Source organism: Oncorhynchus nerka, linkage group LG10 (genome assembly GCF_034236695.1).
Source record: "Oncorhynchus nerka isolate Pitt River linkage group LG10, Oner_Uvic_2.0, whole genome shotgun sequence".
NCBI classification, from domain to species: domain Eukaryota; kingdom Metazoa; phylum Chordata; class Actinopteri; order Salmoniformes; family Salmonidae; genus Oncorhynchus; species Oncorhynchus nerka.
The window spans coordinates 28,163,500-28,304,371 of record NC_088405.1 but is presented as its reverse complement, the minus strand read 5'-3'; the positions used below and the strand labels follow the sequence as shown (position 1 = coordinate 28,304,371).

At 41.7% G+C, this 140,872-nt stretch overlaps 4 protein-coding genes across 7 annotated transcripts; all 4 read left to right on the top strand.

The window, feature by feature from the left end:
- The first annotated feature begins 9,486 nt into the window (after nucleotides 1–9,486).
- LOC115135101 (multiple inositol polyphosphate phosphatase 1-like) lies at nucleotides 9,487–23,604 on the top strand. 2 transcript variants are annotated; one of them, XM_029669382.2, is made up of 6 exons: nucleotides 9,487–10,282; nucleotides 12,202–12,396; nucleotides 16,516–16,613; nucleotides 19,007–19,137; nucleotides 21,821–22,238; nucleotides 23,515–23,604. In XM_029669382.2, the coding sequence occupies exons 1-5, from the start codon at nucleotides 9,700–9,702 to the stop codon at nucleotides 22,197–22,199; spliced, it is 1,386 nt and encodes a 461-aa protein (XP_029525242.1). In that variant the 5' UTR covers nucleotides 9,487–9,699; the 3' UTR covers nucleotides 22,200–22,238; nucleotides 23,515–23,604. The 2 variants fall into 2 exon arrangements, with proteins under 2 accessions (XP_029525242.1, XP_029525241.1); XM_029669381.2 differs by lacking the exon at nucleotides 23,515–23,604 and having other exon boundaries at nucleotides 9,489–10,282; nucleotides 21,821–23,409.
- Nucleotides 23,605–39,266, top strand: LOC115135100 (bifunctional 3'-phosphoadenosine 5'-phosphosulfate synthase 2-like). The gene is made up of 12 exons (XM_029669380.2): nucleotides 23,605–23,732; nucleotides 31,867–31,981; nucleotides 32,128–32,363; nucleotides 32,536–32,674; nucleotides 33,083–33,201; nucleotides 33,701–33,814; nucleotides 34,416–34,527; nucleotides 34,772–34,977; nucleotides 35,187–35,322; nucleotides 37,250–37,518; nucleotides 37,738–37,967; nucleotides 38,158–39,266. Exons 1-12 carry the CDS (start codon nucleotides 23,703–23,705, stop codon nucleotides 38,297–38,299), a joined length of 1,848 nt encoding a protein of 615 aa, XP_029525240.1. The 5' UTR covers nucleotides 23,605–23,702; the 3' UTR covers nucleotides 38,300–39,266.
- A 17,204-nt stretch (nucleotides 39,267–56,470) lies between these two features.
- LOC115135099 (phosphatidylinositol 3,4,5-trisphosphate 3-phosphatase and dual-specificity protein phosphatase PTEN-like) lies at nucleotides 56,471–73,898 on the top strand. 2 transcript variants are annotated; one of them, XM_029669377.2, is made up of 10 exons: nucleotides 56,473–57,440; nucleotides 66,778–66,862; nucleotides 67,065–67,109; nucleotides 67,209–67,252; nucleotides 67,342–67,580; nucleotides 68,380–68,521; nucleotides 71,133–71,201; nucleotides 71,724–71,890; nucleotides 72,304–72,582; nucleotides 72,898–73,898. In XM_029669377.2, exons 1-10 carry the CDS (start codon nucleotides 57,362–57,364, stop codon nucleotides 73,081–73,083), a joined length of 1,335 nt encoding a protein of 444 aa, XP_029525237.1. In that variant the 5' UTR covers nucleotides 56,473–57,361; the 3' UTR covers nucleotides 73,084–73,898. The 2 variants fall into 2 exon arrangements, with proteins under 2 accessions (XP_029525239.1, XP_029525237.1); XM_029669379.2 differs by lacking the exon at nucleotides 71,133–71,201 and having other exon boundaries at nucleotides 56,471–57,440.
- A 28,431-nt stretch (nucleotides 73,899–102,329) lies between these two features.
- Nucleotides 102,330–110,849, top strand: LOC115135098 (tumor necrosis factor receptor superfamily member 6-like). Of its 2 annotated transcripts, XM_029669375.2 has the most exons (9): nucleotides 102,354–102,462; nucleotides 105,376–105,514; nucleotides 105,763–105,897; nucleotides 106,010–106,127; nucleotides 106,576–106,652; nucleotides 106,782–106,877; nucleotides 107,074–107,138; nucleotides 108,484–108,502; nucleotides 108,598–110,849. In XM_029669375.2, the coding sequence occupies exons 1-9, from the start codon at nucleotides 102,424–102,426 to the stop codon at nucleotides 108,909–108,911; spliced, it is 1,002 nt and encodes a 333-aa protein (XP_029525235.1). In that variant the 5' UTR covers nucleotides 102,354–102,423; the 3' UTR covers nucleotides 108,912–110,849. The 2 variants fall into 2 exon arrangements, with proteins under 2 accessions (XP_029525236.1, XP_029525235.1); XM_029669376.2 differs by lacking the exon at nucleotides 105,376–105,514 and having other exon boundaries at nucleotides 102,330–102,462.
- The last annotated feature ends 30,023 nt before the right edge of the window (nucleotides 110,850–140,872 follow it).

The window sequence follows — 140,872 nt, the reverse complement described above, 5'->3', positions numbered from 1 at the left end:
ACCAAACCTTTGCTTCATCACAAAACCGGAACGCAACCTCTGTCCGGTGAAGTTCACAAAGCACATTGCATGTAACAAACAGTTAAATGACCTACAGCATGGTCAAGCGAGTTAATGTTTCTGACAATTTGGATCACTAAACAACTAGCCTATTGATTTAGAACCAGAGAGATACCGCAAGTCGCAAAGAAAACAGGAGCTGCCTCAACTATTCCAGCACCATTTCAACTTCAACATCATGAAATCACCGATATTTAGTTTAATACAGACCACTAAAAGATATCAAAAACAATTTAGTCCAACCAACTTAAGCTAAATATGATGTGGCTGTCCATGGTTATGATTTCTGTCTGTGTGTGTGTGTGTGTGTGTGTGTGTGTGTGTGTGTGAGAGAGAGAGAGACTCACCCTACTTGTAGAGAAACGCCAATGTCATCATCCTCTCTTTCATGTTGAATAAATGGTCTATCACCCTGTCATACATTACACACTCATTTTTTTTGTCTTAGGCTACCTGGCTAAAAAGCTTGCTCCCTAGGCTAACTTCCTTTCATGGGCAACGTTAGCTAGTTAAAACATTAGCCTTCTAGATCTAGCTACATATTGAACTTCCATTCTCTCAGACCAGGGGCACAACAATGTATGAATTAATGGTTGGATCAGAATCGCCGTTATAATAATTGGCCAACACGGAGATTCAAGTAAAACCCCTATCTCCATCCCTGGCTAATTTAGGAAAGGGACAATGTTAGCTAGCCCCCGGAGGACAACAACACAATGAGATGCATAACGAGTTTCTGTTAGAATATTTTATTTTAAAAGAAACAACTATTAATGTTAATTTGAACGACTCTGATATTATGTTTTATTTTGAAACAAATGATATGGACATTGATTTAACTTTCATTGTTCATTTATTTATCTTTAATGGAAAATTCTTTGTCCATAAAATTAAGTGGGCAGAAAACAAACCCCTTTTCACATTATTTAAGATAGAATTGAAATATTATTTTGAAATGATCAGTAAATGTAAAAACAAAAAAGCAATATGCACCATAGTCTGCTAAATGACTTAAATGTAATGTTAACAAATTGAAAATGAATCTTGATATGTAATACCCCTGTCTGTTAGGTTTATGTACTCTTGTTTGTATATTTCAGTTTTTTTTGTATTTGTGTTCATAATAAAAAATCATTTGAAAACAATAACGAGTTTCTGTCAGTGACATATGCTCTCGATGTGATTGGAATGAAGCCATATCCAAACTGTATTTGGTGCGCCAAGACCATTCACAGTTGAACTCAACGCTGATTGGCTGTATTTTCTTTTCTTTTATCAACGGAGGCCAAATGATCGCTGGCTTCCCTTGCATTCAATTTTTGTTTCAATTTTTTGGGGGAAGCCTGGCCTTCCTTGGCATCCATGAACACAAGCCACTGCTGTGATCTCTGCTTCTTTTGTGGAGCAAAGACATTTAGGGACCGAGGGGAAAATGCAACAACTCTAAAGAAATGGGCAAGATTTTCAAAGCAAAATTTCCAAATGACATCAGTTTGACTGGTTGTAAGCAAATAGAAAGCTGTGTAAACGACCTGTGTTTTGATAAGATTTAAGTTCGGCTTGGATGCATATTTTATGTAGCCTAGTTGAAATACTATCAGTTTTATGATGCCTATATATACTGAACAAAAATATAAATGCAACATGTTAAGTGTTGAAAGATCACAATCTTTCCACACACACAAAAACCTTATATCCTCTCATTTTGTGCACACATTTGTTTACATCCCTATTAGTGAACAATTATCCTTTGCCAAGATAATCCACCCACCTGACAGGTGTGGCATTTCATGAAGCTGATTAAGCAGCATTATCATTACACAGGTGCACTTTGTGCTGGGGACTTTGAAGGCCATTAAAAACCAGACAGCTGATGAAACAGGAGTATTTCTGTCTGTAATAAAGCCCTTTTGTGGGGAAAAACTCATTCAGATTGGCTGGGCCTGGCTCCCCAGTGGGCACATGCCCAGCCATGGCTGCGACCCTGCCCTGTCATGTGAAATCCATAGATTAGGGTCAAATTAATTAATTTAAATTGACAGATTTCCTCATTTGAACTGGAACTCTGTAAAATCCTTGAAATTGTTGCATGTTGCATTTATATTTTTGTTGAGTATAGATATCACCTCTACAGATGGTATCTAACTGCACACTCATTATCTCAAGATGCTGAAAGACAGAAATCATATTTCTCCACTCCTGTTCCCAAGTCAACATTTTGCCTACACTTAGTGTATACTTTTACTGCAACAAATGCTTAATTCTGCAGAAGTTAATATTAAGACTATGTGAGAGGTTATAAACCTACGGAGTGTCCAGATTTCAGTTTCCATTTAACCCATCTGAACAGAAGGCTACAGTTCCCTTGACGTGCCATAGGCCTATCTGATGTCCCTGTCTTGTCTGTCAAATATGTATAGTGCCTCACAATCATCACACATAATACCATCCTCTTTTACCACTTCACCAAATCTTTCCCAAACATTAGGCACCCTTTTCTGTCTCTCCCTTCTCAACTCTCCATTTCGCAGCTTTTCTACTATTGAAATAAACTCTGACATAGTACTTTTTGCCTCCGTGGATCAACTAACTTTTTCTGACCATTCCCAAAACCATTTGGTGATATGTATATAGGGCAGCAGCCTCTAAGGTGCAGAGTTACGTAACCGTGTGGAAGCCGCCTAGTGCTGACTATTTAACAGTCTGATGGCCTTGATATAGAAGCTGTTTTTCAGTCTCTCGGTCCCAGTGTTGATGCACCTGTACTGACCTCGCCTTCTGGATAATAGCGAGGTGAACAGGCCGTGGCTCAGGTGGTTGTTGTCCTTGATTATCTTTTTGGCCTTCCTCTGACATCGGGTGCTGTAGGTGTCCTGGATGGCAGGTAGTTTGCCCCGGGTGATGCGTTGGGCAGATTGCACCACCCTCTGGAGAGCCCAGCGGTTGCAGGCGGTGTAGTTGCCGTACCAGGTGGTGATACAGCCCGACGGGATGCTCTCAATTGTGTATCTGTAAAAGTTTGTGAGGGTTTTAGGTGCAAGCCAAATTTCTTCAGCCTCCTGAGGTTGAAGAGGTGCTGTTGCGGCTTCTTCACCACACTGTCTGTGTGGGTGGACCATTTCAGATCATCAGTGACGTGTATGCCGAGGAACTTGAAGCTTTCCACCTGCTCCACTGCAGTCCCATCGATGTGGATAGGGGCGTGCTCCCTCTGCTGTTTCCTGAAGTCCAGGATCAGCTCCTTTGGTTAGTCGACATTGAGTGAGAGGTTATTTTCCTGGCCCCACACTCCCAGGGCATCTCCTCCCTGTAGGCTGTCTCGTCATTGTTGGTAATCAGGCCTACTACTTGTTGTGTCGTCTGCAAATTTGATGATTGAATTGGAGGCTTGCGTGGCCACGCAGTCATGGTTGAACAGGGAGTACATGAGGGGGCTGAGCACTGACCCTTGTGGGGCCCCTGTGTTGAGGATCAGCGAAGTGAAGGTGTTGTTTCCTACCTTTAAATCCTGCGGGCGGCCCATCAGGAAATCCAGAACCCAGTTGCACAGGGCGGGGTTCAGACCCAGGGCCCAAGCTTAATGATGAGCTTGGGTTCGATTGGGTTCAAGTCCAGGCTCTGGCTGGGCCACTCAAAGACATTCAGAGACTTGTCCCAAAGCAACTCCTGCGTTGTCTTGGCTGTGTGTTTAGGGTTGTTGTCCTGTTGGAAGGTGAACCTTTGTCCCAGTCTGAGGTCCTAAGCACTCTGGAGCTGGTTTTCATCAAGGATCTCTCTGTACTTTGCTCCGTTCACCTTTCTCTTAATCCTGACTAGTCTCCCAGTCCCTGCTGCTGAAAAACATCCCCACAGCATGATGCTGCCTCCCCCATGCTTCACTGTAGGAATGGTGTCAGGTTTCCTACAGACGTGGCACATGGTATTCAGGCCAGAGTTCAATCTTTTACTGAGAAGTGGCTTCCGTCTGACCGCTCTACCATAAAGGCCTGATTGGAGGAGTGCTGCAAAGATGGTTGTCCCTCTGGAAGGTTCTCCCATCTCGACAGGAGGAACTCTAGAGCGCCGTCAGAGTGACCATTGGCTTCTTGGTCACCTCCCTGACCAAGCCCCTTCTCCCCTGAGTGCTCAGTTTGGTTCCAAACCTCTTCTATTTAAGAATGATGGAGGCCACTGTGTTCTTGGGGACCTTCAATGCTGCAGAAATGTTTTGTTTACCCTTCCCCAGATCTGTGCCTCAACACAATCCTGTCCCTGAGCTCTACGGACAATTCCTTCGACCTCATGGCTTGGTTTTTGCTCTGACATGCACTGTCAACTATGGGACCTTATATAGACAGGTGTGTGCCTTTCCAAATCATGGACTCCAATCAAGTTGTAAAAACATCTCAAGGATGATCAATGGAAACAGGAGCTTAATTTCGAGTCTCATAGCAAAGGGTCTGAATACTTATGTTAATAGGGTATCTGTTTTTTATATTTAATACATTTGCAAACATTTCTAAAAACCCTTTTTCTGGTTTGTAATAATGGGGTATTGTGTTTAGAATCTGTAGATTGATGAGGGAAAAATGTATTTGATACATTTTAGAATAAGGCTGTAATGTAGTGTCACGCCCTGACCTTAGAGAGCCTGTTTATTTCTCTATTTGGTTAGGTCAGGGTGTGATTTGGGTGGGCATTCTAGTTTTCTATTTCTTTGTTGGCGGGTATGGTTCCCAATCAGAGGCAGCTGTCTATCGTTGTCTCTGATTGGGAATCATACTGTTTTCCACCTGAGTTTGTGGGATCTTGTTTTTGTTCAGTTACTGTGTAGCCTGCAAAACGTTACGTTCATTTATCTTTTGTTGTTTTTTGGTGTTCATCTAAAATGTACATCTTCCACGTTGAGCGTCTCATTCCGACGACGGACGTAGTAACACGTAGCAAAATGTGAAAAAGGGAAGTGGTCTGAATACTTTACCGGATGCACTATAAATGTAGCCTATAAATATAAATTACAAAATAATTATACATTTATGGATTTAAGGTTTTATTTTCTCTTTATTCAACCCCCTCCGCCACCTACCCGCCCTTCATCCACACAATATCTAATGACCCTAAACCCGCCAGCTATGCGTCCTAATGAATTATATGGAATGTGTTCCACAACGCGCTAGCAGAGAGTTGCATTATTTTCCAGAGAACGCATAGAGCCCCCAGTTTATTATGCCTTTATAATTTAACACGTCACTAGAAATGTGTTCATTTCCAAGTAGAAATGTGTTCAACATCCACTGAACTAGCTAGCAAGTTTACTAGATAGCTACAGTAGTTGCCATGGTAACCAACCAGACTTGCTAGTTTAGCTAACCAAACCATCAGTCCTAGCATGCTATTGTGAAAATCGAATTCAACAATACCAATACTGTTTTCAATTTAGACTTTTTCTTTCAAAAGCAGCTAAAAAACAACATGTAAAAATTAACTATACCGTGCGTTATAGGGAAATAATGGATGCTCTAGAATACCCTTCAAGCCACTCAGAAAGAAGAATTCAACAATGCTATGTTATAATTAAGCAATAAGGCCCGATGAGATGTGGTATATGGTCAATATACCATGGCTATGGGCTGTTCTTATGCACGATGCATTGCGTAGTGCCTGGACACAGCCCTTAGCCGTGGTTTATTGGCCATGTATCATATACCCCCAAGGTGCCTTATTACTATTATAAACTGGTTACGAATGTAATTAGAGCAGCAAAATAAATATTTTGTCATACCCGTGGTATACGATCTGATATACCACAGCTGTCAGCCAATCAGCATTCAGGGCTCGAACCACCCAGTTTATAAAGCCTATTATAAACTGGATGGTTCGAGCCCTGAATGCTGATTGGCTGAAAGCTATATTTATCAGACCATACACCAAAAGATGACAAAATATGTATTTTTACTGCTCTAATTACATTGGTAACCGGTTTATAATAGTAATAAGGCTTCTCGGGGGTTTGTGATATATGGCCAATATACCACAGCTTAGGGCTGTATCCAGGCACTCCGCGTTGAGTCGTGCTTAAGACCAGCCGTTAGCCGTGGTATATTAGCCATATAACACACCCTCTCTGGAAGTAAACTTGGAGTCACGTGATAATATGTTTTCTGGGCCTCCCACTATGACTCGGCAAACCATGCAGTTTATTAGGCTACAGATTATATAGAAAAAACTTCACAGGGTGGTGCATGTGATGAGCTGGATGCTCCTTTGCAATAAATATAGAGGGTCTTATTCTGGTGATAAGATTGATGGTTTTATAATAATAATCTCATAATATATGTAGCCTACCCGCACTGTATCAGCAAGCTGTTGGCTAGAGCACATATGCCAAGACCAGTGAGCACATTTGATATATAATGCAACTGTTTGTGACAAAACCATCAGTAGAGTTGAACATGCGATGGAAACCCATTCAACATGGATTTTTCATTCAATACATGGGAATTTAACCACAAATGTTGTTTTTATGTGCACTACGTCATCACGCACATACTTTTATCCTCAATAAATAATTTTGATGGAAACACATTTCTGGTGTGAAAATGCACATGATTTTATGCAGATTATAGAATATTCGCATGAAACCCTGTCGCAAATTGAATGCAAACCTAGCTAATGAGGGACTTTTATTTTGAAGGCGAAACTCAAATTCCACTCTTGTGGCTAGCTTCACATAGGTGTGGTTTTGTGACCTGCCTGGGTAAAGGCAAATATGTGCAAATTTGGAAGTCCAACCAGCAATGAACACTGGATTAGCTTTCATGATTAAATGTAAAATGATCCTACATTTTTTGCTCAAGATTGATATGTGGGTTAATTTTGATTACTAAAAAGTAGCCTGAATCATTTTGTTATCACAATAGTGTACATGTTTTAAAACTATTTATTTAAAAGAAAAGATGAGTATGGCCAATTAATAATAGATGTATTATATATGTTTTTATATATTTTATATATAGTGCTTTTCATTAAAGACAATCTCAAAGATGCTTTAAAAAACTAAAAATAAATGTAGGGTGCTGGCAGTGGCAGGTCTTGACATGGCGATGGTCATGTCAAGACGCCTGGATAGGTTTTTAATGTATATCAGCTGACCACATAATGTTATTGCAATCTGGTGCCCGACGGCACAGTCAATGACATGGCATGCAACCATTGGTTGATGCATGCAACGTCTGAGCAGTAGAACACAACACACGTGTTGATGCAGTTCAGAAAGGCAGTAGCGGAGGGAGTGACGACGGTACAGGGAGGGAGAAGTGCCAGTCGGGTAGACAGGCCCGGAGCTCGTCTGCATGATTTAAGAGGCCACTTATCAACATTAATGCAATTAAGGTTGCCAAAATTACTTGGCTCTGATATCTAACAACCATGGTTAGACTAACAATATGATGCCCAAAATGCACTGGAATGGGCTGTTTTCTGTTACTTGATTGGAATAAAGTGTGTTGTACTCTCAAAACTGTTAACACTCCATACCCAACTGTGTGCCTGTGAGATTGGTGACAGACCATTAGCTGGGTCATCTAAGGGGCATGTGCTATGCGTGTTTGGCTCCAAAGTCTCCCAAGTGCTGCTACTACTACTACAGTACATGTGTTGCAACATACTGTACGGCTGAATCCCAAATCACCCAATTCCCTCCGGCCCTCCATTTGCACGTTCACGCGCGCCTCCATCATAGGCACAAGTGTCCCAAAGCTGAGGGAGGGAAAATGATTGAGGGTTTAGGGGCTAATTAGACCCTCCAATAGCCACGTTGACCAAGGCTGCAGGCTCCAGAGCGAAGTGCTATCCCAACACGCACCACAATATATGTTTAGAATTTGCTCAATTTCATACAAATTAATTGAGAGGTGTGTTTAATGATATGATGTGTGTTTGTGACTGATTTCGAAACTTGACATATAAAACAAATGAAATACTTACAAAATTAAAATGTTTTACTGTAACATCTTGTAAAACAACTGGGGGATTTGTTTAATTTCATTTCATGTTTTATTATTTAAATGTGAACATGAATTGCATCATTCAAGTCACCAGTGTGTGCTGAAGTTGATAGGTTTATTGATCCCTCGCCACTCTATGGAAGTCTCGTTCGGTTGTCACTGGGGCCTTTTCTCATTTGGGCAAGTCCGTCTTCCGCCCTCTCTCCTCTGTCCTCTCATCGATAAGTGGTCAAGTGGTCGATAGCCTCCTTTCGGCAAGGAAGCACAAGTGTATCCTACCTGAGTCTTTCGCAGAAGAGTTTTGAAATCTGTTTGTATAAACAATTGTTTTCTCAAAGGAGAAAAGCATGCGAACATTTAAAACGATATGCTACTTTCATCTGGAAAATGTCTTGCACAACTTGCTACATTTGTTTTTATAACTTCATAAATGTATTTTGGAATTCCACCCTGTAAACGTAATTTGCCTGATGAGGTGCGATTGGAGGAGTATCATTTCATATGAGCACATTTTCGTAAATTTTCCCTCTCTTCGATTACCATACCTTTTTCAAAAGGAAGCGTCAGAGAATGGAGAAGAGGGGATGCAGGAGTTTAACAAATCCAATTGAGAAAAGGCATAGATCGTATCCAGCTACGGACAGAAGTTACTTTACGTAGCAGGTTAGAACAGCACATATAAGCCTGGGACAGTAACCACTCAAAGTTGGCCTTAGTGGGAGTGACATATTGAGTCAAGTATTTGTCATCATTTCATTTTTGCAAATCATATGAGGCGTGGCTCTGTGCTTGTTGTGTGCATACGGGGATGGTTAGCGGGAAGGTGCTGTGTGAGATGACTGGTTGGTAGCACTCACTTCTGTCATCAAGAAGTGCTTTGAGAGACTAGTCAAGGATCATATCACCTCCACCTTACCGGCCACCCTAGAACCACTTCAGTTTGCCTACCACCCCAACAGCTCCACAGACAACGCAATCGCTATCACACTGCCTTATCCCATCTGGACAAAAGGAATACCTATGTAAGAATGTGGTTCATTGACTACAGCTCAGCATTCAACACCATAGTACCCTCCAATGAGCCATTGGGCCCGCCCTGCAACCTCATTGGATAGCGCTGGACTGGCCTCTTGCAAGCCGTCACTAAAATGCGAGGGGCTTAGGCTCATAGGCTAGAACTCTAATTACTAGGGAGCTGGAACATGTGGGGCTAAATGTAGGGTAAATGGTGGTGGCACAGCTTCAAGAAAACTGTCGCCTTGAAACTAGAGATTTCATGGTTAATTGAGGTAAAACAGTAATTCTGTGCATAGATTATGCGAGTCTGAACTACACATTTACACAACCAGCCCAAAGTGTGGGGTTTAAAAAATACATTCTTAGTCGCCCCTAGGTCTAGCTCCAGGGGTATGACAGAGCTGTGACAATCCAGTTGGATATACAAGTATTTCAATTTATCAGAACCAAATTATCCATCCATAGTTCGAATGACTGAAATCCTAAAGTGTTCTGTACAGTTGGCCATGGACCTGAAAACTCCGGGAAAGATACGAATAGGCCTGCTGATTAATATTTAACAAAACTGGAATGGTAACGCACGCCTGGAGTTGAGGGCAGGAATTGTCTGATACGTTTAAGGCGAAATAAAGTAAATATGCTGCTCACCATTCCGTTGAAAGTTATTAGTGCGCATTTCTTATTTAGTTACACCTCGTGTTGTTCATTATGGGGAAATGTCCAGACCACTCCAGATATTCCAGCGATTGCTAAATATTTCACCACAAAAGGTAGATATGAAGAAGTGAACCCTTACCTCATTGATGACATACTCGCTGTAAACAAATCTCTTGTAAAGCCCCCATCTGCACAATGTCGCGAAATTCATCTGACCGCTATCATACGGCACGGTTCAAGGTACCCGACGACGAAAAACGTCAAGAAGATGCGAGCACTTCACAATCTTGTTGTACAGAAGGCCTCTGGAGAGGAGCGCTGGTTGCGTGAAATTACGCAGTGGAAGATGTGGTACACTGATGAGATGGATGGCCGTCTCGTTCAGAAGGGAGTCCTCGACCACAGGCATTTGGCAGTCAGGTTGTCCAAGTTATTTCCATCATTGATATCTAAGGAGAAGCTACAAGATGGTCACATCAAGTTCATGACCAGTTCTAAGCACAGGTGTGTGAACAGCACCCTTTCTTTCCAGGGAGGACTGGCAAAGCTCTGGGACATAGAAGGTAGATATAACCCTACTCGATGTCTGTATGATAGCATCGTGTCAAAGTGCAAGCATATTGCATACAACTCTTTATTTATTATTTGCAAGACATAAGGCATATATATACTAAGTAGGTCAATGTTAGCCTTGTCGTATTTGAGGAAAGCTCAACTACGTTCTTATATCTAGACGGGGTTGAGGATCGATAACTGGTCAATTTGCTAGTAAGAGAGTGGCCAAGTCGGCGGGATATCTGTTTCCCTCCAGCAGGTGGCGTTCTTCGTTTCGCCCACCAAGCGAGTTTTTGGATGGAGGTCAGTGAGTCGAATTTGGTCAACAAAAAAACGAATGGGTTATTTGCGTGAATAAAAGTTTCGTAATGCTTAAGTTGTTAAGCGTGTACTGACAAGCACACGTGACATCCCGGCAACTTTATACATTTTTTTCGGAGTTGTCTCGAGATTGCTATGCATATTAATGGTATGAAATAAACCCTAATCGAATATTTAAAAAATATTACAATAATGCGATGTATCTACCAATCCAAGAAGGGACAGGTGGGAGCTAGAGAACCCGCCGAGTTGCTTTGTGGCTCCCATTGTTAGGGTAGAGAGAGGTATCTTGTCAGTATATGCATAATCTTTGCTAGCAACAACAGCAGTCGAAACATATGGTGCTTTCAAGACAACTGGTAACACGGGGGAAAAAGAGGTCAAATCATGACGTCAGTTGGTTTTCGGGTCGGAATGTCCGAATTTAAGAAAGATGCCCGAGTTGACTGTTCAGTTGGAAGACTGTTTTTTTCAGAGTTCCCAGTTGTCTTGAACGTGGCATCCATGCTAATCAATTAAATTAAATTCAATGGGCTTTATTGGCATGGGAAACATATGTTAATTAACATTGCCAAAACAAGTGAAGTAGATAATATACAAAAATGAAATGAACAATAAAAATGAACAGTAAACATTACATTCACAGAAGTTCCAAAAGAATAAAGACATTACAAATGTCATATTATGTATATATACAGTGCTGTATCGATATACAAAAGGGAAAATAAATAAGTATAATTATGGGTTGTATTTACAATGGTGTTTGTTCTTCACTGCACTTTTCTTGTGGCAACAGGTCACAAATCATGCTGCTGTGATGGCACACTGTGGAAAAAAAATGTACACTGCTAATCTCAGTGTATGTATTATCTCAAGGCCGCTACACCTGCAGTTGAGCAACACAAATGAGGAAAAAAATCAGTGGTTGTATTCGATAAAAGTTTTTATTAAAAGTATGAATTTCAGCACCCCACAGAAGGACCACAGTTGTACACGAAAAATTTAGATACAGGTAAGTGCTTTCAGAATTGACATTTTTACAAGTATAGACTGATAAATCACGCAACCAGTTATCAATACTCAACCGCTTAGATATAAGAGAACAGAGTTTAGCGTTCCTCAGCTAGGCTGGTCCCAGATCTGTTTGTGCGTTGGCTTACACTATTTGTCATTGACAAGGTAAACAATTGACCCTTCGCTAAGCTCCGACCCCATTGGTTACTGTTGCGTCCTCGGACAACATGTTCCCTGGAATCCCAATTCCCCAAATTGTTTGGCATGAGTTGGTAGGAGAGCAGAAACAACACCCACGCTAGGTAAATGTAATACCGATATTATATTTTGTCATAAGTGGTCATTTTTCATGATATTGCATTGGCCAGCAGTCTTTTGGAAGTGAAATTATAAACAATTCAACATGTCTTACTGTGTCATAACATGCAGGGTTATAACACTCGATAACACTGTAAAAAAACGTTCTGAACTTGTCACTAGCTTTTCATTTGTGCTTTTCATTCACTTTCATTGACCTTAATATTATTATAATCTTCAAAACTTTGAAGATCTCCCTTTGAATGACCAGTGCCTTCTATGTTTGATTCCAAAGATGAAGAGATTGACTACGAGGTGAACGATGCACTCATGAGGTTCTTTGACAAATGCACCAGGTTTGTGGAGACTGTCGACAAGAACCAGTCAGCCATGGCTGAGCTGGACAAGTTCACGTCCAGTGCAGAGATGAGGAGGGTGCAGGAGAAGATAGCAGACCGGCTCCTGGTCCCCTACAGCCACATTACATCAGGTCTCCATCTCTAGCCTATCTGTCTCTATCTCTATTTGTGTGTGAGTTGTCACAGGACGTTGGGAAACAAAAATGTCTATTCTACAGTGGATAGTAAATATTATATAGCTATTCTATTATTACTGAGAGGGCTATCCTTATGATGTTGCTCATGTTCTCTATACAATGAACGGATCTCCTTCAGATCTGCTTGATTGCAAACATTTGACAGAATATTTAGACACTTAGATGGGGCTGTTTTCTCACTAACAGTACAAAACAGTTAAGCACTCCCATATACAATTCCCTCAACTGAATGGTTTTGTCAGAATGTCATCAATGAGCATCTGAGAAGTGAGGACATTGAAATAAGAATACCTGTATGTTTCTATTATTTGAAAAGTAAAACAAAGTGGGGAATGTGTTGTTAATGCTAAGCCATACAGGACTTTTATGTTTTATATCAAAGTACAGATATGGTCACTGGTCTGTAATAATTATTTACATTTTTACATGGAATGGCGGCAGGTAGCCTAGCGGTTAAGAAAGTTGGGCAATTAACCGAAAGGTCGCTGGTTCGAATCCCCAGGTCGACAAGGCAATCAAAGTTCCAATGGATCCGTTTTTTTATCTCAATATCAAATCATTTCTGGGTAACAATTAAGTACCTTACTGTGATTGTTTTTAGAGACCGAGCCATATGTTGTTTGGGGTCCGATATGATTCCTGTATTTTGAGGGGGAAAACATACCGATACTGATATATCTGCCGATGTACTGTTTTACAGTGGGGGAATTAGTGTAATTTTTCCACACTGAATTCTCATACATTGTCATCCAAAAGAGCAATTGTCCAATAACTGCTTCAAATATTGATTCCATACATTGTGACAATTTACATTTACATTTAAGTCATTTAGCAGACGCTCTTATCCAGAGCGACTTACAAATTGGTGCGTTCACCTTAAGACATCCAGTGGAACAGCCACTTTACAATAGTGCATCTAAATCTTTTAAGGGGGGGGGTGAGAAGGATTACTTTATCCTATCCTAGGTATTCCTGAAAGAGGTGGGGTTTCAGGTGTCTCCGGAAGGTGGTGATTGACTCCGCTGTCCTGGCGTCGTGAGGGAGTTTGTTCCACCATTGGGGGGCCAGAGCAGCGAACAGTTTTGACTGGGCTGCGCGGGAACTGTACTTCCTCAGTGGTAGGGAGGCGAGCAGGCCAGAGGTGGATGAACGCAGTGCCCTTGTTTGGGTGTAGGGCCTGATCAGAGCCTGGAGGTACTGAGGTGCCGTTCCCCTCACAGCTCCGTAGGCAAGCACCATGGTCTTGTAGCGGATGCGAGCTTCAACTGGAAGCCAGTGGAGAGAGCGGAGGAGCGGGGTGACGTGAGAGAACTTATAATGGCACATCATGAAAATGTCCGCAAGTGTTCAGATTAGTGCCCTCAGAAAGTATTCATACCCCTTGACTTATTATTCCACATTTTGATGTGTTACAGCCTGAATTCAAAATGGATTAAATAAAATAAAACATCTCACCTATCTACACACTATACTTCACAATCACAAAGCGAAAACATGTTTTTAGACATTTTTGCTAATTTATTGAAAATTAAATACAGAAATATCTCAGTTACATAAGTATTCACACCCCTGAATCAATACTTTGTAGACACACCTTTGGCCGCGATTACAGCTTACAGTCTTTCTGGGTAAGTCTTAAGAGTTTTGCAAACCTGGATTGTACAATATTTGCACATTATTCTTTTTTAATTTCTTCAAGCTCTGTCAAATTAGTTGTTGATTAATGTTAGAAACCCATTTTCAGGTCTTGTCGTAGATTTAAATTGAAACTAACTTGGCCTCTGGAACATTCACTGTCTTCTTGATAAGCAATTCCAGGGTAGATTTGTCCTTGTGTTTTAGCTTATTGTCCTGCTGAAAGGTGAATTCATCTCCCAGTGTCTTGTGGAAAGCAGACTGAACCAGGATTTTGCCTGTGCATAGCTCCATTCTGTTTTATTTTTTTATCCTGACAACTCCCCAGTCCTTAACGATTACAAGCATACACATAAAATGATGCAGCCATCACTATGTTTGAAAATATGGAGAGTGGTACTCTGTAATGTGTTTTATTGTATTTGCACCAAACATAACACATTGTATTCAGGACAAAAAGTGAAGTGCTTTTTTCCCACATTTGTAGCAGTATTACTTTAGTGCCATTTTGCAAACAGGATGCTTGTTTTGAAATATTTGTATTCTATACAGGGTTCCTTCTTTTCACTCTGTCAATTAGGTTGGTATTGTGGAGTAACTACAATGTTGTAGATCTATCCTCAGTTTTCTCCTATCACAGCCATTAGACTCTGTAACTGTTTTAAAGTTACCATTGGCCTCATGGTGAAATCCCTGAATGGTTTCCTTCCTCTCTGGCAACTGAGTTAGGAAGAACACCTTTATCTTTGTAGTGACTGGGTGTATTGATACACTATCCAAAGTGTAGTTCATAACTTCACCATGCTCAAAGGGATATTCAATATCTGCTTTTTTTCCCCCATCTACCAATAGGTGCCCTTCTTTGCGAAACATTGGACAACCTCCATGGTCTTTGTGGTTGAATCTGTGTTTGAAAATCACTGCTCAAGTGATGGACTTTACAGATAATTGTATGTGTGGGGTACTGAGATGAGGTAGTCATTCTAAAGTCATGTTTTACACTATTATTGGACACAGTGAGTCCATGCATCTTATGTGACTTGTTAAGTACATTTTTACTCCTGAACTTATTTAGGCTTTTTATTCATTTGTAAAAAAAAATAATAATAATAATAATTTTAAAACATCATTCCACTTTGACATTATAGGGTATTGTGTGAAGGCCAGTGACATAAAAATCTCAATTTAATCTATTTTAAGTTCAGGTTGTAACAACAATGTGGAAAAGGTCAAGGGGTGTAAATACATTCTGATGGCGCTGTAAGCAAGAGATTCCCTTTTTTCATCCTATTTATTGAATATCGGTTATCGGTGGAGTTATTGGCCGATACCAATGTAGCGTTTAAAGGCCAATATTATCCTACAATATCGTTGAACCTATATATCGGTCGGGCTCTAATTGTTTTCAGTTAAAATAGTCAAAAAGGGAGAAAAAATAGCTTCTTATCGAAGAGCAATTTCTCAAGCAAGAATTTAGCTAGCACTGTCAGGGAGTGGTCGGAGTTGGGAGGGGAAAACTAGCTATTATTGCCAGAGATGTTTGGATCTCTCTTTCTTATTGGCCTGTTAACTAATTTACCGCCAGGTAATGTCACCAGGAAGGTCAAAACTCACAGGCTGAAATCTCTGTCGGTCTTTTCAAGTAGCTCTTACACTGAAAGGGCATTATCATAATTTGCACATTTATTTTTCCAACCTCATAGTGTGGAAATATATTAGAGAAATTGCCTGAATTGATCCGATAACGATAAATAGAACGATAAGTTTATAACATTAATGTGAACCACAGTTTAAAAACAAATATCCTTTAAACTACTACTACTAGTTTGATGGTTGTAGCCATCATTTGTGTCATTAACAATCACCCATTTTAGCAAACTTATTTTGTTTCATACTTCACATTATCGTTATGAACAATATCAGCAAATGCCTGCGATATGTGATCGGTATGGTTGGTGTCAATCATTTTCGGTTTATTGTCCCAGCTCTAAAATACACTACTTAACCAAAAGTATGTGGACATTTCAAAATTATGAGCATTAATATGGAGTTGGTCCCCCTTTGCTGCTATAACAACCTCCACTCTTCTGGGAAGGCTTTCCACTAGTGTTGGAACATTGCTGCGGGGACTTGCTTTCATTCAGCCACGAGTATTATTGAGGTCGGTCACTGATGTTGGGCGATTCACATTCTGTAAGCTTGTGTGGCCAAAGGGTGTGGCTGAAATAGCCAAATCCACTCATTTGAACGGGGTGTCCACATACTTTTGTATATATATATAACACAGGAAAATCCCATTTTTGACTGCACTGGGCCTTTAAACCTAATTGTTCCATAAGTCGATCTGGATAAGTGTCTGCTAAATGACTAAAATGTAATGGCTCCTGTGAACACTTTGCCATTACTTTCCCCCTGTAGACATGGCTGAGGCTGCATTTTACCTGTGTGCTTACGAGTTGGCCATCAAAACCATCAACTCCCCCTGGTGTCAACTCTTTGATGAGGCAGATGCACTGGTACGTCAACTGTATTCCCTGCAGTAGTAATCATTTTACGTCATTGCAGAGTATTGACCAGTTCAAGTGAAAATGGAAACATTTATTATTTATGGGGAACTCTATTTTTTTAAGCAGTGATCAAAAACGTTGAAGTTCATCAATATTGGAGAGATGAAGTAGATGCATCTAGCCTAACTAGTAATCCATTGACCTTTTTATGTGAAGTGCTTTTGCTGATATGACATTAATCTAAAACATAATGAATGTATTATTTACAATATCCTCACCTAATCTACAGTATGAATAAATGTATTGCATTGTCAATAAGAAGCTGGGCTATGTGGGTGTGTCCTGTGTTATAAGGTAAGTTGGCCCAGCTCTCAGGTGGCCTAGGGGAAATCCTACCACGACTCTACACAATGAGAGATTGTCTATCTGAGGGCGTCACTCACCGAAGTATTCATACAACGCCTACCCTACATATCATGGTATACAGTGCATTCGGAAAGTATTGAGACCCCTTAACTTTTTCCACATTTTGTTACGTTACAGCCGTATTCTAAAATGTATTCATGTTTTTTCCCCCTCACCAATCTAAACACAATACCCCATAATGACAAAGCAAAAAAGGTTTTTCAGACATTTGCAAATTTATATTTAAAAAAATAAAAAAAATGAAATATCACATTTACACTAGCATTCAGACCCTTTGCTATGAGACTCGAAATTGAGCTCAGGTGCATCCTGTTTCCATTTATCATCCTTGAGATGTTTCTACAACTTGATTGGAGTCCACCTGTAGTAAATTCAATTAATTGGACATGATTTGGAAAGGCACACACCTGTCTATATAAGGTCCCACAGTTGACAGTGCATGTCAAGCCATGAGGCCAAAGGAATTGTCCGTAGAGCTCCAAGACAGGATTGTGTCGTGGCACAGATCTGGGGAATGGTACCAAAAAATGTCTACAGCATTGAAGGTCCCCAAGAATATTGTGGCCTCCATCATTCTTAAATGGAAGAAGTTTGGAACCATCAAGACTCTTCCTAGAGCTTGCCTTCCGGCTAAACTGAGCAATTGGGGGAGATGTGCCTTGGTTAGGGAGGTGACCAAGAACCCGATGGTCACTCTGACAGAGCTCCAGAGTTCCTCTGTGGAGATGGGAGAACCTTCCAGAAGGACAACCATCTCTGCAGCACTCCACCAATCAGGCCTTTATAGTAGAGTGGGCAGACAGAAGCCACTCCTCAGTAAAAGGCACATGACAGCCCGTGTGGAGTTTGCCAAAAGGCACCCAAAGACTCTCAGACCATGAGAAACAAGATTCTCTGGTCTGATGAAACCAAGAATGAACTATTTGGCCTGAATGCCAAGTGTCACATCTGGAGGAAACCTGGTACCATCCCTACAGTGAAGCATGGGGGTGGCAGCACCATGCTGTGGGGATGTTTTTCTGTGGCAGGGACTGGGAGACTAGTCTGGATCAAGAGAAAGATGAACGGCGTAAAGTACAGAGAGATCCTTGATGAAAACCTGCTGCTGAGCGCTCAGGACCTCAGACTGAGCTAAGATTCACCTTCCAACAGGACAACGACCCTAAGGACACAGCCAAGACAACGCATGAGTTGCTTCGGGACAAGTCTCTGAATGTCCTTGAGTGGCCCAGCCAGAGTCCAGGCTTGAACCCTATCGAACATCTTGCGAGTGGCGCAGCGGTCTAAGGCACTGCATCTCAGTGCTAGAGGCGTCACTATAGACCCTGGTTCGATTCCAGGCTGTATCACAACCGGATGTGATTGGGAGGCACACAATTGGCCCAGCGTTGTCTGGGTTAGGGTTTGGCCGGGGTAGGTTGTCATTGTAAATAAGAATTTGTTCTTAACTGACTTGCCTAGTTCAATAAAAAAGAGACCTAAAAATATCTGTGCAGCGACACTCCCCATCCAACTTGACAGAGCTTGAGAGGAACTGCAGAGAAGAATGGGAGAAACTCCCCAAATACAGGTCTGCCAAGCTTGTAGTGTCATACCCAAGAAGACTTCAGGCTTTAATCACTGCCAAAGGTGCTTCAACAAAGTACTGAGTAAAGGATCTGAATGCTTTTGTAAATGTGATATTTCAGGTTCTTTTTTGTAATAAATATGCAAACATTTCTAAAAACCCTTTTTTGTTTTGTCATTATGGGGTATTGTGTTTAGATTGATGAAAAAAAACAATTGAATCCATTTTAGAATAAGGTTGTAACGTAAAAGAATGTGGAAAAAGTCAAGGTCTTTCCGAATGCACTGTACTTATACAGCAATTACCCCACTAACAGGTTAATGTATATGGAAACTATCTAACGTGGTATCCACACAAAGCCTACATCTAATCCCATGGTATACTTACACAGCATTTATCTCACAAACAGGTTTTGGAGTATGCAAATGACCTGAAGCAGTTCTGGAAAAGGAGTTATGGTCATGACATCAACAGCAAGTCAAGCTGCATCCTCTTTCATGATGTATTCAGCCGTCTGGATAGAGCGGCCAATGAGATCAGGTGAGGGACTGGTTAGCCTCACGTGTCAGGCTTCATGTCATTCACTAGTATAGCAAAAGGATTAAAAGTGGATGGCCTTTGGGTAAAAATGTAACTAACGTTAAAAAAAAACATTTTTAGGCTATATGTGTTTAAAAGGACAGCACACTCCAAAATCAAAGTTTCTCAGACGTTTACAAACCCGAAATGTAGTGTAATGTAAACATTAATTGTTTTCCCACGCCATTGGTTGTGTTGGTCCGCGTCTTTATATCCCACATGAATGGAAAAAAATAAGCACAGAATAAAATCTGGAAATTATAGCGCTTATCTTTTCCATTGATTCCATTCTACTCAACAGATGTCTGGGAAGTGGACGTATCTCAATGCAAGACCACTTTGCCTGGGGCTCTGGTAGCCTTGAGGTTGCCTTTGTGTTGTTGTACCCTTGAGCAAAGATCTTATCCCCTAACCTGCTCAATGGATGCTGCTCTGTGGCTGACCCTGTACTGCTTCCAGCCTCTTGTGAGTGTGGGTTGTGTCTGAGTTGTTGGGAAAAAACAAGACCGCGAAAAGACAAATGTATTTTTCGCAATGGATACTTCCTAAACCGACCAAAAATGGTATTGTACTTGAGGTCAGAAAGATCTGACAAACTTTGATTTTGGTGTGAACTGTCGTTTTTAAGGGATACTTCCTAAAACGATTAGGACCAAACTGTAATATTATACAAACAACTGCCCGGTACAGTATCTATTGCAAGTGTCAGAAATACTGTTAGAAAATAACCTGTCAACGTGTCAATAGAATATGACACATGAACCTTCTCGTTTGCACCCTGTGTCCTGTTATACATCCTAGTTTAGCCAAGTCCTCAAGCTGTCAGTGTCGTATACATGATACTGAGAGAAGTTTAACCAAAGCGCATACATATGGGCGTAGGATTATGGGCAATCCACATCCAACATTATTCAATACTCATTATAGGGTTCAAATGAGTAATACAATTACCCATCCATAGCAGCTCATCATAGAAGTTTGCAGACCTTTTTGTCTGGTCAGGATCCTGTTGTGTGGGTGTGTGTGTGTGTGCCTTTTCCCTGGACTGTGACGAAATTGTATTTTGTGGTTCACGCACCACACCCACACGTCAATACACGTTTCTGTTACAGAATGAATGTGTCTGTCATGCTGTGTTGCACGCACAGTGCATGTAGCAGCACACCTGATCATAGAACTCATAAGAATATGAATCTGTGAGTCGTGGCACTCCTCTGTTGTAAAGGTAAGAGGAGATTTGATTTGATTAGATTTTTCAAATAAAGTGAATTCATGTACCTGCCACATAATCTCAAGGTTTCTTGTCAGTCAATGGAACACTGTAGGGGAGAGTGGGGTAAATGGAGCCATTTTTTACATTCCGCCTTACTATGTGAAGGGAAATATAGTACTCTTTCTAACCGATATCTACACATATTTCAGGGTGTTGTGTATCCTTGGAAATAATTTAAAAATATATATAAACATAACAGTTTGTAAAACATAGTTTGTCCAAAAAAAAGTGTTCTCTTGGAACAATGGGGTAAATTGAGCATAGGCCAGGGTAGATTGAGCCGCCTTGGGGTAAGTGGATGCTTCTGTCCTGTGACAGTGGGCGATGGTGCTAGTAGGTCATAGAATGGGGCTGTGGTATATTGTATATCTTAAATGTATGTCTACATTTCGATGTAGATCACTGTTCAATATTGCTTACCCTTCCATTTCCATACCAGTTGTCTGGGACAGGGATTTTGTTTCGATGTGCCAATTCGTAGGCAAGATCTCTGCATTTGAGGTTACTAAAAGCCCATGAAACTGGTCCGTGAAATTCTTGAAATTTTTAGCAAGCTCAGACTCCATGTCATCAGATAAAACCTTGTGTGTCTCTGCTAATCTATCATAGCGTGTCGCACAGGTACATGTCTTTTTGTTTCTTCTTTTTTTACCTCTTCAGTGTCACTCAGTAAAACAAATCATCCATTGCTGCTGCTCGACTGGACTTCTTCCCTTCTTTCACTTCCTTGGCTGCTCTATCAAGAACCTCAAGGGGGGTTAGACTCCTGCTTGTTTTACGTTTGTATACACAGGGCACAATGTCTGCTCTGTAACCATACAGATTTTGTTCATATGCATGACACATTGTAAAAATACTAATGCATACTAATGTTTGAATGCAATCATCATTTGAATAGGGTATGGTGGCCATTGGCTCAACTTACCCTAGGCAAACATTTTGACTATATTAGACCACACAGCTACAAGGCTGCACTTTCATGTTAGGTTTAATGAATTAATTTGACTTTCTGAAAATCCGTTTTTTGGACCTAACTTGCTCACCACTTTTTCCATGTGATTTCTTCCTTCAGACTCCATGAAATGATGACCACATCGGCAAAGGGAAAAGCTTGCATTTAGTACAGGGCAACATGCAGGGACAACATGTTTTCTAAAACCATGCGGTCAATTCCTGCATTCCATACATAAATACAAATCGTTCAAAACTGTTCTCAACTGACACCCCCTTGAGTATATGTAGACTAGTGTATGACAACTAGTGTTTTGCAATTCACTGCCTCTGGTCAAGCAAGTTCTTGTTCACTTATATACCACATTGTTCTGCCGCAGATAAATAATTACCCTCCTGAAGTCCCATTCTGTCCCTCAGATCTGGCAGTAATGTCACAGAAGCAGCGACCATCCAGGTGGGTCACGCTGACACTCTCCTGCCTCTGCTGACCCTGCTGGGCTTCTTCAAGGACAGCGTGCCCCTGACCTCCAACAACTATGTCACCCAGGGCCAGCGTGCCTTCCGCACCAGCCGCATGATGCCCTACGCTGCCAACCTGGTCCTTGTGCTGTATGACTGCAGCGGAAACCTCCGTCTGCAGGCACTGCTCAACGAGAGGCCCCTGGCCTTCCCAGGCCTGGCCGACAACCAGGGAGAGGAGGGTGCCCCGCTCTACCAGGATGTCAGAGACCACTACGGGGAACTGCTCCAGGGCTGCGACTTTGAGAAGGAGTGCCAACTGTTCCCATCCAAATGAGGGAGTCAACGCTATAAACGGGTGTCATTCATCAGTAAAGTGTGTCTCTGATGTGTATTCAAATCAAAGTTTATTGGTTGCATACACAGATTTGGAAGTGTTATAGCAGGTGCAGTGAAATGCTTATGTTACTCGCTCCAACAGTGCAGTAGAATGCTTCAAATACACAAATAATAAAACAATATTTGCTGTAATATTATAGATATGGTTAGACCAATGTGGTGAGCTGCTGTGGTAGAGCACCACTTTACTTCTATGGCTAGATCATTTGATTGAGAGTGAAATTTCTGTGTATATGCGCAATGTTGGAATGGAATTATGATTCACTCTGTTCAAGGCCACAACATCCGTTTATTCAAATGTATGGTAGTATTAGAGACACAAAACAGATTAATCGGACCAAATTTACCAATTGAGATCCATTGAAGGCTCCTAAGGGGAGGACGGCTCATAATAATGGCTGGAATGGAGCGCATGGAATGGCATTAAACACATGGAAACAATGTATTTGATACTATATTCCACTCCAGCCATTACCACGAGCCCGTCCTCCAAAATGAAGGTGCCACCAACCTCCTGTGTTGAGATCAATCCACCAAAAGTGCTGACTTTAATGTAAGCTTGCCACTGCTACCAATACAGAAGTATTACTAATATTACTAGAATCTGTCAAATCAAACGGGATACAGCTTATGACCAAAAATGACAGTTACTGTACATAGTAGGTGATACACTGCCCCTCTCCAGAAACACCACCTATCCTCCATGTACTTGTGTAGACCTGAGAAGAAGGCATAGGTGGTCATTTTTTTTTGAATGAAGTGGAGATACTACCATATTTCGTACACCTATTGTGGAGGTATAGGCCAGAATTGTGTTTTCTGGACAAGGACTATGTCATTTATATAATGTCCTGCTGCTAGATATTACAGAAGTTAGGCCTATAATTGTTCTAATACTGTATAACTTTATTATTGAAGTATAATTTGAACTACACAGGCTAGTTTATTTTGTTAAAACTTTTGAACAGTGAATTGTGACTGGTTGTCCTTTTCTTTGCAATGTAGGAAAATAAATGCCAATTTCTTTACATTTCAATTTATTAAAATGTATTTCATTTTCAGTCAGACATCAGGGGCAAAGTTTTACCGTTGTGTCATTGTTCTTTAGTTGGTTTGCACTCAATCTTTATAAAAACCCTACATAAGAATAGTCTGGTTGATTTATACTTTTGCAAATAAACCCTATGTAAATTCACCGGTTCCGAAGCTCAGCCCCGCACTGTCGTAATCTCGATACATTGGTTTGCCAACAGGAATATGCAGATTTCTGAACCGTGGAGGAGGATTGGAGGCTGGGCCAGTGGAATGCTACGTGTCTTGAGGTCTTTCAACAGTTCTTAGATGACTATCGTCAAAGTTGTCAAGAAACTCGAGCGAGGCGACACATTCCTACCGGTTACCGGACCTTATACTCCGGGTCAACAGTTCATCAGCCTAGTGCATGATGTTGGGTGTCAAAAAGCAGCAGACGGTAAGATATACATACACGTATTTGAAACATCATATTCAAATATAAAATAGATTTTGAAAGTTGTCTAATAGCATAAGCATGTATAGAAATGTTGTAGCCCACGAAGCCCAGAGTGCTCGAGCTGCCTAGGCTAGAAATGGTGTAGCCTCAATGCATTTATAAAATAATTATTGTATAGTGCGCTTTGGGTGACCTTTATACGTGTATTTTATTAACTAACGTTATAACCTCATTCTAATTAAAACATTTAACTGATAAGTTACATAATAGCAATTATGTGGATAAAGTGCTAGACATGTTTGTTCACCAAATCTACTTCATCAAACAACGGTTAGAAGTCTGATACGATCAGCGCTGTTACTGTTGACCGTGAAGTAGGCTATTTTCAAGTTTTCACACTGGTAGGAAATTAAACTGATTTGATTTGACATAGGCATTGGTGGAAAAAATGCCCAACTGTCATACTTGAGTAAAAGTATAGATACCTTAATAGAAAATGGCTCAAGTAAAAGAGAAAGTCACCCAGTAAAGTAGTACTTGAGTAAAAGTATTTGGTTTTAAATATACTTAAGTATCAAAAGTAAATGTAATTGCTAAAACATATGTAAGTATTAAAAGTACATTCCTTATATTAAGCGAACCAGACGGTACCATTTAAAATATATATATATTTACGGATAACCAGGGGCACACTAACACTGACATCATTTACAAACAAAGCATTTGTGTTTAGTGAGTTACCAGATCAGAGGCAGTAGGGATGACCAGGGATGTTCTCTTGATAAGTGTGTGAATTGGACCATTTTCTGTCCTGTTAAGCATTCAAAATGTAATGAGTACTTTTGGGTGTCATGAAAAATGTATGGGTGTCAGTAAAAAGTACATATATTTGGGGGGGGGGGGGTGTAGTAAAGTAAAAGTTGTCAAAAATATAAATAGTAAAATACAGATACCCAAGAAAACTACTAAGTAGTACTTTAAAGTACATAGGTACTTTACACCACTGCATATAGGTTAAATTGTATATAATTTTTGTTGTTGTTGAGAAGTAGCCTAATCGTCATTAATGACTCGTCATTTAGTTAATTGTATGTCCTGAAAACCACGGGTATGACGAAACGTTTATTTTTACTGCTCTAATTACATTGGTAACCAGTTTATATTAGCAATAAGGCTCCTCAGGGGTTTGTGGTATTTGGCCAATATACCACGGCTAAGGGCTGTAACCAGGCCCTCCGTGATGCATCATGCCTAAGAACAGCCCTTGGCCGTGGTATATTGGCCATATATCACACCCCTTCGTGCCTTATTGCTTAATAGGTGGGTCTAATCCTGAATGCTGATTGGTTAAAACCGCATTCCAGCCAGTGTCTATTCCACAAGTTACCATCGACTAAATCTATGACGTTAAAATGCCTATTTACTCTCATCGGCCCAGCCAGGCACTTTATAAACTTGCTCTCCACTATTAAAAGCAGCTAGACATTATTTCACATTTCTTTTAGACTAACATTTAGTTTTCAACAGCAGATATGTGTATAAACCTTGCTGCCTGTCTCTCCAACATTTGCAACATTGTTTCAATATTAATATTTGATCTCCAGATGTCCCATAGTAATGAACATGTTGGGATGAGACAGACAGGCAGGTAGCTTTTCTCAGCCAGTCGAAAATCATGAATCAGCATCATTTGTATGGATATATACAAAGTACTATGAATAGTTAACAGGTAAAACTTAACAAAGTACAGCTAGTTTGCTGTCTTTCCAGCTTAGGTTTGAAGTGAATGTGTTAGCTGTGTGGTTGGCTAGCTCCTCTGAACAAGTGTCCTGACGAGAGAGCACATGTTCTACGCCAGTCGAAATCGCGCATCATTAGCTCGTTGTTATGGATGTATCCAAATTAATGTCTCTAGAAAACAAAATAAACAAACGCAAATGTAGCTACTTTGCTGTTATTCTGGCTGCACTGTTTGACTGTAAGTTAGCTGTAGTTGGCTAGCTAGCAAGCAAGGGATAAGAACGCTGCCAGCCAGTATGGCAACAAAATATTTAGAACGAACGACTGAGTCGCGTCCATAGATACAGAACAAAAAGACTAAACAACTGGGCCGCGTGTCTCTGGCAACCGAACCAATAGAACGAACGACCAGCCGGCTTGGGTAGCAACCCTAGATTTGTGTCTGGACTATATCTTGTGGAAGGATGAAATAGTATGAATAAATGAATCAAAATAAAGTTTTTAATAAAAATATGTAAATCATTATTTGAATATGTTGGTAACCTGTTGTATAAAAGTGATAATGCCCTGAACACCCGTGCCAATATATCCTCCAAACTTCTCTGGCACTATTACTTAAATGTAACAACCTTAAACCAATACCTAGTGACCTAGATCATCAAGCGTTTTGGGCCTCTTGGCATAACGTTTAAGGTGTTAGCTTGACTGTCGCTTGACAAGGGTTTGAGTACAGGTTGGGGCTACCCCCCTGAATTCGCTACGTTGGTGTCAAAATTGGGATTGAGGCCATGGGGGAGGCGTTTACACGGGCGGGACTTGGTAAAGAAAAGCATGGGGACACACTCTCCCGAAGGAAGGGGGTAATGTAGTGACCTTAACCCAACACCTACAATAGCAACCTCATGAAGAGGTTCAGACTGTGATTCGAGACCCTGTTTGGGCCCCTACCCCCCGAAATCGCTAAAATATGCTTCAAATCAAGGTTTATTTGTCACCTGTGCCAAAAACAACAGGTGTAGTAGACCTTACAGTGAAATGCTTACTTACAGGCTCTAACCAATAGTGCAAAAAGCAAATCATTTACAAATCATTTATAAGCAAATGTTACACCATAGCCTTATAAAGGGTGGCACAGGTTTATGCCACATTTGACAAAGCCACTGTTCATGTAATGGCTTTGATTCATTTGATTTGTGAAGTATCTAAGTTGTGCCTTAAGCATTTATGAAGCCTTTATAAGTAGGAAGTTAGTATTTAATCTTGTGTAGCTGATACAGGCTACTTCTGTGCTGCTAAGGAACTGACAAGGTTTGTGTGGCAGAAAACAATTGGCGTAGGCAGTAAACCAGCTAATGCCACAGATGCTTTGTAACAGTGAAATGTAGCTCACTTCAGTCTGCATAGTTTCTACAGGTTTACTTACAATGAGTTAGCCCAGTACTATACGTGGACAATATGTTAGCACAGTATAAGTTGGAAGAGTGTGGAAAGCAGCAAGTTGATAACGTGCTGGTTCCAATACTTAGTACGTGGTTTTGCACAGGTATCTTATCTCATGTACCGCTCACACAATCACAGTCTAAACTTGACCTGTGTGGGGAAACATTTGTACCAAACACATGTAAGGAACTGATGTGTATCAACAAATAGACCAATACCCTACATGTTTTTTCATAACCAACCTGTAGACAAAACATAAAGAATGGCACTCAAGTCATTGTTTTCTCAATATTTTGATACACCTAGTACTGTAGGCTTACTTTGTCAGATTTCCACTCCACTCTGTATGGAGACTGTATAACTATGCAGTTAGGGTGTGGGAATAGGAAATGTTTCCAATAGTAAGCACAACTGTTTATTTTGTTCTACAGATTAAGTATGATGACAAGGGCAGTAGGGAACATTTTGTTTATCACCTCCTATAGCTTCTGTTAGAATAGCCTATGTCACATGTTTTACTGCACAGTATCCATATAGAACATTGAATTTAAACTAGGATGTTCTTGGAGTTGGCCTTACAAGAGCCACTCATCCATCGTATGCTGGAAGGGGCAATGGTAACACAGAGGGAATGAGAGAGGGAGAGTTAGAAACGCAGACGGAATACGAGGGGAAGGAAATGAGAAGGAAGCAGAGTGAAAAAGATGAATGTATTATACTACGGAGAATGAAAGAGAGTGAGAAACAGACAGACAGATTGAGCTGTGTGTGTTTGTGATAGTGACAGAGAGGGAGGGAGGAAGAGGCCAATAAAGGTAGAAGAAGTTGAGTAAGAATTACAGCAAAGAGACAGAAACAATGAATCAATGGATAGATTGATGGAGAGAACAGTGATAAAAGTAGATTGAATTGCACAGCATGAGATGTGATTGGATCAGTGAGGTTGGGGCTGCTGAAGTGACAGAAGAAGAGGGTGGAGAGGCCGGGCTGAAAGTAAGGCTAAGTGGTCGCGGGTGTCTGCCGGGGTTTGATGAACATTACTGTTTGTTTTTTCACCCACTATATGTGTGTTTGTGCATGAGAGGGTGGATGATGATGGGGAAATGCATCTAATTAAGATGTATCACCTTAAAAAATGGAGTGTTTCACAAGTTGAATTTGCATAATGCAGTCAGTGATGTGTCATTATTGTAATAATTACACTGTAAGACGTCTGTTTGCCATTGATAGGTTCGCCAAAATGACATGGCAGAGGCATAAGCAGAAGGAATTTTGAAACATGGACAACTGTATAGCATTTCTCTGCATGTAAATGAAAAATCGACTACTGTGCGTGCCTTCAGAAAGTTTTCACACCCCTTGACCTTTTCCACAATTTGTGTTATAGCCTGAATGTAAAATGGATTAAATGTATATTTTTTTGTCACTTATCTACATATACAATACTCCATAATGTCAAAGTGGATTAATGTTTTTTGAAATGTTTACAAATTAATAAAAAATGTGAAGCTGAAATGTCTAAATATTCAACCCCTTTGTTATGGCAAGCCTAAATAAATTCAAGAGTAAAAATGTTCTTAACAAGTCACATAATAAGTTACCGGGACTCACTCGGTGTGCATTTCTAGTGTCAAGAATCATTTTTGAATGACTAACTCATCTCTGTACCCAACACATACAATTATCTGTACGGTCCCTCAGTCAAGCAGTGAATTTCAAACACATATTCAACCACAAAGACCAAGGATGTTTTCCAATGTCTCACGAAGAAGGGCACCTATTGGTAGATAGGTTTTTTAAAAAAGCAGACATTGAATATCCCTTTGAGCATGGTGAAGTTATTAATTACACTTTGAATGGTGTATGAATACACCCAGTCACGTCAAAGATACAGACGTCTTTCCTAACTCAATTGCCGGAGAGGAAGGAAACCGCTCAGGGATTTCACCATGAGGCCAATGGTGACTTTAAAACAGTTAGAGTTTAATGGCTGTGATAGGAGAAAACTGAGGATGGATCTACAACATTGTAGTTACTCCACAATACTAACACAGGGAAAAAAAGCCTGTACAGAATAAAAAATATTCCAAAACATACCTCCTCTCTGCAACAAGGCACTAAAGTAATACTGCAAAAGATGCGGCAAAGCAATTCACTTTTTGTCTGCAATACAAAGTGTTATGTTGGTGTCAAATCCAATACAACACATTAGTAAGTTCCAGTCTCCATATTTTCAAGCATAGTGGTGGCGGCATCATGTTAGGGGTATACTTGTAATCGTTAAGGACTGGGGAGTTTTTCAGGATAAAAAATGAACACCAACACCATCATTAAGTTTTCCGATGATTACAACAGTGGTAGGCCTGATCACCGACAACGACGAGACAGCCTATAGGGAGGAGGTCAGAGAACTGGCCGTGTGGTGCCAGGACAACAACCTCTCCTTCAACGTGATCAAGACAAAGGAGATGATTGTGGACTACAGGAAGAAGAGGACCGAGCACGCCCCCATTCTCATCGACGGGGCTGCAGTGGTGTAGGTTGAGAGCTTTAAGTGCCTTGCGAGGCACTACGGAGGTTAGTGCCAACGGCCCAGTACATCACTGGGCCAAGCTTCTTGCCATCCAGGACCTCTATACCAGGCGGTGTTAGAGGAAGGCCCTAAAAATTGTCAAAGACTCCAGCCACCGAAGTCATAGACTGTTCTCTCTGCTACCGCACAGCAAGTGGTACCGGAGCGCCAAGTCTAGGTCCAAGAGGCTACTAAACAGCTTCTACCCCCAAGCCATAAGACTTCTGAACATCTAATCAAATGGCTACCCAGACTATTTGCATTGCTCCCCCCCTCTTTTACACCACTGCTACTCTGTTGTTATCATCTATGCATAGTCACATTAATAACTCTACCTACATGTACATATTACCTCAACTAACCGGTGCCCCCGCACATTGACTCTGTACCGGTACCCCCCTGTATATAGTCTCGCTATTGTTATTTTACTTCTGCTCTTTAATTACTTGTTACTTTTATTTCTTATTCTTATCCATATATTTTTTTCACTGCATTGTTAGTTTGGGGCTCGTAACCTGTTGTATTCGGCGCATGTGATTAATAACATTTGATTTAATTTGAAATTCGATATTTCTGTATTTAATTTTCAAAGAATTTGATAACATTTCTAAAAACAGTTTTTCACTTTGTCATTATGGGGTATTGTGTGTAGATATTTAATAAATGTATTCCATTTGGAATTCAGCCTGTAACAACAAAACGTTTAATAAGTCAAGGGGAATAAATACTTTCTGAAGGCACTGTATAGGTTACTAGTGATGTAGGTACTAGTGTCATGGAAAATCTGCAAAAATCTTGCCCTCGCCTCTATCCACCTGAAAGACTGTACTGTATGTACCTGGAGTTCCCTCCACCACCCTGATAGAAACATACCTCTGTGTGTGGAGGCTGTCGGCCGGCCGGTGTGGTGTGGTATTTGGTAGGAGATGGTGGGTGAGAGTGCAGAAAGAGTGCCCTTTGTTTATACAAGGCTCTCTGTCTGTTGTGGGGGTGTGGGGGCCCTGCTACGGTTAATAAAAGGAGGTTGTGTGCGTAACCTACACTGGGTGGGGTTGTGGAAGGGCTGGGAAAGTTTTATGGGGAGTAGGCACTGGTAGGAAAGATGGGGGGGCACAAGAGGGGAGGGGGGCATAGAGAGGGAGTGAGAGGGAAGGATGCCACATCATCGCTGGGCTGCAGGCAGCACACTGGCCACATTGTCTGGTCCTGTTCCCTTCATTCCCTGGAGCCAGCCAGCACCCCAACACCACTGCCGTGTCTACCCAGCCAGAGACTGTCTCAGTCGGACTCACTCTGAAGGGGCCTATTCAGCAAGTCACATTTGCAACGGTTCACATAGAAATGTGTTTTTTATAAACCATACCTGACTTTCTATCAGGTTGAATGAAGAATCATGTCTTTTCTACAAAATATAACCCTCTCTGTAACACTCTGAATGAATATTTGAATAAGCCCCTGGAGTATTTAAACTCCCCCTAGAAAGTATTTAGTGGAGTCTGTTGGGTTGATATAGCCCACTCGGATGGCAAAGCCTTCTACATATCTGGTCTGTATATCCTGTTTATCTTCTGTCTGTATGTTCAGTTTATTGTGGCAGCACCATTTCACCAAGTAAAATTCCTGTCCATGCAAATTCATTTGGTGAGTAAAGGTCATTCTAATTCATTCAAGCAAAGACAGACTTACTAGGCCTTAAGCAAAACCACGTAATTTATTGCAAGGCAACCATAACAAAAATGTTAGAATTAATCTAGTCTGCCATTGGAATGTCTAGTCCTGCAGGAAAAACTAGATGTAGTTTAGGAGGCATGGTCCGTATCAAACCTGAACTAAATGAAATGGATTATGGTATGTTTGGCATGAGAAAGCATGTGAACCAATGGGAAAAAAGAAGTGAGATGCATATGGACAAGATAATATCACACAGGAACTGAGCAAAGCAAATGGCTAAACACAAGGACTCATTCCTTACTGTGTTACTGTATTTAATCTCCAACTGCCTCAGAGAATATTCCACATTCTTTCAGCATTTGTATGTAGCCTACTGTAGGGATACGGTAAAATTCTGCATCTTCTTACCCTAAAAAGTTGAAGTTGTTCTAAATATGCTTTTGAGAGCAGAATGTGGGTGTGCATCATCTTTGAGCCAGAGACCACATTGATGTCATAACCTGTGGGATATGGGACTGGGGTGGTGTCCAAAGGGTGATGTCATTATATATTATTTTAAATCCTGAGAGCGACATCAGAAGCTGATGAGCTTTGCTCACATGGGTATTTTATAATTCAGTGCAAATTAAAGATAAACAACGTAGACTAGAGCATTACTCGTCAGCACAAGTCACTCATTTCCTATCATGTCTTCTTCTGCTTTAATTTCAGGATCTGAACAGATCCACCAATGTAGTGTTTCAGGCCCACCATGTGACCCGGAGCAAGAGAGGTCAGGTGGTGGGCACTAGAGGAGGCTTCAGGGGTTGCACCGTCTGGCTCACAGGTAAACCGCTCACCATAGCCAATACTCAATGGATTGTCACTATTACATGTTGCTATTACAGTAGTGCTACTAGGGACTTTAGTGATAATGATACTATTGAGCATTGGCTAATCTCACCTGTACATTCTCCATGTGTCCACCGCCAGGTTTGTCTGGTGCTGGGAAGACCACCATAGCCTTTGCCCTGGAGGAGTATCTGGTGTCCCACGGCATCCCCTGCTACTCACTGGATGGGGACAACATCCGCCATGGCCTCAACAAGAACCTGGGCTTCACAGCCACTGACCGTGAGGAGAACATCAGACGTATTGCTGAGGTGGCCAAGTTGTTCGCAGACGCTGGCCTCGTCTGCATCACCAGCTTCATCTCTCCTTACACCAAGGTCAGGGGTCATTCTTGGGAGTGTTTGTCTACCCAATTCTGTTGGTGTTGGTGGTATTGACTTGTGTAGAGTGTTCTGGTGCAAATGGATGCCGTATATCAAGTATAGTGTGTGTTACGATTGACAAGACAGCATTCTGACAATCCTGTTCCCTCTCCTCTTTTGTCTAAAGGATCGTGATGATGCGAGGAAGATCCTTGAGAGTGCTGGGTTACCCTTCTTTGAGGTGTTCATCAACGCTCCTCTAGAGGTGTGTGAGAGTCGCGATGTGAAGGGCCTCTACAAGAAAGCCCGTGCTGGAGAGATCAAAGGTACACACTTTTGGTCCTTTGTTTACATTTTGGTATCCATACATCGAAATGTAACTTCCTTATTATAAGGGAAAGAACATAACTATTCCCTCTATGTGTTCCATTTCTATCTGAAAGAGTCAATCAAACATCCTTTTTGAAAAGGAATTCAAATGGATTTTTTAATGTTTTAATTTAACCTTTATTTAACTAGGCAAGTCAGTTAAGAACAAATTCTTATTTACAATTGAAGGCCTACCGGGGAACAGGGGGTTAACTGCCTTGTTCAGGGGCAGAACGACAGATGTTTAACTTGTCAGCTCGGGAATTCGATCGAGCAACCTTTCGGTTACTGGCCGAAGCGCTCTAACCAGTAGGCTACCTGCTGCCCCAACGTTGTACTAATAACTGATCTACCTGTGTTCTCAGGCTTCACTGGGATCGATGCAGACTACGAGCGGCCCGAGGCTCCGGACTTGGTGCTGAAAACTGGAGAGGTCACCGTTAACGAGTGCATTCGGCAGGTTGTAGACCTGCTTAGAGAGCAGGTGAACATGACAGACAGCTCACCTTTTATACCCGCTCATCTAGCACTAAAAAAAATTAAAAGTTAAGCGTATGTCTCACGTTCTGACCATAGTTCTGTTATTTTATTCTTTGTTTTAGTATGGTCAGGGCGTGAGTTGGGGTTGGCAGTCTATGTTTGTTTTTCTATGTTGGTTTTTGTGTTCGGCCTAGTATGGTTCTCAATCAGAGGCAGGTGTCGATAGTTGTCTCTGATTGAGAATCATACTTAAGTAGCCTGGGTTTCACTTTTGGTTTGTGGGTGTTTGTTTCTGTGTGAGTGTTTGTTGCCACGCGGTACTGTTTCGATTTCATTCATGTTTTGACACCAAACCTAGCTTATAACAAACATATAAAGACAAAACCAAACAAAACGTATCATAAGGGCTTGAAAAAAACTACTAAAGTGATAACTGCTTATGCATACAAAACAGCTGTCATGTTATCTTTACATGACATTGTCCTCTCTCTGTAAATGTTCAGAGTATTGTTCCAAGTGGAATCACAGAGGAGGTGAATGAACTTTTTGTTCCGGAGAACAAGCTGAAGCTAGTTCAGGTCGAAGCTATCACACTTCCCACAATCAGCATCACCAAGGTAACAACACACCTCTCCACTACAAATCAATATATTTTTTATGACGACCCAAATGACCATATGTAAATATTTGACTGGATGGCAGGCTGTGCTCACAATTGCCTCTAGATCTCTCTCTTTTGGATTGTACTGTATGTTCTAATCGATTGGGCTGATTGCCAAGGTTTGAAAATCAATTCAAATCAAACATAGTAAATATGCAGCTACAGTATTTGCATTGTATTTGATATGACTTATGGTTGAATTACTGTGATAGGTAAACCCTAGTATCCTGATAAGTGGAGTTGTTAGTACAACGCTACTTACTGTATTGTAGTAAAACTGTAATAATATGTGCACTTGGAAACTAAAACTTTATCATACCACCATGAAGCATGGAGGTACAGTATATCACATGAAATTGGTGTGATGAAAAGTCTTACTTTACTATCTCTGTTTCCTCATGAGCTGTTTTTCATTCAGCATGGTTTTGTGTGGACTCTGCCACCCCTGATAGCATCCAATATCTCTAACATATCAGCTGTTAAGGGATATTGTTAACAGTCAGTAAGTTAAATCCCTACCAGTTTGATGTATATTACCCCCGGTCTGTCCTGTTTAGTTGGACCTCCAGTGGGTGCAGGTGCTGGCTGAAGGCTGGGCCACCCCACTGAAGGGCTTCATGAGGGAGAGGGAGTTCCTCCAGGTGCAACATTTCGGCAACCTCCTCGACGGTAAGAACCAAACACATACACCCTTATAATACATCGTAACATTACTCAGCCAATTCTTATTCTCCCCTCTTCATAATGGAGCGAGTGACAGTGGATGGATATTATATAAGGTTGTTTCTAATTGTTATCCTGACCATGTGACTATAGCAAATACCCTGGGCCTGAAGTTTCCCTTGGTAGGTTCACATGTTTAGCACAAACTCCAGGCCCTATCATCACAAACATTTATCTTTCCCTGGTTCAGATGGAACCATCAACCAGTCTATTCCCATCGTCCTGCCTGTTACCACGGAAACCAAGCAGAGGCTGGACGGCTGTGTGGCGGTAGCTCTGGAGTTCCAGGGAACCCTTGTGGCCATTCTAAGACAGCCAGAGTTCTACGAACACCGCAAAGAGGAGCGCTGTGCCCGTCAGTGGGGTACCACCTGCCCCCAGCACCCCTACATTAAGGTTTTCACTAACCACACACGTTCATTCATAGTTGTTTAGCAAACATAGATGTTCTTTGTTGTGTTAAAACAACACTCTGTGCACACTCTTGTGCATCCAATTCCTAGCTATAATGGAGTTGAATGAAGTTGCACTTGAACATATTCATCACGTGAAATATCTTGATATTATGTCATTCATATCTTTACAACATCCACAACTTTTTACAGATGGTGATGGAGGGAGGTGATTGGCTGGTGGGTGGCGACCTGGAGGTGCTGGACCGAATCAGATGGAACGACGGGCTGGACCAGTACCGCTTTACTCCACGGGAGCTCAAGCAGAAGTTTAAAGAAATGAAAGCAGGTTAAAAGAGTTTCTCTAAAGGCAGTACAAATATACAGTACATGGCATATTAAACAAAATATACATTTGAGTTGGCCTTCACACTCGTACCCGTATGTATACAGGTTGAAAATGGCAGATTTGGCACTGATAAACGTCTAAATTGGAACCCAGTGGCTGTACAGTAACATGCTATACATGACGTCAGAGCTCAGGCTCTGCGCTTCACCGCGCTGTATGGGCTTTGACTGACAGCTGTTCTGAACTTGAGCACTTCATGCAACAAGTAGTTGCCCCTATCCTTCCCGCTAATTGGGCAACTTTTGAACACTTTCGGAAAAAGCTGTAAATAAGAGGACTCTATGTATTTTCAAAGATGAGACGTTGAGGATCATAATAAATACCGCTTTGATGTCATACAAGCAAGCCAATCACCCATGCCCTTCAAATTTCCATATCATAAAACTCATGTCATATACAGTGTCAACGTTTATGATCACTGTGTTTGATGTACAGTTACAAGATGACATGGTGTCACACCCTAGGTTGTTGTTTATTTTGAAGAAAATTCCTCCTTTCTATGTGCACCAAAATGATCATCTGTTTCCCTGAATTGCATTGTGAAAGCCTAACACTGTAATATCGTATTGTGTAACTTAACTAGTCGTGCTGGCAATAGAACAGGCTTTCAAATGATGCCCACTTGTCCCAGATTGCAATTTATAATGTACTGTTTTTCGATTGCTTAAACAACAAAAGAAAACAACTACAAGTGTGCTTGCTCTAGTCCCTCAATGGCAGAGCTAGGCGAGCTAAAAATAAACGTTATAGTTAAAGTCTGTTCTTTGAGTTATACAAGTGCATTGGAATGAATTAGGAACTGTGCACACTTTGGAGAGGTGTGTGGCCACTTGAAGACACTAGTTAGTCCTCTCACTCAAACCCATTTAATTGTTTTGTCTTATGTTGCACCTACCCCACAATATTCTTATCATGTTCATGAAGATATTACATTTACATTTAAGTCATTTAGCAGACGCTCTTATCCAGAGCGACTTACAGATATCCAGAGTATTTTTAGTTTTCATTATCAACAAATGCTACAGTACAGTACAGTAAATGTAAAATGAACAGTGTAATGTTTGGATTCAGTCTTGTGTCAGGTGAACAGTTGTGTCCTCACCTTTGGTCTAATAATGTCCCATAATCTCCAAACTGTTATTTTTCAATTGCTACTGTGGTTATGCATATGCTTTTCATATTTCTTCTGTAAAAAAAAACATTGAATTTAGCCCTATCCATTTAGTCCAATTCCCACGATTGTAAACGGTTAAATATTAAATCAAATAAATTAAGGTTTATGTCCAGGTGCAAAAAGTAGCATGGTAAAAATGACCTTTGTCAAGTGCTTCTGAAGAAAAAACAATATGTTTATATGTGCATGGTAGAATTTCTTGTTTGCACTAGATGGAGACATATTCCTCTGTGTGAGACATTGAGGACTGTTTCGTCATGAGTCAACTGTTGTGCGTACGTTTTCACCCCCTATGATATCTGCACTGACAATGGTGTTGACTGTTTTTGACCAGTGTTCATTCATTTATCCACAAGTTATGTGGATACCAAAAGGCATGCAAAGTACATACAAAAGAAAAATGTATGGGCTCCAACATGACGTTATGTTCACTTGTACAGTTACACAATGAGACCACAGGATGCAAATGATGAACTGAATGCAAATTATGTTTTATCTTGCTTTATCTTGGCCAGGTCGCAATTGTAAATGAGAACTTGTTCTCAACTTGCCTACCTGGTTAAATAAAGGTGAAATAAAATAAATAAAAAATGTTGATATGTCCTCTTGTTACCAACCCCCTACCAACCACTTGTAAGAAAGTCCTCACTGAAGTTAATTCCATATCTCTCTCCTATTCTCTATGACCAACAGATGCCATCTTCGCCTTCCAACTGCGGAATCCGGTCCACAATGGCCATGCCCTGTTGATGCAGGACACCAAGCGCCACCTTCTGGAGCGGGGCTACAAGCGACCCGTCCTCTTGCTGCACCCGCTGGGGGGCTGGACCAAAGACGACGACGTTCCCCTGGACTGGCGCATGAAACAGCACGCTGCAGTACTGGAGGAGGGGGTACTGGACCCCACCAGCACCATAGTGGCTATTTTCCCATCCCCCATGATGTACGCTGGACCCACTGAGGTAAGGGTCAACAACACAGCCATCAACACATTCATAGTTTTTGTGTGTTTAGCAGGAGATATGATGCAGAATTTAGTCAGTTACAGTAAGTAAACCCCTATTTGGCGAGGCAGATGATGTCACTGTAGGGTTGTGAATACCCTATTGTGTTAGTCCAGCACTAAGGTTAACATATTTAAGACCATAATGTGTGTGAGCATACATTTGTTTTTCCTTCAGGTCCAGTGGCACTGCAGAGCGCGGATGATCGCCGGAGCTAACTTCTACATTGTGGGTCGTGACCCAGCGGGCATGCCCCATCCCGAGACCAAGCAGGACATTTATGAGCCCACCCATGGGGGAAAGGTCCTCACCATGGCCCCTGGCCTCACCTCTGTAGAGATCATCCCTTTCAGAGTGGCTGCCTACAACAAGACCAAGAGGGCCATGGATTTCTACGACAAGGACCGGTGAGTGGAATGTTAAAGATTGATTATGGCTTTTGTAATGCATATTTACAGAAGATTTTATACAGGGCCTGTGGTGGGAAATGTTTGTCAAATAATCTTCAAAAGCGGACACTGCTGATCATTTTCCTTCTGTCTCTCTCTTTATCTCTCATCTCCATCTATCTCGCTTCCCCTCCTCTGCCTTTCCCAGACACGCTGAGTTTGAGTTCATCTCTGGCACCAGGATGAGAAAGCTGGCGCGGTGCGGGGAGAACCCCCCAGAAGGCTTCATGGCCCCCAAGGCCTGGAAGGTCCTGACTGAGTACTACAGCTCTATACAGAAGGACCAGTAACTCAAAGACCAGAGCTCTTAGAAGAGCAACAACTCTAGTCCTCAAGGAATGTTCTAGTTTGATGTTGTTATGTGTTTCATGTCATTATCCCAGTAGATTATTCAGTGAGTAAGGAATCCATTAATGACTGAAATCAAGTGAGACCAAGCAGTCCTGGAGGATTGGAGTTGTGTGCCTATCTTCATTGAAGGAAAACCCATGTGATGTCAGAGGAGCTAGTGGTTGGGTTTAAGCAGTGAAAACAATCCTATGTTTGTCTATGTATATGTAAATCATTATATTTAAAGAAAAGGTATACATATATGAGATATATTTAATCTCTAGAGACTAGCATGTATCCCATGATTTTAAAATGTCTCCCACTCTTCTTATTTTGTGAGATCATTATACAGGAAGTTACTGATAGTTTTACCTCCCAAAAGCATTTTTGGATATTTAAAGACGTGCCATTTATGATGATGCAGTAAATAAGTTGCTGGTGATATTTAATTCAATTTTAACATTTCCCACCTACCTATTTCTATTCCAGATGATTGATTTATCATTGTTATCCAATTTATTTTTCTTGTAGTCTCAAACAAAGATTTTCATCTTCCAAACGTAAGTGCCTTTTCTTCAGAATGTAAACACTGTTTAACTACTTTACTGTATAAAATGTCCCTTCGGGTTTCTAAGAAGTTTGATATGAAGAACCATAAATAGCGTGATGATCATCAATAACTCTTGTATGAAAGATGTAAGCCAACTGGAAAGTCTATGCGAAGGTTCAAAATGTCAGTGGAGAAATTGTGTGAAGAATGATGTTTTATAGAAGAATGAAATTTTATAGAAAAAATCATTAAAACTGTATTTATTGCATCAAACCAGAAAACTGTCTCAAATGGAATACTGTGTAAACAATGTATATGTCCATACATGAATGTATCAGACAAGATTTTAAATAAATATTTTCTTCTCAACAAAATCACTTAATCTGTATTTCCTCATTTCAGATACAATTTTATTTGATTTACAAGGTGTTAGTCAATCAGATAAAGATGAAAGGTTGGTACTGACGTTTGGATTTATAGAGCCTGCATCTCTGCTGAGTACAAGACTGAAACTGCAACACTGCCCTCTGCTGGCCGGAGATTGTACTGCAAAATAGTTCAACATTTTACATTATGGATTTGATCAAGTTTTGTGATTTGAATTGCACATTGACTCTTGGAGGTGCCTTAAAAATAATTGGTGGGACCAAATGTAACATTGACAATGCTTATGGGGTTGTCAAATGTCATATTGGCCTATTGGGGTATGCTGATAGGAGTACCTGTCTATCACATGTAGAGACCACATGCAGTGAGCTATAAAAGTATTGGGACAGTGACACGTTTTTGTTTTGGCTATGTACTCCAGCACTTTGGATTTAAAGTGATACAATGACTAGAACGTTAAAGTGCATACTGTCAGCTTTAATTTGAGGGTATTTTCATCCATATCGGGTGTACTGTTTAGAAATTACAACACTTTTTGTACCTAGTCCCCCCATTTTAGGGGACCAGAAGTATTGGGACATGTTCACTTATTTGTATTAAATTAGTTAAAAGTTAAGTATGTGGTCCCATATTCATGGTACGCAATGACTGCATCACGCTTGTGACTACAAATTGGTTGGATGCATTTGCTGTTTGTTTTGGTTGTGTTTCAGAGTATTTTGTGCCTAATAAAAATGAATGGTAAATAATGTATTGTGTCATTTTGGAGTAACTTTTATCATACATAAGAACAGAATATGTTTCTAAACACTTCTACATTCATCTGGATGCTATCATGATAACGGATAATCCTGAATAATGATTGAGAATGTGGCAAATATCATACCCCTCCCCCAAAAATGCTAACCTCCCCTGTTATTGTAATGGTGAGAGGTTAGCGTCGTATGATATTTGTGCATTTGTAACTTTCTCAGTCATCATACTATGGGCCCGTGCACCCAGGTCATCCGTTTCTTGCTTATATTTATGTGTTATGAATGACATTTTCTTCAGTGAGGCGGTTCACATTTGATGTAACATCATGTCCACATTTATGATCCATAACAGCAAATGAGAACATGACTCACTGGGCACAGATGTCAATTCAACGTCTACACCATGTTGGTTCAACGTCATTTCACTGAAACAACATTGATTCAACCAGTGTGTGGATGAAGTGGGCTAAAGAACTCTGAAAAATACATATTAGTATCATAAACTGATTCATCAATTCCAATGACAAGCAATGGTTTTATGGACCCTCTTTTAGATCCTAAATGGATTATGAATTCTTATTATATACAGCAAAGTCAATAAACTGAATCAACTGATTTAATACTGAGTGAATGAGTTAACTAAATTAACCTAATAGATTAATTGGAAGCATTTAAAATCACCAGAGACTCATGGAGATGGTCCAATGTTCTTGAGGCAGTGATTAATTATGCTTGACGTTAAACTGCTGTAAGGGCTTGTGTTGCTATGAGATAAGTGTTCTCCCATGTAAGGGTAATATTGGATTTTGGCGAACACCACATCCTCCCGCCCAGCTGTCAGCTATGTCTAGAGCAGGGGTGGGCAACCCTGTTCCTGGAGTGCTGCAGGTACTGCAGGATTTTGTTCCAACTAGGCACCACACCTGACCAACTGAGGTAATAAATCATTTCAGTGATTGCCTAAATTCAACACACCTGGTCTTCCAGGTTGGTTAAATCAAAATTATGAAGTGCCTGAGTCATTCCAGGGTCAGTATTGCCTAACCATGAACTAGAGGTTTGGCGTTTAAAATCCTATATACCAGGGATATTGTCACGACTTCTGGTGGACATGTCCATTCGGTTGGATAACCTGCTGGTCACCCGCGGACGTCCAGAGAGGGCTCTGTCGATTCCCGTTCCCAGCACCACCGCTCCGGTGCCTATGGAGCTGGGAGGTGCTGCGCACAGAGAGACCGGAGGAGGGGCTTTCACTGTATCATCTGTGGCCGCAGATGTCACACTGCTGGTCGGTGCCGTATTGGTTCCTCTAGGGTTCGAGGCAGCAGGCAGGGCACTCTGGCGTCACCCCAGGTGAGAAGGCACCATTCTCACCCAGAGCCCTCTGTTGCACACGTTTTTGTTTGTTACTTTTCCTGAGCTTTTCCTCCAGGAATCACGTGTATCCCCTCTCACGGGCGGAGACGGGAGCTATGGAAACACATGTCTCCGAATCCCTGCGTTGGGGATACATTCGGTCCTCCATTTCACCCGCCTCCTCGAGTTTATTTTTTGTGAAGAAGAAGGAGGGAGGTCTGCGCCCGTGTATTGACTATAGGGGTCTGAATCAGATCACTGTGAGGTATAGTTACCCGCTACCGCTCATAGCCACAGGATAGAGTCAATGCGCGGTTCTTCACCAAACTAGATCTCAGGGGCGCTTATAACCTGGTATTCTGAAGGGAAGATGAGTGGAAGGCGGCTTTCAGTACCACCTCTGGGCACTATGAGTACCTCATCATGCCGTACAGGTTGATGAATGCTCCATCAGTCTTCCAAGCCTTTGTAGACGAGATTTTCAGTTCAGGCACGGGCAGGGTGTAGTGGTGTATATTGATGACATTCTGATCTACTCCGTCCGCTACATGCGCAGAGCATGTGTCCCTGGTGCGTAAGGTGCTTGGTGGACTGATGGAGCATGACCTGTACGCCAAGGCTGAGAAATGCCTGTTTTTTCAACAGTCTGTCTCCTTCCTAGGGTACTGCATTTCCACCTCAGGGGTGGAGATGGAGAGTGACCGCATTGCAGCCGTGTGTAATTGGCCGACTCCCACCACGGTAAAGGAGGTGCAGCGGTTCTTAGGGTTTGCCAACTACGGTTTTGGTCAGGTAGCAGCTCCCATTACCTCACTGCTGAAGGGGGGCCTGGTACGCTTGCAGTGGACAGCTGAGGCGGACAGGGCTTTTAGTCACCTGAGGGCTCTGTTTACCTCGGCACCCGTGCTGGCTCATCCGGATCCCTCTTTGGCGTTCATAGTGGAGGTGGGCGTGTCCGAGGCTGGGATAGGATCTGTGCTCTCTCAGCGCTCGGGTATGCCACCGAAGGTCCGCCCTTGTGCCTTCTTCTCGAGGAGTTGGGAGTTGTTAGCTGTCGTCAAGGCTTTGAAGGAATGGAGACATTGGCTTGAGAAAACACCCTTTTCTCATCTGGACTGACCACCGCAATCTGGAGTACATCCGGGCAGCGAGGAGACTGAACCCTCGCCAGGCAAGGTGGGCTTTGTTTTTCACCCGTTTTGTTTTCACCCTTCCTTACAGACCAGGTTCCCAGAACGTGAAGGCAGACGCACTGTCCTGGCTGTATGACACAGAGGATCGGTCCATGGATCCCACTCCCATAATCCCAGCCTCCTGCCTGGTGGCGCCTGTAGTGTGGGAGCTGGACGAGGACATTGAGCGGGCGTTGCGTGCAGTGCCCGCTCCCCTCCAGTGTCCCTCCTGGCGTCTGTACGTTACGTCTGCTGTCTGTGACCGGCTGATCTATTAGGCCCACATGTCACCCTCCTCTGGTCATCCAGGCATCGGTCGGACGGTGCGCTGTCTGAGCGGGAAGTACTGGTGGCCCACTTTGGCTAAGGACGTGAGGGTTTATGTTTCCTCTTTCTCGGTGTGCGCCCAGTGTGAAGCTCCTAGGCACCTGCCCAGAGGTAAGTTACACCACTTACCCGTTCCACAGCGGCCATGGTCACACCTGTCGATCGATTTCCTTACCGATCTTCCCCCATCACAGGGAAACACCACAATCCTGGTCGTTGGGGATTGTTTCTCTACGTCCTGCCGTCTCCTCGCTCTGCCCGGGCTCCCTACGGCCCTACAGACTGCGGAGGCCTTGTTTACGCACGTCTTCCGGCACTACGGTGTACCTGAAGATATAGTGTCTGATCGAGTTCACCAGTTCACTTCGAGAGTCTGGAAGGTGTTCATGGAACGTCTGGGGGTCTCGATCAGCCTTACCTCAGGGTTTCATCCCGGGAGTAATGGGCAGGTGGAGAGAGTTAACCAGGATGTTGGTTTCTGAGGTTCTATTGCCAGGACCGGCTGGGGGAGTGGGCAGCGTTCGTGCCCTGGGCAGAGATGGCCCTGAACTCACTTCGCCACTCCTCCACTAACCTCTCCCCCTTCCAGTGTGTATTGGGGTATCAGCTGGTTCTGGCTCCTTGGCATCAGAGTCAGACAGAGGCTCCTGCAGTGGACGACTGGTTCCGGCGCCCGGAGAAAACATGGGACGCTGCCCAGAAAGTTGGCGCAGACCGTCACCGTAGTGAGACCCGGTGTTCGCACCGGGGGACCGGGTCTGGCTCTCGACCAGAAACCTGCCCCTCTGCCTGCCCTGCCGGAAGCTGGGTCCGCGGTTTGTGGGGCCATTTTAAAGTCCTGAGGAGACTGAACGAGGTTTGTTACAGGTTACAGCTTCCCCCCGATTACCGCATTAATGCCTCGTTCCATGTGTCTCTCCTCAGGCCGGTGGTGGCTGGCCCGCTCCAGGAGTCTGAGGTGTGGGAGGTTCCTCTGCCCCCTCTGGACATCGAGGTGCTGGATCTCTGCTGCGAGAGTTCCACCGTCTCCATCGCCGACCCAATTATCATTTTCCATTTTATTTTGTCTCGTTGTCCCACACACCTGGTTCTCATTTCCCTCATTATGTGTAGGGTGTATTCAACCTTTCTAGCGTGGAACCCCTCGACAAAATTCCGCTGAAAAGGCATATTCAAAAATATTTTGGGGAAATATGTAACTTTCACATATTAACAAGTCCAATACAGCAAACGAAAGATAAACATCTTGTTAATCTACCCATCGTGTCTGATTTCAAAAATGCTTTACAGCTAAAGCACAACATATGATTATGTTAGGTCATAGCCAAATAAAAAAAAATCAGTCTTTTTTCCAGCCAAAGATAGGAGTCACAAAAAGCAGAAATATAGATCAAATTAATCACTAACCTTTGATGATCTTCATCAGATGACACCCATAGGACATCATGTTACACAATACATGCATGTTTTGTTCGATAATGTGCATATTTATATCCAAAAATCTCAGTTTACATTGGCGCCTTACATGCAGTGACGTTTTGATTCCGAAACATCTGGTGTTTTTGCAGAAATACAGAAATAATAAACATTGATAAAAGATACAAGTGTTATTCAGTCCTTAATGCAACCGCTGTGTCAGATTTCAAAAAAACTTTCCGGGAAAAGCATAATCTGAGAACGGTGCTTAGAGGAATATCCGCCATTTTGGAATCAACAAAGTTAGAAACAACACCATAAATATTCACTTACCTTGATGATCTTCATCAGAAGGCACTCCCAGGAATCCCAGTTCAACAATAAATGACTGATTTGTTCCAAAATGTATGTCCAAATAGCCACTTGTTGTTAGCGTGTTCAGCCTAGTAATCCATCTTCATGAGGCGCAGGCACTTCATCCAGACAAAAACTTGAAAAGTTCTGCTACAGTCCTGTAGGCTACATGCCGTGTTATAGGGTTTTGTTCACAAGCCAGATGGGTTTGGAATGTTCCTCTATTTTTGTAATATTCTATTTGATTACTTGGATGGTTGATCAACCATTGTTTCAGTTATAACGGTGTAATACCAACATTAATCATCTAACACAGAAGCAGAGAAACTAACTAGCCTTCTATAAACTGGCCCTTTTCTCCAAATCAGATAACACTGCTGTTTTATCAACAAATGGTTCTAGAAACTAGGAGGAAATCCAAATAAGTTAGTGACCTTCGTCAACTGCTACAAAGTTAAAAACATCAGCTGTTAGAGTTAGAAAACTGTAATAAAGAAATGACAGACGTCAAAGGATCATCAGTTCTCAACAACATGAAACAGTAGTAATAACATCAAACAGTAGTCCTAAACTTATCAACTAACAATAGTGCTAACATGTTTCTCCATTTCATGTGAAAGCATGTCAGTGTCTCCCTGCTCCTACTCACACCGGGATCACAATTTAATTTGTTTTGTATTTGTCACATACGCAGAATACAACCTTACTGTGAAATGCTTACTTACAAGCCCTTAACCAACAACGCAGCTCAGAAAATTGAGTTAAGAAAATATTTACTAAATAAACAAAACATATATATATATATATATATTATTTAGAAGTAACACAGTAAAATAACCAATAATAAGGCTATATACTGTACAGGGTGTACCGGTACCAAGTCAATGAGCAGGGGTACAGGTTATTCAAGGTAATTAGTACATGTAGGTATGGATAAAGTGACTATGCATAGATTAAACAGATTAATAACATGGGGCACCACGGAGAAGTTTATTTAAGGAGTTCCATCTTCCAAATAAACTCTTAGAGATCTCTTACATTTCAGTCATCATTCAGTCTTGAATTATTCTTTACATTCTATCAGTCTCATCTGAACGTCGTAAAATTCTTGGTTATCTGCACGAACCCTAGTTTCCATAATGAATCAGCAATATACAAATTGGCTTAATAATTTATTTACTAACAGAAATACATTACAAACAAATAGTAGATATTGGTTACTATCAATGCTAGAAAAGTCCCTAGAGGGCTAAACGGATATGACGGCTTGGTCGACAAAGGAAAGGGTTAGGTACTGAGAAAGAGAGTGGGATAAACAAAATGGATACACTACACACAATCTATAATTATATTAATTGCAATGTTAATCCTTTGCACATGAATGGCCGCTCATTCGAGAATAATTGCAATGTATATATATTTACACCCATATGTCTTTGTGGTCTTCTCTGTTGGAATCCTCGATCATCCTGTAGGGTTCATCAGAGTCTCTGGTTAACTTTCCCAGAAGTCACAATGCCTTTCGTGGTTGTAGGTGGTTAGAATGGATACTTCAGAGTATCATTCGGAAATGTTCTCATAGAATAGTATTCTCATTGTAGATTTATGTCATTTCTAGCTGCAGACTAGTAATTCTGTAGTGATCGATAGTGTCACGTTCTGACCATAGTTCTTTTGTGTTTTCTTTGTTTTAGTGTTGGTCAGGACGTGAGCTGAGTGGGCATTCTATGTTGTGTGTCTAGTTTTCCCGTTTCTATGTTTGGCCTGATATTGTCCTCAATCAGAGGCAGGTGTTAGTCATTGTCTCTGATTGGGAACCATATTTAGGTAGCCTGTTTTGTGGTGGTTTTTGTGGGTGGTTGTCTTCTGTCTTCGTGTGTCTGAACCAACAGAACTGTTTCGTTTTTTTTCACATTTGTTGTTTTGTATTTTGTAGTGTTCATGTTTATTGTCTTTATTAAACATGATGAACACTAACCACGCTGCGCTTTGGTCCTCTCCTTCGTCCACAGAAGAAAGCCGTTACGGATAGTCTCAGAGTTGAACCATTTCCAGCCGTGTAGCCAATGCTCCACGTGGTATGGTCTTGTCCTTTGGTAGAGTTTTAGTGCCAACTATTTCAACATGTCGCATCAGCTGCATGTTTTCTAGTCTTAGAAATTGAACCATTTGCAACCTTAGCATACACAGGGGTTTGCGTGGTCTGGTGTGAATTTCATCAGGAGTGGGTTTTATACATTTCAGTAGAAAAGGGTGGTTCCATGATGCTTACGTTATGTCTATGCTCACGTGGGCGTAGCCATTGATTTGGTTCACTTTATATGAAAAACCCATACTCACATTAAACTATTTGTGAAAAGATATAATCACAAATGTTTCACAATACTTAGATGTAAACCTGACAGGTGGGAAATGAACACTTTAAGAGATACAGTTGTGTGTTTCCTGTCATGAGATCACCAAACGAAACTCATAACTGTCCCCTAAGTGTCCACGGACCATTCTCAAAAGTAGAAATATTGTTTAATTCTCCCATTTTGGGGATTAGTAGTTGGCCGAGAGAGGTTATTTTTTCTCTTAGACTCTCTCAATAGTGCATGGCTGTTTCTACAAGGTATTTATGACCTGTCGTAAAGTTATACAACTGTAGAGAGGGAGAGAGGACTATGATCCTTCCCCCAGGGCACATCATGACAGTCCCCTTCTGCTTGGTTGAATCTTGTGATTATCCTGCAAGTTGCAAACCCACATAAAAATAATAACCACGTGATGTCCTGGTTGTGGATCATTGTTGCGATCCTCCCTCTGGTGTTTGAACTTGGTAGGCTCTCTGAAAGCGGAGCAGTCCACCACAAGAAGAATGGGCAGTGGATGTCCGGTTGGTGATCGCATAAACAAAAGATATACAAAAAATTGTTATCACACCAAAATCATCTAATTGGACTGTATTCTATATATGCCCAAGGTCCTAGCAAAATGACCCTATCATGGCATTGTCTAATGTCATCTCTAGAGCGTTCCTAATTTGCAGTGTGTTGCTTAGGGCACTATCCTAAGTTGATAACTACATGATAAGTTTACATCTGTAAGGCACCAGCTTTGGGCAGTCTACAGGGATGACCTAAGAACCTTTGTGGAGAAACTGGTGAGTACTGTAGCTGTAGAGTCAAAGGCCTCAGAGTCATTTTCAACTTTACTAAGGCTGGTATTTTGTTCGAACCCTTAAGTGATCTGAGCATAAATCCTCATTAAACATTCAGTTGTACGTGTGCGTTTATGCTTACATTGGCGCACATGCCAAGGGAAAGAACCAAGTATCCTAGTAGGTTGCAACCTGATGTCATCAGATAATTTCCAGGTCAATGCCTGGAGGTCAGTAATATATGATGTTGACCTCAAGACATGTGTTAAGGTGATCTGTAGTAGTATTACTACACATCACTGTGTCTTACACCATTGTAGCGGTGATAGGTATGAAGGAGTTTATTTCATAGCTATGTTATCCACAGAGAAGCTAACCTCATGCCGGAAGTACTCTCTAAGCACTGAAACAGTCGTATACGGTGTGATCATGGTTCATGATTTCTAATAACTTTCCTCCTTTATTTAATTTAACCTTTATTTAACTAGGCAAGTCAGTTAAGAACAAATTCTTATTTACAATGATAGCCTACCAAAAGGCAAATTAGTGGCATGTGTGATTCCCTTACACGTGTTGCAATCTGAGTGACTACTAACTGTTACGGCTCTCGTTTGTAGAATGACCGGACCAAGGTGCAGCGTGGTAGGCGTACATTGTATTTTTATTGACGACACCAAACAAAATAACAAAGCCAAAATACAAACGTGCACAGTTCTGTCAGGCTCAGATACTAAACAGAAAACAAGATCCCACAAAACCCAAAAGGAAAATGACAACTTATATATGATCCCCAATCAGAAACAACGATAGACAGCTGCCTCTGATTGGGAACCACACTCGGCCAGAAACAAAGAAATAGAAAACATAGACTTTCCCACCCGAGTCACACCCTGACCTAACCAAACATCGAGAATAATAAGGATCTCTAAGGTCAGGGCATGACACTAACTCCTCTGTCGCTATTATCAATAGCAATTTGACTTGTAAGGTCTCTAATCCTCTTACTGATTGTTGCTGGACTGACTGTAGTATTGGTACTGGTACTCAAGGGGACCAGTTGTCCTACCAATTTATTCTGAAATGTTATCCTACAGGAACACATGATTAGAGCATTTGACTAGTTGTATTGTAGTTGAACCTACACATGGCAAGGCATTACTATTTTTGCAATTTGTTTTGGAGGTGGAAGACCACTGGACTTCTTTTACGACCAGTGTGGTACAACTCAGTAATATCTTAAATGTGTTCTAAGATAAGCCCCGTCTAGGTGTCCATCTGCTCCTCACTGTTATCACAGGGGAGTTTACAAATATATATATTTTCTGCTCTGCCGGCCTCATACGGTGTTACACTTGGTCTCGGTGAGGCTCATCAAGGGTCTGGGCTAGTATTCCCATTCTTTGTGTCTCTGGAACGAGTGATACGTCCTGGAAGTGTAGTCTCACCATGACTCTCAATGTGAGAGGCGAGGTAGTCTGAGTGAAACCTTGAAGTGTAGTGTCGCATCGTTCTACTTTTAACCAACATTTTGTTGGCTTCAAAGCCCTTTTGAGATCATTGAACAATGTTTGAGAGATGAGCGATATTGTCGTGCCAGAATCAATTAGTGCATGACAAGTTAAGCATTCCTCCAGGACTGTTTCCAGGTATGGCCGTTTAGAGTTGCGTTTAGTGGACATATTCTCCACAACGTGGAGTGGTCATCCGCAATGGCGTGAAATGCCATTTCTGTTCAAGGTGAAGGCAGATCAACTTTTTTGATTTTGAGTGGGCTTGGCTTTAGCAAAGCTTTTGACCTTTTTCTTCACAACCTGTGTATCAGAGTCTATAGACAAAGCCTGTTGGCTTGTTTAATGATCGAGTGGACCCTGGATAGGGTCTCAAGTGAGAGCGGGAGATATTCTATTTTTTACGTCCTCGCCAAGGGTTTTAATTCCTGCTGACCTGGTGTCCGGCAATTCCCCATCTAGTCCTTGTGACTTATCATTTACCCTTTTCTCAAATGTTTCTCACTTTAGTTCTTCACATAGCGGAACTTCTAGGGAACATTGGTCTACATTTTGATTGTCCTTTACTAACCCTTTGTTACCCTTGTGTTCTGACAGTTTGTGTGGGTTGGGTGCAAGAACGTAGTGAACAGGTCGATTGTAGTGGTAGTCGTTTCGATAGCGACGTACTTGACAGTTATTTCAACCTCGGTGGTTATTGGATTCGTGGTTTCGTGGTACAAACCGTTGTTATGTGGCTTCTCTCAACGCTCTAATACCTGATAATGCACCCTCTAACTGGAGTGAGTGTTCCTGGTCAAACTTCAAAACCGAGTGGTCAGGGCTCTTAGTGTGGTGAGCTTTTGATGCCTCAAAAGCTGTGCTTACTAGCCCAAGCTAACATGGGCTGTTGGGCCCTAGTAAATAATGAAGGTGGGATACTTGTTCGACAGAAACATTTGTTTGATTGGTAACAGCTCTTCCATTGCAGTTTCACTGAGTAGGCCAAAGCTAAATGAAGCCTATGATAGTAAGCTTGTGGGTGTTCATTCCGAGCTTGTTTGACAGTGTAAGCCAGTGATCTATCGTGTTTGCGAGAAGCAGAACCACTGAATTTTCATTTCAAAGCTGTGGCAAGTTTATCGTAGTCATTAAGCACGTGCTGCTATTGTAGACGAATGAACCTCATCACGTGTCTATTTGACGTTCGCTTCAACAAGTAAACCCTGTCAGAACCCGTAGCTTTCGGGTAGCCAACCAATGCATCCGCTATGTCAGCTAGGAACTTCTCAGTATTGTTTGGCTGACCTGGAACGGGGTCAAAGGTGGTTAAATTCTTGATGAGTTTGTCAAGGCGTTCTACACCAAGCAGATGGAGAGGGTTGGCTTCATCCTGTGGGGAAATTGGGTCCGAAAGGCCAAGAGGAGAAGCCAAGCTTTGCCTTTGCTGATGAAGAGGTGCCATAATACTCAATGCCAAATGGCCAAGAGGAGAAGACTGAGGGACACATGAGGGAGGCAAAGTCTGAAACCTTCTATCATCTTCACTCCTTTGAGTACCGGGCTCCAGTTGCTTGGTTGGGTAGTCACGCTGTAGTGTGTGACCGTTCTGGAATTCTACCAGATTGTAACTAAGAGTGGTATTCTGTCGTCGTTGTCTTCTTTGTTGGAATACTTGATCGTCCTGTAGTGTTCATCAGAGTCTCTGGTTAACTTTCCCAGAAGTCACAATGTCTTTTGTTGTTGTAGGTGGTTAGATTGGTTACTTCAGAGTACCATTCGGAAATGTTCTCATAGAATAGATGCTTCTGCGGTTGTCGGTATTCCCGTTCTAGACTTATGTCATTTCTAGCTGCAGACTATGTAAGGGTTGCGGAACTGGTGGCAGTGAAGTCAGACGCAGGAGAGCAGAAATAGGTCATAGCCGGAGCAGTCTAATATCAAATCAACGGCAAATAAAAAATAACCTATAGTATTGTTCCTTACCCACATCTCTGGGGGCCAAATATATATCCAAAAATACACACTGCCATCTATTTATGTAAATGAATTTCACATCAGGTTCCAAATCTTAGAGGCGTAGTTTACTATTATACAACTAAGATGTTAATGTTTCCTCACAATTAAAGTAGTCTTATGGGCCAGGAAAAACTGTAATCCATGGTTCAGTTTTCTTTAAACAGCCACCACAACCTAACAATCAAATCAAGCCTAATTGTATTTGTCACATGGTTCGTAAGCAACAGGAAAGAAAATAAAGATATAATAGAAAAGTGGTAATAAATACACAATAAGTAATGATATCTTGGTTATATACACGGACTAACAGTACCGATTTGATGTTCAGCCGAACAAGGAAATTGAGGTAGATACAGTGGGGCAAAACGGTATTTAGTCAGCCACCAATTGTGCAAGTTCTCCCACTTAAAAAGATGAGAGGCCTGTAATTTTCATCATAGGTACACTTCAACTATGACAGACAAAATGAGAAAAAGAAATCCAGAAAATCACATTGTAGGATTTTTTACGAATTTATTTGCAAATTATGGTGGAAAATAAGTATTTGGTCCATAACAAAAGTTTATCTCAATACTTTGTTATATACCCTTTGTTGGCAATGACGGAGGTTAAACGTTTTCTGTGAATCTTCACAAGCTTTTCACACACTGTTGCTGGTATTTTGTCCCATTCCTCCATGCAGATCTCCTCTAGAGCAGTGATGTTTTGGGGCTGTTGCTGGGCAACACAGACTTTCAACTCCCTCCAAAGATTTTCTATGGGGTTGAGATCTGGAGACTGGCTAGGCCACTCCAGGACCTTGAAATGCTTCTTACGAAGCCACTCCTTCGTTGCCCGGGCGGTGTGTTTGGGATCATTGTCATGCTGAAAGACCCAGCCACGTTTCATCTTCAATGCCCTTGCTGGTGGAAGGAGGTTTTCACTCAAAATCTCACGATACATGGCCCCATTCATTCTTTCCTTTACACGGATCAGTCGTCCTGGTCCCTTTGCAGAAAAACAGCCCCAAAGCATGATGTTTCCAACCCCATGCTTCACAGTAGTTATGGTGTTCTTTGGATGCAACTCAGCATTCTTTGTCCTCCAAATACGACGAGTTGAGTTTTTACCAAAAAGTTATATTTTGGTTTCATCTGACCATATGACATTCTCCCAATCTTCTTCTGGATCATCCAAATGCTCTCTAGCAAACTTCAGACGGGCCTGGACATGTACTGGCTTAAGCAGGGGGACACGTCTGCCACTGCAGGATATAGTCCCTGGCGGCATATTGTGTTACTGATGGTAGGCTTTGTTACTTTGGTCCCAGCTCTCTGCAGGTCATTCACTAGGTCCCCCCCGTGTGATTCTGGGATATTTGCTCACCCTTCTTGTGATCATTTTGACCCCACGGGGTGAGATCTTGCGTGGAGCCCCAGATCGAGGGAGATTATCAGTGGTCTTGTATGTCTTCCATTTCCTAATAATTGCTCCCACAGTTGATTTCTTCAAACCAATCTGCTTACCTATTGGAGATTCAGTCTTCCCAGCCTGGTCCACGTCTACAATTTTGTTTCTGGTGTCCTTTGACAGCTCTTTGGTCTTGGCCATAGTGGAGTTTGGAGTGTGACTGTTTGAGGTTGTGGACAGGTGTCTTTTATACTGATAACCAGTTCAAACAGGTGCCATTAATATAGGTAACGAGTGGAGGACAGAAGAGCCTCTTAACCTGTTCAACCTATGGGGGCGCTATGTCATTATTGGATAAAAAGACGTGCCCGTTTTAAGCGCAATATTTTGTCACGAAAAGATGCTCAACTATGCATGGAATTGACAGCCTTGGAAAGACAAAACTCTGACGTCTCCAAAACTGCAAAGATATTATCTGTGAGTGCCCCAGAACTAATGCAACAGGCGAAACCAAGATGAAGTTTCATACAGGAAATGCCCCAGATTCTGAAGGCGCTGTGTTCCAATGTCTCCTTATATGGCTGTGAATGCGCCAGGAATGAGCCTGCGGTTTCTGTCTATTCCCTGAGGTGTCTGCAGCATTGTGACGTGTTTGTAGGCATATCATTGGAAGATTGACCATAAGAGACTACATTTACCTGGTGTCCCGCCCGGTGTCCTGTGTGCGTAATCTGTAGGTCCATGCGCGTTCCATTTCTTTCAGAAGAGAAAGTAAAATGCCACGATGGATTTTATCATCGATAGATATGTGAAAAACACCTTGAGGATTGATTCTAAACATCGATTTGCCATGTTTCTGTCGATATTATGGAGTTAATTTGGAAAAAAGTTCGCGTTTTAATGACTTAATATATATATATTTTTTTTTTCCCTCCCCAAATGTGATGAACAAAACGGAGCGATTAGTCGACACAAATAATATTTTTTGTAAAAACGGAACATTTGCTATTTAACAGAGTCTCCTCATTGAAAACATCTGAAGTTCAAAGGTAAATGATTTTATTTGAATGCTTTTCTGGTTTTTGTGGAAAATGTTGCATGCTGAATGCTAACACTAAATGCTACGTTAGCCATCAATACTGTTACACAAATGCTTGTTTTGCAATGGTTGAGAAGCATATTTTGAAAATCTGAGATGACAGTGTTGTTAACAAAAGGCTAAGCTTGAGAGCAAATAGATTAATTTCATTTCATTTGCGATTTTCATGAATAGTTAACGTTGCGTTATGGTAATGAGCTTGAGGCTGTATTCACGATCCTGGATCCGGGATGGCTCGACGCAAGTTAAATAAGAAGTTACAGGTCTGTGAGAGCCAGAAATCTTGCTTGTTTGTAGGTGACCAAATATTTATTTTCCACCATAATGTGCAAATAAATTCATTAAAAATCCTACAATGTGATTTTCTGGATTTTTTTCCCTCATTTTGTCTGTCATAGTTGAAGTGTACCTATGATGAAAATTACAGGCCTCTCTCATCTTTTTAAGTGGGAGAACTTGCACAATTGGTGGCTGACTAAATACTTTTTTGCCCCACTGTATGTACATATAACTAGGAGTAAAGTGACAGATAGTCATCAGTAGCAGCAGCATATGTCACGAGTCAAAAAAGTTGGTGCAAAAAGTAACTTGGCAAGTCAGTTAGGAACTAATTGATATTTTACAATGACGGCCTACCCCGGCCAAACCTTTCCCTAACCCAGACGACGCTGGGCCAATTGTACGCCGCCCTATGGGGACTCCCGATCACGGCCAGTTATGCTAAAACCGAGCTCAAACTCAGGAACCTATTTGGTTATAGTCCGGGTAACTATTTGGTGAACTATTTTGCAGTCTTATGGCTTGTAGGTAGAAACTGTTCAGGGTCTTATTTGTTCCAGACTTGGTGCATCGGTACCGCTTGCCATGCAGTAGCAGTCTATGACTTGGGTGGCTGGAGTCTTTGACAATTATTTGGGCCTTCCTCTGACACCGCCTGGTATAGAGGTCCTCGATGGCAGGGAGCTTGGCCCCTGTGATATACTGGGCCGTACACACTACCCTCTGTAGCGCCTTGCGGTTGGATGGCAAGTAGTTGCCATACCAAGCAGTGATCAACCTGTCAAGATGCTCTCAATGGTGCAGCTGTAAAACTTTTTGAGGATCTGAGGGCTCTTGACAAATCTGTTCAGCCTCCTGAGGGGGAAGAAGGTATTGTTGTGCCCTCTTCACGACTATGTTGGTAAGTGTGGACCATGATAGATCCTTAGTGATGTGGACACTGAGGAACTTGAAGCTCTCGACCCGCTCCACTACAGCCCCGTCGATGTGAATGGGGGCGTGCTCGGCCTTCTGTTCCCTGTAGTCCACAATCAGCTCCTTTTTCTTACTGCTGTTGAGAGAGAGGTTGTTGTCCTGGCACCACACGGCCACGCAGTCGTGGGTGAACAGGGAGTACAGGTGGGTACTAAGCATGCACCCCTGAGGACCCCCATGTTGAGTGTCAGCGTGGCGGATGTGTTGATGCCTACGCTTACCACCTGGGGGCGGCCTATCAGGAAGTCAAGGATCCAGTTGCAGAGGGATGTGTTCAGTCCCAAGGTCCTTAGCTTGGTGATGAGCTTTTCAGGGCACTATGGAGTTGAACGTTGAGCTGTAGTCAATTAACAGCATTCTCCCATACAGTGGCCTTCAGAAAGTATTCACACCCCTTTACTTTTTCCACATTACAGCCTGAATTTAAAATTGATTAAATTAAGATGTTGTGCCACTGATCTACACACAATATCCCACAATGTCAAAGTAAAATTTTGAATACCACTCTTCCTATTTTCAAGCATGGTGATGGCTGCATCATGTTATGGATATGCTCGTCATCGGCAAGGACTAGGGAGTGTAGGTGTTCATCGTGTCCAGGTGGAAATGGGCAATGTGGAGTGCAATTGAGATTGCGTCATCTGTGGATCTGTTTGGGCGGTATGCGACATATGAAACGTATGCCTGGGCAGAAGATGTCTCAGAAGAGGAGATGCTTCAATTCATAGGCACCATTTTTTTCTAGGTCAACACCAAAATGTGTACCAAACCCTGTCTAAAAAAGTAGAAACATCAAATATGAGTCATCAACAACAAAACAGTATGTTCCATTTGATCCAGTCAAATCAAGACACATGGTGAGTGACAACATGTCTTGGGGAGAAAAAAAATTGCACTGTACTGGTCTTTTCATGACACTGAGTGGAAGTGGATGTTTCCCCTTAAGTCCTAGCCTTTACTACAAACAAATGGCCTTTCATCCCAAGCTTCAGGCAGGGAGAGTTGGTCTGAGCCTTTGAATTTTACAGATCATGTTTGGTGTGTTTTGTGCCTAAGGAATGTTTGTCTCACACATTCACTCACTCACTCACACACACACACACACACACACACACAGGTAATTGGTTGTCTCAGAGTCAAGTAATGGACCCCATGGATACATTCAATAAGGTAAACTAGGACATTAGAAATAATATACTAAAATGGTGTATCTGACTTCTCTCAATTGTTTTATATGATGACATGAACAGATATGCTTGTCAGTCACACTTAAATAGCATAACCCAATTTAAACCGAAAAAAGTGACATTATGTTGGAAACTTCCCTAATTACAAAAAACACGTGATCACATTGACAGAGACTTGCATGCGCTCTGATTGTGTCCTTCCGCTGCCAACAAAAGAACTAGCCGACTACAAAAAACGTAATTTGACAATAGACTGACTACAATATAAAACTTATGCAAATAAATAGCTATTCTGAGAATCAACAATTATTTATTTGATAGGAAGAAAGTGTTTTTGATTTCGCTCTAGAACTATATATTTGCGGCGGTAGGATATTTATTTTAAAAACCTAGCCTGCTCTACATTTTCTTCCTCCGTTGGAAGCCATGATGGAAGCTTGAGAATTCAGCTGGAGAGAAACGCGAAAAGATGATCCCCAGGACATAGCTATCTGTCAGACGAATCTGTGCTCATATTTGATCCCTGTATAGACAATATAAATGCACGGTGGAGCCTGTCACTTTTTCCGGTGTAGTTTAGCAAATAATTCACGACGATGTTGATTCGCTAGGAGGTTTTTTGATTAAAAAAAGGGGGTAACGTTAGCTAGCTAGTTAGTTACTATACTGTAGCTTGCTAACGTTAGCTACGAGTGGATACTGTTGCTGTCCTTTCCGAGAGTAACATTATTCTTCAAATTCGAGCGCCGGAGAGTTTTCTCTCCTCGCTGTCCGGTCAATCACGGCGGCTACTGTAGATCAAGAGGTTCGGACCGTCTCTTATACCATACGGTTAGGCGGGAGGAGAATTGTATGTATTTTTCAGGGGGGATTTGAAAACAAATTCCAGGATTGGGAAAGTTGGGCCTGCGTGGAGGAGCAGAGCAAGGCCCGTCTTTATGATCCAGAGAAGACATTCTAGTTAGCTAGTTAATCCTACTCACAACGACTACCACTGCTAGCTTTGCTAGCTTGTCATTGCGAGAAAGGAGCTACAAAATCAAAAGCGCAAAGGGCGAGCGAGAGGCAAGTCAAGCGAAAGCAACGATACTTTTTCATAAATAGACTCCTGTCACTAAGTTAGCTACAATGGCTGCGAAGATAAAATTAATGGTCAGCCGGAACAAAAGGAGATACCAAGAGGATGGGTTCGACTTGGATTTAACGTGTATCCTTTTCTTAAATAACTAACGTTAGTTTATCATACAGTAAACTAGTCACGTGAGTATGCATATTGTATCAATTTAATAGCGATGATTGCTTGCTAGCTAACGTTAGCTAGTTAAGGTAACTGGCTGTTTTTGATAAGCCGGAAAGCATGTTTGAAATATGGTGGATCTGTCAAATGAGCACGCAGAAATGTCTGAAGCAAGTATGTATGATATCCAGTAACTACCTAGCTAGTTGTCATTATCAGGTACAGTGCCTTCAAAGTATTCAGTCCTCGACTTTTTCAACATTTTGTTACAGCTTGAATTTAAAATGTATTGCATTGTGATTGTCACTGGCCTACACGAAAAATACCTCATGTCAAAGTGGAATTATGTTCACAAATTTAATAAAACATGAAAAGCTGAAGTGTCTTTGAGTCAAGTATTCAACCCCGTTTGTTATGGCAAGCCTAAATAATTTCAGGAGTAAACGTTTGCTTAAGTCACATAAGTTGTAAGGACTCCCTCTGTGTGCACAATAAAAAAAAATTATGACAACCTCCTCGTTGTACCCCACACATACAATTATCTGTAAGTCACCCAGTGAATTTCAAAAAGATTCCACCACAAGAGGCCAGGGAGGTTTTACAATGCCTTGTGAAGAAGGACATCTATTGGTAGATGGGTACAAATAAAAAAGCAAATGTTAAATATTCCAAAAATGTGGCAAAGAAATGAACTATGTCCTGAATACAAAGTGTTACGTTTGGGGCGAACAACACATTAGCACAGGCAAAATCTTAGGAAAACCTGGTTGTCTGCTTCCCAACAGACACCGGGAGACAAATTCACCTTTCAGCAGAACAATAACCTAAAACGCAAGGCCAACTGTACGTTGGAGTTGCTTACCAAAGACAACGTTGAATATTCCTGAGTGGCCTAGTTAGTTTTGATGTAAATCGGCTTAAATCTTTAGCAAGACTTGAAAATGGCTGTCTAGCAATGATCAACAACCAACTTGACAGAGCTTGAAGAATTTTTAAACGAATGTGCAAATCTTGTACAATCCAGGTGTGCAAAGCTCTTAGAAACGTACCCAGAAAGACACAACTATAATCGCTGTCAAAGGCGATACTAACATGTATTGAGTGGGTGTGAATAGTTATGTAAATTAGATTTCTGTATTTTATTTTCAGTTTGTATGCAAACATTTCTAAAAACATGTTTTCACTTTGTCATTATAGGAAATTGTGTAATGAAAAAAAATACATTTGATACATTTTGAATTTGGGCTGTAACACAGCAAAATGTGGAATAAGTCAAGGAGTATAAATACTTTCTGAAGGCACTGTAAGTTGTGTTACGAGTAACATTAGCCAACACATTATTTTACCAATTTAGCTTGCTAGCTAGGTTCAGGTTAGCAGCCAGTCATTATTACCCCAATTTGTTGGCTACAAATTGTCAATATAGACATGATTACTTTGATACTAGATAGCTAATGTTAGCCAGTGGTGTAAAGCACTGTAAAAATACTTGAAAGTACTACTTAAGTAGTTTTTGGGATATCTGTACTTTACTATTTATATTTTTGACAACTTACCTCAGTACATTCCTAAAGAAAATAATATCCTTTTTACTCCATACATTTTCCCTGACACCCAAAAGTACTTCTTACATTTTGAATGGCTAGCAGGACAGGAAAATAGTACAATTCATTCACTTATCAAGAGAACATCCCTGGTCATCCCTATTGCCTCTGATCTGGCAGACTCACTAAACACTGCTTATTTTGTCAATTATGTGTAGGTGTTGGAGTGTGCCCCTTGTAATCCCTAAATTAAAAAACAAGTGTGCCATCTAGTTAGTTTAATATAGGGAATTTGAAATAATTTATACTTTACTTTCAATACTTAAGTATATTTTAGTAATTACATTTGCTTTTGATATTTAAGTATATTTAAAATCAAATACTTTTAGACTTTGACTCAAGTAGTATTTCACTGGGTTACTTTTACTTGAGTAAAAGTAATGATATCTTTGATAGAAAATTACTTGAGTATGACAATTGGGTACCTTTTCCACCACTGATGTTAGCCAACCTTCCGTAATGTAAACTAACATTTGGTTTGCTTGCTACAGTAAAACGTGACTTATTTGACAGTGCAGGGAAGCTGGTTGGCTGCTGTAACAATGTTTTCTTCTCTTAGATTAAATATAGATGACATGAGGCATAATTCTAGCTACCTAGCAAACTACCTAACCTATTGGCCAGCTAATCAACTGCAAACTTGGTTTGCGAACACAGAGACTGCATTTACATAAGCTGCCCAATTTTGATCTTTTACCCAATTATGGACAATATATCTGAATTTGGCTGCTTGTGTAAACGCAGCCTGACAGTTCTGGGATGTTGGCCCAAAGGCCAATGTATCACAGATTTAATCATTGGACATGTTGGGAAGCAATCGATTTGAATGTTTAAGACGGTGCAATGCACCTTTTGAAAAGCACTGTTAACCAGATTGAGAAACTAAATATGTTCTCATGAATTTGGCAATCATGCAGCATGTGCTGCTAGCTAGCTGTCAAACGTGATCTAAATTAGGTTCCCTTAGGGTATAGGGAACATATCTGGCAACCTTGGATAGAAAACATTTGAAAACGTGCTACTGCCGAAAGAGCCTCAATTCTGTTCATGTTATCTTTCTGCAAATTATTAATTCAATATGCCAATTTTCAATGTCTAGCTTTTCAATGAATCACTATATACTTTTTACAAATAACATTCACACTGATGCACCACTTCCTGAAAATTCTTAAATTGAGAAGATCTAATGCTAATAAAGTCCAAATGGAATCTGCATGATTGGATATTGTAAATTTATTGAGGTTACCTTCAGAACATCCTCATGTATTCTGTCAAGTGACATATGTGATCTAGGCCTATACTGATTTTGTTAACCCATAACATGCTGGTGGTGAGAATGGTAGTCCCTTGCTGCAGCACATCTCATACCTGGCCCTGATATTGAAGACAAGTTTAAGGGAGTGCACTGTATGGGTTTGGAGGAGAGATAGTGGGAAGAGTGGACACAGGGATTGTGTTAATTGTATAGTTTTCTCTGACATGGATTATGTGCACAATGTTTATTTGGAGCAGTTTTTTGTGCACTTTGCAAAAAATCTAGGGACTCTTAATGGCCTGTATAGTCCTTTTTTATCTATGGTGTGGTAGGATGGTGTTCACCCTAATGGCAATACCTTTGACGGTTTAGTGAGGCATTTGTTCAGTTACTTGTGGGCCTGAGCAAATCAAAACGACTTGTCCCACAGTCTGTTTGAATCCACTGGTTGTGCAGGCTATACAGTATTATAATGTAGAGACCATATTGATGTAAGTTGCGGCACAGGTTAAGGGGGTTTTGCTTTACTTTTCTATCTTGTTTTAAAATTGATACTTACATGCGACTATTAGGAAAACTGGTAACTGTCTGAGCATTAAGCTTACCCCTCATTGAAAGTGTCAAATGCCACTATTCTGTTTTGAATGGACACCACTCACTGGAGAAAGGCATTTATGTCAATTCAACTCAGTTTATTCCCTGCACCCATTCAGTAGAAGAAACCACAGATGAATGGATAACAGGCTGATCATGTAAAGATGCTGTTGTTGAGATATTGATATCAGATTTGTCCGTTTCTGTGGGGTTTTCTGCTTGTGAGATAGACGCGAGAGAACGAGAGGGGTGTGTCATTCAACCCCAGTAATTCCTCTGTTGATGAGCAACAGCCAGTCAGTGTGAGTCCCCTCTCTGCTGATCTAAATTCAGGCACTTGTGGACGCAAACTTTTTTTTATCGGATTTGGCATGGTGTCTTAAAACAATATGAGCTCTTTGCAGTTATGTAATGCAGTAGGGATGGACATTTCGGTTAACCAGTCAAACTGTAGAAAAAATAACATCCAAACAGAAAAATAACGTGACCAACAGAAAATACTATGCATGCATACAAGGAACTGACATATTTCATTACGAGCTTAATGAAAATTTGCAACAATAGCAAGCCCTCCGTTTTATAGTCAAAAGGCTATTATTGAACGTTCAACAGCTGTAGTGAAGCAGGTAATAATATTTTATTTTTAATACATTTACCAAAATGCAATTTGCGTGAACACCATTCTAAGCAACGCACCTAATGCGAGCGGTTCCATTTGTGACGTAGATGAACGTCTCCATTGGAAACTTAGAAAGAGGGAGAATCTAATAGCAACAACTAGGATGGGTTGCTAATATGACTGATTGTGCCTTTGGCTTCTGGACAATTAAAGAAAGTTATGAAAACCAATAGAACAGGAGAGAAAGGCTGCTTAATGGCATGAGGAAGTATTTATAGAATAATTGCATCCATGTTTCTATGGTTGGATTTTGGCTAGGCTAATTTGAAGCAAGGTAAGACATTCTACATTATTTAAAGTTAAGTAAAATGTTCAGGTTTCAAGCAATGATACTGCCTTAAGATCACATTGCAATGTGGTGGTTGATGAGCTGATAGCCTGCCTACCGTTGACTATAGCCTATACATGCGAATAGGAGGCGCACTTGAATTGAGAGTTGAGATTGAGATATATAAATTGTGGCCATCAAAACTGTTTTTAACACACCATTGCATTTAGAATTATTTGTTGCACAATGACTGGGTTTATTTATAAAAGCATATTTAATTCCAATAGCAGCTTTTTTAAAGGGTCTGCTCTCGTGTTGTCTGACAGGTGATTGGCCATTCCGCTCCTCAAACTAGACTCTGTATGCTGTGCATGTTTGATAAATAATTTATCCTTTTATTTAACTAGGCAAGTCAGTTAAGAGCAAATTCTTATTTACAAGGACGGCCGAACCCGGATGACGCTGGGCCAATTGTGCGCCGCCCTATGGGACTCCCAATCACATCCGGATGTGATAAAGCCTGGATAATAAATAAGATGCATGACGACTAACAGAAATACACACGCGCCAATTTAATTCCACTAAATTATGCAAATTAACATAGAGACCGATAAGCATGACTGGTCAAATGTGTTTTCGACAGCTAACCGATTAACAGTTAACCGTTTATATCTCTATAATGCAGTATCAGGGTTCTGGGAATAATCCTTATAATAGAGCACCAGTGATCTTGTATCAGCAATGCTGCCTGAGCCCCCATCCCCAACCAACCACCTGCCCTCTTCCCCACATTCTCTCCTCTACTCTTATCCACCCTTCCCATATCATTCGCTCTCTGCCTGCTTCTCTCATTTTCTCTTTTAAACTCTCTCCCCCTCTACTCTCTTTTTTTTCTGTTGCCCAGCCGTGGAGTTAGCTAGAGCACAGAGCTGTGGCAGGACAGCTGAAAACGCCAGAGAGAAAAGGCGTTCCTGAAATGTCCGGTTTTTAGAGGAGCTTCCGTCGGGGGTCCTGTATGTGCGTTTCCTCCCAGCTGCAGAATTCCGAGCCCCCCGTGCCCTGGGCTGTAGCTCCCCTAGGAGCTCTGGAGCTTTTTAAAAACACTTAAAATAGTCTGAGTGGAATGATTTTGCCAGTAGGACCAAAGGCAGAGGTGGAGGTTGTAGCCCATTATGTGGTATAGAACGGCCTGCATTTGGTTCCTAATTAGGTCTTTGAGGCATTAATGGAAATGATTATGTTCCTCTATGTAATAGACAGGCTCATATGCTGAAGGCCACAGGCAAGTAGCTTGGCATTATGCAAATACTATAATAAAATCTCTGCTGTGTTTTATTCAATTAATGCAATGTATTGTGTTCCTCTTGAATTTTAATGCCATAGCTGGAATTTGGTAGATACTACGCCTATCTGACATAGGGCATCATATTCTTGCTAGTTTCATTCAAATTTTGGTCAAGTTACATTGGATCTTGGCAAATGTGTTCATCACATCCACAGATACTGCCATTGTACTGTGTATTTGTGTGCATGCAGAAATTAGAGGCAGTTCAAGGTTCAAGGGAGTCAAGTCTTCACCTTTCTTCACCTTTCTCTCCAGAGTCACCAGAGTCGTCAGTGGTGTGTCAAATCTTGGAGACCAGTTTTAAAATGATTTGCTCCAAAATAACTTCTGCTAGTAAAAAATAGACATATTAGAGCTGTTTGCCATTCTATTTCTGACACAGTGACACAGGAAACGTACAAAAGGGTGACCTTTCGTCAGTGGTTAAAGTGCCAAATCCCACGGCTTATGTAGGCAGACAGGCTTCAGAATGTCAGTTACAGGTAGGAGTTGAGATGATGTGCAATCAATTCAATAATGTTTTGAGATATGACATTGAAGTTGATATGGACATGATCACACATAATATGGTTGACATTTGTCCTCCAGAGACAGAAATTAGTTTAGTCGTTTAAAGTATCTTTCAAAAAACCGCAGATGCACTAGAAAATGTTCAATATGCAGCTGAAAGTAGCAGCTTCATTTTGCACTTAATGAGTGTGTGGGTTTAGCAAAATGGTTGGTCAATAGAAACGTTTTTGCAATCATCTTAAGTCGTACACAGTGCCATTGAGATGGTATTATGTGCAGCCTAAACCAGTGATTGTAATGAATTTTGGGGTTACAATTAGCCTGTTGCTATATTTTACTCTAAAAATAGGGATCCAGAATTGCTATGTCTTTAGTTCAATAAATTTGCATACGTATTTTGTGTGGCTACAAATAGGCTATCACAAATAGCTACAAATAGGCTAATTCCTTTAGGGCTAATTTGCCAACTGAGGAAGTGGAAACTCCAAATGCATTAGCTAGGTTGAGGAATATAATATGTTGCTAGTAAGCCATGTAATTGGTTAATCTAACAGCAAATGTAATAACTTTGTAGCATTCCCAATGATGTCTAGGCCTATGTAATCACTGTAAATGGCAGATGCGTGCTCCCCCGTTCCGCATATCTCAAAGCCCATAGCCTACCAGATACTTTTGTTTAAAAAACGGCACTCAGACAGTCAATATTGAGAGTTGAGAAATAAATGTAATACAGAAAGCTGAGAACCTCTTCTCTCCAACAGTCACAACAGTAGTTGCTTTTGGAGAAAAACAAATATTTTGTAAAGGTTGCTATTACAACTCATTTTTCTCAGCCACTCCTCTCCCACTAGCCTACTCAGAGCCTGCAGGAAAAATGGGCACAGGCAAGCACTTTCATGCACTTTAGGCCAGGGTTTCCAAAACTCTGTCCTGGGACCCCCCTGGGTGCACATTTTGGTTTTTGCCCAAGCACTTCACAGCTGATTCAAATAGTCAACTCATCAATCTTTGATTATTTGAATCTGCTATGTAGTGCTTGGGCAAAAACAAAACGTGCACAAAGGGGGGCAAGACCATGGCCAGGACTGACTTTGGGAAACACTGCTTTATGCTAGTTTGACCAAGTCATGATTTTAGCCACCCCATAATAGAATGTTTCGAATGAAGTAACCAGATAGATTTTGCAGCTTGCGCCAATGTGACCAATTAAAAATGTAACTTGACAATTCAAGTCAAAGGGTGGCAAAATGTAACAACCCTGGAGCCCTGTTCGTCGCTGAAGTCACCTCATCAGCGTGTTTCACTGCTCCACTGTTCCTCCCCATGAACCCCATAACCAATTGTCATTTATCCCAACAAGATACTTTTCTTGTCCGTCAAGGCAGGGTCCTCATTACTCTTACATTTGATCTGTTAAATATTCCATGTGATTCGGCTGGGGCTGCAGGAAAATTAAGCCCAACATCTGCGACGATCTCAATATAACTGGGGCTCTATAAATACATGCAGGTCAAGCTGTGTAAATTCTCCTAGTGCACCCACATGTGGGCCCCGCTTGATTAGGAGTGCTCCGGTCCTCTCGGCCTCTCTCGCCCTCACACAGCCAACACCATCTGTTATTCTACTGATCACAACCCTTCTGCCCAGCACTATACTTTCCCTTTCTGTTCATTACTGCACAATGACACCCACATGGTGATACAAACGTCATGAGGATCTTTCCTCAGACCTTTTGTGATAGGATTACGTTGTAAGCTAGAGGTTTTGGTATTGTATGAGCTATACAGTGCATTCCAAAAGTATTCAGACCCTTTGACTTTTCCCACATTTTGTTACAGCCTTATTCTCAAATGGATTACATTTTTTTCCCCTCATCAATCTACACACAATACCCCATAATGACAAAGCAAAAACAGGCTTTTATATTTTTTGGGATCAAATTTATAATAAAAAAATAAATAAACATAAGTAAACTGAAATATTACATTTACATAAGTATTAAGATAATTTACTTTGTTGAAGCACCTTTGGCAGCAATTACTGCTGCACAGTTATTTTCAGGTCTCTCCAGAGATGTTCGATCGGGTTCAAGTCCGGGCCACTCAGGGACATTCAGAGACTTGTCATGAAGCCACTCCTGCCTTGTCTTGGCTGTGTGCTTAGGGTTGTTGTCCTGATGGAAAGTTAACCTTTGCCCCAGTCTGAGGTCCTGAGCGCTCTGGAGCAGGATTTCATCAAGGATCTCTCTGTACTTTGCTCGGTTCATCTATCCCTCGATCCTGACTAGTCTCCCTGCCGCTGATAAACACCCCCACAGCATTTTTGTTATTTTTTATTTAACTAGGCAAGTCAGTTAAGAACAAATTCTTATTTACAATGACGGCCTACCACAGCCAAACCCGGACATCGCTGGGCCAATTGTGCGCTGCCCTATGGGACTACCAATCACGGCCGGATGTGATGCAGCCTGCATTCGAACCAGGGACTGCAGTGACGCCTCTTGCACTGCGATGCAGTGCTGCAGAAATGGTTTGGTACTCTTCCCTAGATCTGTGCCTTAACACAATCTTGTCTCTGAGCTCTACGGACATTTCCTTCGACTTCATGGCTTGGTTTTTGCACTGAGATGCACCGTCAACTGTGGGACCTTATATAGACAGATCTGATCCTATCCAAATCATGTCCAATCAATTGAATTTACCACATGTGGACTCCACTCAAGTTGTAGAAACAGCTCAAGGATTATCAATGGAAACAAGATGCACCTGAGCTCAATTTCGAGTCTCATAGCAAAGGGTCTGAATGCTTATGTAAATAAAGTATCTGTTTTTTATTTGTAATACATTTGCAAAAATGTCTAAACCAGTTTTTGCTTTGTCATTATGGGGTACTGTGTGTAGATTGATGAGGGAAAAAAATAGTTAATACATTTCATAATAAGGCTGTAACATAAAAAAAAATTGAAAACGGAAAGGTGTCTGAAAACTTTCCAAATGCACTGTATATAGGATTTTCTTCTATCTGTGTGTCCTTGACCCAATGGTGACCACAGATATCTATCCAAACATCATTGCTATGGGCTTTCCTGCAGAGCGACTCGAAGGAGTGTACAGAAACAATATAGACGAGGTTGTACGGTGAGTAACAGCCACCCATGACCTCAACTGGTGAGGACTGTGAAATGAATGCGTGTGGAATGTGGTTTGTGACCAACATTAGGCAAAACAATCCAAGTTGTTAAAGTATCCTGAGGTGTTTTACATTCTCTTTAGATGCATTATGTTGTCAATTTCTGTAGTTGCGTAATGTTTTGAATGTAACTACCTTTTACCTCAACAGGTTTCTTGACTCGAAACATAAAAACCATTATAAGATTTACAATCTGTAAGTATACCGCTAAACACTTAAATGCTAATATCAATGTTTTGTTTTCAAATTAATTGCTCCTTCATGACTGCTGACCTAATGTCCTTCCTATTTCAGTTGTGCAGAACGACACTACGATGCTGCCAAATTTAACTGCAGAGGTACGCCGTCACAAACAAAATGTTTTTAGAGCCAGGTTGCTTAAAGAAAACGTACTCTTTATATTTCTCTCTAACTCTCCACCCGCCAGTTGCACAATACCCCTTTGAAGACCACAACCCGCCTCAGCTAGAGCTCATCAAGCCGTTCTGTGAAGACCTCGACCAGTGGCTGAGCGAGGATGACAATCATGTGGCGGCCATCCACTGCAAGGCAGGGAAAGGCCGCACCGGGGTGATGATCTGCGCCTACCTCCTGCACCGTGGCAAGTTCCAGGACGCCCAGGAGGCACTCGACTTCTACGGGGAAGTGCGGACAAGGGACAAGAAGGTCAGTGACAGTGACTTGCCAGGGGTGGTGACTAGTGATGGGCATTTTACATGATTTAACTATTCAAATAATATGACATTTTATTATTTGTTCGAATATCCGGATAGTGATTTATCAGTACGACGCAAATGCACATGGCAGAGAACTGAGGACAGGCTGTTTTTTTTTCTCTGCTTGTTTTTTGGCTGAAAGCAACAGTGAAAGAGAAGTCCAATTTTTGCCATGATAGAACTGATTCTGTTACAAAAAGATTATCTGATGAATGTTTTACATTCATCTGTGTCAGTTATTGTGGGAACTCTGTTAAGTGTGCGCCTGTAGTTGTTATTCAAAGTGGGGGAAATAGCAAACCAATGTCAATTCATTTTTTGGGGTCAAAATTAGCCTAAAAATAAAAACACAAAAAATGAACACAAGTAAACGAATTTAAACGTCCGTTCGGATATTCAATTAACCGTGCCCATTCCTAGTGGACACTAGACGCTAGTATTCGGTGTGAGAATTTGTAATAAACGCAGACTAGGCCTAGATCGTCTGTTTTGTCATAGACCTGCCGTGATTAAATTTTTACATTGACATTTTAGTCATTTAGCAGACACTCTTATCCAGAGTGATTTACAGTAGTGAGTGCAAACATTTTCATACTTTTTTGTACTTGCAAGCACCATGCGCTACCAACTGAGCCACACAGGATTTCAAAGACATATTTTTCACAATCTGTATATCCTATTCTTTGTGGTAATTATTAAATTGAGGTCATTCCCTATCATTGACTGTTTTTGTTGTCTTTCCTTTTCAGGGAGTGACGATCCCAAGCCAACGGCGCTACGTGTACTACTATAGCCACCTGCTGAAAAACAAGCTGGACTACAAGCCTGTGGCTCTCCTCTTCCACAAAATGGTGTTTGAGACGCTACCAATGTTCAGTGGAGGCACCTGCAGTGAGTCACTCATGTTTAACTTGAACTCCGACTCAGGGTGTAGGCACGTAGCTCTTTAAATGGTGTGTATACGGCCACCCACGGTAGTAGAGAATGGTGCAGGTCAACTTGTGTAGTAAGAGCATAGAGTCATATTATGTACTTTACATTGAAGCCAACGAAGCTCTTGATCAGTTGCTTGTACTCTTTAAGAAAGATGGCTAGATATTGATGAGAAAGAGAGCATGGATGACACTATTCTCAGCTGCGTTCAGCAAGGCTGGCTTCTACCTGCTTTATCCAAATTGTGACATGTTTTGCTCTGCAGTTCAGAGGAGGAATTCAGTACGTGTAAATAACAAGTCACCAATAACCACTTACAGATAGCAAATATAATAACTGCGTTTATTGTTGTCCAGGGATATTCAGAAAGACAAAGACTTCAACTCCTAGCTCAAGTAGACATTTTCACCTATGATCTTTAATCAAGAGATGTAGTGATCTATGTTTTTCATCTAATAGAATATGAATGACTATGCATGTACATCTACTGCATGTAATTTGCTTGGCTGAACTTTTCTGTGAAACAATGATTTTAATATCTTTCCATTTTGGTCATATGAAATATGGATTTCTGGTTTAATGTGCCTGAGTCACAGATTATCTTCTTGTTTTTTCTCAATATTTCACTGTTGCACAAAAATGCACCTTTTTCCTCCTTGGATTATCTGTGATGCTCTAACCTAGCATCTGAATGTGCTCAACTGCTCTGAACTAACCCTTCTCTTACCCTCTTAACACTCCCTAGAGAGGGCCCTATTCTGAGTTTGACGTTCTCTATTTGCAAAGACCTAGATAGAAAACATCATGTTACTTGTTCGCACTCATTTTAAAGTATTGGCTAAATACTGAGGTGTATTGTAGTGATGTGCAGATCAGCTGTTTGTTCACCCCCCAAATCTGAGGCCTGCACTCGACCCTAACCCGTAAATATTGAAAATGCGCTGTGCCATCTGACAATTTTTTTAAGAGGTCTTTTTAGATAGGTCCATGTTTCGTCTTATAATTTCCGACATTTTGTTAGGTTATTTGTTAGTCAACTTGTCTATAAATAGATACATGCAGCTTCTCTTCTGTCATTACTTGTTTCCCTTAGACTAAATAAACCCTTTTTCAACAAAATGTCATAAATCGATAGAATGAATGATTCAATCTAGTTGGCATCGGTAAAGTTTGCTTTCTGTTTCCTCTTTCATCTCTGCCTCTACAACGATGTTTAGGTACTGGGGAGAAAATGCAATAACTAAAAAATAATAATAATAAGATTTTCAGTACAACATTTCCTAATGACATTGGTTTGACTAGTTTTAAGGAAATTTAAATCTGTTAAAATTACCCAACAATTTGTGGTTGAAATACTATCAGCTTTTATGATGCTGATAAAGACAGCACATATACAGATGGTCGTGTCATTCTCTCAGGATGTTAAAATAAATCAATCCTATTTCTCCACTCCTGTTAATATTATATCAGGCTATGAGCGAGGTTATAGAGCTAGAGTGTACAACCTCCTGGTCCCTAAACATCTTTCCAGATTTCAGTTAGGCTACTATTCCATTTAACCCATCTGAACAGTACAGTTACCTTGATGTGCCATATTGATATCCCTGTCTTGTGACTGTCAAATGTATATAGAGGTTCACAATCATCACACAAAACATAGCCGGACAGCACTGCTTATCATCCTCTCCTACCACTTCAGCAAATCTTTCCCAAACATTAGACTACTGTTCTTGCCCTCCGTTTAATTTATTTTCAACTCTCCATGTCACAGCTTTTCTCTTATTGAATTCAACTCTTTACATTATCCTTTTTTGCCTTAGTCGATTGACATGAACCTTTTCTGCCCAAGTTCCCAAAAAGCATTTGGCAATTACAGTGTTTGTCCCTAAAGCCTAGGCTTAGGCAACGCACTAATTCCAGATTCAAAATAATGAATGAAAACCTCAATGTAGACTATAGATATAAATTGCACATTACATACATTTATGTATTTGTTATGCATTTTCTCTTTATTTAATCCTCCCGCCACCCACCTGCCCTTCATCCACACATATTTAATGACCCATAACCCACCCGCCCAAGCGGGTCCTGTGGGTTATGAGGCAACCCGCACATCACTAGTGTATTGGGTGAGAAGTTCATTTGGAGAGAACTTTCCTTTTTCAATGGACTAGCATATAAGACTAGCTAGCATATAAGGCGGTTCTCATTGGTGAATACATTATCACACATGGTTAAGAATTAAATTGGCTAGATGCAGGTTTCTGCCATTGGGATTTATTTATGGTGGTCAATTGAGATGTTCTTGGAATATCTACAGTCTGAAGTTCCCACATGTTCTTTTTCCTGTGAATTATTAATGTATTGCACCATGTATCCCAAGTCTTGTGGACTAGATTTAACTTGATATCTCCATTTGAAAGCATTGTTTTTAGATATGTGGCTGTGTATGTATATAATTGATATCCTAGCATATATCTGTACTGTTAGAAGTGTTCTTGCTGTGTTCTGAAGGCCCAGCTTGCCAGCCCAGCCAGGCTGTGAGTTAATCTCCTTCTCTCTCTCTAAGGGGACAGTACCGTTAAAAACAGGAGCGAGCCGATCCCTCTGGGCTTCAAGAAAGGGAATTGGCATTGGGGTAAATGAGCCTTTCATCCGTTTTGATGTCCTTCCCTCATATACTGTTCATTTGGCTCCAGTTCCAACAAGAACTAGAAAGGTAGAACTTATTCTAGTGAAGGCTAGAAGAAGGAGTTGTAGCATTAAAACATCATTGCAATGTGGAGGCATACAAAGACCAACCAACCACCCCCTTATGAGAGGTTCAAACTCTCACAAATGTAAGGCTATTGTTATAGAAGAAAGCACAACAGTCATCAGAATGGGGTCCCAATGTCTTTAGTTCTGGTTCTTTTTGGGTGCTATTTGTGGTCTGGTTATTTCCCCCTATCCTCCTTTGTGGTCTGGTTCTTTCCTTCTCTCCTCTTATATTGGAAAACCCGGTTTTAGAGAACTCCCAACTAGGGGTTGCTTTTGTAACTGTCATGGCAGCAACTCCAAGACTACTAAGACTTGTATCCTGTCTTGTCTGGTTCTCTCTACCGCCATTACCCTTCATTGCAACCTCTCTCCATATCTCTGAAACACTCACCCCTTTTAGATCCTCAGTTTGTGGTGTATCAACTTAAAGTCAAGATCCACACATCCAACCCGGCTCACACGCGGAGGGAAGAAAAGCACATGTTATTTGAGTTTCCCCAGCCGCTGCCCGTCTGTGGAGACGTCAAAGTGGAGTTCTTTCACAAGCAAAACAAAATGATGAAGAAGGTTGGTTAGTTCCGCCTGTCACATGAGTGTCTCTAATTTCCACCTGGGTTTCCTTGGCTTCAGCTGTTATGGGGTTTTCAATTGCTGCCCCATTGTAGTTATTGTCATAATTGCAGTGTCACTCCAATGTTTACCTGGTATTTTATCATAAAAGGTGTTTTATGTGAGTCCCTTATAGTATCATACATGATAGTCGTAATGACGTTAAACGGCACTCTGACGTTATAATTGGCTAGCTTACCTGGAAATGTATTGAATCATGTTACTATAAATAGCTGATAAGGATTTTCACACTTATGTACTGTAAATGTGTAGCTTTTCTAAGCCGGCATTAGCGTGGTAACTATAACCACAATGATCGTCAGACATACTCCATTACAGTTAGTCAGTACCTTTCCCTCTCCACTATCCAGGATAAGATGTTCCACTTCTGGGTTAACACCTTCTTCATCCCCGGGCCACCGGAGGAGAGCATGGAGAAGGTGGAGAACGGGTCGGTGGTGGTGAACGATGTGGACGGGGTTCAGAACCAGTCCACGATTGGCAGCCCTCCCCAGGCCCCGCAGAGTGCCGAACGCAGGGACAGCGGCAGGGACAGCGACAGGGACTACCTCATCCTCGCGCTCACCAAGAATGACCTGGACAAGGCCAACAAAGACAAAGCTAACCGCTACTTCTCACCTAATTTCAAGGTGAGCCATTTAAACTAATGGTTGTAATGGAATCTTTTATTTAACTAGGCAAGTCAGTTAACAACAAATTATTATTTACAATGATGACCTACCCCGGCCAAACCCTAACCCAGGAAACGCTGGGCCAATTAATAATATGAGGAAGGTACTGCAAATCTGTTGTGTAAATCTCTCAATTGGTCTTTGCGCTATTAGAATCCTGATGAAATTGAAACATTGGTTTTCAATGACAGCAGTGCTGAGTTCTATTGTTTGACAAGGTTCCTTGTTCTGATATTATGGCTTCCCCTTTCTCTCCCTGTCTCGCTCCTTTAGGTGAAGTTGTATTTCACGAAAACCGTGGAAGATTCTTCGAATTCCGAGGCGAGCACTTCGACATCTGTCACTCCGGACGTTAGTGACAACGAGCCAGACCATTATCGATATTCTGACACCACTGACTCTGATCCGGAAAACGAACCTTTTGATGAGGAGCAGCACACGCAGATCACGAAAGTGTGAACTCTTACTTTTTTTTATAGGAACACGAAGAAAAAGATATGTACACCAGAGAAAAAAAAGGAGCAAACTTGAATATGAACTCAAAAGAAGAACCTTTGTTCCCCTGCTTCCCCCAAAACGGCAGCAGAGCATCATGTCAAATGCCAATTTTAAAAGAAAAAAATAATATTCTGACCAATATATTGTTTTTAGGACTCTTTTCTTTGGCACGGCCATGTACCATGCGCGAGGTATTGACGTTGTTGGGGGAAGGTGCTGTAGCTGTAATGTTTATATATACACATACATACATACATATGTAAACAAACTTTTTTGTGTCATAGACAATGGAAAAGAGTAACAATCAGGAGGACTATGCTGCTCCTTCTCCTGTGGAAACCAAGGCCAGTGCTGCAGTCACTTTGTTTATTTTCCCCTCTTCTCTTCTACCCCCTTCACCACACCTCTTCCCTCATCCTCCTTTACTGTGAATGCTTCTCGTGCTCTTTGCAAGCTGTCTCACACGACGATGACCTTTGGCCTTTGTGCTGTGGAAGCTGCATGCAGGCAGTGGGTTGGGGGCGGGGCTGGGTTATGAGTCTGTGATGTCTAAAGCGTTGCCATTCCTTTCCGTACTGTTTAAATTATGCAGAACAAGGCATCCCATGTAATTGTCTGTTTTTTTTTTAAATCCTAAAATAATAAAAAATATAATACACAAAACAGCAGTGAGACAAGTGTTTGCAATGTCAACACTTTATATACATTTAAAGAACCGTGGCGGTATGCATGTATTGGAATTTAGCACCCATCCCTAATAAATGTATGCAATGTCATCCTTTCTTAGACACAAGCTTTTCAATGTCTTTTAAGATCTCGGGGTTACCCTGTGGATCATTTGTCATAATGGACTTCCTGGTGTCTTTGGAGTGAATTGCATCATGGAAGTTCATGATGTTTTATGATTTAGGTGATTTCACACCATCTGCACTGTGTGTGTGTGTGTGTGTGTGTTACAGAGTTACAGTTCATGTAAGGACATACAATAATATCATTAGGCCCTGATCTAAGGATTTCACACTGGGAGTATAATGTATGCATCTGTTGGTCACAGATACCTTAAATAAAAAAGGTAGGGGCGTGGATCAGAAAACCAATTAGTATCTGGTGTATGACCACCATTTGCCTCATGCACTGCAACACATCTCCTTCTCATAGTTGATCAGGCTGTTGCCTGTAGAATGTTGTCCCACTCCTCTTCAAGACTTCGAAGTTACGGGATATTGCTGGGAACTGGAACACGCTGTTGTACACTTCGATCCAGAGCATCCCAAATATGCTCAAAGGGTGTCTGGTGAGTATACAGGCCATGGAAGAACTGGGACATTTTAAGCTTCTAGGAATTGTGTACAGATTCTTGCCACATGGGGCCGTGCATTAGCATGCTGAAACATGAGGTGATGGTGGCGGATGAATGGCACGACAATGGGCGTCAGGGTGTCTGTGCAGTCAAATTACCATTGATAAAATGCAATTGTGTTCGTTGTCCGTAGTTTATGCCTGCCCATACCATAATCACACCGCCACCATGGGGCACTCTGTTCACAACGTTAACATCAGCAAACTGCTTGCCCACACGACACCATACACGTGGTCTGCGGTTGTGAGGCCGGTTGGATGTACTGCCAAATTCTCTAAAACAACGTTGGAGCATGCCAATTGCATGCTCCCTCAACTTGAGACATTTTTGAGTGGCCTTTTTATTATGCCCAGCACAAGGTGCACCTATTTAATGATCATGCTTATTGATATGCCACACCTGTCAGGTGGATAGATTAACTTGGCAAAGGATAAATGCTCACTGAAATGGATGTAAATACATTTAAAAGAAATAAGCTTTTTGAGTGTATTGAACATTTCTGTGATCTTTTATTTGAACTCATGAAACATTGAACCAACACTTTATATGTTGTGTTTATATTTTTGTTTACGTAGTGTATCTCCACACTATGAGGTTGTAAAATATTGGTTTTGGTGGGATGGAGTTTTTGCCTGCCTGGTGATATTAGTTAATAGACCAGAAAAGGTTCCAAACCGTTCTGCCAATAAAATCTAGTTTTCCGGTTTCCCCTCCCCACTCAGACCACTCCCAGACAGTCCTAGCAAAAATCGTCCTTGAGAAATTGCTCTTTGCTAAGAAGCTATTTTTGTTTCTTTTTGAGCATTTTAATTAAAACAATCATAGTAAGGTGCTTAATCGTTACCCAGAAATATTGATATTGAGATAAAAACAGCTGCATTGGCCCTTTAAAGGCAATGTGCCTGCATTCCTGGATACCACATTCATGGTAAATGCTGCATATGTTGGATTAATCAGAAAATCCCTTTAAATGTCAATCGCGCTGTAAGGCGGATGTAACGCGGATCAGGATGAATCCCGGCCCTAGTCTGAACAGCATCTATCCATTACCACAACTAGATCAAAAACCCAGACACAGTTGACTTTCATTTCATGCAGGAGCGCAAATCGATTTACATTGCGGGCGGCATACCAAGTTTCTCAACTTTAACCAGTTGATTTCATACCCAGCTATCAGTATCAAGCCAGTGGGCTGTCTGTCTGTTTGTCCAGGTCTTCTCGATCCCAGCAGTTGAAGGATAGCCAACTCCGCATTACTTCCTGATAATTGAGATGCAGCCCTGGAGAGAGAGAGAGAGCTAGAGCTGCCTGGGTAAAGCAGCTTGCTGCGCTCCCCACCCTTCAGTGGCTCCCCAAATGAAAGAGTAACAGGATTAAGTACCATGTCACTGTGATAGGAGGCACAGAGAGGCAGGACCCTGGTTAAAGCAAGGTCCCGGGTCCTCTGATAATAAAATAGAATTTAAATAAAGTACAAAAAAAGTGTTCCCACCCCAGGGACAGTCAGTCACATAATCTCCCCCTCGGCTCTATTAAGAGTCGCTCCCCCGGTCGCCTCATGTTGATGGACATCAAAGACGCAGCTTGTCAGCGAATGAGTCTGGCAGCAGTCGGTGGGGCATTACTGTAATTGGCTAGAGCGATGGAGAGAGAAAGTCCCTAGTATGTGAAATTAATAATGAATGTTCTGGGTTGGGTTGGGAGACCAGAAGAGAGATGCCTCAGCACTCTCTGAACAAATAAAGACTGAAGCTAAATACACTGGCCTCTGAAAGAATACAGCTCAAGCTGGCAACCCACATGGCTTTAATTATGCCTTCATCGCAGTGACATATAGATAAATAAAATACATACGCAGCTTGATGGTATAGTGAACAGCGATCCCCCAAGAGAAAGACTTCCCCTAATATACTGGGTTTTTCATGGTATTTCTTTAACATTATATCTCTCTGGCTTCACCATCTTACATTCACAGCACTGTATCTCTAAAAGAATGGGAGGGGTAGAGCTTACATCAAATATATAGATTTAAACACTATGATCAAATGGGGGTCAATTTGGCCTATAAAATCTGAGTTAAACCCAATCCGGCAACCCTTTTTCCCCTCCCATCTGCTGGGAGCAGTTGCAAAGTATGGCTCAGCACAGCAGGACCTGGCAACCCTCCCCCAGCTCTCTGCCTGGCTCAGCACAGCAGGATCTGGCAACCCTCCCCCAGCTCTCTCTGCCTGGCTGCACAGCTGTGTTGCGCTTGGATTAGGCCAAGAATAAAACAGGAAGTCAAAATTAAACAAAAGCTTAAAAAAACACAGGCTCTTTAAGTTACCAAAGACTTAGCGGCATGACTCTGACAGCCTGTGGAAAAAACACATACACTACACCTACACGCACTTACAGTATCATATTAAAAACACACATAAACGCTCAATCATTCTGCGAGCACAGTAATTCACATACATTTAGTCTAACACATTTCACACCCCTCCATGCACACACAGACACACAAGCATATTGTCTATAGCTCACGCCCACACATATGGTCCATACACACATGTTAAGTGCCTCAATCTTTTTTCCCCTTTGGTAGTTTATTGTAGTAGTTTATGAGGGTTATTGCAGCCGAAGAGATCCTCAAAATAATAAATGGCAGAAACATCTGTGGAATATCACTCTCCTCTCTTTGGTTGTTCTTCCTAAAGAGGCTCAGAGCTTCAAATCAATATTTTTTTGTTATGCAAAATTTGCCATTTAGCTACTTCACTGACTTGTCATACGATGAATGAATGAATGAATGAATGAATGACGAGAGAAAAGGTGAGAGCAGTGGCGACCCGTCATTCAGGGCAGGTGAATGCTGTTTTGCCTGTTTTGAATGTTATTTTGGCATTAATACGTGTCACATATTAGTTTTTTAAGAGTTAATAAACCTGCAACCTTTATTGATTAAGGCAGCTTCAAAATGCAGGTGTTTCAGCCTAGCTCAGTGCTTTCTGTGGTGGTGGGGCAGCCAGCGGAAAATACGGAGCGTAGGTGTTGGTAATGTTCTCTAGTTTCACTGTGATTGGCTCAGTGTTCTGTCACTCATGGGGACACTACGTCACCGCCAAGTCTAAGGGTAGAGCTCGAAAATGTAAGCCTCTTGGGTGCTGCCATAGAGTTAAATTAGAAGTGCCCATCCAAGAAGGCTCCAGGTCATTGACCACAGATAAAATTACGTCATATCACGTTATATCTACCATAGCTTTGATTGGACTTTCAAAATCTTAGCTAGCAGTCATCATCATGAATCAAATCCTTTTTAATTATTGTCATATGAAGAGAAATTATAGATCAAACGTATCGGTGCTCATCGGCCATTGGACATAAACATTACACAACAAGTTGGAAATCGTAAATTCAACAATGAGTGGTTTGGAAGGAATCAGTGGCTAACTGCAAGCATTGCAAAGCAATCTGCTATTCAGTGGAGTGGCTGTGTGGTCCCAAGTCTGGGATTAAGGGTCTCTTTTCCAAGCTTAAAATGATAAACATTCAACATTGGCCATGCTGTCAATGCTCAAAACAACTGTTAACTCGGAAGACAAGAAAACTGGGAACTCGGGAAAAACGGGACCTCGACTGGGAAAATACGTTTTGAACAGTCATCCAACTCAGAATTGTCATCCGGAACTCGGGCCTTTTTCTAGAGCTACGACCTGAAGATCACTGACGTCATCATGATTCAACATCGTTTTTTTTCCAGAGTTCCCAGGTGTCTTGAAAGCACAATAAATCCAGAGAATGCCAGACTTTGATGACAAAGTTTGATGACAAAATCTGCCCACAAAGGACCACAGCACCAGCTTCCTGTTCAAGTGAGCACAGCATAACAAGGTGAGTCCAAAAATGTCTTGTATGCTGCTGCATAAATTATGTAATATTCCAGGGAGATACAGTGGTTCTTCCTTTAAATGTTTTGAGCTTATGCAGATTGTGGTAAATTTTGTCTTTCTGGCAACAATGGCTGACAATTAAATGACTTGCCATAGAATTCTGCGGCAACTTTTACAGGAAGAACCACTGTATGTATACTGTAGCTATGAAAGTAATACTAAGTGTATGTTGTGTAAGCTGTTTGTAGGCCATGTGCCTCCGCCAAATAATTTCCTTCTTAATATCGCCTACTGTTCTGACTGATGGTGCACATGTAGCCAATAACCTGTTTTAGAGAAATGTAATCATTGAATATTGTAAGAGCTTTCAATGTCTGCTTATATGCCCCCTTTATTTATCCTACGGTTCTTACTTGGTGTACAGGGATAACACTGCAAGAACGGCCCATGTTCTGAATTCTGTCACTGTCAATTTCAAAAGTGCTGAACAACTAGCAGTGGCTTCTTCCTTGCTGAGCGGCCTTTCAGGTTATGTCGATATAGGACTCGATTACTGTGGATATAGATACTTTTGTACCTGTTTCTTCCAGCATCTTCACAAGATCCTTTGCTGTTGTTCTGGGATTGATTTGCACTTTTCACACCAAAGTACGTTCATCTCTAGGAGACAGAACGCGTCTCGTTCCTGAGCGGTATGACGGCTGCGTGGTCCCATGGTGTTTATACTTGGGTACTATTGTTTGTACAGATGAACATGGTACCTTTAGGCATTTGGAAATTGCTCCCAAGGATGAGCCAGACCTGTGTCTTGGCTGATTTTCTTTTGATTTTCCCATGATGTCAAGCAAAGAGGCACTGAGTTTGAAGGTAATACATCAACAGGTACACCTCCAATTGACTCCAATGATGTCAATTAGCCTATCAGAAGCTTCTAAAGCCATAAAATAATTTTCATTTTCTTCCCTTAGAAATCTGTTGTGATGTATCACATTCCCAGCCCACCCCCTCCCTTATTTGAGTTTATTTAAAAACGTTTTTTTTCTCCCCTTTTTCGTACAGTTTTGGTACATCGCTGCAACTCCCTCCGAAACATGACCCTGCCACTGCTTCTTGACACACTGTTCACTTAACCCGGAAGCCAGCTGCACCAATGTGTCGGAGGAAACACCGTCCGGCCAGCGACGCTAATCAGCTTGCAGCTTCCCGGCCCACGACAAGGAGTTGCTAGAGCACTATGGGACAAGGAATTCCCGGCCGGCCAAACCCTCCCCTAACCCGGACGACGCTGGGCCAAATGTGCACCGCCTCATGGGTCTCCCAGTCACGGCCGGCTGTGACACAGCCTGGGATTGAACCCGGGTCTGTAGTGATGACTCGGGCACTGTTAAGCAGTGTCTTAGACCGCTGCGCCACTCGAGAGGCCCCTCCACCCTCCCTGTTAACCCTAAAGAATGTCTGACAACTTCTCAGGGTGTTGGGCCTTTTCCTTCCATTAATGTATTGTATAAACCATAGTCCCAATGCATTTTGTTATGACAATGTTTAATCTATTCAACATTTTATGATAATTTAGTTAGTTAATGTCGGTGTTACTGTAATTGTTTGTCTTTGTGCATGTGTGTGTGTGTGTGTTTGAATATAGTCCTATGCATGTGACAATCACATGGAAATAGTTACCGCTGTCACCACAACTAACCCCCTCCCCATCACTCACCACACACTAGCGCATGACCACCCATTCCCCAAAATGGATTATAGGAAGAGTGCACTTGTGTCTAGGGTCCATTGCATACAAATCAAATCACATTTTATTGGTCACATACACATGGTTAGTAGATGTTAATGCGTGTGTAGCGAAATGCTTGTGCTTCTATTTCAGACAGTGCAGTAATATCCAACAAGTAATATCCAACAAGTAATCTAACAATTTCACAACAACTACCTAATACACACAAATGTAAAGGGATGGAATAAGAATATGTACATAAAAATATATGGATGAGCGATGGCCGAGCAGCACAGGCAAGATGCAGTAGATGGTATAAAATACAAGATATACATATGAGATGAGTAATGTAAGATATGTAAACATTATTAAAGTGGCATTTTTTTAACTGACTAGTGATCCATTTATTAAAGTGGCTAATGATTTGAGTCTCTATATCAGTAGTAGCCTCTCTGTGTTAGTGATGGCTGTTTAACAGTCTGATGGCCTTGAGATAGAAGCTTTTTTTGTCTCTCAATCCCAGCTTTGATGCACCTGTACTGACCTTGTCTCCTGGATGGTAACGGGGTGAACAGGCAGTGGCTCGGGTGGTTGTTGTCCTTGATGATCTTTTTGTCTTTCCTGTGACATCGGGTGCTGAAGGTGTCCTGGAGGGCAAGTAGTTTGCCCCCCGGTGATGCATTGTGCAGACCGCACCACCCTCTGGAGAGCCTTGCGGTTGAGGGCTGTGCTGTACTGTAATTGTTGACATTATACTGTGCTGTACATATGCACATGTCCATAAACAATAAACAATTACAGTATAAATCATTCACACACAAATAGTCTCCATATTCACAGAACACACGCACATACAGGAACTTGCAGTATGTTGTGCTTGGCTCAGAGGAGTGTGGTGGTAAAAAGCGTCTCTCTCCTCAGTTGTGTTGGCCTCGGAATAAAGACTCCACATTTATCAGTCTTTACTGGAACATGTCCCATTCTACCTGACTTTTACTCTGAAGTCAGAGCTGGTATAATCCTCCCTCTTTCCTCCCCCTCTTTCTATTTCCTTCTCCGTTATCATTTATTCATGTTCATTTGCAACAATGTTCTATTCATGTTTGTTTCTGTGTAATGTTGCTTATGTTACTTTGAAGAGTGTTTCTTTGAAAATAAAAATATAACTGGTCTGTGCTTGTGAGTGGCTGTATTACCTAAATCCATAGAATATACTGCACTATGAATAACACTCACACGACAGTATGCATGTGTCCTCTCATTTGTACCCAGCACGGCAGCCAGTGTTTTTTAAAGGGCCTGTGATTTGACAGAATCCTGAGGGGGAAAGGAGGATTAGGTTTAGCAGCTGTTTCCCCTCAAACACTGGAGACGATACGCCGTGGCTACGCCATGCCGCTGACGGCAAATTAATAGATGAAAAGGACATGCGTGGGTCGTCTCAGATAATGCTTAAACCCACCCGCTTCTTAAATAGCGAAGAAGGTGTCCTTTTCTTGAACCCAGCTGTGTGAATCCACTGACACACGAGCATGCAAGCAGGCAAGCACACACACACACACACAAACACACATACACGCAGACACATGGAGAGAGTTGAGTTGAAGGCATATCGTGTCCATGAGAAAGGTTTAAAACATCATGTCTTTAATCTGAGAGCAGCACAAAGCCAGCCTACAGATTAAGCTGCCTGCCTCTCAAGCTACTGTGCAGCAGATCTAGATGGCCCACACTAAGACCCACAGAGACAGGGGCTTTTAACACCAGACACACACACATACATATGAGCCCGCTACTGACAGCAAACCAGAAAACACACGTGCACGCGCAAGCGCACACACACACACACACACACACACACACACACACACACACACACACACACACACACACACACACACACACACACACACACACACACACACACACACACACACACACACACACACACACACACACACACACACACACACACACACACACACACACACACACACACAAGCATCAGGCTAAAATACATTCCAGCTCCAGTCATCTCACTTAATTGAATTGACAACTAAGGACATGTTTTATTCAAATCAAATCAAATATATTTGTCACATGCGCCGAATACAGGTGTAGACCTTACTGTGAAATGCTTACTTACAAGTCCTTTAACCAACAATGCAGCTCAAGAAAGAGTTAGGAAAATATTTACTAAATAAAAGTTTTTATAAAAACAAAAAAAACAAATAGCAACAATAAAATGGCATAACAATAACGAGGCTATGCAGTGCGGTAGCAGAGAGAACAGTCTATGACTTGGGTCACTGGAGTCTGACAATTTTTTGGGCATTCCTCTGACACCGCGTAATATATACAGTTGAAGTCAGAAGTTTACATACACCTTAGCCAAATACATTTAAACTCAGTTTTTCACAATTCCTGACATTTAATCTTTGTAAAAATCCCTGGCTTAGGTCAGTTAGGATCACAACTTTATTTAAAGAATGTGAAATGTCAGAATAATAGTAGAGAGAATTATTTCTTTCAGCTTTTATTTCTTTCATCACATTCCCAGTGGGTCAGAAGTTTACATACACTCAATTAGTATTTGGTAGCATTGCCTTTAAACTGTTTACCTTGGGTCAAATGTTTCAGGTAGCCTTCCACATGCTTCCCACAATAAGTCTTGTGATTTTTGGCCCATTCCTCCTGACAGAGCTGGTGTAACGAGTCAGGTTTATAGGCCTCCTTGCTCGCACACGTTTTTACAGTTCTGCCCACACAGTTTTTATGGGATTGAGGTCAGGGCTTTGTGATGGCCACTCCAATACCTTAACTTTGTTGTCCTTCAGCCATTTCCTCCTGACAGAGCTGGTGTAACTGAGTCAGGTTTATAGGCCTCCTTGCTCATTTTGCCACAACTTGGAAGTATGCTTGGGGTCATTGTCCATTTGGAAGACACATTTGCGACCAAGCTTTAACTTCCTGACTGATGTCTTGAGATGTTGCTTCAATATATCCACATAATTTACCTCCTCATGATGCCATCTATTTTGTGAAATGCACCAGTCCCTCCTGTAGCAAAGCACCCCCACAACATGATGCTGCCACCCCGTGCTTCACGGTTGGGATGGTGTAGTTCGGCTTGCAAGCCTCCCCCTTTATACTCCAAACATAATGATGGTCATTATGGCCAAACAATTTTTGTTTCTTCAGACCAGAGGAAATTTCTCCAAAAAGTACAATCTTTGACCCCATGTGCAGTTGCAAACCGTAGTCTTGTTTTTTTGTGGCGGTTTTGGAACAGTGGCTTCTTCCTTGCTGAGCGGCCTTTCAGGTTATGTCGATATAGGACTCGTTTACTGTGGATATAGATGCTTTTGTACCTGTTTCCTACAGAATTTTCACAAGGTCCTTTGCTGTTGTTCTGGGATTGATTTGCACTTTTCACACCAAAGTCTGTTCATCTCTCGGAGATTGAACGCATCTCCTTCCTGAGCGGTATTACGACTGCGTGGTCCCATGGTGTTTATACTTGCATACTATTGTTTGTACAGATGAACGTGGTATCTTCGGGCATTTGGAAATTATTCCCAAGGATGAGCCAGACTTGTGGAGGTCTACAATTTTTTTCTGAGGTCTTGGCTGATTTTATTTGGATTTTCCCATGATGTCAAGCAAAGAGGAACTGAGTTTGAAGGTAGGCCTTGAAATACACTGTCACGACTTCTACCGAAGTCGAAGCCTCTCATGTGTGGGCGGAGCTCGGCGGTCGACATCACCGGTCTTCTAGCCATCATTGATCCATTTGTCATTTTCTGGAATTTTCCAAGCTGTTTAAAGGCACAGTCAACTTAGTTTGTGTAAACTTCTGACCCACTCGAATTATGATACAGTGAATTATAAGTGAAATAATCTGTCTGTTAACAATTGTTGGAAAAATGACTTGTGTCATGAACAAAGTAGATTTCCAAACCGACTTGCCAAAACTATAGTTTGTTAACAAGACATTTGTGGAGTGGTTGAAAAACGAGTTTTAATGACTCCAACCTAAGTGTATGTAAACTTCCGACTTCAGCTGTCGGTCCTGGATGTCAGGAAGCTTGGCCCCAGTGATATACTGGGCCGTACTCACTACCATCTGTAGTGCCGAGCAGTTGCTATACCAGGCGGTGATGAAACTGGTCAGGCTTCACTCGATTGTGCAGCTATAGAACTTTTTGAGGATATTGGGGACCCATGCCAAATCTTTTCAGTCTCCTGAGGGGGAAAAGGTTTTATCGTGCCCACTTCACAACTGTCTTGGTGTGTTTGGACCATGCTAGTTTGTTGGTGAAGTGGACACCAAGGAACTTGAAACTCTCGACCCGCTCCACTTCAATCCTTTCGATGTTAATGTGGCCTGTTCAGCCCTCCTTTTCCTATAGTCCAGAATCAGCTCCTTTGTCTTGCTCACATTAAGGGAGAGGATATTGTCCTGGCACCACACTGACAGGTCTCTGACCTCCTCCCTATAGGCTGTCTCGTCGTTGTCGGTGATCAGGCCTACCACTGTTTGTATCATCAGCAAACTTAATGATGGTGTTGGAGTCGTGCTTGGCCACGCAGTCGTGGGTGAACAGGGAGTACAGGAGGTGACTAAGCACGCACCCCTGAGGGGCCCCAGTGTTGAGGATCAGCGTGGCAGACTTGTTGTTGCCTACCCTTGCCACCTGGGGACAGCCCGTCAGGAAGCCCAGGATCCAGTTGCAGAGGGAGGTGTTTAGTCCCAGGGTCGGTAGCTTAGTGATGAGCTTTGTGGGTAATATGGTGTTGAATGCTGAGCTGTAGTCAATGAACATAGGTGTTAGGTGTTCCTTTTGTCCAGGTGGGAATTGGCGATTGAGATTGTGAATCTGTTGGGGCGGTATGCAAATTGGAGTGGGTCTAGGTTTCCGGCATATGGTGTTAATGTGAGCCATGACCAGCCTTCCAAAGCACTTCATGGCTACCGACATGAGTAGTAATCATTTAGGCAGGTTACCTTCGCTGGGCGCAGGGAATATGGTGGTATGTTTGAAACATGTAAGTGTTACAGACTCGGTCAGGGAGAGGTTGAAAATATCAGTGAAGACACTTGCCAGTTGGTCTGCGCATGCTTTGAGTACACGTCCTGGTAATCCATTTGGCCTCGCGGCTTTGTGAATGTTGACCCATGCAAAGGTCTTGCTCACATTAGCAACGGAGAATGTGAACACACAGTTTCCGGAACAGCTGGTGCTCTCATGCATTTATTTAATTTTTTTATTTCACCTTTATTTAACCAGGTAGGCAAGTTGAGAACAAGTTCTCATTTACAATTGCGACCTGGCCAAGATAAAGCAAAGCAGTTCGACAGATACAACGACACAGAGTTACACATGGAGTAAAACAAACAAACAAACATACAGTCAATAATACAGTATAAACAAGTCTATATACAATGTGAGCAAATGAGGTGAGAAGGGAGGTAAAGGCAAAAGGCCATGGTGGCAAAGTAAATACAATATAGCAAGTAAAACACTGGAATGGTAGTTTTGCAATGGAAGAATGTGCAAAGTAGAAATAAAAATTATGGGGTGCAAAGGAGCAAAATTAATTAATTAATTAAATACAGTTGGGAAAGAGGTAGATGCATGCTTCAGTGTTGCTTGCCTCGAAGCGAGCATAAAAGGCATTTAGCTGGTAGGCTCGCGTCACTGGACAGCTTGCGGCTGGGTTTCCCTTTGTAGTCCGTAATAGTTTTCAAGCCCTGCCACATCCAACGAGCTTCCGAGCCGGTGTAGTAGGATTCAATCTTAGTCCAGTATTGACGCTTTGCCTGTTTGATGGTTCGTCTGAGGGCATAGTGGGAATTCTTATAAGCATCCGGATTAGTGTCACGCTCCTTGAAAGCGGCAGCTTTAGCCTTTAGCTCAGTGCAGATGTTGCCTGTAATCCATCACTTCTGGTTGGGATATGTACGTATGGTCACTGTGGGGACGACTTGATGCACTTATTGATGAAGCCGGTGACTGAGGTGGTATACTCCTCAATGTCATTTGATTAATCCCGGAACATATTCCAGCCTGTATTAGGAAAACAGTCCTGTAGCATAGCATCCGCATCATCTGACCACTTCCGTATTAAGCGAGTCACTGGTACTTCCTGCTTTAGTTTTTGCTTGTAGAATTATGGTCAGATTTGCCAAATGGAGGGCGAGGGAGAGCTTTGTATGTGTCTCTGTGTGTAGAATTTGGTCAAGAGTTTTTTTTCCCACTGGTTGTACATGTGACATGCTGGTAGAAAAGAGGCAAAACGGATTTAAGTTTTCCTGCATTAATTGGCATTAACTGGCCACTAGGAGCGCCACTTCTGGATGAGTATTCCTAACTCATTTTGAAGTAAATAGCACACTGAGTATTTGAAGGGACGGTACATTTCAACAATAAAGCACCAAAATGCCAGTGAAGCAGAGGTTGATGGTTATTTTGAGAACCCAGGCATCTGTGTGAATGACATGGACTGATAGACATAAACTTGAATTACTCTGACTGAAGAACAACCATCCCTATAGAATGACCTCAATCCAGACAAACCAGTTACAGATATTGATTACAGAACTGAGACGGAACTAATCAGCTGATTCTACATCCAGTCACTGACCTCTCATAGACAAGAGCAGCTCTGTTGGTTGGAGTAAGGAGCTGAGACACAAAGTGAGTTAGCTCAGCTCACTCGATTAGAACTAGGGCAGACATGATGAGCCTGTTAACTCAGTTCACCTGTGAGCATCAGACTCTCCACCAGTCAACTATCAACCACCTAGACAGACACAATTTGTTTACAGAAGCCTAGTAAAAAGAAAGATAGAAGAGGGCGACAACGGTTCCCTACAATCGACTTCAGACCAGACACTGATGTCAGACAGTAGTGGGTCATTTCTATGAAAGAAGATATCCACAGACATGGCAGAGAGAAAAAGAGAGAGAGACTAGCTACATGTTTCCAAGTTATGTTTCCAGAGAGAAAGAAGGTGGGAGAGAGGAAGTAAGACAAAAGATGAGTTGGAGTATAAGTGATATTTGGTGTTAACAGTATCTTGGGTTTTCAAACCCAGATAGTGGGTGACACTGTGGGGTACAGTGTGTTCATGGATGCCAAGGGAAGCCAAGCTTCCCTGAAAAATTGACCAAGAAAAAAAGAAAATAATGTATCTTTCTTCTCTCTGTGTTTCATGATTTTCCTTCAATTCACAAGAGGCTGAATGTATCTCACTGGAGAAAGCATCCGAGCGAGCGAAACAGCGCCCCTCTGTCTCAGTATGTGTAGGCCATATATCTGATGCTGTCTGGTCAAACAGAGTATGACATTGTTGCCGCCTGTAGCATTGAATTTAAGGGAAGCCAGAGAGCACTTGGCTTTCCTTGATAAAAAAATAAATAATAGCCAATCAGCGTTGAGCTAAACTGAGTGAGCTCAAAGCCAGTTTAGATTTGGCTTCACACCAATCACAAGCCAAGAGTCATTTACAGAAAAAATGTGAATTGTTCCATCTCACTGTGTCCTTGTCCTCCAGTGGCTAGCTAGCTAAAATCGTCCCTTTAGCTATGGATGGAGATAGGGATTTGGCAGTGGTTTTACTTAATTGTCCGTACTGGCCAATGATTATAACGATAATTCTGATCTAACCATAAATTCTTACATTGTGCCCTTGACCTAAATTCAATATGAGGCTAGATGTAGTAGGCTAATGTTAACTAGCTGGCCTGGCGCATCATTGCCCACAAAAAGCATTTTAGCCAGTTAGTCTACTACGACAACAAAAACAAAAAGCTTGTACTGTATGACAGTCATGAAAGAAAGGAGGATGGCATTGGTGTTTCTGGGTGACTCGACATGTTTTTTTTTCACATGCGCACACGAATACACACACACACACACACACACACACACACACACACACACACACACACACACACACACACACACACACACACACACACACACACACCATGGACAGCTATATCAAATTTAGTTTATGTTGATTGGACAAAATAGTTTTTGGTATCTTAGTTGTGACTGTATTAGGCTAAGCGTAGGTGATTTGATGATGTTGAAATATTGAAGTTGAAATAGCAACTCCGGATGCTGGCCTTCTAGACACAGTTCCTCTGTCCAGTGTCTGTGTTCTTTTGCCCATCTTTGTCACGACTTCCGCCGAAGTTGGCTCTCCTGCATGTTCGGGCGGTGCTCGGCGGTCGTCGTCACCGTCCTACTAGCCACTACCGATCCCTTTTTCGTTTGTCTATTGGTTTTGTCTTATTAGTTTCACCTGTGTGTATTTTAGTTTAATTAACGTCCTTATATGTAGTAGGTTGTCCCGCCCTTTTTTGTGCAGGATTGTTTTTGTATTCATGTCATTTGGTGTAGTGCTTGTGTTTTATTCTCCGGTCTATTTTTGATCCTGTGTTGGATTATTCACCCTGTGTGTTGGGTTGACCGTGTTTTTTGTGCGCCGGAGAATAAACTGTCAAATATCTGAAACCTGCTCTCTGCGCCTGATTCCACCCACCTTGATAAAACGTGACAATCTTAATCTTTTCTTTTCATTGGCCAGTCTGAGATATGACTTTTTCTTTGCAACTCTGCCTAGAAAGCCAGCATCCCGGAGTTGCCGCTTCACTGTTGACATTGAGACTGGTGTTTTGCGGGTACTATTTAATGAAGCTGCCAGTTGAGGACTTGTGAGGCGTCTGTTTCTCAAACTAGACACTCTAATGTACTTGTCCTCTTGTTCAGTTGTGTACCAGGGCCTCCCACTCCTAATTTCTATTCTGGTTAGAGCCAGTTTGCGCTGTTCTGTGAAGGGAGTAGTACACAGCATTGTATGAGATCTTCAGTTTCTTGGCAATTTCTTGCATGGAATAGCCATCATTTCTCAGAACAAGAATAGAGTGACGAGTTTCAGAAGAAAGGTCTTTGCTTCTGGCCATTTTGAGCCTGTAATCAAACCCATAAATGCTGATGCTCATGATACTCAACTCGTCTAAAGAAGGACAGTTTTATTGCTTCTTTAATCAGAACAACAGTTTTCAGCTGTGCTAACGTAACTGCAAAAGGGTTGTCTAATGATCGATTAGCCTTTTAAAATGATACACTTGGATTAGCTAACACAACATGCCATTGGAACACAGGAGTGATGGTTGCTGATAATGGGCCTCTGTACACCTATGTAGATATTCCATTAAAAATCAGCCGTTTCCAGCCACAATAGTCATTTACAACATTAACAATGTCTACACTGTATTTCTGATCAATTTGATGTTATTTTAATTGACAAAAATGTGATTTTCTTTCAAAAACAAGGACATTTCTAAGTGACCCCAAACTTTTGAAAGGTAGTGTTAGTATTCAGACCCTTCACTCACATTTGCCAGTGATTACAGCCTCGAGTCTTCTTGGGTATGACGCTACAAGCTTGGCACACCTGTATTTGGAGAGTTTCTCCCATACTTCTCTGCAGATCCTCAAAAGCTCTGTCAGGTTGGATGGGGACCTCACTGCACAGCTATTGTCAGGTCTCTCTCGAGATGTTCGATCGAGTTAAAGTCTGAGCTATGGCTGGGCCACTCAAGGAAATTCAGAGCCACGCCTGCATTGTCTTGGCTGTGTGCTTAGGGTCATTGTCCTGTTGGAAGGTGAACCTACGCCACAGTCTGAGGTCCTGACAGCTCTGTAGCAGGTTTGCATCAAGCATCTCTCAGTACTTTGCTCCGTTCATCTTTTCCTCGATCCTGACTAGTCTTCCAGTCCCTGCCATTGAAAACATCCCCACAACATGATGCTGCCCCCCCAATTCTTCACCGTAGTGATGGTGCCAGGTTTCCACCAGACGTGACGCGTGGCATTCAGGACAACGTTTTCAATCTTGGTTTCATCAGACTAGAGAATCTTGTTTCTCATGGTCTGAATGTTCTTTAGGTGCCTTTTGGGAAACTCCAAGTGGTCTGTTGCGCCTTTTACTGCGGAGTGGCTTCCGTCTACCATAAAGGCCTGATTGGTGGAGTGCTGCAGAGATGGTTGTGCTTCTGGAAGGTTCTCTCATCTCCACAGAGGAACTCTGGATCTCCATCAGAGTGACCATCGGGTTCTTGGTCAACTCCCTGACCAAAGCCCTTGTTTAGTTTGGCCAGCTCTAGGAAGAGTCTTGGTGGTTCCAAACTTCTTCCATTTGAAGAATGATGGAGGCCACTGTGTTATTGGGGACCTTCAATGCTGCAGACATTTTTTGGTACCTTCCCTAGATTTGTGCCTTGACACAATCCTGCCTCGGATTTCATGGCTTGGTTTTTGGTCTGAAATGTGTGCCTTTCCAAATCATGTCCAATCAATTGAAATTACCACAAGTGGACTCCAATTAAGTTGTAGGAAACATCTCAAGGATGATCAATGGAAACAGGATGCACTCATAGACTCATAGCAAAGGGTTTGAATACTTATGTAAATAAGGTATTTTTTAAATGATTTTTTATTATACATTTGCATAAAATAATACAAATCTGTTTTCGCTTTGTCATTATGGGGTATTGTATGTAGATTGAAACATGTATTTAATCAATTTTATAATAAAGCTGTAACGTAACAAAATGTGGAAAAAGTGAAGGAGTAGTTTACCGAATGCACTGTATCACACTGGCAAGGGATATGAACTAACAGGTCATAGAGCAAACAATGCAATTATCCCAACACATAGGTTGTAATATGGCTTCCCCCTCCCTGTCTTTGCTTCTTCAGGGACTTCACACACGCACAGCTCCTGGTGGGGTAGTGAATGTATCAGCCTGACAGATAGGTACATAGACACTAACTCTGAGTATAAGAGTTAATTGGAAGGTTGATGTTTTTGACACACTTTAACAGTAAAGTTCATCCGCTTTGACCACATTGAGAAACCAGCACTCTGTTAGTGGTGGTTTGGGAAACACGTGTGAGAGAGAGAGCACACCCTGATGTTTCCTGTGTGTGTGTGTGTGTGTGTGTGTGTGTGTGTGTGTGTGTGTGTGTGTGTGTGTGTGTGTGTGTGTGTGTGTGTGTGTGTGTGTGTGTGTGTGTGTGTGTGTGTCCACTGTATACTGCATGTGTATGTTGAATGAAAAGAAGTGTTATACAAATTGTGAAGAACATTTTTGTATTAGCATATTCCTATGTGTTGTATACAAGCATGTCTCTCTGTATACAATATCTATTCATTTGGATCCATTTTTGTTTTGATGTGCAATTCACATATGTGCCAAATATAATAAACCTTAACTAGCAACATCCTCTACTGTAGGGGCTAACTGAACAGGGTACTGTAGCTGTTATAAGAGTAATCAGAATAGAAAAAGCCTTGATTGAATCCATAAAGCTGCATGTCTTCTTATAGCAGTTCCCCAATCAGCTTCATTTCTCACATACTGTATCTATCTCAAATCAAATCAAAGTTTATTTGTCACGTGCACATGATACAGCAGGTGTAAACAGCATAGTGAAATGCTTACTCTTCCTCAACAATGCAATTATGCTAAATCATATAAAATAATACACATGAGAATGTCCACTATATACAAGGCCAATACTAGTACCATTCAATGCGATCGAGGGCGTTGCTATTCTAGCCAGTCAAAATGCTCTCAACGGTACAGCTGTAGAACTTTTAGAGGATTTGAGGGCCCATGTCAAACTTTTTCAACTTCTTGAGGGGAAGAGGCACTGTCGCACCTTCTTCACGACTATGCGCGTGTTCGGACCATTTGAAGTCTTTAGTGATTTGGACACCGTGGAACTTGAAACTGTCTACCTGCTCCACTGCAGCCCCGTCGATGTGGATGGGAGCGTGGATGGGTATAGATGTCAGACACCGCCTGGTATAGATGTCCTCAATGGCTGGGAGCTCGCCCCCGGGGATGTACTGGACCATCCGTACCATCCTCTGTAGAGCCTTGCGGTTGAGGGCGGGCAGCTGCTGCTGATGCAGCCAGACAGAATGCTATCAACAGTGTATCTGTAGAACTAGAATGTGTTCATAGGAACCCACCCAACCCAGTTGGGGATGGCACCTACAAAGACACAGTGTGTTTGCATGTGTGTGCATGCTCGTGTGTTAGTGCATGCATGCCTATGTGTGTGCGCAGGGTGTTCCCCCAGTTGCATTTATCTACTATAACAGTACATCATTTATACATTTACATGACCATTTAGTCATTTAGCAGACGCTCTTATCAAGTTTACAGTTAGTATGACAATGTGCTGAGGTTTCATGTCTTTTCACTTCCTCTGTGATTTTGGCAGAGCGAGAGGGAGAGAGGCATGCTTAAGACCTGCAGTTAAAAGCTCTCGACCACAAATAAATGTGTGATTCATCACTTCCTTCCTATTGAGCATGAATAGCGCAAGAGCACAGGGTGTAAACGCTTTTCTCCCCTTCGCTCTCTGTGTGTGTGTGTGTGTGTGTGTGTGTGTGTGTGTGTGTGTGTGTGTGTGTGTGTGTGTGTGTGTGTGTGCGTGTGCGTGTGCGTGTGTGTGTGTGTGCTGGTTTAGTCCATGTAGTATGTGGACAGAGACCCTGCATACATTAGCTATACATATAAAGTATAAGTATGCGTAGTGTGTGTAGACTGTAGTAGAAGGAGCTCTCCAGTTCTCCTGCCGACCTCTGGTGCCATCTGCCAGCGACAGGGAAGAAATGCAAATCAGCTGCATCCCTATAATCCACCACTGCCAGCTCTCTCCATTAGAGCGATCCACAAAACTAAACTAGGTCAGACAGACCAGCAGCCAGCTGTGTGTGTGTGTGTGTGTGTATGTGAAAGACGGCACACATGCACAGTTCCTTTGTGTAGTGAGATGACTGTACGTGTGTGTATGGGGGATGGAGGTTGGGTTGATATGACAGTGTATAGAGGCCTTATTATCATATTATCTATCGTGTGTGTTCGTGTGTGTGTGTGTGCATGAATATCACTTAAAGACATTCTAACACACAACGACCTTACAACACTCATCTTCAAACATATCTTTTAACACAAAAGTATCACGATGTCGACACACAGTATGTGACCAGACAGGGCGGCTTAGAAACTCAATGGCAAATAAGGCCTCTTATCTGAGCCTGAGCCACAACACAACTGACAGGGAACCTATTAAACTTCTGAAAACCAAACAGCCAGGAGGATGATGCAACATTAAGGCAACACTTGCGTAATGCAGACAGACGCGTCCTTTCTCATATCTCTGCCTGGGACGATGCCTCTGAATTATAAATGAGGACTCTTTGCAGCCACTGTTATGCTCACAATTATGTGTGTTTTTTACTGTGTTATTCTCCATTATAAACTGAGTGGTTTGAGCCCTGAATGCTGATTGGCTGTCACTCGTGGTATATCAGACTATATACCAGCTATGACAAAGTATTTATTTTTACTGCTTTAATTACGCTGGTAACCTGTTTATAATATCAATAAGGTACCTCGGGGGTTTGTGATATATGGCCAATATACCACAGCTAAGGGCTGTGTCTAGGCACTCCGCCTTGCGTCGCGCATAAGAACAGCTCTTAGCCCCCTTTCCCTTATTGCTTAAATATATTATAATCTCTGTCTTTCACCTTGATTTGAGATATTCAATTTATATTATTTTCATGAACTGTTTTCTCAGTCTTGATTGCATTTACCTTGTTTTTTTGTTCTTGGATAGTCAAGTATAGTGGTGTGGAGCTTCACTGCTCTGCTCTGTGAAGGTGAATGTGTATGTTAATGTGTGAATAGAAGAGAGTGAGAGAGAGAGAGAGAGAGAGAGAGAGAGAGAGAGAGAGAGAGAGAGAGCAGGGGGATAGAGAGTGTGAATGAGAATGAGTGAGGGAGAAGTAAAACATCTGATCTGACATCTGAAGTTAATTTAATGTAATAAACATGTAGTCATAGTAAGGCCTACAATAAATATTACATGCTTTTAAGAATTGTTCTTGAGAAAACACAGATATCCTACAGTCAGTAAAGTTAGCTGGACAATTCTATTTTCCTCCTCTAACTTATCTAGCGGGCAGATGTGCACTGTTGAGGGACATGGGACAATGTTTTTCATTTCCTGTGTTAAGATTGTTTCCCTACAGTATATAGGCTAATCTTGTAGATATGCCCAGATGCATGTGTGGAAGTGTCTGCCTTCTTTCTGAACAAATGGTTAGAACGTTAGAATGGGAAAAATGAGTGACCTAAGCAACTTTGAGCATGGTATGATCGTTGGTGCCAGAAATGCAGAAAGTCTTCCTGGGCTTTTCACGCATGACATGGTCTAGGATTTACCGAGAATGGTGCGACAAACAAAAAACATTCAGTCAGCGGCAGTCCTGTGGGCAAAAACAGGTCGATGGTCGAAGGAGCAAAAGTCGTGCAAGCTAACCGGTGAGCCACAAACAGGCAAATAACAGAGCAGTACTACAGTGGTGTGGAGAACGGCATCTTGGAATGCACAACTTGTCAGTCCTTGTCACGGAAGAGCTATGGCAGCAGACGACCACACTGGGTTACACTCCTATCAGCTAGAAACAAGAAGAAATGGCTCCAGTGGGCATGCGATCAACAACACTGGACAATTGAGGAGTGGAAAAACATTGCCTGGTCTGACAAATCCCGGTTCCTATTGTGTCATGCTGATGGCAGAGTCAGGATTTGGCGTAAGTCCATGGCCCCATCCTGCATGGTGTCAATGGTAGAGGCTGGTGGTGGTGGTGTAATGGTGTGGGGAATGTTTTCCTGGCAAATGTTAGGTCCCTTGATACCAATTGAGCAATGGTGCCATGCCCCAAATAATTCAGGACGTTCTGGAGGAAAAGGGGGGTCTGAACCAGTACTAAATGGGTGTACCTAATAAACTGGACCATGGCTGGACCATGGCCTTGAGTAGTCTAGGGGAGAGACTACTTCAGATTTCAGCATCCCCAGCTAGCTAGCTCACATGTCCTATGCAAGACCTGTGCAAGTAGAGAGTTTAAGGAGCATGAGGACAGGAAGAGGACAGGTTGAGGACAGTGTGATGACATGACAGAGACAGGTGGTGAGGAATTGACATGTTGACTAGGGGTCTCTACAGCTGCAGGCACACTGGTTTAGCTCATTCTGCCTCTGTTCTGTTTGCATTAAGTCCCTAACCGGATTTCTCAGATACCACTACCCCCGATAAATCTATCTCTATGGGATTTTCAGCTGGGATTATTCCTGTCATTCTCTATGGCAGTCAGAGCCGCACTCGGCACAGCCGGTTGTAACAAGGCATACTATTCACTCTCCTTCCTCCATTGTCTTTCCCTCCAGACACTGTCTGGCTGAATGTTCCCAGTCAAATCCCTCAGCAGTATACAGACACACAGATACACTCAGCTTTAATTAGGCCGACCACTAGAAACGGGGCAGGGAAATCTCTCTGTACAGACATACCATCTAGAGCCAGCTTTGCAGATTTATTTCTGTGGGTTTTGTGTGTGTGTGTTTTGTGTGTGAGGGAGAGAGAGAGAAAGTATGAGTGTGTGCGTTCCATGTGTGTGTGTGTGTGTGTGTGTGTGTGTGTTTCAGCACATAAAGTACTCAAAATCCACTCAACACTCTCTGCTTGCCCCTGAGCTCCTCATCATCAGCTCTGAGGTCACGTCCTGTGGTCATGGAGCAGCATGTCTCTTTTCCTGTTCCATGTGCTGTACAACATCAGCTCTCTGGGCAACCTACACTTCCACATCCCCACTGTCCCCTGTACATGCGAAGGCATCAGGCGAGAAGGGGTGAAAAGCAGGCAAACAGTGGCAACAGTCTATGAGTCACATAGACTGGGGCGGCAGGGTAGCCTAGTGGTTAGAGTGTTGGACTAGTAACCGAAAGGTTGCAAGTTCAAATCCCCGAGCTGACAAGGTACAAATCTGTCGTTCTGCCCCTGAACAGGCAGTTAACCCACTGTTCCTAGGCCGTCATTGAAAATAAGAATTTGTTCTTAACTGACTTGCCTAGTAAAATAAAGGTAAAAAAAAAAAAAAAAAAAAAAAACATGCCCTCTAAGATGGTCTGCTTACACATTTACAGTGGTCACACCCTGTTTTCACTCTGACTGCTAACGTCTTGTGGGCCACAAATGTTTCCAACTTTAGAAGGTTAATGAGTGCGAGGCTGTAGTGGTACCAGGTCAAAGCTCAGCGGTCAGGATCACTGGGCTGAAAGCAACAACACTTTGAAGTTTAGACAGTGTGAATTAAGACTGTCTCCAAAGGGAGATGAATGGTTTGTGTTTACTTGCCTTTCTTGAACTAACACTTGCACTTGTATTTTCTTTCTAGCACTGACTTTGCTGACAGCTGTGTTATAAAAAAATATATATTCTTACTATGACTGTGATATGCGGTTGTCTTACCTAGCTACCTTAAGATGTAAGTCGATATGGATAAGAGTGTCTGCTCAATGACTAAAATGTAAAACTTTAATGAAGTGAACGTTGAATAATTACTACCTAAACTCAGGCCAAAACACTGAGTATTACTCAATTTGGAATGAAAATAATTAAACAGCTTTGAAAACCCTGTTGTCTGACATACATTAACAGCAAGTCACTTCTACAACTTTACCAGTTTTAGAACAGTAACAGTTTAAACAAATTGGCTACCATTGAATAATAATAACATAGTCTTGAAATTCACTACTGTAAAAAATGACTTGTTAACATACTCGTACCCCCTGCAAGTAGATCTATTACCTGTGTCCTCTTACTCCACTCACTCTCTGAAGGGAAACTTCGCTATACATTCCTATGCATCCTCCACACAACAAAACACAACACTGCTTTTTCCATCTCTGTGGAATAGCAAAGCTAGTACGAGAAGGAAAAAAAACATTCTGCTGAGGCTTGGAAACCAAATATACTATTCACCCAAAAGACTGTTTGGGGAACACAGACTGGCTAGACTTTACGCTTTCAAAATTTGATGAGAAACATTCAGTGCTCATTCAGGGGAATCTCTTCCAAGAAATTAAATGAACGACTGTGTTGAACTAATTCTGTCATCCATTTGGCTTGAATAAATGAGAGGTATTGTCTGGTTTGAAAGCCTCACAGCAAACCGTGGCAGAATCCCCAACCATAGCTGTTAGTTAAGGGTCAAAGTACGGTTTTGGAATCTTCAACTGCTGATACTTTTCAACATAAGTAAAGTACTAACCAAATGATGTGTCTGTGTGCAGGCTATAGGTCTACCTAAAAGTCAGCGTTCAGGGTGAATATGTACTGGCTAACGTAGGCACACATGCACGCACGCACGCACGCACACACATGCACACAGACACACACACACACACACAAATCTTTGCTTAAAGGCTTTAAGCATCTAATAAGGTGCTACTTGCCTGTCAAGCTCAAACAGGTCTACAAATGCAAACATCCACTCAAAGTATTTAATATATCAATCTATAGGATTAAACAGTCAGACTGGTGTGATATTTACAGTCCTGGGTGAAGATAAACATTAGCTACATCACTCCCTGATGCAATATCAGAGACCTACAGAACACATACCATTCATCTGACCTAGTCTAGTATTCATGATGTCACTGTCAATGAAGAAAATGAAGAAAATGTGAACGATTCAGGTTGAACACTTTATTGAGCTATTTCAATATCAAATGTCCTTCTCCATCAGACATACATCTGTTGTGAACTGCCAAAGACGTATAATATGTGCGATTGCTTGAAAATATGACACAGTTTTCCTTACAGAAATGTCTGTAGAGATATGTGACTAAACATGTTTATCAGCTGTATAGGTCTATATTTCAGTTTTGAAGAGCCATAAGAACAGACGTTGTAGGCTAGCACAAAGCTAAGTCGGGACTTCCAAGAATCAATCAGTCTACAAAGGGCTGAAATTTGATACACTTGGAAAAACAAAACAAAACCCACAGGAGGTCTGCTGCTAGGAAGTTCTTGTTCTCCAGCCAAAAATACTTTTCTTTTAAGATAAAAATTAACATGAGGCCTTTCGTAGAAAGGCTAAAGTCCTAGTTGACTCCAGTTGGCAGAGATCAAACAAATAGTTGAGTTAAAAACCCAGGTGAAATAAATGAACAAAAATGAAAGACAGGGCTACATCCAAGAACACAAAGAAACAGGGCTAAGTTCAAGAACACAACGAAACAGAACACAAGGTTGACTAAGAAAATAAACACAGAACCTTACAGTATCAGCACCATGGACAGAGCGTGCCACGGATTGTGTGTGTGTGTTTGTGTGTAGGGGGGCTATGGAAAGCCACTGGGTGGTTAGGTATGACTCCTTTGAGTGTCCATAAAAAGCATTAAAAAAATTCTGCTTATCTGTGGTAAGCTATGTGAATAACGTGGTAAGATACGTGAATAAAGAGATACGCCTCCGCCTGTAATATCTGATTTGGATTTATAAGGACGGGGTCAAGTTTACAGTTGAAGCTGCTTCATTGAACTCTGCCTCACGCCACACCACTACAGAGTTTAGTAAGCTTCTTAGCTAGCTTTAAAAGGCATTAGTGTTATTAGCCTATTTAGCTCTAACCAACTAATCTGCCACTGCCATTATGGATATCAGAAATGAAACCACAGAGGCCGCCGCCAAGCAAGCCCAGCAGCACTGAAGCTGCCGAGCTCCAGCTAGCTCTGTGTGAAGAGCCCCCTGGTTCATAGGCAGAGGGTGGCTGGAATACTAGGTTACTGCAGATGCGACATTTTGGTTCCCATGTCAAAAGTCCTGTATTAGGTCTAATGCTAATTCAGACAAGGCCTTAACCCAAGGCATGTATTCTATTTGGAAGCATGCTATTGATAGAAACAAAGGATTCGCTAGGCACGCATAAAGCAAGGAGCATTTGAAATGCACTCCACTATGGAAAGAAAAACAAGTTGTATTCGGCTGCATTCACATAGGCTGTTTGTAATTGGTGAATTACCCTATCTATCTTGTAGCCTATATTCGTTTCCAAATAGGCCTTGCTTTACAGTGTAGGCCGCTGTCCGTTGTGCTGATACAGGGGAGATGGTTTACAGATTTTGCGCCAACATGTCACTTTAAAAGCACTCAATGGTCTTGGAGTCTCGGCATTTGAACTTTACGTTTACTATGGTGTAGCGTTATATAAGTAGAATTCAATATAATTCCAATGCAAGAACCCCCCAAAATTGTGCCCCCTCGCCGATTTTAGCTGCCCCCTTAGTCACTTTATCCTGGTGCCGGGTCTGCTCTGACCACTCTCTTGCTCTCTCTACTTTCCCTCTCCCAAAAATGTCAATAAGCTATTAGAATGGCAGGGGTGATACCATGTACAGTAGCTCCATTTAAAAAAAAAAAAGGCATCACAGGAGTAACACGTAACAGTAAGTGTTTATCTAATGTACCAACTTACGACTGGATCATAAATATAGTATAAGGCTATTTTATTCTCAGTATACAATCCTAAAAATATCACACTAAAAAATCACTACCGACCTATACAATTAAAATTGTAACAATCGGTCCTCACATCTCCACTGTGATAGCATGTGATATAGTGATTTAGAGTCATGGCTCCAATGAATGTACAAACATACTGTATGTGTCTGATAGAGATGTGTAGTAAATGAGTGATGTGACAGTCGCTGCTGTGCCTCACCAGTAGGGATTACTCCATAAGTGTAGCATGCAGACCGTTGGTCTGTAGGGAGCTCTGGATTGTGTCAACCTTCAACCCTAAAAGTGCAAACGGGTAAATTTGAACCACAATGGGTTCAAAAATAATTTCTAAACCATATTTTTATCACAAAATTTTACGACATTGTCAAGCAACTAGTCACAGACAAAAAACACAATTAACCACGATTTATGTGATAAAATGGAGGGTGGAAAAATAATCTCTCTTTTGTATACTAGTGGTGAGTGCCGAAAATGAAAATGTGCTCTCAATAGTTAACTTTGTGATCAAATTTGGCACAGAGGGTAGATAGATGTATGTACCCTTAAAAATATATAGATATGGAGCCACCCCATTTTTGCCTTCTATGGGGAGTGGTAGACTTCTTAATAAAAAATAAATCAGAAATGTAAATCCATATTTAGCTACAGTGCATTCGGGAAAAGTATTCAGACCCCTTGACTTTTCCACATTTTGTTACATTAGAAATTCTAAAATTGATTACAATTATTGCATCCATTTCTCCATATTATGTTTATCATGGATTCATATTCTATTTGGAACGAATTGATGACATGGGTATATGGCCAGAAGATTTTCCTGTCCACCTGATTAGAAGAAAACCTCGAGGCCGTATAAGTCACCGAGGAGTGTCTTATGCAATGTAGTCTCAACATTGGTGACTGTAGCTAATACACTGACTGGCAGTTTAGGATTACCAACCAATGCTCTCTATTGCACAGCGTGGTAGGAAGAGAGCTTGATAGTGAAACAATCGAATCTGCCTCGGGACTTGGTGTGCTTGAAAAATGACCAGCACACATCCTGTCGGTCCTGACGGTTCGCTGCAGTAACGGACCCCTGAAAATAAGTAAAGAGAGGAGCTACCCAGTGCTTCCCGTGCCAAGGCCACTCACTTCCTCTAGTGGTACATGCAGCGATACACTATGCCTTTAGATAGTAGTTACACCCCTTGACTTCTTTCACATTATGTGGTTACAGCCTGAATTCATAATGTATTAAATATATATATATATTTCTTTCACCCATCTACACACAATACCCCATAATGACAAAGTGACATTTTAGACATTTGTGTGAATTCATTCAAAATTAAATACAGAAATATCTCATTTACATAAGTATTCACACCCCTGAGTCAATACATGTTAGAATCACCTTTGGCAGCAATTACAGCTGTGAATCTTTCTGGGTAAGTCTCTAAGAACATTGCACACCTGGATTGTACAATATTATTCTTTTCAAAATTATTCAAGCTCTGTCAAATTGGTTGTTGATCATTGCTAGATAACCATTTTTCAAGTATTGCCATTGATTTTGAAGTAGATTTAAGTCAAAACTGTAACTAGGCCATTGGGAACATTCACTGCCTTCTTGGTAAGCAACGCCAGTGTAGATTTGGGCTTGTGTTTTAGGTTATTGTCCTGCTGAAAGGTGAATTAATCTACCAGTGTCTGGTGGAAAGCAGAACGAACCAGGTTTTTCTCTAGAATTTTGCCTGTGCTTAGCTCCATTCCATTTATTTTTTATCCTAAAAAAATTCCCCAGTCTTGAACGATTACAAGCATACCGATAACATGATGCAGCCACCACTATGCTTGAAAATATGGAGAGTGGTACTCAGTAATGTGTTGTATTGGATTTGTCCCAGATATAACACTTTGTATTCAGGATAAAAAGTTATGTGCTTTGTCACATTAGGTTAGTATTGTGGAGTAACTGCAATGTTGTTGATCCATTATTCGTTTTCTCCTATCACAACCATTCACCTCTGTAACTGTTTTAAAGTCACCACTGGCCTCATGGTGAAATTCCTGAGTGGTTTCCTTCCTCTCTGGCAACTGCGTTAGGAAGGACGCCTGTATCTTTGTGGTGATTATGTGTATTGATACACCATCCAAAGTGTCATTAATAACTTCACCATGCTCAAACAGATATTCAATGTCTGCTTTTTATTTTTACCCATCAACCAATGGTCTTTGTGGTTGAATCTGTGTTTGAAATTCAGTGCTTGACAGAGGGACCTTAGAGGTATGTGTGGGGTACTGAGATGAGGTAGTCATTAAAAAATCTTGTTAAACACTATTCTTGCACACAGAGTGAGGCAATGCAATTTATTATGTGACTTGTTAAGCAAAGGTTTACTTCTGAACTTATTTAGGCTTGCCATAACAAAGGGGTTGAATCCTTATTGACTCAAGACATTTCAGCTTTTCATTTTCAATTCATTTGTAAATATTTAGAAGAACAGAATTCCACTTTGACATTATGTGTTATTGTGTGTAGGCCAGTGACAAAAAAATCTCAATTTAATCCATTTTAAATTCAGGCTGTAACAACAAAATGTTGAAAAAGTCAAAGGGTGTGAATACTTTCTGAAGGCACTGTAAATTCCTACTTCAACTCATTGTGTGGATCTCATGAGATGATAAGCCTTTTCAATAGTCAAGCATACATTTGGATTTCGTTAGTAAATAGAAACATTGTGCTAAATTGTACATATAGTACACCATTAATGACAGACTGGGTGTTATTGTGGGTGTCTACTTCCTTCAAAACTAAAACTAACGAACATTTGCAACGACCGTACAGAGGGCGCAGAAATTTATTCTTGGTGGCGTCAATTTGGAAGATGAACAAATATACGTTTCTATGTGTCCTGTGCATTTTGGTGAGTTGACGATCAACATTTTATCGTTGACATACTTCGTATAGGATAAACTCTAACACTTTATTATTGTCAGGCGGTAGCTAACTAAACTAACTCCCATCCAACTCAAGTCACTACGCCGTGATCTTGCGTCAATTAAATAGATGACTACACATCTACAAAACACGATGTATCAATAGTCTGATATATCATATATTTAGACATATTTAATTGTCAACTAACATAATTGCCACTGTAAGATACATGTATCTTTATAATTCCGTAAAGTCTAGCCTAGTCAAATTCATTCACTCGTCTGTGCTGAAGACAAGTAACGTTAGTTTCACTTTCGATGTCAGTATGTGTATTTTTTTATTCACTTCTTGGGACTTACCACTGGAAATGTGGGTAATATTTGTTTGAGACGTTGATCAATGAGATTTCATTCTTTATTCACCCACCTAAAATACAGCCAGAAATTAGTTTAATTCCCAATGTGTTATCACTATACTTTCAACTACCTAAAAGCACAACCAAATTCCAATAGAAAAACAATCATTTAGGTGTCATTGACATGTTTTATCACTTCGCTTTCAGCCATTTAAAAAGCACAACAACGTTCAAGATGGAATGTCATATACACTGAGTATACAAAACATTAAGAACACCTGCTCTTTCCATGACAGACTTACCAGGTGAATCCAGGTGAAAGCTATGGCCCCTTATTGCTGTCACCTGTTAAATCCACTTCAATCAGTGTAGATGAAGGAGAGAAGATAGGTTAAAGAAGGATTTTTAAGCCTTGAGACATGTATTGTGGCTCCTGAGTGGCACAGCGGTCTAAGACACTGCATCTCAGTGCTCGAGGTGTCACTACAGACATCCTGGTTCGAATCCAGGATGTATCACAATCTGCTGTGATTGGATGTCCCATAGATGTCCCCGCTGGGCGCACAATTGGCCCAGCGTCGTCCGGGTTTGGCCGGTGTAGGCCGTCATTGTAAATAAGAACAAAAGATTTAAGAGCCTTTGAACGGGGTATAGTAGTATGTGCAAGGCGCACGCACTGGTTTGTGTCCAGAACTGCAACACTGCTGGATTTTTCACACTCAACAGTTGGACGTTTCTCATTTTAAGGTTGAATAAATACTGTTGCATTAGTTTGTAAGATACATTAAATAGCCTAAAGTTAAGGCTAATTAATTTATTGCAAAAGTCATCTTGAATTGTGTTTGGTTGACATATCAACATTTGAAGGAGATGTATCTTTTGTGCCACAGACTTAGTCTGGCTTTGATTCCAGTTTGTCTACAAATTAATAATTTATATGTTGGATTCACACTTCCATTTCATCCAAAAAAATTATGTTAAAGAAAAGGACTAAATTATATCAAATCAAACTTTAAATGCAGTTTAGATAAAATTAGATTCAGTCTTATTCTTTAACTTAGGTTTTTGGTTGAGATGGAGACCTGAAACCAACATATTAATTAACAACTTGAAGATTACAGGCTGTATCACAACCAGCCATGATTGAAAGTCCCATAGGGCTGCCCACAATTGGCCCAGCGTCGTCTGGGTTAATGTTTGAGAATTGATTGCTTCACGTGTGTGTAAAATATTACTGTTGGCAGATTTTTTTATTCATAGATTTTAGATGTGTATGGCAATGTGTTGTTTTTGCAAAACGCTATATGTCCATTGTTTATCTGGAATGGAATGTTTGTATCCTGAATATTTGACTGTGATATATGGTTGTCTCACCTAGCTATATTAAAATGAATGCACTTGAATTATTAATTCATTTTCTATTTAACCTTTATTTAACTAGGTAAGTCCGTTAATTAAGAACAAATTATTATTTACAATGACAGCCTACAAAAAGGCAAAATGCCTCCTGCAGGGATGGGGGCTGGGGTTAAAAATACAAAATAAATCAAATATAAATCATGACAAGAGAGTCAACACAACACTACATAAAGAGAGACCTAACACTTACTGTAAGTATGGTTCCAGGCACCCCAGCTTGAGTGTGTCAAGAACTGCGACGATGGTGTGTTTTTCCATGCTCAACAGTTTCCCTGTGTATCAAGAATGGTCCAACACCTAAAGGACATCCAGCCAACTTGACACAACTGTGGGGAGTATTGGAATCAACATGGGCCAGCATTGCTGTGGAATTCTTTCAACACCTTGTAGAGTCCATGCCCTGACGAATTGAGGCTGTTCTGATTGCAAAAGGGGGTGCAACATAATATTAGGAAGGTGTTCAAAATGTTTTGTACACTTGAGTGCATATCAAAGCTAAGCAGGGTTGGGCTTGGTTAAAAACCCGGATGGGAGACCAAATGGATAGCTGTACAGTATATAGGTCAATTCTCCAGTAGCAGGTGCTGCTCAGCCCAAAACAAATTCCAGATAGTGGATATAATGTTGAAGATCTGATGATGTGTCAAAGGTACAAATTCAACATATTTGATACAAGCTTTTTGATAAAAAATTCTCTATGTTGAAAATTGGTGACCATGATGACATAATCCTGAGGTTGAAATATCACCCTCAACACAACTGTTGATTACTTTTTTCAAAACTTAAATGTATTATCTACGTAGATTCCACATCACAATACATTGACAAATTACGTTGAAACATGTTGATTCAACCAGTTTGTGCCTAGTGGGTTGACACACATAGGCATGTTTTTTTCTTAATGATCATTATTGACCTTCCAATCATACTTAAATCACTAATACCCCGCTCACTCTTTCTCACTCGCTTCCTCTCTCTTTTCACACACACACACACACACACACACACACACACACACACACACACACACACACACACACACACACACACATTGTGTGCCTACTGTAACTGCCGACTTACTCTGTCTGTTTTAATAACACGCAATAATGTCATGGCATTTAACAGTGTATAGTTCGTTCAGCTACAACTTCCAAAGCAGAGCAGAGTTCCCAAGACATAACCATCAACTTGCGCACCAAAAGGCAGAGTTGTCAAGATGGCAATTACCAATATGAAAACAAGACATGCTGTCTCTGTGCTGCTGGTAAGCATCTAAAATGTTTAATATAGTCTGTATTGAACTATCTAACGTGAGCTTTTTTATGGTCCCCACCATGACAGCATAATACCGTAATAACAGCGCAAGAACATTTACTTTGGCGTGAGAACTGAAATGTTCACTAGTTAATATATGTACTGTCTCAGTCAACTGTAAATTGCATGAATAAAATGATTGTATGCTACTATGTCTTTCCCTCTGACTCCCTATGTCTTGGTACTCTGTGTGTACAGGCCATCATCTGGACAACCACTGTAGTATGAACACAGACGATGGGACCTGTATTCTCTGTGAGCTAGGCAGAACCTACAACAGTTACCCGAACTTCCTGGACTCTTGTGAGCCCTGCACATCTTGCAACCCTAAAGGTAGGCATACACACACACGCAACAGGTGGAACTAACACCCTAACATAAGTCCTACCCACTGTAGCAAGTGAGGTTTCTAACGTACTGTCGTGGTGGTGGTTGTCCTCCGTAGCCAATCTGGAGGTGGAGGACAAATGTACCATCATCAGGGACACAGTGTGTCGATGCCGACAGGGCCACTACTGTGACAAGGGGAAGGTGCACTGCAGGGCCTGCTACCCATGTACCATGTAAGTCCAGAATACTGTAGTTTAACCAAATAACCATCAAATAAAACATTGATTTGGTTTATTGTTTGTAAATGCTAAAGGTAGACTCAGCGAAATGATGATGCCCCGAGTAGCGCCACAGATATTGAGATGAGTGAGATGCAAGACTTTGCTTTCCCACAGTCACACACAGTATCTGCGCATGTACATGGGTTCGCTTCACGCTGTTAAAGTGTGGTAGACACGGGACCAAAACAGCGGAGAAGTTGAGCCTCACACTTCAACACTATTACTTGATGTGGACATTGACCCACTATGCTGTTTAACTTTCTGCATCTACGTCATATCGCTGGGTCTACCTTTACAACACATTGTTAAATCGGTTGTAGGCCTATTATTATATATTATTATATATATATTAGACTAGAGAGATATCAACCTGCATCAAATCTTTTAATTTATCTTCAAGATGTGGGGATGAAGGTACCAAGGTTGCCTGTACCACCACCAACAACACCATATGCCATGACTACCAAAAACAAGGAGGTTTGGGGATTGAGCAAAACCATAACATTTCAATGCATTACAAAGATGTGGTTTCACTTACAGTATGATTATAATAAGTCTGTTTTTTATTTGAAAATGTGGCTGTTATTTTTCATTTCTTTGTTTCAGGAGGAAGAACTCATGCAGCAGTACTTGGCTCAGTTATGGTTATTGCAGTTTTTCTTATTTTTTGCTGTCTGAGGCGAACAAATAAATGTTGTTTTGGTAAGCATTTGGGTCATTCAGACAGCTGTAGGCTATGCTAAACCACCAGAAGGAGGCACAAGAGATTGTTCTATCATTTTAGTTAGTAAAGCAGTTGGAGAGAGCGGAAGTCTGTTTTTCGTTGGAAAGTTCCCTGTCCAAAAGTATGTTTTTACCCTTGAAACATTTTTTTAAATGTCTGTTTTTGCTTCGTTAGGGAAAAAGCTGGGGCAAAATGATGGTTTGACCGAAATGCCCAACCAGAATTTAGAGGTAGCTGAGGTAATTATCTTCAATAGGTTACACTACTCAACCCTGTCCTTGACCAAAACCACTGCTTAAAACACACCCATGCATCTCTAGTGCTACATTAATGTCACAGTACATACACTACATGACCAAAAGTATGTGGACATCTGCTAACCGAACATCTCATTCCAAAATCATGGACATTAATATGGAGTTGGTCGCTCTTCTGGGAAGGCTTTCCGCAAAATTCTGGAACTTAGCTGCGGGGACTTGCTTCCATTCAGCCACAGGAGCATTAGTGAGGTCTGGCACTGATGTTGGGTGATTAGGCCTGGCTCGCAGTCTGCGTTCCAATTCATTCCCAAAGATGTTAGATCGGGTTGAGGTCAGGGCTCTGTGCAGGCCGGTCAAGTTCTTCCACACTGATCTCGACAAACCATTTCTGTATGGACCTCGCTTTGTGCACTGGGGCATTTTCATGCTAAAACAGAAAAGAGCCTTCCCCAAACTGTTGCCACAAAGTTGGAAGCACAGAATTGTCTAAAATGTCATTGTATGCCGTAGCGTTTAGATTTCCCATCACTGGAACTAAGGGGCCAAGACTGAACCATGAAAAACAGCCCGGACCATTTATTCCGTAACCAAACTTTACATTTGGTACAATGCATTGGGGCAGATAGCGTTCACCTGGCATCCGCCAATCCCAGATTCGTCAAGTCAGACTGCCAGATGGTGAAGCGTGATTCATCACTCCAGAGAACACGTTTCCACTGCTCCAGAGTCCAATGGCGGCGAGCTTTATACCACTCCAGCTGACGCTTGGCATTGCACATGGTATCTTAGGCTTGTGTGTGGCTCCTCTGCCATGGAAACCCATTTCAGGAACCTCTCCAGAGGCAGTTTGGAACTCGCTAGTGAGTGTTGCAACTGAGGACAAATTATTTTTACGTGCTTCAGCACTCGCCGGTCCCATTTTGTGAGCTTGTGTAGCCTACCACTTCGCGGCTGAGCCCTTGTTGCGCCTAGACGTTTCCACTTCAAAATAACAGCACTTACAGTTGACCGGGGCAGCTCTAGCAGGGCAGCAATTTTACGAACTGACTTGTTGGAATCCTATGACGGTGCCACGTTGAATGTCACTGAGCTCTTCAGCAAGGCCATTCTACTGCCAATGTTTGTCTATGGAGATTGCATGGCGGTGTGCTCGATTTTATATCTGTTGGCAACGGGTGTGGGTGAATTAGCCAAATCCACTAATTTGAAGGGGTGTCCACATACTTTTGTATATATAGTGTATCATGACACTTATTATAATTACTGAGTGAAATATCATTAGTGAATTTGTTTTACTTGTAAACATTTGTTTGCTTATTTGCAGGAAATGCAGCCACTGAGGGGTAAAGACATCATCAATATTACCATGTTTACTAATATGACCCATATATGCCATCCCCAACTAAGAATTAACCTCAATCCTGCTTCTTGGTTTCAGGTATTGACCTCTGGCCACATCTCCCAGATATCGCTAAGACCTTGGGGTGGAAGGACATGAAACAGGTGGCCGAGCGCAGTGGGATGACTATTGCCACCATAGAATCCCACCAGCTAAACTATCCCAATGACTCCGAGGAGCAGTGCTCCAGCCTACTTAGGGCCTGGGTGGAGAAGAAGGGGATGACCACAGCCTCTGAGACACTGATCCATAGTCTACGCCGCATGAATAAAAATGCCAAGGCAAATAATATCATGGCTATCATTAGCAACAAGGAAAACACAGTTTCGAACTCCGGGCTAGAACAAGTGTAGATACCGTACGGTCAGTGGTACTGTCCATGCCAGTACTAAGTACCTATGTGCAAATAGTTTGTTGAATTACCTGTTTGTTGCATTATAAAATATATATTTATATACAGTTGAAGTCGAAAGTTTACATACACCTTAGCCAAATACATTTAAACTACATTTTTCACAATTCCTGACATTTAATCACAGTAAACATTCCCTGTTTTAGGTCAGTTAGGATCACCACTTTATTTTAAGAATGTGAAATGTCAGAATAATATTAGAGAGAATGATTTATATAAGCCTTTATTTATTAAATCACATTCCCAGTGGGTCAGAAGTTTACATACACTCAATTAGTACTTGGTAGCATTGCCTTTAAAATGTTTAACTTGGGTCAAATGTTTTGGGTAGCCTTCCACAAGCCTCCCACAATAATTTTGGTCCATTCCTCCTGACAGAGCTGGTGTCACTGAGTCAGGTTTGTAGGCCTCCTTGCTCACACATGCTTTTTCAGTTCTGCCCACAAATGTTCTATAGGATTGAGGTCAGGGCTTTGTGATGGCCACTCCAATACCTTGACTTTGTTGTCCTTAAGCCATTTTGCCACAACTTTGGAAGTATGCTTGCGGTCATTGTCCATTTGGAAGACCCATTTGCGACCAAGCTTTAACTTCCTGACTGATGTCTTCAGATGTTGCTTCAATATATCCACATAATTTTCTTGCCTCATGATGCCATCTATTTTGTGAAGTGCACCAGTCCCTCCTGCAGAAAAGCACCCCCACAACATGATGCTGCTACCCCCGTGCTTCACGGTTGGGATGGTGTTCTTCGGCTTGCAAGTCTCTCCCTTTTTCCTCCAAACATAACGATGGTCATTATGGCCAAACAGTTCTATTTTTGATTCATCAGACCAGAGGACATTTCTCCAAAAGTACGATCTTTGTCCCCATGTGCAGTTGCAAACCGTAGTCTGGCTTTTTTATTGCGGTTTTGGAGCAGTGGCCTTTTCCTTGCTGAGAGGCCTTTCAGGTTATGTCGATATAGGACTAGGTTTTACTGTGGATATAGATACTTTTGTACCTGTTTCCTCCAGCATCTTCACAAGGTCCTTTGCTGTTCTGGGAATGATTTGCACTTTTCGCACCAAAGTACGTTCATCTCTAGGAGGCAGAAGGTGTCTCCTTCCTGAGCGGTATGACGGCTGCCTGGTCCCAGTGTTTATACATGCGTACTATTATTTGTACAGATGAATGTGGTACCTTCAGGCGTTTGGAAATTGCTCCAATTGTACATCTCCAATTGACTCAAATGATGTCAATTAGCCTATCAGAATCTTCTAAAACCATGACATAATTTTCTGGAATTTTCCAAGCTGTTTAATGGCACAGTCAACTTAGTGTATGTAAACCTCTGACCCACTGGAATTGTGTGACAGTGCATTATAAGTTAAATAATATGTCTGTAAACAATTGTTGGAACAATTATTTGTGTCATGCACAAAGTATATGTCCTAACCGACTTGCCAAACTATAGTTTGTTAACAAGAAGTTGGGGAGTGGTTGAAAAACAAGTTTTAATGACTCCAATCTAAGTGTATGTAAACTTCCGACTTCAAAAAGCATAGCTCGCGATTAGATTACAAAACTATTTGTATCCACATTTGTTTTGAGACTAGATATGGTTCGTATTATTGTAGAACAATTATATTAATGGTTTGTAGGTTGACTGATATATACAACATTGTACACATTATTTTTATATCAAATTTTTAAGTACGCTCTCATTGGTTTGACCTGTACTTCCATTTTGTATACCATTTGGTATTATTAGTTTCCAAATCAAATTGGAAGATACATCTGATGAATTTGAGACTATTTATTTATCACCAAGCCATGAGTGCTAATGTATGTAAGATTGTAAAATCCCAGCACAAAATACAGAAAATATGAAAAAGAATTGAGCTGTTACTGTGTACTAGTGTTTCTGTGTCAGAGAGCATCAAATGAACTGCAAAGTGATACTGCACTTCTCACTTATTTCAACAAGGTGTTGGTATCATATAGAGGGCCTGTTATTATTTCGTCTGTCACTCAATTGGTGGAGTCAACCACTAGCCATAAAATAATGTTGAGGATTTACACCAACTTCTGAACCAGAACAACATTTTAACTTTGTGCCAATGAGTCATCACTAACCTTTCTTACAAACAGAGCCACGGTAGACTTTGGATAAGATTGGCATTATTATTATTATTATTGGGGCGGCAGCATACCCTAGTGCTTAGAGTGTTGGACTAGTAACCAAAAGGCTGCAAGTTCAAATCCCCGAGCTGACAAGGTACAAATCTGTTGTTCTGCCCTGAACAGGCAGTTAACACACTAGGCCATAATTGAAAATAAGAATTTGTTCTTAACTTGCCTAGTTAAATAAAGATAGAATTATAATGTACTGTAGTCTGCATTATAATATACATGATTTTATATGTGCCTGTTCACATACAATTTGCAAAGTGATGATGACCAGTGGAAAAAATTATACTTTCAAAGAAATGAAAGTTGGGCACTTGTTTATATTGCAGTGCAATTATTTTCCTTCATTTTATCTACACAATGTCCCTTTCCAGATTGTGTGGCAAACAAATCAAAGGTCAACGAAGATAATGGTGTTGGACTTTCATTTCTTTGAAGACTGGCAATATTCTCCTCTTGATTAAGTGGCAGTAATGAAACAAAGGGCTGTGAAGCTTATGAGGTATAGCCTGGCTGAAGCCACCCACGTGAGGACGAAGTTAGGTGTAAGCTAGGCTAAGACAAAAATGTAGTATTTCAGTCAAATACCTACAGTGCCTTGCTAAAGTATTCGGCCCCCTTGAACTTTGCGACCTTTTGCCACATTTCAGGTTTCAAACATAAAGATATAAAACTGTAATTTTTTGTGAAGAATCAACAACAAGTGGGACACAATCATGAAGTGGAACGACATTTATTGGATATTTCAAACTTTTTTAACAAATCAAAAACTGAAAAATTGGGCGTGCAAAATTATTCAGCCCCCTTAAGTTAATACTTTGTAGCGCCACCCTTTGCTGCGATTACAGCTGTAAGTCGCTTGGGGTATGTCTCTATCAGTTTTGCACATCGAGAGACTGACATTTTTTCCCATTCCTCCTTGCAAAACAGCTCGAGCTCAGTGAGGTTGGATGGAGAGCATTTGTGAACAGCAGTTTTCAGTTCTTTCCACAGATTCTCAATTGGATTCAGGTCTGGACTTTGACTTGGCCATTCTAACACCTGGATATGTTTATTTTTGAACCATTCCATTGTAGATTTTGCTTTATGTTTTGGATCATTGTCTTTTTGAAAGACAAATCTCCATCCCAGTCTCAGGTCTTTTGCAGACTTTTCTTCCAGATTGGTCCTGTATTTGGCTTCATCCATCTTCCCATCAATTTTAACCATCTTCCCTGTCCCTGCTGAAGAAAAGCAGGCCCAAACCATGATGCTGCCACCACCATGTTTGACAGTGGGGATGGTGTGTTCAGGGTGATGAGCTGTGTTGCTTTTACGCCAAACATAACGTTTTGCATTGTTGCCAAAAAGTTCAATTTTGGTTTCATCTGACCAGAGCACCTTCTTCCACATGTTTGGTGTGTCTCCCAGGTGGCTTGTGGCAAACTTTAAACGACCCTTTTTATGGATATCTTTAAGAAATGGCTTTCTTCTTGCCACTCTTCCATAAAGGCCAGATTTGTGCAATATACGACTGATTGTTGTCCTATGGACAGAGTCTCCCACCTCAGCTGTAGATCTCTGCAGTTCATCCAGAGTGATCATGGGCCTCTTGGCTGCATCTCTGATCAGACTTCTTCTTGTATGAGCTGAACGTTTAGAGGGACGGCCAGGTCTTGGTAGATTTGCAGTGGTCTGATACTCCTTCCATTTCAATATTATCGCTTGCACAGTGCTCCTTGGGATGTTTAAAGCTTGGGAAATCTTTTTGTATCCAAATCCGGCTTTAAACTTCTTCACAACAGTATCTCGGACCTGCCTGGTGTGTTCCTTGTTCTTCATGATGCTCTCTGCGCTTTTAACGGACCTCTGAGACAATCACAGTGCAGGTGCATTTATACGGAGACTTGATTACACACAGGTGGATTGTATTTCTCATCATTAGTCATTTAGGTCAACATTGGATCATTCAGAGATCCTCACTGAACTTCTGGAGAGAGTTTGCTGCACTGAAAGTAAAGGGGCTGAATAATTTTGCACGCCCAATTTTTCAGTTTTTGATTTGTTAAAAAAGTTTGAAATATCCAATAAATGTCGTTCCACTTCATGATTGTGTCCCACTTGTTGTTGATTCTTCACAAAAAAATACAGTTTTATATCTTTATGTTTGAAGCCTGAAATGTGGCAAAAGGTCGCAAAGTTCAAGGGGGCCGAATACTTTCGCAAGGCACTGTAAATGATCAAGAGCGTATCTGAGTAGTTTGTTGAAAAACTGTTAAAGGATAACTTACACTGTAAAAAATATGTATATATCCAGTTTTTACATTAACTTACTGGAAGCCAGTTACTTCTAAGTTACTGTTACAAAAATATACAGTATGTGCCTGTAAATTGCAAATAAAATTTGGTTTAATAGTAAACTATTGTAAAGTTTAGTTTTCTCTCTCAAGCATTGCCAGTAAGTCACATTCCCTAATGAGAACTATAGGGGGAGGAAAATTAAATGAGATGGGTGATGATCTAAAAGTGATCCACAGTTATTCAAAGGCACAGAGAAGTAACACCTAAAGACATGCCTGTATTTTTATTCATTCACATGAGTTTTATTCACTCATGCTTTGTTTTGTAAGGTGAGTAATTTGAGGGGAATGAACCAAATGTTTTCTCACCAGGCGAAGTGGATAATGTTTTATTTATTTAGTTGAGAACAAGTTCTCATTTACAACTGCGACCTGGCCAAGATAAAGCAAAGCAGTGCGACACAGACAACAACACAGAGTTACACATGGAATAAACAAACATACAGTCAATAATACAATAGAGAAAGTCTATATACAGTGTGTGCAAATGAGATAGGATAAGGGGGTGAGGCAATAAATAGGCCATAATGGCGAAATTATTACAGTATGGCTAATTAATCACTGGGGTGATAGATGTGCAGAAGATGAGTGTGCAAGTAGCGGTACTGGAGTGCTGTTAGATGAATTTCGTAACTATGTGTTCATTAACCAATTCAATTAACCTCTTACAGCTACCCCCATGAAGACATACCCAAATCTAACTGCCTGTAGCTCAGGCCCAGGACCAAGGATATGCATATTTTTGAAAGAAAACACTCTGAAGTTTCTGTAAATGTGAATTGAATGTAGGAGCATATAACACAATAGATCTGGTTTAGATAATACTATGACAAAACCATACATTTTTTCATTTTTATTGTTGTATCATCATCTTTAAAATGAACAAGACAAAACAAACATTCAGATAGGATGATGGCGACAATTTCAGTTAAAAACAGAAGAGGGCAACAGTACTTGTGCAAAGTTTCAGAATGATAACTTCCAAAATGAGTGTGCTACATGACATTTATCATGAAGTCACCCACACAAGTAGCCCAAATGTACCCAAGTGGCCAAATTGGTGAAGTTATACATTTTGAATGGAATAACTATATTCAAAATATCAAAATGGTATTCTAACACACCCCAGAAAATTGAGAAAATACATGAAAAAAATATATATACATGGACTGTTCTAGGCCTACATCAGAATCATAACTCTTCTTATCAGGATTTCTTTATAATCTTCATCAAAGAAACAGGCTAAACATCAAAACAAGAGAGAACTTAAACATTAAAAATGGTCTCATCCAACATAGGCTCCTCGTATGTGATGGAGCCGGATCCATCTGCTAGGTTTAAAGTCATGTATTCATCATTCCACTGGTCAGAGCTCGGAATCAGTCCATATCTCACCATCTGTTGCGTCATCGAGTCCTGAAAATGAGAACCTTTCACACCGGAATCATCTCCACAAAACTAACACAGTCACACAGGTGAAGGTTGCCCAAAACACAGTGATTTGTATGCTTTGTATGGTCTTAGATATATATGTGTTTGTCTATTTAACCTTTCTCTCCTTTCTTATTTCACAGGCACCAGTCAATGCTACTATTTCGGCCTGATTGTGCAGAATAATTTCTGGGCAATGTTTCCGTGTTAAACCCCTTAGTTCCTGAAACCAAGTAAGCTTTCATTCCCCCTTTTGTCTTCCCCTATCTTGCTCATTTCCTGGCCCCCCTTCTAAACCTTCTCCTCTCTGCTCTCAAACCTTCAAGGTCTCAGCAGTGCGAGGAGGGCTCCTCTGTCTGCCATTTCCCCTATCTGTCTGTAGCTCTTTCTCATAACAGTCCGTAACAACTATGTGTTGTTTCCAAACATTAACTAAGTGTCTCACTGTTTGGCTTTATCTGAACTCATGGATGTTTTGAAAAAACATGTCTATGGTGGCAATTTCTAAAGTCCTCACTGTCACGACTCCTACCGAAGGTGGCTCCCCTTCCCATTCGGGTGGCGCTCGGTGATCGTAGTTACCGGCCTACTAGCTGCCCGCCCCCCTTGTCTGTTTATTAGTTACACCTGTGTTTAGTTAGGTTAATTGGTTGGGCTTTAACGTACCATGTACTTCGCTAAATTTATAAGAACATTTCGATGGGCACAACTCTATCGTAATTGTCTCTTCGTTATTATTTAGAATTCATTAGATTTAGGTAACTGTCTCTCCTATGATTCAGCATTTTAAATACGACTCCATTCCCAATACGTTATTCCAGCAGATCATTTAGGCAACAGACACCGTCTGGCATCGAAATTCACTTCGCTATTATTTTGAATGAATTAGTCTCTCAATTTAACCTAAACAATCTATTAAAAAGTTCCATTTATCCCTACTATCAATTTAAACCAAACAAGCTATTAAAACGTTCAGTTTATACCTTATACAAACACTAGCGACCGTATCTTTCCAGGAAAAACATACAAATAGTTTAATTACAATCAAAAACTCAGATTTTAGTCAGAGCTATTTAACCACTGAACCACCATCACTATTGGAGTGACGGAGCCTCCCCTCCAACAACCCTATTATTATAAATGTCTATAGTCGCAAACTCTGGCACAGAGAAAATTCTCAGAAAATAGCCCTAATTTTAAGGTCCAAGCTCTTCCCCAGCGAGGATTCTCCTTACTCTCTCTCGTTTTCTCTGTTTGTCCCCTTATCTTGTAACCTTCTTTTCCGGGATTCAGACAGCCTGGTATTTAACCCTCGGCCTGCTGTTTCTCTTGACTATCTACACCTTTGTTTTGACTGTCTCTGTACACTTTTCTCGACTTTCCCCCTTTCTCTACCTCTATTCACTTTCTCAATAAGTTTGATAAATCCTGTCCTAGTTCGGTTAATTCTTTCCTGACTTTCCCTAGAGTAGCAATAAATATTCAATTCCTGTCTGTCCACTCTCTCTCTCTCTCTCTCTCTCTCTCTCTGCTCTCTATCTATAGCCCACTGTAAAACCACCGCTGTCCCCTGTCCTGGGGTTCCCCTTTTCCTTTTACAGCCGCCCAATCCTTTTTCTGTCTCATCTTCTTCTATGTGTATGTGCTTTTTGCCTTCTATGTGTGTGTTATTTTCTACCGCTATCCAATTACTATAGTTATAGTGGGGCAAAAAAGTATTTAGTCAGCCACCAAATGTTCTCCCACTTAAAAAGATGAGAGAGGCCTCTTCAACCTCAGGAGGCTGAAGAAATTAGGCTTGTCACCAAAAGCACTCACAAACTTCTACAGATGCACAATCGAGAGCATCCTGGCGGGCTGTATCACCGCCTGGTACGGCAACTGCTCCGCCCACAACCGTAAGGCTCTCCAGAGGGTAGTGAGGTCTGCACAACGCATCACCGGGGGCAAACTACCTGCCCTCCAGGACACCTACACCACCCGATGTTACAGGAAGGCCATAAAGATCATCAAGGACAACAACCACCCGAGCCACTGCCTGTTCACCCCGCTATCATCCAGAAGGCGAGGTCAGTACAGGTGCATCAAAGCTGGGACCGAGAGACTGAAAAACAGCTTCTATCTCAAGGCCATCAGACTGTTAAACAGCCACCACTAACATTGAGTGGCTGCTGCCAACACACTGACTCAACTCCAGCCACTTTAATAATGGGAATTGATGGAAAATGATGTAAAATATATCACTAGCCACTTTAAACAATGCTACCTAATATAATGTTTACATACCCTACATTATTCATCTCATATGTATACGTATATACTGTACTCTATATGATCTACTGTATCTTTATGTAATACATGTATCACTAGCCACTTTAACTATGCCACTTTGTTTACATACTCATCTCATATGTATATACTGTACTCGATACCATCTACTGTATCTTGCCTATGCCGCTCTGTACCGTCACTCATTCATATATCTTTATGTACATATTCTTTATCCCTTTACACTTGTGTGTATAAGACAGTAGTTTTGGAATTGTTAGTTAGATTACTTGTTGGTTATTACTGCATTGTCGGAACTAGAAGCACAAGCATTTCGCTACACTCGCATAAACATCTGCTAACCATGTGTATGTGACAAATACATTTGATTTGATTTGATTTTAATTTCCATCATAGGTACACTTCAACTATGACAGACAAAATGAGAAGAAAAAAATCCAGAAAATCACATTGTAGGATTTTTTATGAATTTATTTGCAAATTATGGTGGAAAATAAGTATTTGGTCAATAACAAAAGTTTATCTCAATACTTTGTATGTACCCTTTGTTGGCAATGACAGAGGTCAAACATTTTCTGTAAGTCTTTACAAGGTTTTCACACACTGTTGCTGATATTTTGGCCCATTCCTCCATGAAGATCTCCTCTAGAGCAGTGATGTTTTGGGGCTGTTGCTGGGCAACACAGACTTTCAACTCCCTCCACAGATTTTCTATGGGGTTGAGATCTGGAGACTGGCTAGGCCACTCCAGGACCTTGAAATGCTTCTTACGAAGCCACTCCTTCATTGCCCGGGCGGTGTGTTTGGGATCATTGTCATGCTGAAAGACCCAGCCACGTTTCATCTTCAATGCCCTTGCTGATGGAAGGAGGTTTTCACTCAAAATCTCACGATACATGGCCCCATTCATTCTTTCCTTTACACGGATCAGTCGTCCTGGTCCCTTTGCAGAAAAACAGCCCCAAAGCATGATGTTTCCACCCCCATGCTTCACAGTAGGTATGGTGTTCTTTGGATGCAACTCAGCATTCTTTGTCCTCCAAACACTGGAGGTCTGCAGAGATGGTTGTCCTTCTGAAGATTCTCCCATCCCCACAGAGGAACTCTAGAGCTCTGTCAGAGTGACTGTCGGGTTCTTGGTCACCTCCACGACCAAGGCCCTTCTCCCTGATTGCTCCGTTTGCCGGGTGGCCAGCTCTAGGAAGAGTCTTGGTGGTTCCAAACTTCTTCCATTTAAAAATGACTACCCCAGATCTGTGCCTCGACACAATCCTGTCTCGGAGCTCTGCGGACAATTCCTTCGACCTCATGGCTTGGTTTTTGCTCTGACATGCGCTGTCAACTGTGGGAGTTTATATAGACAGGTGTGTGCCTTTGCAAATCATGTCAAATTAATTGAATTTAACACAGATGGACTCCAATCAAGTTGTAGAAACATCTCAAGGATGATCAATGGAAACAGGATGCACCTTAGCTCAATTTCGAGTCTCATAGCAAAGAGTCTGAATACTTAAATAAATAAGGTATTTGTTTTTTATTATGAATACAGATATTTTTTTTTAAATCTAAAAACTGGTTTCGCTTTGTCATTATGTAGATTGCTGAGGAGTTTTATTTATTTAAGCCATTTTAGAATAATGTAACAAAATGTGGAAAAAGTCAAGCAGTCTGAATACTTTCCAAAGACATTGTATTCATACTCCCACGTCTTTCTTGCCCAAGAGCTACGACATCACACCTGCTTTTACCCTCTGTTGACTAACTGAGGTTGACACTCCAATAGAGCTAATGTGCTTGGCTCCAGTCCAGTTAGCCCTAAGCTTTTTTTGGGGTTAGGCTGCTGTGGCGTCACTCATAGCCCCATTAGTTGAACCTCAGCCAGGTTTCCATTGCTCCATTAATGTCATATTGTCCCAGACTTGGCACCTATCCTAGGACTTGGACTCTGCAGTCACCCAGTGCTGCCTACACCCTCACTTTCCTGATGATGCAATCCATGGCCTTCCTACGCAATAAAAACTCCATTGCTGAAGGAAGGTGGGTGGGGAATATTGTTCCTACGCTGCCAGCACGAGTCATCTTCATAGAGTTTGTTTTGTCTGTGGGGGCTGAGGGTTGGATCACTAATTGTTATAAGTGGAAAGGGATGAGTTGATTTAATCAACAACTTCTGATCCCGCAGACAGCTAGTAGATCATCTAATTGAATTCAGTAAACCAGAAACTTTTTCTCTGGCCCTGTTTTTTCAACCTTTATCTGCAAAAAGCAACTACTTCAAACTTACCTGTACTGAGATCAAGTATCAACCTACTTTGCTGGTACGATTAGTCGAATCCCATTGAATGCAGGTGGTTGGTTACTACAGACAGGTCATCAAAGTGTCAGCATTTCCCTTGTGGTATGCTCACCATTTGACTCTTTCTGATCATACCTCCTGGCCTACCAATATCTGCCCTCCATTACCAAAAGCTAGTTCAGTGGTTCTGTTGTAGAAAAACCAGCTCTTGTAGTCAAGAAAACTGTTAAGCATTCACACAGGGTTTATTCAATAGTGACCTGCGCAGGGGAGACTTTTTCTGGATGCAGCCAGCATTGGACTCTCTTAGACATAAATACGTTTTAGCTTATATAGGCTAGGAACATCTGGCAAGCTTATCTATTCAACTTGGATAATAACTTTAAAGTTCCAGACACAGGTGTTGGTATTGCTGCACTCACCCATGTAAGCTTTATGACTGCAGGGAACATTAGCTAACTGGTGTTTCTGGGGGATGTTTTCTATTTCTCCTCAATAAGACCCATGTGAGATAAAAACGTCACAGCAGTGAATAATTATCCCCCTTGCATGAAAGGAGAACTTATTCTCACTGATATCCAGATGCCTGGTTCTCCATCTCACTGATATCCAGATGCCTGATTCTCCATCTCTCTCTCTCTCTCTCTGTTCGTGTTTGCATGTGTGTATACTGTACTGTCTGCTGTATGTGTATAAAACTAGTTGTCAAATCATGGAGTAATACTACGTGTTATGACCCACTTACAGTAATGGCATCAAATGTACCCATAAATCAAACATTCCCCATAGGTGTCGGGTTCTGAATGAGGAAGAAAACTGACCACAGACTCATCCTGAGTGATATTTTGAGCCCCGGCTTATTATCCTGTCTGTCTACTCTCACTTCTGCAGTTGATGTCAATCGAAAGTGATGGAAGATATGCACCAGTGGTTAGCCACCACACAACAATGTTATCTATACTTTCTGTTATAATCTAGAGATGTCACAATTGTCTCCATAAGAGGAAAAGGGGTATACCGCATCAACCATGAAGACAAACACGAAAATACTATTTTAGTCCATGACCCAGAAGGCTACATTTCTAATGTTTGTCCACTTTGGGTTGACAAAGTCTAATGATGATTTTCATGAAGGTCCATGTCTGTGGGTTATATTTTGGTATGATAACCACTTATTGGAATTAGCTAAATGTGGTTATCACTGCATTATATATAATGACCCCTACTCGGTTAATTGGGCCAACAGGATTGAGGGTATGAAATGTAATTTTGTATGACCAGGGAACAATCTTCTCAACCTAAGGCAATTTGATATTATTAACTTCTTAATACAACACATATGAAGGTATGAAACAATTGGATTGGTAATGACATCTGTATGGGCCCACCTGGAGAGGTGGTCATACATGTCATTATTTTAGGGTACATTGAGACAGAATGGGCAGTATTGGGATGTGCTCTGTTACCACTCGGTACCCTATATCACCTATTCGCAAGAAATGCCGTCGGTGGTACACCAAATAAAAATGTGGTTCACTTTTAACAACAAAAAAAAGAAAACTGTCCATTTATATTTTCCAACGGGGCTATACATCTGGGTGAGGTTTTTTTGCTCGCCTGAGTAGCCTCGTTTCACTGCCAAAAATAAAATTAAACCATTTCTGTTCAGCGAAATAACAACACAGTGTCAAATACAGGTAGCCTAGTCAAATATTTAACATCCAATCACTCTCTCGCGGGAATTCCACTAAGGGTCCGAATGTAGCCAAACGTAGCTTCTGCTCATTACATTTGCTCGAAAATTGATAAATGTTTAAAAAAAGTAAGGCCCGCGTCCATTGAGACACATACCAGCTCTGCTGGTAGTACTGCTACACCTGCACCAGCAGTACTACACCTGCACCTGTCGACGACACAAGTTGTTCTGCTTCCACGAACACATCCAATGCTAGCATCAGTAATTCTACATTTGTTGTTAGCCCAGCTGGCATGGACACTGACAGTTGTGAATCTGATGCAGCTGAAGAGCTACTGCCCTCTTACCCGGGAAAGCACCGAACAACAGACAGGGACGTTGGACCATCGAAGAGGCACAAATATGATGAGAACTACATTGATTTGGAGTTCACTTATATTGGGAGTAGTGCCTTTCCTCAGCCACAGTGTGTTATATGAACAAAAGTACTATCTCACAACTCAATGAAACCTTCACTCTTGAGCAGACATTTAGAAACAAAACATGCCTATTTGAAAAATAAGCCACAGAGTTTTTTGAGCGAGAATTAATCAAACTTTTGAGTAGTAAGACATGTATCAAAGCAACAGATACCATTAATAAGAAGGGTCTAGAAGCGTCTTATATGGTGATCTACTGAGTGGCTAGGACAGGCAAGCCCCATACTATTGTGGAGGACTTAATCATTCCTGCTGCCCCAGATATGGCTAGGACAATGCTGGGGGAAAAGGCCAAAAAAACGATACAGACAATGCCTTCATCAAACAACACTGACGCATCAGTGACATGGCAGGAGATGTTTTGAAACAATTACTGCTTCGCATACAAGCCAGTGAATTCTATGCATTACAGCTGGATGAGACAACAGACGTGTTGGGCCCGGCGCAGCTCCTGGTATATGTCCGTTACGTTTATGAGTGGTCAATTAAGGAAAACATCCTCTTCTGCAAACCACTGGAAACCAGGACAACAGGAGAGGATATTTTTAAGTACTGGACAGCTTTATGACATCAAATGGACTTTGGTGGTCAAGATTCGTTAGCATCTGTACTGATGGCGCAAAAGCATAGTGGAGTGGTAACACACATGCAATCAGTTGCTCACGACACCACTTGGCTACACTGCAGCATCCTCCACCGAGAGACTCTTGATGCCACGGGAATACCTGACAGCTTGAAAGACGTTTTGGACACAACAGTGAAAATGGTTAACTTTGTTAAAGCAAGGCCCCTGAACTCTTGTGTATTTTCTGCACTATGCAATGATATGGGAAGCAACCATGTAACACTTTTACAACATACAGAAGTGCGCTGGTTATGAAGGGGCAAAATGTTTTTTTTTTTATTGAGAGTCTAGCTTAAAGTTTAGAGTCTAGCTTAAAGTCATGACTGACCATCGTTTTCACTTGTCTGACCGCTTGTATGATGACGAGTTTCTCACGAGACTGGCCTAATTGGGTGATGTTTTTTCTCGCCTGAATGATCTGAATATAGGATTATAGGGACTCTCCGCAACTATATTCAGGGACCTCTTCTCTGTCTGCATTAACAAGGACAACACACAGGTCTTTCCATCATTGCATGATTTTTTGTGTGCAAATGAACTCTTACGGAAAATGTCAAATAAGAAATAGCGAAGCACCTGAGTGAGTTGGGTGCACAATTCCGCACGTACTTTCCCGCAGCGGATGACACTAACAACTGGACTCGTTATCCCTTTCATGCCCTGCCTCCAGCCCAGTTACCGATATCTGAACAAGAGAGCCTCATAGAAATTGCAACAAGCGGATCTGTGAAAATTGAATTTATTTAGAAGCCACTGCTAGATTTCGGGATTGGACTACGCTCAGAGTATCCTGCCTTGGCAAATTGCGCTTAAGACACTGATGCCCTTTACAACCACTACATACAGGCATAGAACGTGTGTGGGAAATTTTTAAGACTGTGGCTCTCACCAATACAACCCAATCCGTTCAAGCACACCCTTCTCATTAACCTGTGGTGAGTTATTCACAATTTTTGATGAACACATATATAGACAAAGAGACAAAGAGCAAAATTATTGATTATTATTATATTATTATTTGTGCCCTGGTCCTATAAGAGCTCTTTGTCTCTTCCCACGAGCCGGGTTGTGACAAAAAACTCACACTCACTCTTATGTTTAATAAATGTATTGTGGAGTGTGTTTGTGGCAGGCTTACAATGATGGCAAAAAACAACATTTGAGAGAGGGGGTATGCAGCTGGAGATTGAATGTTTGAAGGGGTACGGGACTATACAATTTTGGGAACCACTGCCCTAAATGATGACTACTCCAAATTTAAGACAGAACAAGAAAACCCATTGGGAAAGTATTTTTTAAAATCTACAGTATATAGAGTCATCATAGACTTTGTCTATAATCAGTCCCAGTATCCTATTTTTAACATGGCTGCCATTCATTTCAATGGGGAGGAACTGCATTGATTGCATGGCCATAATATAATAAATAATTTGTGTAATGCAATTTTTGTGGGCTTAAAATGTGTGTTAAAATAAGGACATCCCAAAATGATGATCCACGTACTTCAGTTATATGTATTTAGCGAAATATTTCCAAAATAGTGGTAAAAATATGGGTTTGTAGCCATTTCAATTGTATTACATTCAAACACTTGGAAAATTATTTAGAGGCATTCAGTGATGTCTAGTGATTAAAATTATATGCAATATGATTCTATAAATTGTGTTGTAAAATCTGCCCTGTACATTGTACCCCAAATGAAATCCCATAGGAATGCATTACGTTCAGCAAAGAGGTACAGGTAACCCATTTTCACTAAATGCCTTCATAATAAATGTGTAACCAGTGTGAAATGGATAGCTAGTTAGCAGGGTGCGCGCTAACAGCGTTTCAATTGGTGACGTCACTCGCTCTGAGACCTTGAAGTAGTTGTTTCCCTTGCTCGCGGCTTTTGTGGAGCGATGGGTGACGATGCTTTGAGGGTGTGAGTTGTTTATGTGTACAGATGGTCCCAGTTTGGAACCCAGGTAGGGGCGAGGAGAGGAAGGGAAGCAACACTGTTACAAGAGCACCAGACCTGACATGAAGCTAGGAAAAGTCTAAACCATGATGCCTCGGTATTGCTGATTTAACCATAGGATACACATTTTCCAATAAGGCAGCCAATAGGCTCCACTCGTGTTCATTGGATGGGTTTCAATAATAGGTGGAATATGCCTAATGATAATTATATTTAATGATAATAGTTATTCAGACAACACAGCCAATTTAGCTAGGCTTGCAAAACATATAAGCATTTGTAGAGTATCAGCAAAACTGTTTTCAAAATATGCCTAAAACACTATTCATGTAACTGGTTTTGGTCAGTATTTGCATCCTTCATTTCTATATTTTAAGTTCAAACAATAAAACATGTATCTATAATATTCTTAAAGGGATCTTTCACCAGTTTGTTGTGATTATAATGATATAAAATATTATATTATGCCATATTGTTAAATATAAGATCTTGAATCCTGTCATAACATAACATTCTAACAAACCTGACTGATGATGAGGGCATCAACTTACATAGATGATGAAGTATTAAAGCCTTATAGATTGTGTCTAGTTGCAATACTAATGCAAAATTGTATATTGTAGCATAGGGCCTACTGAAATATGTATTGGTTAGTAGCTACTAAGGGTCGTCGAGGCCGGCAACAGTCAATTTGGTAAAATGCTGGATTTGTTTTATATCACCAGTTGCATAATTTCAATTAAATGTGTCAATCAGCCACTGAACTAATGGCTACAAAATTATTAGGAAACATGTTTCATTAAATAACTTCTAAGGTTAGAGCATAATTTTAAGATGGTCAATGACAGAAACAATTATAATTGCCAATGTTCCTTTTTAGAGATCGTTTGTGTTTAACTAATTAAATTGCTGGGACACTCAACAAATAACAGAGCACACTTTTCATCTTAGCATGCTTAGTATTGCTATACAACAGAATATTAATACGCTACCAGATTTGTATCTCTTGAACTTGTATTATTTCCCAGTATGACCAACAGTTCTGCTATTTGTAACATTGTTGTTTCAGTAATGAGTCAGTCTAGGTAAATCATTAGATCTGATAGCAAAAATGTACCAAATACCATGGTTTTTAAGATAGAATGGTCTGTTGTTGTTGGATACAGTCATTTTCAATGAGCATGTGAACATTCCAACTTGTCTCAACATTATTTTATCAGCCTGCAAACATTCTCTTGCATAGACTCCCATATAACAAAATATAAAAGGTGTGAAAAACATAGAAAGCTGCTTTTTTTGGAGAGGTTGTCATATATCAATTTGATCAGGGGCTTGTGGGGAAAAATGGAATACCATCAAACCTTTGCCACCCCAAAGTGGCCGCAGTCTTATCCTGGCCCATGGACTTGTGGCAGTTGTGGTCAATGCCATCTTCAATAATATTTTTTAATGAAGTCCACATAAATAGCACAATGCCCAAAACTCACTATTAAATTAGTCCCAAAGAGTGTGCCAGACCTAACGCAAAAGGTCGCCACAATGATAAGACTATATTTTTCAAATAGCCTGTTGTTTTATACAGTCACAAAACGATTAACCACAAGTTATTGTGCAGAGTATTCCCTGCATCTCTCTTCAAGGGGACATCCCCTGGCATTGGTAGACTCCATAATTGGAAATTCATGTGGCGAAAGCTTTAGGGTAGCTGGCTGATTTGTGAGAGTGAGATAGTCACATGCTTTTGGAGGGATAAAATAACTTGGTAAACAATATAATCTCAATCATATGGGAATCTACCCAACTGCTCAATGTAAGAAAGGATCAAGAGACACATACGTCATAAAAGACTCCTGACAGAACACACCTCGAGGTGAGCAAATACAAACCACCCACAAAATAATGAAATCCTTGTTGAGTGATGACATTCATTCACGTTTTAATGAAAGAGGTTGCTTCGTTTACTTTCATACATTGGGGGATCAACAAACTTATTACTCTGAGTAATGCCTCACTTTGACTAAGAACCATGTCTTTTACCAGGGTGTGTGCCATGGTGTTCGTTTAGCATTCACTTACTCATTCACGTGACAAAAAGATGTTCAGGATTACTGTAATGAATACACTCAGCAAAAAAAGAAACGTCCTCTCACTGTCAACTGCGTTTATTTTCAGCAAATTTAACGTGGAAATATTTGTATGAACATAACAGGATTCAACAACTGAGACACAAACTGAGCAAGTTCCACAGACATGTGACTAACAGAAATTGAACAATGTGTCCCTGAACAAAGGGGGGGGGGGGTTCAAAATCAAAAGTAACAGTCAGTTGTAAGGCACCAGCTGCATTAAGTACTGCAGTGCATCTCCTCCTCATGGACTGCACCAGATTTGCCAGTTCTTCCTGTGAGATGTTACCCCACTCTTCCACCAAGGCACCTGCAAATTCCCGGACATTTCGGGGGGGGGGGGAATGGCCCTAGCCCTCACCCTCTGATCCAACAGATCCCAGACGTGCTCAATGGGATTGAGATCTGGGCTCTTCGCTGGCCATGGTAGAACACTGACATTCCTGTCTTGCAGGAAATCACGCACAGAATGAGTAGTATGGCTGGTGGCATTGTCATGCTGGAGGGTCATGTCAGGATGAGCCTGCAGGAAGGGTACCACATGAGGGAGGAGGATGTAATGATGCTGTGACACCGCCTCAGACCATGACGGACCCTCCATCTCCAAATCGATCCCGCTCCAGAGTACAGGCCTCGGTGTAACACTCATTCCTTCGACGATAAACCTGAATCCGACCATCATCCCCGGTGAGACAGAACTGCGACTCATCGGTGAAGAGCACTTTTGCCAGTCCTGTCTGGTCCAGCGACGGTGGGTTTGTGCCCATAGGCGACGTTGTTGCCGGTGATGTCTGGTGCCTAACAACAGGCCTACAAGCCCTCAGTCCAGCCTTTCTCAGCCTATTGCGGACAGTCTGAGCACTGATGGAGGGATTGTGTGTTTCTGGTGTAACTCGGGCAGTTGTTGTTGCCATCCTGTACCTGTCCCGCAGGTGTGATGTTCGGATGTACCGATCCTGTGCAGGTGTTGTTACACTTGGTCTACCATTGCGAGGACGATCAGCTATCCGTCCTGTCTTTAGCGCTGTCTTAGGCGTCTCACATTACGGACATTGCAATTTATTGCCCTGGCCACATCTGCAGTCTGCATGACTCCTTGCAGCATGCCTAAGGCACGTTCACACAGATGAGCAGGGACCCTGGGCATCTTTCTTTTGGTGTTTTTCAGAGTCACTAGAAAGGCCTCTTTAGTGTCCTAAGTTTTCATAACTGTGACCTTAATGGCCTACCGTCTGTAAGCTGTTAGTGTCTTAATGACCGTTTCACAGGTGCATGTTCATTAATTGTTTATGGTTCATTGAACAAGCATGGGAAACAGTGTTTAAACCCTTTACAATGAAGATCTGTGAAGTTATTTGGTTTAGTTTAGGATGTACACTCTTTGAAAAAAGGCTTCCAAAAGGGTTCTTTGGCTGTCCCCATAGGATAACTATTTTGCGTTCCATGTAGAACCCTCTGTGTAAACGGTTCTACATGAAACCCAAAAGGGTTCTACCTCAAATCAAATCAAATGTATTTATATAGCCCTTCATACATCAGCTGATATCTCAAAGTGCTGTACAGAAACCCAGCCTAAAACCCCAAACAGCAAGCAATGCAGGTGTAGAAGTACAGAACCAAAAGGGTTCTACCTGGAACCAAAAAGGTCTCTTCAAAGGGTTCTCCTATGGGGACAGCTGAATAACCCTTTTAGGTTCTAAATAGCTCCTTTTATTCACATCGAGTGTAGTAGATCTCCAAAGAAACCAAGTTTTTTTGAGTGTATTGTTTGCAAACAAAAATGAGATTAGTAACCTACCCACAAACCAAGGTTGTATTATTTCTGGATGTCAAGTGGGTGAACAAGAGTGTGGAGGATCATTGTCCCTTTACCATTAGCCACTCTATGTGACCAATAACATTTGATTTGATTTGATTTGCACACTAAAAGGGCTCATGAACGTTCAATCTAAAGCATTTTTTTTCATGGAAATTTCCAAACCTCGTTTTTCTTCGCTGGGACTGGTACAGTTCACGTTATGCCCAAAACAAACCAGTTGTGGATGTAACTGTTAGTTTTGCATTGATGGATTCATGTGCATTTAACATCCCAAAACCCATACTGCTCCCATAGTATTCACATACCTACATACATATTGCTTTCGCAATACTCCAATGCCCAAGTGAGATGACAGACACTTTGGCACCCTACTACATAGAACCTGACAGGCATGATTCTCTATTTCCATGCATTGTTTTGTCTTGAAAGATATTTTTGCACAGGAGGATGTTGCATGACAGTTGTACTGTGAGTAATGTTTTAGTTTTGGTACCTCTGCCAATAGTTCATTGACATGTACTGATCTGTCGGAAGGGAGGTACAATTTCAGTGAGTTTATAAATAATGTATCACATGTACTGGTCCTCAGACAGTTTTCCATTCGGTCTTCAAACAGGAAAACTCTGGTCAGGAAATACTGGTCTTAAATCTGTGACTGCACTTCCTCCTTGCAGTATATACACTGTAATGGAAAACTGCAATTTATACGGTAATTTTAGGAATTATAAACAGTAAGAAACTCAGACATTCCTTCAGTCGTTCATTCTGATTACACTGGCGTTTACTTGTTATTACAGTTTAATAGTCATTTTTACGTCGTTGTTCTGTGTGTCATTACACAGTACTTACTTGTGTGCTCTCCTTGAGAGTTTTATTTCTGGTTTAAAGGTGTACACACACTATACATTTGAGATAGCTTTTCATATTTGTGTTCTATTTTGGTAGAAAATGTAAGTAAAATATGATTGACAGTCAATGTCAATACCCATTGATTGTGAAAAATAGTATAATCTGTGAAATAAATAACAGTGCATGTAAATAACACAACACACACACATGCACATATATACATACATATACATATATACATATATATATATATATATATATATATATACTGTATATATACTGTATATATACACACAGACACATACAGTACCAGTCAGGGTTTTGGACGCACCTACTCACTCCAGAGTCTTTCTTTATTTTTACTATTTTCAAGAGGTCTATATATCCTTAGCAGTGACTGGAAAGACATCTCTAAATGACACTCTATACACTGGATTTGGTGTAGGACCTCTACAATCACTCAGTGGCAGTATGGACAATGCATCTGCATTGCCGTGCTGCTCTGACAGTTTGTACTGTATCTCATATGTGTAAGCTGCTAAAATCAAAGACCATTGTTGCATTCTAGCTGCTGCAAGTGTTGGGACACCTGTTTTAGGACCAATCATCTTAACAAGAGGCGTATGGTCTGTCAGCAAGGTACATTTCATACCATACAGATACTCAGGAAATGTCATCACTTCAAACACTAGTCCTAGAGCTTCTTTCTCTATTTGAGAATAGTTGCTTTCTATTTTGGTAAGCATCCTAGAGGCAAATCATATAGGCAGCGGTGGAAAAAGTATCCAATTGTCATACTTGAGTGAAAGTGAAAGTCACCCAGTAAAATAGTACTTGAGTAAAAGTCTAAAAGTATTTGGTTTTAAACAGGGACGTCACTAGATATTCATGGATAGGGGGGCTAAACCTATTTTAGGGGGGTCTGGCCATACTCCTCCAGGATTTGTTTTAAAGCCTGTTTGTTGTTCCTCTCTGTCTCTGGATCTGTTTTTTGTCCCTCGCTCTCTGGATCTGTTTGTTGTTCCTCTCTCTCTCTTTCTGGATCTGTTTCTTGTCCCTCTCTCTCTCTGGATCTGTTTGTTGTTCCTCTCTCTCTGGATCTGTTTGTTGTTCCTCTCTCTCTGGATCTGTTTGTTGTCCCTCCCTGTCTGGATCTGTTTGTTGTCCCTTCCTGTCTGGATCTGTTTGTTGTCCCTCCCTCTCTGGATCTGTTTGTTGTCCCTCCCTGTCTGGATCTGTTTGTTGTCCCTCCCTCTCTGGATCTGTTTGTTGTCCCTCCCTGTCTGGATCTGTTTGTTGTCCCTCCCTGTCTGGATCTGTTTGTTGTCCCTCCCTCTCTGGATCTGTTTGTTGTCCCTCCCTGTCTGGATCTGTTTGTTGTCCCTCTCTCTCTGGATCTGTTTGTTGTCCCTCCCTCTCTGGATCTGTTTGTTGTCCTTCCCTGTCTGGATCTGTTTGTTGTTCCTCTCTCTCTGGATCTGTTTGTTGTCCCTCCCTGTCTGGATCTGTTTGTTGTTCCTCTCTCTCTGGATCTGTTTGTTGTTCATCCCTCTCTCTCTGGATCTCTTTGTTGTTCCTCTCTCTCTGGATCTGTTTGTTGTCCCTCTCTCTCTGGATCTGTTTGTTGTTCCTCTCTCTCTGGATCTGTTTTTTTCCCTCTCTCTCTGGATCTGTTTGTTGTTCCTCTCTCTCTGGATCTGTTTGTTGTACCTCTCTCTCTCTCTGGATCTGTTTGTTGTTCCTCTCTCTCTGGATCTGTTTGTTGTTCCTCCCTCTCTCTCTGGATCTGTTTGTTGTTCCTCCCTCTCTCTCTGGACCTGTTTGTTGTCCCTCTCTCTCTGGATCTGTTTGTTGTTCCTCTCTCTCTGGATCTGTTTGTTGTTCCTCTCTCTCTGGATCTGTTTGTTGTTCCTCCCTCTCTCTCTGGATCTGTTTGTTGTTCCTCCCTCTCTCCCTGGACCTGTTTGTTGTCCCTCTCTCTCTGGATCTGTTTGTTGTTCCTCCCTCTCTCTCTGGATCTGTTTGTTGTTCCGCCCTCTCTCTCTGGACCTGTTTGTTGTCCCTCTCTCTCTGGATCTGTTTGTTGTTCCTCTCTCTCTGGATCTGTTTGTTGTTCCTCTCTCTCTGGATCTGTTTGTTGTTCCTCCCTCTCTCTCTGGATCTGTTTGTTGTTCCTCCTCTCTCTCTGGATCTGTTTGTTGTTCGTCCCTCTCTCCCTGGACCTGTTTGTTTGTTCCTCTCTCTCTGGATCTGTTTGTTGTTCCTCCCTCTCTCTCTGGATCTGTTTGTGGTTCCACCCTCTCTCTCTGGACCTGTTTGTTTGTTCCTCTCTCTCTGGATCTGTTTGTTGTTCCTCCCTCTCTCTCTGGATCTGTTTGTTGTTCCTCCCTCTCTCTCTGGACCTGTTTGTTGTCCCTCTCTATCTGGATCTGTTTGTTGTTCCTCTCTCTCTGGATCTGTTTTTTTGTTCCTCTCTCTCTGGATCTGTTTGTTGTTCCTCCCTCTCTCTCTGGATCTGTTTGTTGTACCTCTCTCTTTGGATCTGTTTGTTGTTCCTCCCTCTCTCTCTGGATCTGTTTGTTGTACCTCTCTCTCTGGATCTGTTTGTTGTTCCTCTCTCTCTGGATCTGTTTGTTGTTCCTCTCTCTCTGGATCTGTTTGTTGTCCCTCTCTCTCTGGATCTGTTTGTTGTCCCTCCCTCTCTCTCTGGATCTGTTTGTTGTACCTCTCTCTCTGGATCTGTTTGTTGTTCCTCTCTCTCTGGATCTGTTTGTTGTTCCTCTCTCTCTGGATCTGTTTGTTGTCCCTCTCTCTCTGGATCTGTTTGTTGTTCCTCTCTCTCTGGATCTGTTTGTTGTCCCTCTCTCTCTGGATCTGTTTGTTGTTCCTCTCTCTCTGGATCTGTTTGTTGTTCCTCTCTCTCTGGATCTGTTTGTTGTCCCTCTCTCTCTGGATCTGTTTGTTGTTCCTCTCTCTCTGGATCTGTTTGTTGTTCCTCCCTCTCTCTCTGGGTCTGTTTGTTGTTCCTCCCTCTCTCTCTGGACCTGTTTGTTGTCCCTCTCTCTCTGGATCTGTTTGTTGTTCCTCTCTCTCTGGATCTGTTTGTTGTTCCTCTCTCTCTGGATCTGTTTGTTGTCCCTCCCTCTCTCTCTGGATCTGTTTGTTGTTCCTCTCTCTCTGGATCTGTTTGTTGTTCCTCCCTCTCTCTCTGGATCTGTTTGTTGTTCCTCCCTCTCTCACTGGACCTGTTTGTTGTCCCTCTCTCTCTGGATCTGTTTGTTGTTCCTCTCTCTCTGGATCTGTTTGTTGTGCCTCTCTCTCTGGATCTGTTTGTTGTTCCTCCCTCTCTCTCTGGATCTGTTTTTTGTTCCTCTCTCTCTGGATCTGTTTGTTGTACCTCTCTCTCTGGATCTGTTTGTTGTTCCTCCCTCTCTCTCTAGATCTGTTTGTTGTTCCTCTCTCTCTGGATCTGTTTGTTGTCCCTCTCTCTCTCTCTCTCTGGATCTGTTTGTTGTCCCTCCCTCTCTCTCTCTGGATCTGTTTGTTGTTCCTCCCTCTCTCTCTGGATCTGTTTGTTTGTTCCTCTCTCTCTGGATCTGTTTGTTGTTCCTCCCTCTCTCTCTGGATCTGTTTGTTGTTCCTCCCTCTCTCTCTGGACCTGTTTGTTGTCCCTCCCACTCTGGATCTGTTTGTTGTCCCTCCCTGTCTGGATCTGTTTGTTGTTCCTCTCTCTCTGGATCTGTTTGTTGTTCATCCCTCTCTCTCTGGATCTGTTTGTTGTCCCTCCCTGTCTGGATCTGTTTGTTGATCCTCTCTCTCTGGATCTGTTTGTTGTTCATCCCTCTCTCTCTGGATCTCTTTGTTGTTCCTCTCTCTCTGGATCTGTTTGTTGTCCCTCTCTCTCTGGATCTGTTTGTTGTTCCTCTCTCTCTGGATCTGTTTTTTTCCCTCTCTCTCTGGATCTGTTTGTTGTTCCTCTCTCTCTGGATCTGTTTGTTGTACCTCTCTCTCTCTCTGGATCTGTTTGTTGTTCCTCTCTCTCTGGATCTGTTTGTTGTTCCTCCCTCTCTCTCTGGATCTGTTTGTTGTTCCTCCCTCTCTCTCTGGACCTGTTTGTTGTCCCTCTCTCTCTGGATCTGTTTGTTGTTCCTCTCTCTCTGGATCTGTTTGTTGTTCCTCTCTCTCTGGATCTGTTTGTTGTTCCTCCCTCTCTCTCTGGATCTGTTTGTTGTTCCTCCCTCTCTCCCTGGACCTGTTTGTTGTCCCTCTCTCTCTGGATCTGTTTGTTGTTCCTCCCTCTCTGGATCTGTTTGTTGTTCCGCCCTCTCTCTCTGGACCTGTTTGTTGTCCCTCTCTCTCTGGATCTGTTTGTTGTTCCTCTCTCTCTGGATCTGTTTGTTGTTCCTCTCTCTCTGGATCTGTTTGTTGTTCCTCCCTCTCTCTCTGGATCTGTTTGTTGTTCCTCCCTCTCTCTCTGGATCTGTTTGTTGTTCGTCCCTCTCTCCCTGGACCTGTTTGTTTGTTCCTCTCTCTCTGGATCTGTTTGTTGTTCCTCCCTCTCTCTCTGGATCTGTTTGTGGTTCCACCCTCTCTCTCTGGACCTGTTTGTTTGTTCCTCTCTCTCTGGATCTGTTTGTTGTTCCTCCCTCTCTCTCTGGATCTGTTTGTTGTTCCTCCCTCTCTCTCTCTGGATCTGTTTGTTGTACCTCTCTCTCTGGATCTGTTTGTTGTTCCTCTCTCTCTGGATCTGTTTGTTGTTCCTCTCTCTCTGGATCTGTTTGTTGTCCCTCTCTCTCTGGATCTGTTTGTTGTCCCTCCCTCTCTCTCTGGATCTGTTTGTTGTACCTCTCTCTCTGGATCTGTTTGTTGTTCCTCTATCTCTGGATCTGTTTTTTGTTCCTCTCTCTCTGGATCTGTTTGTTGTCCCTCTCTCTCTGGATCTGTTTGTTGTTCCTCTCTCTCTGGATCTGTTTGTTGTCCCTCTCTCTCTGGATCTGTTTGTTGTTCCTCTCTCTCTGGATCTGTTTGTTGTTCCTCTCTCTCTGGATCTGTTTGTTGTCCCTCTCTCTCTGGATCTGTTTGTTGTTCCTCTCTCTCTGGATCTGTTTGTTGTTCCTCCCTCTCTCTCTGGGTCTGTTTGTTGTTCCTCCCTCTCTCTCTGGACCTGTTTGTTGTCCCTCTCTCTCTGGATCTGTTTGTTGTTCCTCTCTCTCTGGATCTGTTTGTTGTTCCTCTCTCTCTGGATCTGTTTGTTGTTCCTCCCTCTCTCTCTGGATCTGTTTGTTTGTTCCTCTCTCTCTGGATCTGTTTGTTGTTCCTCCCTCTCTCTCTGGATATGTTTGTTGTTCCTCCCTCTCTCACTGGACCTGTTTGTTGTCCCTCTCTCTCTGGATCTGTTTGTTGTTCCTCTCTCTCTGGATCTGTTTGTTGTGCCTCTCTCTCTGGATCTGTGTGTTGTTCCTCCCTCTCTCTCTGGATCTGTTTTTTGTTCCTCTCTCTCTGGATCTGTTTGTTGTACCTCTCTCTCTGGATCTGTTTGTTGTTCCTCCCTCTCTCTCTAGATCTGTTTGTTGTTCCTCTCTCTCTGGATCTGTTTGTTGTCCCTCTCTCTCTCTCTCTGGATCTGTTTGTTGTCCCTCCCTCTCTCTCTCTGGATCTGTTTGTTGTTCCTCCCTCTCTCTCTGGATCTGTTTGTTTGTTCCTCTCTCTCTGGATCTGTTTGTTGTTCCTCCCTCTCTCTCTGGATCTGTTTGTTGTTCCTCCCTCTCTCTCTGGACCTGTTTGTTGTCCCTCCCTCTCTGGATCTGTTTGTTGTCCCTCCCTGTCTGGATCTGTTTGTTGTTCCTCTCTCTGGATCTGTTTGTTGTTCATCCCTCTCTCTGGATCTGTTTGTTGTCCCTCCCTGTCTGGATCTGTTTGTTGTTCCTCTCTCTCTGGATCTGTTTGTTGTTCATCCCTCTCTCTCTGGATCTCTTTGTTGTTCCTCTCTCTCTGGATCTGTTTGTTGTCCTCTCTCTCTGGATCTGTTTGTTGTTCCTCTCTCTCTGGATCTGTTTTTTTCCTCTCTCTCTGGATCTGTTTGTTGTTCCTCTCTCTGGATCTGTTTGTTGTACCTCTCTCTCTCTGGATCTGTTTGTTGTTCCTCTCTCTGGATCTGTTTGTTGTTCCTCCCTCTCTCTCTGGATCTGTTTGTTGTTCCTCCCTCTCTCTCTGGACCTGTTTGTTGTCCCTCTCTCTCTGGATCTGTTTGTTGTTCCTCTCTCTCTGGATCTGTTTGTTGTTCCTCTCTCTCTGGATCTGTTTGTTGTTCCTCCCTCTCTCTCTGGATCTGTTTGTTGTTCCTCCCTCTCTCCCTGGACCTGTTTGTTGTCCCTCTCTCTCTGGATCTGTTTGTTGTTCCTCCCTCTCTCTCTGGATCTGTTTGTTGTTCCGCCCTCTCTCTCTGGACCTGTTTGTTGTCCCTCTCTCTCTGGATCTGTTTGTTGTTCCTCTCTCTCTGGATCTGTTTGTTGTTCCTCTCTCTCTGGATCTGTTTGTTGTTCCTCCCTCTCTCTCTGGATCTGTTTGTTGTTCCTCCCTCTCTCTCTGGATCTGTTTGTTGTTCGTCCCTCTCTCCCTGGACCTGTTTGTTTGTTCCTCTCTCTCTGGATCTGTTTGTTGTTCCTCCCTCTCTCTCTGGATCTGTTTGTGGTTCCACCCTCTCTCTCTGGACCTGTTTGTTTGTTCCTCTCTCTCTGGATCTGTTTGTTGTTCCTCCCTCTCTCTCTGGATCTGTTTGTTGTTCCTCCCTCTCTCTCTGGACCTGTTTGTTGTCCCTCTCTATCTGGATCTGTTTGTTGTTCCTCTCTCTCTGGATCTGTTTTTTTGTTCCTCTCTCTCTGGATCTGTTTGTTGTTCCTCCCTCTCTCTCTGGATCTGTTTGTTGTACCTCTCTCTCTGGATCTGTTTGTTGTTCCTCCCTCTCTCTCTGGATCTGTTTGTTGTACCTCTCTCTCTGGATCTGTTTGTTGTTCCTCTCTCTCTGGATCTGTTTGTTGTTCCTCTCTCTCTGGATCTGTTTGTTGTCCCTCTCTCTCTGGATCTGTTTGTTGTCCCTCCCTCTCTCTCTGGATCTGTTTGTTGTACCTCTCTCTCTGGATCTGTTTGTTGTTCCTCTCTCTCTGGATCTGTTTGTTGTTCCTCTCTCTCTGGATCTGTTTGTTGTCCCTCTCTCTCTGGATCTGTTTGTTGTTCCTCTCTCTCTGGATCTGTTTGTTGTCCCTCTCTCTCTGGATCTGTTTGTTGTTCCTCTCTCTCTGGATCTGTTTGTTGTTCCTCTCTCTCTGGATCTGTTTGTTGTCCCTCTCTCTCTGGATCTGTTTGTTGTTCCTCTCTCTCTGGATCTGTTTGTTGTTCCTCCCTCTCTCTCTGGGTCTGTTTGTTGTTCCTCCCTCTCTCTCTGGACCTGTTTGTTGTCCCTCTCTCTCTGGATCTGTTTGTTGTTCCTCTCTCTCTGGATCTGTTTGTTGTTCCTCTCTCTCTGGATCTGTTTGTTGTTCCTCCCTCTCTCTCTGGATCTGTTTGTTTGTTCCTCTCTCTCTGGATCTGTTTGTTGTCCCTCTCTCTCTGGATCTGTTTGTTGTTCCTCTCTCTCTGGATCTGTTTGTTGTTCCTCCCTCTCTCTCTGGGTCTGTTTGTTGTTCCTCCCTCTCTCTCTGGACCTGTTTGTTGTCCCTCTCTCTCTGGGTCTGTTTGTTGTTCCTCCCTCTCTCTCTGGACCTGTTTGTTGTCCCTCTCTCTCTGGATCTGTTTGTTGTTCCTCTCTCTCTGGATCTGTTTGTTGTCCCTCTCTCTCTGGATCTGTTTGTTGTTCCTCTCTCTGGATCTGTTTTTGTTCCTCTTGTCTGGATCTGTTTGTTGTTCTCTCTCTGGATCTGTTTGTTGTGCCTCTCTCTCTGGATCTGTTTGTTGTTCCTCCTCTCTCTCTGGATCTGTTTTTGTTCTCTCTCTCTGGATCTGTTTGTTGTACCTCTCTCTCTGGATCTGTTTGTTGTTCCTCCCTCTCTCTCTAGATCTGTTTGTTGTTCCTCTCTCTCTGGATCTGTTTGTTGTCCCTCTCTCTCTCTCTCTGGATCTGTTTGTTGTCCCTCCCTCTCTCTCTCTGGATCTGTTTGTTGTTCCTCTCTCTCTCTCTCTGGATCTGTTTGTTGTCCCTCTCTCTCTGGATCTGTTTGTTGTTCCTCTCTCTCTGGATCTGTTTGTTGTTCCTCTCTCTCTGGATCTGTTTGTTGTCCCTCCCTCTCTGGATCTGTTACTTGTCCCTCTTTCTCTGGGCGTGCTTGCTCTCTCTCACTTATACAGCTCGCATATTGATCTCTGCCTTGCACAGAAGCCTCTCTTTCTGATTACCGTTTAAGATATCATGAACATCATTTATTGATGCCTAACAAAAGTAAGACATACAGTGGGACAAAAAAGTATTTAGTCAGCCACCAATTGTGCAAGTTCTCCCAATTAAAAAGATGAGAGAGGCCTGTAATTTTCATCACATAGGTACACTTCAACCATGACAGACAAAATGAGAAAAATCACATTGTAGGATTTTTAATTAATTTGCAAATCATGGTGGAAAATAAGTATTTGGTCCCCTTCAAACAAGCAAGATTTCTGGGTCTCACAGACATGTACTGGCTTAAGCAGGGGGACACGTCTGGCACTGCAGGATTTGAGTCCCTGGCGGCGTAGTGTGTTACTGATGGTAGGCTTTGTTACTTTGGTTCCAGCCCTCTGCAGGTCATTCACTAGGTCCCCCCGTGTGGTTCTGGGATTTTTGCTCACTGCTCTTGTGATCATTTTGACCCCAAGAGGCTCCTCTGTCCTCCACTCGTTACCGGTATTAATGGCCACTGTTTTAACTTGTTATCAGTATAAAAGACACCTGTCCACAACCTCAAACGGTCACACACCAAACTCCACTATGGCCAAGACCAAAGAGCTGTCAAAGGACACCAGAAACAAAATTGTAGAACTGCACCAGGCTGGGAAGACTGAATCTGCAATAGGTAAGCAGCTTGGTTTGAAGAAATCAACTGTGGGAGCAATTATTAGGAAATGGAAGACATACAAGACCACTGATAATCTCCCTCGATCTGGGGCTCCACGCAAGATCTCACCCCGTGGGGTCAAAATGATCACAAGAGCAGTGAGCAAAAATCCCAGAACCACACGGGGGGACCTAGTGAATGACCTGCAGAGGGCTGGAACCAAAGTAACAAAGCCTACCATCAGTAACACACTACGCCGCCAGGGACTCAAATCCTGCAGTGCCAGACGTGTCCCCTTGCTTAAGCCAGTACATGTCCAGGCCCGTCTGAAGTTTGCTAGAGAGCATTTGGATGATCCAGAAGAAGATTGGGAGAATGTCATATGGTCAGATGAAACCAAAATATAACTTTTTGATAAAAACTCAACTCGTCGTGTTTGGAGGACAAAGAATGCTGAGTTGCATCCAAAGAACAAAATACCTACGGTGAAGCATGGGGGTGGAAACATCATGCTTTGGGGCTGTTTTTTCGCAAAGGGACCAGGACGACTTATCCGTGTAAAGGAAAGAATCAATGGGGCCATGTATTGTGAGATTTTGAGTGAAAATCTCCTTCCATCAGCAAGGGCATTGAAGCTGAAACGTGGCTGGGTCTTTCAGCATGACAATGATCCCAAACACACCGCCCGGGCAACGAAGGAGTGGCTTCGTAAGAAGCATTTCAAGGTCCTGGAGTGGCCTAGCCAGTCTCCAGATCTCAACCCAATAGAAAATCTTTGGAGAGAGTTGAAAGTCCGTGTTGCCCAGCAACAGCCCCAAAACATCACTGCTCTAGAAGAGATCTGCATGGAGGAATGGGCCAAAATACCAGCAACAGTGTGTGAAAACCTTGTGAAGACTTACAGAAAACGTTTGACCTCTGTCATTGCCAACAAAGGGTATATAACAAAGTATTGAGATAAACTTTTGTTATTGACCAAATACTTATTTTCCACCATAATTTGCAAATAAATTCATTAAAATTCTTACAATGTGATTTTCTGGATTTTTTTTTCTCATTTTGTCTGTCATAGCTGAAGTGTACCTATGATGGAAATTACAGGCCTCTCTCATCTTTTTAAGTGGGAGAACTTGCACAATTGGTGGCTGACTAAATACTTTTTTGCCCCACTGTATGCTGCCATATGCTGTACAAATTGAACTGAAGGCTTAAACATCTACTTGCTTTTTTCTCTCACTAACCTTCATCAGACATGCTCCCTCAGCCCTGTCAGCCTCCAGCTGCTTTCCCTCATTCTTGTCTGCTGTGTTTTGACACCGACAGAGATGGCCGCCTCGCTTCGCGTTCCTAGGAAACTATGCAGTTTTTAGTTTTTTTACGTGTTATTTCTTACATTAGTACCCCAGGTCATCTTACGTTTCATTACATACAGTCGAGAAGAACTACTGAATATAAGATCAGTGTCAACTCACCATCAGTATGACCAAGAATATGATTTTCGCGACGCGGATCCTGTGTTCTGCCTTTCAACCAGGACAACGGAATGGATCCCAGCCGGCGCCCCCCCAAAAAAATGACTCCGTAAAAGAGGGAAACGAGGCATTCTTCTGGTCAGACTCCGGAGACGGGCACATCGTGCACCACTCCCTAGCATTCTTCTCGCCAATGTCCAGTCTCTTGACAACAAGGTTTATGAAATCCGAGCAAGTGTAGCATTCCAGAGGGACATCAGAGACTGTAACGTTCTTTGCTTCACGGAAACATGGCTCACTGGAGAGACGCTATCGGAGGCGGTGCAGCCAGCGGGTTTCTCCACGCATCGCACCGACAGAAACAAACATCTTTCTGGTAAGAAGAGGGGCGGGGGCGTATGCCTTATGGCTAACGAGATGTGGTGTGATCAAAGAAACATACAGGAACTCAAATCCTTCTGTTCACCTGATTTAGAATTCCTCACAATCAAATGTCGACCGCATTATCTACCAAGAGAATTCTCTTTATTTGACTCTTTGCAAACTGGAATCCATACATCCTGAGGCTGCATTCATTGTAGCTGGGGATTTTAACAAGGCTAATCTGAAAACAAGACTCCCTAAATTGTATCAGCATATCGATTGCGCAACCAGGGCTGGAAAAACCTTGGATCATTGTTACTCTAACTTCCGCGACGCATATAAGGCCCTGCCCCGCCCTCCTTTCGGAAAAGCTGACCACGGCTCCATTTTGTTGATCCCTGCCTACAGACAGAAACTAAAACAAGAAGCTCCCACGCTGAGGTCTGACCAACGCTGGTCCGACCATGCTGATTCCACACTCCAAGACTGCTTCCATCATGTGGACTGGGATATGTTTCGAATTGCGTCAGATAACAACATTGACGAATACGCTGATTCGGTGTGCGAGTTCATTAGAACGTGCGTTGAAGATGTCGTTCCCATAGCAACGATTAAAACATTCCCTAACCAGAAACCGTGGATTGATGGCACCATTCGCGTGAAACTGAAAGCGCGAACCACTGCTTTTAATCAGGGCAAGGTGACTGGTAACATGACCGAATACAAACAGTGCAGCTATTCCCTCCGCAAGGCTATCAAACAAGCTAAGCGTCAGTATAGAGACAAAGTAGAATCTCAATTCAACGGCTCAGACACAAGAGGTATGTGGCAGGGTCTACAGTCAATCACGGACTACAAGAAGAAAAACAGCCCAGTCACGGACCAGGATGTCTTGCTCCCAGGCAGACTAAATAAGTTTTTTGCCCGCTTTGAGGACAATACAGTGCCACTGACACGGCCTGC

What these genes read in the sequence shown, in the direction of transcription:
- LOC115135101 (XM_029669382.2), top strand. Translation starts at nt 9,700, where the DNA reads ATGCTGCTCACCATTCCGTTGAAAGTTATTAGTGCGCATTTCTTATTT. An exon ending in TTGATGAGGCAGATGCACTG is followed by an intron (nt 16,614 to 19,006) that starts GTACGTCAACTG and finishes TCTCACAAACAG; the next exon opens with GTTTTGGAGTATGCAAATGA. An exon ending in AGAGCGGCCAATGAGATCAG is followed by an intron (nt 19,138 to 21,820) that starts GTGAGGGACTGG and finishes TCTGTCCCTCAG; the next exon opens with ATCTGGCAGTAATGTCACAG.
- LOC115135100 (XM_029669380.2), top strand. Translation starts at nt 23,703, where the DNA reads ATGATGTTGGGTGTCAAAAAGCAGCAGACG. An exon ending in TTGCACCGTCTGGCTCACAG is followed by an intron (nt 31,982 to 32,127) that starts GTAAACCGCTCA and finishes GTCCACCGCCAG; the next exon opens with GTTTGTCTGGTGCTGGGAAG. An exon ending in TCATCTCTCCTTACACCAAG is followed by an intron (nt 32,364 to 32,535) that starts GTCAGGGGTCAT and finishes TTTTGTCTAAAG; the next exon opens with GATCGTGATGATGCGAGGAA.
- LOC115135099 (XM_029669377.2), top strand. Translation starts at nt 57,362, where the DNA reads ATGGCTGCGAAGATAAAATTAATGGTCAGCCGGAACAAAAGGAGATAC. An exon ending in CATTATAAGATTTACAATCT is followed by an intron (nt 67,110 to 67,208) that starts GTAAGTATACCG and finishes TTCCTATTTCAG; the next exon opens with TTGTGCAGAACGACACTACG. An exon ending in TGCGGACAAGGGACAAGAAG is followed by an intron (nt 67,581 to 68,379) that starts GTCAGTGACAGT and finishes TTTCCTTTTCAG; the next exon opens with GGAGTGACGATCCCAAGCCA.
- LOC115135098 (XM_029669375.2), top strand. Translation starts at nt 102,424, where the DNA reads ATGAACAAATATACGTTTCTATGTGTCCTGTGCATTTTG. An exon ending in CACATCTTGCAACCCTAAAG is followed by an intron (nt 105,898 to 106,009) that starts GTAGGCATACAC and finishes TGTCCTCCGTAG; the next exon opens with CCAATCTGGAGGTGGAGGAC. An exon ending in AACAAATAAATGTTGTTTTG is followed by an intron (nt 106,878 to 107,073) that starts GTAAGCATTTGG and finishes TTGCTTCGTTAG; the next exon opens with GGAAAAAGCTGGGGCAAAAT.